A 144,179-nucleotide genomic window follows, 5' to 3' on the forward strand; every position below is an offset into this window, starting at 1 on the left:
GTAATGTAGTACTACGAAACCCAGTTTTGGCCACTAGTTTATTATTATATCGACCAAGGTATTATTTATTTAATTTAATAAATTCAAACAGTTTGTGGTCATTTAGTTTACAGAAAAAAATAGATTATAGTATTATCGTTAAAAGTATCAATCATATTTTCAGCGACGTTATCCAAACAATTTGTTTCATTTTCGTGGCTATGGTAAAGTTATATTTTAAAAAACACTAGTGGATAGAAATGATCTGAAGCAGGAGATATCAGCGTCGTTGTTCATTTATTAAATTTACTCTAATTTAGAAAGAACTTTTTCTAATAAAAGACATTTAATAATAAATTTTCGAAAAATGATTTTAGTTAACAATTTTTATAAATTTATATTGTTAATATAAGTTAAGTAAAATACAAAATGAAAAAAACAAATAGTAATTATTTGATTTCTTTGTTCTCGTTCGCTTTAATCTTTTTCGTATTCAAACATTTAATTATGTGTATTGAACGTTAATGATAGTCTTATCATTTGTAGTACTTTTGCGGCTTCTGTGTCTAATACAAAACCAAAAATCAAATTTTTCGTGGTCTACCATTTGCCGCAAAACACGGTTTCGCTGTAATGTCTTTAACATCAAATTACCGAGTGATCTTAATCCAACGACGCAGTATCCTTTCATCGTTAAGGTTTGTAAGACTGTCATAAACATTGTCTTACACACTTACGTTTTCGGCCTGGACGACGAAAGACTGCCGGACATCTGATACGCATGTTGCTCTGACTTAACCAGAAGTTGGTGTAGCAGCCTTCAGTTGAATCATTCGTATCAGAAGCTATAGTGACAGGTACGTACAAAACGTTTTGTCAGTCTGTAAATGTTATGTTTGTATTTTAACTAATATTGCTTTTATCATTATTACCAACGGTATATTATTAATTATAACTGTTTAAGTAAACCGAAAAACCAAGTACTGTTGGTCATTGAGACTTGCATACAATTATTCATTAAAAATATCTATTCTGTTTGTGCATATTAGATTTATTATTTTATAATGCTTTCCTATAAGTAAACCTAAAGGATTATTTAGTCTAAAAATAAGAAATAGCTGTCAATATTGTTATTGACTTTAGAATATTTCTTTAACAACAGAAAATCGTGAATCCGTAACTTAATTTTAAATTAATTAATTAATAAGAAACTAATTTCTTTTTTCGTTCAATAAACTACAATAGGGTTCAGTTTTAAACCTTAAAATTAAATTAAACAATTAATGAACGTAGAAATATTGTACAATAATAAATTAAAATGCTTCGTTATTTCGTAAAATGTAATAATTTTGTGTTGCCACTCCAAAAATTGTATACATAATTTTATATTCAATCCCAAACTTAGACGACGAAATTACCATTTCGATACGATAAAGTAATAAACGACTTGTTCTTATATAAATATACAATTATATTTCTAAGTAAATAATAACATGCGCGTACGCGCCTGATTGTATATTTTACTCGTATCATTGATTATAAATATTACTACAAACACTGCTGTGTTTAATAATGAATGATATTAAGGTATGTTTACACTCATATGCTTACCACTTTAATTTTCAATTCAACTTGCGTATCAACATTCAACTTTCAGCATGTCTTTATTTAATGCAATAGATACTATGCTTCTTTCCGTTTTTACTAGCGACGTCACAAATCATTTGTCTTTCAGATCGTTAAAAAAAAAATCTTGTTGGATTCAATGTACATTTCGGTGCTTGCGCAACATACTTAATTATTGCAAGTGCAAATAAAAAATGTAGGAAGAAGCGTTCTTTGCGGGTCATCAATTATATGAAAACTCGAAATTTTGAAATTATAGATGATTTGCAACTATACGAGATATTTTATTTAAAAATTTTACACGATTGTCCAGAGCAAATTTTTACTCGATATTGAATATATTCGAACCAGAAATAGTGAAGCGAAACACTCGTTTTAGAGAGGCATTTCCAGCGATTATATAGCGATGTTATAGCGACTAAGTTGTTAATAACGATATGATTTTTAGCTACCGGAGTGAAATGCAACATAAAAATCACGACGTGTTGAACGGATTCCCACTGACCGTGGAAAACCTTGCGTTACAGCCAGGGGTGTATTTAGACTTACTTTTAAGGGGAGATGACTGAAATTTTTTCTTTAATTCAGGCTTAAAATGTACAAGTAAAATATTTGGTAATATTTAAATCTAGCGAATCCTTAATATTTGTGGTTTTTTTTTTTTTTTTTAATCTAATGCCGGATCTACCTAGAATCGATTTTTGTATAATTCTTATTTAACACCTGTCTATGTTTAGAAAGTTACTCTTGTGTTTTATTTGATTTTTCACTAAGTATGGACCCGACAAAAAGCCCAATTCAGTATTCACAGCCACGATTTCGTTATAAAATGTTCCACATTAAAAAAAATTGAAATGTGTATCTCACATATAATCAATTCCTTAAATACGGATTAAGGAGGGGGGATCACCTTTTCGACCCCCTCTAAAATACGTCCCTGGTTACAGCGTGTGTCACGAAAATGCAGCCGTTCAACTGGAGAGGGCATGATGCGATATTGAAAGCTTTTTTGTTCAACTCGTGGTGCGCTACGATACATACATTTGACAAACAAAAAAAATGCACGAGTGTAACACGCATTGTGATTTTATCACGTTTCTAACCCAGTTTACCACCGAGACAATGGCGGGTTTAGGATTTTATTTTTTATTTTTGGGAGGGGGGTTTGAAAAATGTTTTCCTTTGGGATACTTTTTATAACTTTGCAGTCGGTGATTGATAACGAATTAAGATAATAGTAAGTAATATAATACATTCATTTAAATCTAAGTCTACTATTTTCTTGTATGAATAAAAATACAAATTATATATTTTCCCTCATACTTTAAAAAAAGAAAAATATTTTTCTTAATTCATAAAATTAATTTTTAATATATATTTTTCCTGATTTTGAGGACGGGCTTAACCCCCCAAAACCCCCCGTGGATCCGCCACTGCACAGAGAATAATTTCAAACATAGTTTATTATTACATCGAGAATAGGAAACCGTTTAGATTTCGGTTCTCAAACAATAAATAAAGCAAATTCCATTTTTTTTTTTTTTGCTTCTTAAATATATATAAATTGAGAGAGGCCCAAACGATTGTATAGCTCGCGTCTCTCTTCGGACCGGCACTGATTACTATTCGTTGCAATTGCATTATGTATATACTATATGTATATGAATATTATATTACTATCGATACGCGTGATTTATGTATCTCGCCGACAGACATGTGTCGCCATGGAAACGCGACGTCGGTAACTACGTTCGTGCGCTATACGCGCCGCCAGATGGCGGTCCATGTTACGATTCGATCATCGTTTCACTATTTGTTTCCATATTTTAATTAACAAATTAAACAAATTATAACATAATAAAACATACTATTTTCTTTTTTATTGTTTTATTTTTTTTTCATTAGGTACATCATTTTTAAAATTAATTTTGCTGAAATATTTTGACGCCCCCGGACATATGCCTATCTGTGCCCTCTCTAAATACGGGCCTAATTACCGTTATTTTGAAATAATTGACTTATTGACTATAAATTGACTATTGTCGATCGTTATCACATAACCATACAACACAAAATTTAGGAAACCGTCAATCATAATATACCATTGTAAACAATATTATATCGATTACGTATATTTACTTATTTTTACTTACTGATAATAAGCAACTTACAAACATGCATTAATTTTACGAAGTATTGCCATCATGGAATCTCAAAAATTTGAGTTTTAAGTACCAATACCTTATAGAACGTTTGGAAAATTACAAATTATTACAAATTCACTTTTCTTAATAAAAAAATTTTTTTCTAGGATATTTTAATCGTATTTTGAACAATCCATTTTTTTTTAAAGATACATAAGATAGGACAGTGATTCTCATCCTTTTCTTGCTTATGTCACCTTTAGCCACTAGAATAAAACACTCCGTCACCCTAACATCAAAGTAATAAATAATCTTAACTGTGTATTTTAGAATAATTCTTGAAATAACAAAAAAAAATACTGTGTACAGATAAATAATAAGTACATCTACAATTTATTTGAGTTGAAGGGTACAATAAACATTGAAAGTTAAAAGTTTAAATTTGCAAATTAAAAATAAAAAAATAATTATTTGTATGAAAAATGATTAGAAATTGGGTTCTGGTGGTTTTTACAAAGTTGAGGAACTTAAGGGCTGATTATGGAAAGAACAAGTCTCATATTATCTTCTAGAGTTGAAGAGCTATAACACTACATATCTAGTGACTTCAAAATAACTGATTAACGACCTTGGTTAAATCAATAAAATAGTCGATAATGCAGTGATTTCGCAAATCAAAATACTGCACGTATTTTTTGGATCTAAATAATATAAAAACACAAATTTAAAGGTATTCTATTTAAATGACTATTGTGGCAATAAAATGATTTTATAAAAATTAATTATTTTTTTAATTTTTTCCTTTTCCTTTGGAGATTTTGTGTCACCCCTACACTGCGTCCATGTTACCCTTGGACGACATATCACCCCGGTTGAGAACTTAAGAACCACTGAGATAGGATAACTACGTTTGAAATGAATCATCCATTCATTTGGGGGGGGGGGGGTTGAACCCCCAAAACCCTCCCTGCGTCCGCCACTGGTCGGCACACTTAACAAATATAAGAAGTTTTTAAGAGGCCAATTTTGTCAACAAATATTAACTGTGGGTTATCTGAAGCCCTAAACCCCCCTTGAACCGTCCCTGGCCATTCCTCGGTAAAAGGTTCATCGGCTGCACATATAAGATCACTGCAGTCTGGTCTCATTGAATATTATTCGATCGCTATCGATTCATCGTAACTATTTCTAATAATAGATGAACTCATCTCGTCTCTGTTGCCGTTCCGTATTTTTATAACACCCGATTTAAAATATTGTTTTTGTACACATGTTTTTACTCCTACAATGAGAACGGCATACTTCATAGTGTTAAATTTTCCTTATTTGGTTTTAATACGGCGACTAACTACAATGTATACCGCACAGAGTTGATGAAAAAAAAAACATTTTTAATCGTTTAAAACATGGTTATTCCAATTTTTTTCTTTTTGACCATTATCAACATGTTTAAAACACATCTGAATCGAATTTTAAACGAAATAAAATTATTAGTGTAGGTTTATTTATAATATAGTAAAGGAAATTAAAGAAGTATAATTATATAATTAAATATAATTTTAAATTAAATTATATTATTATTATATTAAATGTAATAACATACAAATATTAAATTGTAAAAATATAATAACAGAAATATGTTATATGTTTGGAATTTAAATAAATTATAAAAATAAGTATGTTGTAAATTAAATTTAAAAATAAGTATTGACAACTAATGCAGGTGTACGTTGAGATATTTTTATAGTATAACTACCATAGACTTGATCTTGACTATTACTTATTAGTCATTAGATATATTTTATTACTATATAAATTAATAGAATCATTTATTTACTAATAAATATTAATAAAATACATAACATTAAATATTAAATTCTAGTCTCCATCAATGGCGCATTTAAGGGGGGGGGGGACGAAAGGGGCAAATGCTCCAAACGGCAAATTTTTGGGAGCGGCAAAATATTCTAACTTTTATTATTGATGTGTTCATGGTTATTTTATTATATAATTAATAATAAATATAATATATTTAGTCTAATAAAAAATCATGTATTGTTAATCAATCATTGTGCATATAATAAATGTTGATTCCGTTTTCTATGTTTAATATATATATATATATATATATATTTTTTAAGAAAAGAATATTCACGTTGAATAAAAAAGGTTAGGTTAGAATATGTATTACTATAAAATGATTTAATACAATATCTTAAAACAACTGATTTATAATTTGTTTCATAAAATTAATTTTTTATTGCTTAATATTTGAATTTATTTATATATTTTTTTTTTTTAGTAAGGAGGAAGGGAAAAAAAATTATTTTGTCCCGGGGAACGTATATATTAAATGCGCCACTGGTCTCCATGAAATATAATAATCTTGTTTTATTATTATTGTGATTATGAGTGTTAGAATGTGATAAAATTCGTGTTTCTGTGTTTCCTATTTTTCAAAAAGTCTAATAATCAACTAAAATTACAATATTGAAGTATTTCATAGTTGAAAAACATTTATATATTTTACTGTAATGATAATATATTCTGTGATTGCACAATCTAGAGCCGTTTGACTGTTAAAATCTTAGATAATAAAGTAAATACCGTTTAATAACTGAACAATAAAAAATCGAATAATGAATTAACTATTGCAGAAAATTTAATGAAACTTATAGATATAATCAAAATATATATATTATATATTTATATATAATATAAAAATATAATCAAAGATAGTTCAAAAACTATGTTATTTTCTGTTTAAAACAACGGTTTTTTTTTTTACATTGTTTAAATCAAATATTTGAAACGATTTAAACAAAACCACATTTGATTAACTTAAATTATTAAAAAATGTTTTAAACATCTCACCCGTGATATCACAATGCACTGCTTTAAGAAACACAATCTAACTCTTACGATAATTAAAATTTCAATTTTCGAGTTTTGAGTTTTATGTGTTAAAACCTCTCTTTGACCAAAGCGTATTCGTTACAATATAATTGCAGATTATTTTAAAAATTAAAACAATTAATAGCTTTAATATTTACAATTCCCTATTATATTTAGTATTTACTGAATCACGTTCGGATTAGAGGAGAGGGAATTTAATATCCATTTCCTCGATGTATATACGTGACTCTGAGCAAATTTCACCCCGGCCGATAAATTTTTATTGGGCTTTATTCTACTATGGTAATTTAACCGTCGACAATTTGTTTATATAACTATTTTTTAATTTTATTTTTTATCATCAATAAATAAATTAGTTTTTTTTTATACTGCAGTGTTTCATTATTTATATATATATATATATTTTAAATTGGAATGTTAAAAGTTAATATTTATAATGAAATAAAAGTTGGAAGAAAGGCATAATGAAATAGATATCCACAATTAACGTTGAATTAAAATAACCATTATAAAATGCGTGTTTCAAGTGTTTGTATAATAGTTTAATTAACAATACGGTCGTTGATATAATATGACTATCAAAAAAAATTAGATCAGACTGAGATAGACTTAAGTCTATACCCAGCTCACTATAGTTGGTAAATTTATTGTAACAATTAGCTTTATAATATGTCTAAGCTTATGTTTTAGGTATAACCTATAACTGCTGAAATATAGTCACATTTTAGTATTTAGTAGTATTGTAATAATATTAAACTATAAACAATTTATAATTTATTCGGATGGAGTTCAAATATTAACTACTTGTACATGATAGTCATAACCAAGTAAGAGATTAAATTCATAGTTGGATGTAAAAGTTCTAAAAACCTAATATTTTCATAATACTCATCTAATATAATTATTATATCTTCTTTCTACACCCTAAAATACGAATAAAACATTGTTTTGATACAAATTATCTTAATTTTCTTTCATTTTTTTTTTTTTTTTTTTTATATTGAAGTAAAACAATGTATTAAAATCAAATGGAATAGTTTGAAGGATATTTATGATTAATTGCTATATTGGTTAATTATTTTTAGGAAACTAAATTAACTATATAGACCAATAGGGTTAATATCGTTCCGTCGATATAATTGACTGAAATAGTAAAATGCATTAGTTTGAATAACATTTGAACTCGAATCCATAGTGAACCACACACGTCGTTTTGTGTGTATATAGCTCGAGCATTGATAATATGTTTCCTGTATACATTGATTAATATAAGCTGAATACGTTTACAAAGTTTTCTTTATTAATACCAATGAATTTTTAACGCAGTTACGTTGTCAGTAACATCTACGGAAATGCATTCTTCGTGAAATAAAACTGTAAAATATTGTTTTATGTGACATACTGCATGCATTTATAGTACAATTTTAATTATAATACTTGTAAAAACAATTGTGAAATTCGATAAAATATTTAAAGAACAACTATAGAGATTTAAAATAAAAAATTTAAAATCCAGTCCAAGTTGAACTTTCATATATGATATATGATAATGTGTTCAATAAAGAAAAAAAATTGATTTATATAGGTTGTGTATTATTTTTATAACTATGTACTTAAGATCAAAGTAAAAAATAATTTTACAACAAACAGTTTTTCAATTAACTTTGATAGAATAAAAAATTCATCTACTATGTATTTGTATTGGTGTTCTCAAATTTGAACATGAATTAAGATTTACATGATCACGTGTTTTTTGTTCTAGTGTACTTGAATTAAAAAATCCGTGAGTTAAATTCACGTGTAATTAATTAGTGAATAACGGATATTTACTTCACGTGGGCTTAAAACAAAAACCAAAAACTAAAAATTAAAAATATTTATTCCTACTTTTCTAAAAATAAATTTTTTATAAACTGTATAACGTAAAATGACAGGACGAGTGGATTAAAATGTATATACTATGCACACGACAGCGACGTGGAAATTTCTACAAATAGTACGAATTTCGTACTATGAACCGGTAATAATAAAATTTCAAATGTAGTTATTTGTAAATTATTTATAAACACGTGATTTGACAAAATTCACACGGATTAGTGTGTAGTTAAATAGAGACTTATAATTTGTATACTAGGTAGTTCATAAGATTAAGAATACAAGAAATTTTATCTTACATAAGACTAAGATTATAATAATCTAATATATATATATATATATTTTTTATAAGATAAAATGTATAATCTATATTGCTAAGTATAATAAGTAAATCTAAAGAGAGGCAGAATACATAGTTTGCATAAGTAATAAGTCATTCACATGTGACACTTTGCTTGAAGAGTGAAAGAGAAAAAGGCAAAGAAGGAAATATTAAAGAGGAGGGAGAAGAGACATAAGAAAAATAAATTTTGAATGAAATAATTCAAGAGATCTCTGTACCTCATTTTCATTCGACGGGGAAAATGAAAAATACATAGCCAGTGATCATATATATTTATATTACTAGACCTTTATCGTTTTTGTTCTTATTTTTAATTGAAAAAATGAAAAAAAATTAACAAAAAAAAAAACAAATAGCTACTAATGCATTTCCGGGAAATAAAAAAATGAAAAAATATATATCAAATAGATTACTATTAAATGCTTACAATTGTACGTCAACTTGTGTTAAAAATACATAAAATCTTCATTATTTTAAAAATTGATACAGTTTATTTATATTGTTATTCAATAAACAAAAAAATATTTTAATATAATAGTGAAATTGCATTTTGTTGCATATATCTTGTGATTTTTAAATTTTTATTAGTGCACTTTTTGTTACTTTTAGGAATTCAAAATCCCAGCTCCGCAATGACAGTTATATTTATAAAGTCGTTGATTATATCCATCCATCATTATAATCACCTTCAATACCGTTGTCAGTTTGATGAAAGTTGCACCGAACAAAATAATGAAATAATGCACCAACGTCACTAACAACACTTTTCAGGGAACTATCTACTACTTTACATCACTTGTTTAAAAGTAAATACTAGTGAATAATAAAATATCAACTAATTATAAATAATATGAAAATACCAATGCGGAAAAAAATTTCTTTCGGATTAAACATTTAAAAATATAATAAATAAATAAAGAGTACAACAGGACCGTGGAGAGAAATCAAGGGCCTCCAGAAATAAATTAATCCAGGCGCTTCTCTCATGAGGTATTAAACTTACCACATCTAGTATCTTCTTTTAAAATGTGAATACCAAAGAGATAATAAAATTAATTATAGCCTATAGGTCTTTCTAGAAAAAGTTATTTGTCTACGTTTTAAATCAGTATTATAGTATTCACTTTATTGTAGACTAGGGTTGCCATAAATTCATAAGACGAAACCGGGACAAAACAAACACATATTGAGTAATATACTTTTTATATAGCTTTTAATATATTGAAATGTAGATTTATATGTGTAAATTACAAATTATGTTTTTATTATATATTGTCAATCGATTACGATTAAAATTCACTTTGAGATAAAATCGTCGAAATTAAAAATTAAACAATTCAAAATTTTCTCTACACATCTGAACCAGGACATATGCACGTCCCAAAAACATTTTTCGGGACACCGGGACCCGAAGTCTAAAACTGATCCCAGTTTTCCGAGACGTATAGCAAAACTATAGTAGACTCGTTATAACCATACAGCATACGATATAATTAGAGTAGGTTATTAGCACGATTCATGTTGGTGGTTCATAAATAACTCGACACCAGTCAACTTGGTCAGGCCCCGGGCCTTTTTTGAAGCCTGAACCCCTGGGCTACAGCCCTAGCTACCCTTTGGGCTTGAAGTACAATAATTACCTGTATCATAATAACGAACGTAGCAATGGCATAGCTACCGCAGGCCGTAGCCCTTGGGCACCAAATTTTTCTAGGCGGCATATGAAAAATGGGTGCCAGTGACCAGCAAAATATTGTGTCGAAAAATAAATAGTATATGAGTTAAATCAAAATGGCGACAGGCTTTATGATTAACTACGACTATGACAATATACGTTGGGTAGACCGGGGACAAAAGTAATATGAGTCAATTAAACGACTCGCAAAATTATTTATTTGCAACCACTGTACCCTTATAACAACTTTTTCAGATTTACATAACATTTCATGTTACAACAACGACTTCTGAACGGTCTTTTTCAACGTTTAAAATGATTAAAAATTATTTAAGAAGCTCAATAAGTCAAGAACGTCTCAGCAGCTTAGTCCTATTAAGCACTGAAACTAAACGTGCACGCTCAATGCATTTTGATATACTTATTGATATTTTTTCTGAACAAAAATCAAGGAAAAATAATTTTTCTTAATAATTCTATGTATACGAGTAAGTATTATAGGTACAAATTGAAAGCAAAAAAAAAAAAAATTACTGCTTTCAATGTAGTACATATAAAATATTTCACTCTGTATTTATATTTATATTTTTAACAATTACAATTATTGTTGCTGAGTTATTGTAGCAGTAACTAGCATATATTATAATACAAATTATCAATATTATTTAACTGTGGTAAAAGACAAACTCCATTAACCTTATGATTATTTCATTATGGTTATTTCACTGTTTTTATAAAACTAATGTTGTCTGGAAAACTTTTAAAAAAACCTTCTGGATGTTTAAAAATATTACTCTATATAATATTTTATATTTTTAGCCATCAAGTATATTGTTTTACTAGCATAAAATATTCTGTTGATATTTTACTCGTATATTTGTATAACGGTGTCCATTATGTATATTAATAAAGTAGCTATGTTATTACTAGTTGTTTAGAAATGTTTACTATACACACGGTTTCATGCACCGATGTCAATTTGAATATATTGCATTTGATTAGGTAATATAACATTAATTATTATTTATATAACATTTTGGATCTATAAATCATGCGCTTCGAATAATAGAAAACAGGAAGTTACATCTTACCTGCATTAAATTTGCTTTTACTTACTCATTTTATGCTTTTTGGAAAAATTAAAAAATATAAGCATTGGTATAATCCATTACGTATAATGTTTACACGATAATATTTCCATTGTTAATAATAATTATTATGTAATTCATTTAATAACAACCTTATCATGAAATGACAATAACAACGGTGAAATAATATTGTAACAAAATAGGGGTACACTACATATAAATAATTATTAACACATGAAACCCTACATTTTTTTTCATCATTTTTATAAATACTATTTTTATAACCGAAACGGCACATAATATTACGTATAGAACAGTATTTTAAAAATAAGTCTCAGACGATTGAATACAATATTTGTATAGTTTAATATATATTATACATAATAATTCTTTGTAAACGAAAGTGTCTAATAAGATTAAACATATTGAATGTAACCCTTGTGAGTCGTATGAATTTTGAGTATTTTTAGGCTTATATTTTTGGACTTAGTGCATGTATAGAACGTTATAATAGAGCTACTGGATTTCAACACGTGACGACTGTTTTCAGTATAGTTGGAACGTCGCCGCCGCCGCTCCAACATCTGGTCCTGACAAAATAATAATAATAATAATGACAATAATTCTTACAGAGGCCGTATCTTGCCTGTGATAGAAAAAAAGGATAATGCGATACGAAAAGGGACTGATGAATGGAACGTTGGTATCCGAAAACCAGTTTTACAATTACACATGTACAATTCTCCGTATACGATATTCGCACTACCTGTACCCGAATCGTGGAACACCTGTATTTCGCCGATAACACATGAATGGAAAACAAATCACCCCATCTTATGGGCAATAAAGTGAAAGGAGTAACGATAAGACATAACATCACAATAGGGTACACTGTATGGGAGGTATTTGTGTAAGAATAATGCGAACCTTAATACTAATAAAATACTAATTTACAGACAAACGTATTGTTCTGTTGATTGCTTTCCTTAATATCGGTCGCATCGATCCGTCTTCCGGAGAACAATTACTGATTGAACGATTATCGAATTACTGTTAATACATAATACGTAAACAATATTGGTTTCGAAGTTGGTGCACCAAATCGTAAAGGGCAAGTTAGATTCTTACCAACCAGTTGGAATATCGTTATCTCGTTCGACATTAATCAATTCGTTTTGACGTGAAACGTCAATATCGTATGCATTACGTTGAACGTTTTCGTTGCTGAAATCGGTCGAGCACGGTCCGTCGGGATGGAAATCGAAGCAAAAAAACCGCCCCGGACGGAACAAAAACGTTCAGCGGAATGTTGTACGATACGCAGCGGTGCTGTCGTACTCGGAGTCCGCCGCGGCGGTTGAAATACGTTTTCACATTCGGGCAGATCATATGGAGACCAAATGTTTGTAAATATCCTACGGAAGACGCAAGTGCTTCTCAAACGGTTCGTTCTTGGGGGGCGGAACTCGCTTGACGGCCGTGCACCAAATGTTTCACGACGATCGGCGTCGGACCGCCCGCAAAGAATTATTCTCGTGGATATCGGTCGGAGTCGATACCGGACATCCGGAAAGCGGAAATCCGTGCGCATAAAAGCTTGTTCAACGCTCGCCCGACATTCGCACGCGCAGCGTTATGCTGATAATAATAATGGTAATACGGACCGACTTACGCGTTCGGTATAAATGTTGTGCGTGCGTTCGGCGATAAGGAACGCGCGCGGGAGTGGCCGTCGGGTTTAGGGACCACTGGCCGCGTCGGCGGCGGCGGCGGTCATGCCATGACATGTGTTCTGATGATCGGGCACGAGGGATAAGTGTGTATTATTATCATCACCGGCACGGTCGGTGCAGCATCACCACGTTTACGTACTATGCTACACGGCCGCCGCAGTTCGTCCGAGCACTAACCGCATAGCCCGTCACCGTGCAACAGTTCGGCCGCCCCGCGATGCACGCCATCGTCGCCGGCGCGTTTTTGGCCCTGTTGCTGCAGGCCCTTCCGGCCCGGCCGGAGGTGCTCACGCCGCCGTACTTCAACCTGGCCCTGCACCGCCGGATCACCGCCACCGCGACGTGCGGCGAGGGCCTGCAGGGCCCCGAGCTCTACTGCAAGCTGGTCGGCGCCAACGCCGAGCGCAACGTCGACTACGAGGGCAACCTCGTCATCCAGGGACAGGTGAGTTGTTGTTGTTGTTGTTGTTGTTGTTGTCCGCGCTGTTGCGGTCGTCGTCGCCCCGTCGTTGCTCGGACAGTTCTCCAACTGCCAGCGCGGGCAACGTCGGCTCGAAGCGACGTGTCGGACTGCATTCGTCTTACCGCTTGAAAAAACTACCTCGGCCACCAGTGGGTGAAATACTTGAAATGTTATACCGCTTCGTAGTATTTGGATAGTTTTTGCGAGTCAGGAAAGTGTGAGCCGATAAATTGACCATTTGATTTCTACTACAGTGATTGATGGATAACGAGTACTATACTTCGAAATGTCTGTTGTGTCAGAGTCGTTAGGATTTCGTCAGAGCTCATATTATATGTAAGGTATTAAAAGTAAACAAAACGTTTGTCATCTTCACAATATTTCATACAGTTGTTTAGTACAAATAATAATTATAATTTTATAATTATTTGAACAATTCATGTCACTATAAAACTTCATCTTCGGCACAAGCTAAAATGTTAAATTTGCCATGTTTCTTTTTTTCATATTTTTTACGTATTATATTTTCAATAAAACATATATTTTTGCCATTATTCAAAAACGTACGGTTAATTTGATTTTATTAGATTCCCGAGTCATGTACACCATTATTATACAATAATTTCGTTCAGATTTTCGTACGACAGATCCAATCATTAAAATTGATACTTTTATAATAATTTAACGAAATATACTGTAAAATTTGATATTGTTTTTTAGTAACACAGCTAGTATATGTACTATACACTCGGTAAGCGTACTGTATCCGTTGATTAAAACTTTGTAAAAATGTATCCTAACATGTTCAGATTTCGTCGTAACAAGAAATTATTTGATTGGCGATTGTTGAAATAATCTTTAACTCCGAGAAATGAATAATCAAATATTCGATCATTTCTTTTTGATCGTGATATAAGAATTATAGTTGTATTTTAACTTATTTTAAATCGTTATGCGTTTATTTATTGATTTTGAATTGGTTTGTTATGAATGTTCATCATTAAGCTCTAAACTGCTGCTGTGGTTTTCAATGAGGATTAGTAAATCAACGGGGGGGGGGGGGGGGGTTCTATTGCCTTGTAATCGGCGCGTCAGTACAAATCGTTAATATCTTCTTCGTCAAAAAACACGTTTGTCAACAGTTTAATTAAAACTATTTCAACGACAATAAAACTCTATCCTCAATTTTCGTATCTTACCGTCCCTCCGAAACAGTCATCATAGGGTTGAACTGTGTCTGGTCCAGAAGTGTAGGTACACGTCTAATGGATATATTTTTAAATAATATATAATCCAAGCCATAGTATATCATACAATTTTTAAAACAATCACTCGTAATAGAAAAATGAATCGTCTGTGATGCGACTCGTTAAAAAGTTGTTATTTAAACGTTGTTTCCACTTAAGAACTTTCAACAGTCTTTTATCCTTCTGTTAATCAACTTAATAATTCATTTTAGAAAAGCCAAGTTTTCAAAATGCTACACATAAATATAAATGCACTTATTGGGCATTGTTTTGTATTATATTTTAATGTTTTCGACTATTATCAATTTATTGTTTTATCAGAATTAATTAACGAATATAAATATATATTACAGGGTTTATTTATTTTAATTAACTCGTTTTCAAACAATAAATGTATATTATACTTCACCTCTTAATGTTTTATCTCTTAATTTTTCTAAATAAGTGAAACAAAAAAAAATAAATTTATATATTATAATTTAAATTTAATATAGGCACCCTACTGTATAATAGTTATTTGTTGAAAAAAATACGTACTTTCACATTTTTGTTTCACGTTTTATTGTAATTCACTCAGCAAATCGAAGTATATACTTATTGCTTTATTGTAACAATTTCGGGGTATGGAAAATATTATGCATTTTAACATAGGACATTTTTTTTAAATTGAAATTTAGTTTAAAGTCAGACAAAACATTATAGAAATAACATTTTTCCGAATCCTTTTAACCAATTTTTCTTATAAAATGGTATCATTTAAATATGAATTTCAACATTATAAAGTCATTAAAGTCCGTAGTCATTGATACTTAATATGTATGACGGATAAATGTAACCATGTAAAACCTAACCATCAGACTTTAAACGTGATTGTATTTTTAGTTTTCAGTACCTTTTAATTTCTATTCCACGAAATTTCTGTGGTATTTAGGATAATTTATAATTTTTGTTAAGTTTGACTTTAGGAAAGTCATACTGGAAAATAACATTGAAATTATGTTTATACAGTTTATCATGTCTTCCGATTAAGACGTGTTAATTATCGATAAAGTCGTATCAATAACATCAATGATGTGAATTTCTTAGACTGCGCTTTATAAAAAGTATAAAATTAAGGCATACCGATATACGTAATATACCATGGATCAAACTGAACTAACGGTAAGTTCATTCTGCGAGTACGTCAAACAATGTATTTGCATATAACATCGCGTTGGACACGTAGTGAAAATCTATTAAATTCCGAGATGGTATATATGTCTGATCTGAATGTGCTGTTATCGATCTGGCTAATATTTAAAGATTATTCGGAATCACTAAATTATTAATTGTTAATCGCTAATTTTCGTTTACCAACAAGCGCGACTGTATATTATTTTCTTCCGAAAAGTAGCGTGACTGGACAAATAAAGGAAAAAAAAATTACATGTATAATAAATTATTAATGTTGTATAATTTAATAACTATTAATTATCACGAAACATAATTTTATGTGGTCAGTTTAGTTTTGACGTTAGTATTATACCCAGTTCACCTAAACATGTGCCTACCCTCTATGAATACTATATAACCCTGTGTTTAGGACCAATATTTTACGGAATTAATTGTCAACCCCTTAGTAAAAATACATACCTATTGACTGTATAATTTCGTCCGACTTCATCAAATATTTTTCAACAGTAATGACGTTTGTAAATTAATTCAGTTCAAACAAGAAATTCGCGTTCATATGCGTCATAATAACAATAATGTTACACAGAAAATCCCTAGGTATATATTATATGCCCGATACTATTGAAATTATTATAATTGTTAACTAAAATATTACAAGGGACAAATATGACATTTCACACACGTCTTTCGCAATACAACAATTTTACCTAATGAAGTTCTACATAAACTTTGTTAGTGTGTATGCTTTCCTTTGTCGTAAACTTCTTCTTTCATCCCATCAAATTATTAACCGCGTGAAAGTTAAACATTATACTTTGGGCTGGGGATAGCGTCGGAGGGAAGTAAATAATATTCCATTGCACTGCAGTGCAAATTAACGTAGTTCTACTATTTCAAACTTAATTCAATTAAAAAGGCTTTCTGTAGTTTATCAAACTCGATATGTTTTACCTACGCCGGAAGAAGAACCTGAAACCATATATAACACGTCTCATTAAAATTTAAATAATTCACATTTGAATATTATGTATATTGAAATCCGAAAGGCAAATGATACTTAATTCTTAATTATTCACGGCCCCGGACAATTGAACAAGTATTATTGCTTATTAGTCATCATACTATTGTCTAATATATCATATTATTTTCACTAGAAATAGTTTTGGATTTCATATATGCTACACGTGACGGCAGTTTTATGCTATAACAGTAGAGCAGTACAAGTTGTATAAATGTCATAATTATTCGTGAGAGACGTATATTGTATACATTTAACCTTAACAGTTGTGAATAAACCTTTTTAAAATTCAAAATATCTTTGTGTCATTATACTGTTCATACGATATTGCGATGATATAACATTAATTGTACCTATTTGACATGCAAAGTGTACTTTTTCGTTATGAGATACCAGCACCGACCCGGTGTAGAATTTTTCAGAGCTTCATATAAATTTATTTTATTTTTTATAATTTTGTAAACTTTATGGTTTTTGGTGCAATCAAAATTGTCATCGATAGTAACAATAAATAACCCTTTTCAGGTGAAAATATTATTATGAGATTATTTGTAGATAAAGTGATGTTCGTAATACATGAATGCGATCGCACGGCTTCTCCCTTCTTCCCATAGGACTGGTACTGTCAAAATAAGACAAATAGAAATTCTTTACTAAGCTTTAAATTGTTACTTATAGATTCTATGACGATTTTGATCTAAAACGGTTAAACATGAAATTTAGAAAACTGATAATTAGTATACATACAAAAAACAGAATGTAGTTTTTAGCAAATACTAATTTATTTGCTGCTTTGTAGTAAATGCAGAGCCGGATTGGCCCGGCGAGTTACCAAGCAAAACTCGGTGAGCCGCAACAATTATTGGCTTTTTAAGTTGTGAAAGGCCGCTAACAGAAAATATTAATAGTTTAAAGTTGAAAATTAGTGCACCTATTGAAATATGCGATTAAAAAATTTGAACAAGAGCCGCCAGTTAGTAAGTGGGCCGGTAACATACAGAAAACTCGATGGGCCGACTTTGTAAAATGTATAATATTTATATTATCTACTGTGTATTTGTTTTGATGATATTTGCATTATCATTGATTGTAAAATCACTCGTATCTTTATATTTTATATATCTTCTAGCTATTTTCTATATATTATATTTCAGTTTGTTATTATAAGGTTTTATATTTTTCATTTATTGACGTAAGATTATTACATTTGTAAAATCGTTAATTTTAAATTAAAATATTTTATAATTACGGTATAATACATCGATTCATTAGTTGTATTCTTCATTAAAATATGCTATATTTTGGTGACCTAATTTTTACATTTGAAACTTCAAGTTCTTAGTAAAAAAATCGTTGGTTTTATAAAGACGCATTATTTTTTATGAGCAGTTTTTTGTTTGGAAAAAATGTACCTCCATGTATATATATTTTAAGATATTAAACGAAAGAAGTATTACAAAATTGTAATTTCTAATTTTTTCCTCAAGTTGAAAAAAATAACGAATATTGAGTTTTCTATGGTAGATTGGGTTGTGCAAAGCTCTGATCAGAATGATTATTTGTAAACCATAATTTACTACTGCTATTGAACTTGAACTGTCCTAGTACTCATTGGTCAGGTTTAATTAATTTTTTATTTTTATAAAATTCTTATGCCATAAGTTTTAAAAATTTATATCTTTAATTGTTATTTTTGTATTGATTATTGAGTTTATTTTATATTTTATTTATCATTTTCATCAACTATAAATATATAAATATATCCTATAAATACGATTTTAGTATACAATATAATGAATCAGATTTTATCTTTCATAAAAATCTTATTGTTAATATTATTATAAAAACTCAATACTATAGTAAAAAAAAAAAAATAAATAAAATATTATTGATCTTACACATAGGTGTATAAATGTTAAAGCTTTGTTTTCAGTGAATCATAACTTGTCATACTATTTCAAGTACATATTATAACACAAATATGATTTATTGTAACAGTTTAAAAATATTAAATAAAATTTCAAAAGGTTAATATTTTTATACGTTTATATAATATAAGATTCAATAAAATAATTAAACAATGAAATGTATTTGAAATTCTTTTGGAGCATGATTTTATGCTTTCTATTATAAAGGGTTAAAGTCATCAACTTCAAAATGAGAGTTTATAAAACACGTTTTCTACTATTAAATATTTAAACAAGTTGCATTGGGACTCGTGTCAAGCAAATGAGTGCAACATAAATTATAAACAGAAATTGTAATGTTTGACTTGAGTTATAAATTAGCGAATATATTTTAAAATTAGCACTTTAGGAATTTAACTAAGATGTTAATAAATAAAATATAGTAATATCTTCCTTGGTGTTCAAAGTTTATTTACATATTTAGTTTTTTTCTAAGTAAATGTAATTTAACTGTATATCCAGCTTTGAGATTAATATTTTTTTTTTTTTTTATATTCAATACTTACAAATGATGTATAAGTATTTGATAAACACTAAATTGCTCTCATACTACTCGTATGTGTAATAGTATGATAATGTGTGAGTTAAAAATAATTAAATAAGTCGAAGCCAAGTATACGAGTATAGTGCTACTCTTCCTTGTCGTAATGTTTAAAAATGTATTTTATTATATTTTAATCCATGTTTCAGGTATGTGATCACTGTGACGCAAATCGTCCTGATAAATCACATAAGCCAGATTTTGCGGTTGATGGAGAAGAGACTTGGTGGCAGAGTCCACCACTATCTAGAGGAATGAAATACAATGAAATCAATTTAACAATTGACTTAGGACAAGTATGTTAATGTATACATAAATAGATTGGTGTGCGTTTAATTAATTTGTTCCAACTATAGTAAAATAAAAAACGAGTACATCTGAAATGAAAAATTGTAAATCACATTATTTTTCGGCCGTAATTTGTTCTACACTATAGAAAATAAATCCAAAATCCATTTCTATATGAATAATACATTTATTTAGTGTTACATAATAAAAATAAATAAATAAAAATTGAAAAATCTATTCAATTACGTTATAATATTAGGATAACGATTTCTTTATTCAAAATATTACCAAAGCAACCCTTAGTTTAAGTAATATATGTTTTACGTTTTACATTTTTACAAACGGTATTATTATTTTTAAACAGTTTTTAATTTATTGTTTTGCAATAAGCAAACAATATAAGCTAAATGTTGCTTATACTTTTCGATGTTACGTATACGAGGTGAATAAGACTGTGTTATGTTACACGAATTTCCGTGGCTTTTGATGTTTCAGGCTTTTATCATAACGATTGTTCATTGATTTCTCTGAAAATTGATAAGCAATTTTAGTATAATATTATCATTAATTTTAATAATCACCTATACATATACGTGAAAAAATAAAATTAAGGTCATATTTTAGTATTCCTGAATAAAAATGCAAAGCCTTCAAATGTCCAGGTGTATACAGTGTTAGAAAAAAGCGCAAAAGGTCGTTAGTGGTTATCACACGCGTGTGAAGTTCAATATTCTATAGGAACCAGATAAGATAAACTGGCCGGCCTAGATTACATAGCCGACCATATATTCTGTAGTTTCCTCTTATATAAACACTATTTTGGAAACGTGGCAGCATCAATCAATTTTTATGTTCAAACATAAAAATAAACACAATAAGCCGTTGTACTCGAGAAGTGTTTCAAAACACAAAACCGTAATAATAAATGGTCTAAATTTCGCAAAATATATTTGAAAACTATAGTGCTACACAATCATATGAATTTTATCAAAAATGTTCAACACATGAATTCATTTTTTAACACTATATATATGTATAATTTTTTTATTTGTTATATCACACATTCACGATACACTCGATTTTTTTTATCAGAATTACTTCCGCCGGACAATTAAAATAAACTGGCAAATAGATAAAATATTTATGAATACTAACTGTTTAAGCTCAATGAAAAACAACTACAAAAATCACTGCAATAATGAATTAAAATAATGAATTTCATACAAATTAAGATTATAATATACAGAGTGATTGTATTTGTATTTACTGTAACTCGAATTGAATTCAATGTATAATATTCAAAAAGTGTTGGGTTAGTTACTTTAAAAAAGTAATAAGTAGAGCCCGGAATTGTATGTACTAAAAACGTACGAAATATGCATGCATTCATGCGATGGTTATCGTTCAAATATGCATTCAAAATACGCAAAAATATGCGAAAATATGCAAACAAAAATGCATGTTTATTATTTATTAAATTAATTTAATTTTAAAATTTATACAATTCATTAAATAATTAATATTCAACAAAAAATATACTTTAAAATATATCAACTGTATTTTATATATTTTATTGAACTGTATGTTGTATTTTAACGCTCACTCATCCAAACAAAAATTCACTAACGAAAATCAATTTAAACAAATCAAGTAGATTTATATAATATTTTTAAAGTTACCTGGAGAGTTACTATCTTATTGGTACTTTTAGCAAACTTTATCTTATCTTATTATAACACAAAAATCAAATTATATAACTGCACGATTCACGGAATTTACGATGGACATTCGCTAAGTAATAAAGAATAATATTAATAACTTCATAATATTTTTTTCTATATATGCATTATATTTCAGAAAAATGGTAAAATATGCATAATAATTTGAAATGTTCCAAATATGCAAAAACATGCCAAATTTAATTTCGCATACCAACATTTTAGGTTAAGTTTCAAATATTTGTCTTACCTAGCTACTTTTTAGTTTAATATATAAAAATATGCAAATGCATACAATTCCGGGCCTTAGTAATAAGTTACTCAAATATAATAAAATTACATAAATAAATAAATAAATAAATCGTTACTTAAATGTAATGAAATTACATTTCACGTTACTCGAATAAAATTGTAATTCAATTACTTTACTTTTCAATAAATAAAGCAACTACGTTACTTTTAAGTTACAATTGAAAAAAATAAATTATATTTATACATTTATCAGTATAATCTTTTATCTATATATTTTTAAATATAATACGAAATCAATATATTTTTTTTTTAAACTTTGTTGGATTAAATATGTCTGTTTGTCATTATATCAGAAAAATATTTATATAAATTAATTTCCATTACATATACGTTACACAGTAAACATCGTAATGAAACAACGTAACGCAATAATTATAAAAGTAAAAGCATTACGGTAATGCGTTACTTTCCGTTACGTTACTACTCAACGATTCAAACCATTGACAGGTTTCCAAATCTATTGTATCAAAAATAGTACACGTAATATAATTATTTAAAGTAGGTACTTGAATACTTTTGAGTATAATTTCATTTGTAAAAAATATTAAACAAAAATCAATAATTTTTAAGTTTACTTACATAAAACATATGTTATACATTGAAATGAAATACTTTTCAATGAACATTATAAATATGCATTACAACCAGTTCGTACACACTTCTAATTTATAAATAAATTTTACAAAAACATTTTTTATTTTTTACGTACCATTTACTAAGAATTTTTCCGTCTAAAATATTTAACCATATTATTTATAATATATATGATTTTGTTGTACAACTTTATTACATTTTTCAGGAATTTCATGTTGCTTATGTTGTCGTAAAAATGGGTAATTCCCCTCGTCCGGGTGTTTGGGTACTCGAAAGATCAGCAGATCACGGGCAAACATATCAAGCTTGGCAGTATTTTGCTGACACTGTTGCGTAAGTAACGGTGCTTTAATACAAAATGAAGATTTTAATAGTGTTTTCATTCATAGGGACTGTGAGTCATACTTCGGAAAGGAGAGCATTAAACCTATCACAGCCGACGATTCAGTAATTTGCGATACATCGTTTTCAAAAATCGTACCATTGGAAAACGGTGAAGTAAGCGAACATTTTTTTAAAACTGATTTAAATTAAATGTTTGTTGCTAAAAGCTTACACTAAGTATAAAAAAAAAAAATATATCAATAGTATGGTTAATGTTTGAAATTTATTTGTTATAAAACCAACATCGATTAGATTTATGAATAATTTTTTACAGTGAATGAAAAAAAAAAAAATTTTTTCTATTATTGTACAAAGTATTTTACTATGTTACTTATTTGTAGATATTTGTGAAACTTTTGGCCAACAGACCATCAGCTAATAATTTTTTCAACTCTTACGCATTGCAAGAGTTTACTAGAGCTACTAACGTACGATTTAGATTACTCAGAGTGAAAAATCTTCTCGGTCATCTTATGTCCGTAGCCAGACAAGATCCTACTACTACTAGACGGGTAAATGAATTATTTCTAACATTATACTTTGGTTCGTCACGTTTACAAGTATCTTTTTGTTCGTTTTCTTTAGTACTTTTATTCGATAAAAGATGTTAGTATTGGTGGTAGATGCCGCTGCAATGGTCATGCAGATCTTTGTGACATAACTGATCCAAATGATTCGTATAAGCTTATATGTCGTTGTCACCACAACACCTGTGGCCATAACTGTGAAAAGTGTTGTCCGGGTTTTGAACAGAAAGCATGGAGTCAGTCTAAGTACGATAAGCTATTCGAGTGCGAACGTAAGAATTTTCAAATAGTATACAAATGGCGAACAATAAATTAAAATATTTACAAACTTGAAATGATTTTTTTTATTGATTTTTTATATTTTTTTTGTTAGCATGTAACTGTTTCGGTCATTCCGAGACTTGTACCTACGATAGCGCAATAGACGCCGCGCATCAGTCTATAGATATTCACGGTAAATACGAAGGAGGGGGCGTGTGTCAAAACTGCCGAGATCACACAACAGGTATCAACTGTGACAAGTGTGATTTTGGTTTTTACAGACCAGTTGGAAAAATGTTAAATGAAACAGACGTGTGTCAACGTAAGACTTTTATCACTATTGGGTGTTGTGAATTTAATGTTCAACAATGGTATTTGAAATTTCAGCTTGCGACTGTGACAAATTTTATTCAACCGGAAACTGTTCAGAAGGTTTTGGTAAGTGTGAATGTAAAGAGTCGTATGCCGCACCAGACTGCGATCGATGTAGTGACGGGTATTATGGATATCCGGATTGTAAGCCTTGTGACTGTTTCTTGGATGGGACTAGAGGAAGACAATGTGAAAATAATGGTGGACAATGTCCCTGCAAACAGAATTTTGGCGGAAAATTATGTTATGAATGCGCTGATGGTTTCTACAACTTCCCAGAGTGCAAACGTAAAAAAAAAATATTTTCATTAATAAATATACAACCATTTAAATATAACCCGTTTTTATAGCATGTGACTGCAACAGTATCGGCTCAAGAAATTCGGTATGTGATCAAAAAACTGGACAGTGTTCGTGTCAAAGCAATTTTGGAAACCTTTCATGTGATCAATGTAACCACGGATACTTTGGATTTCCATCATGCTCATGTAATTATTTTATTAAATAATATGCAAAAAATATTAAAAATTAAATTAAAATGTTGCTATAATGTCCCCGACACTAGCAAATTAAATAAAAAATATAAAAACATTATAATTAATTTATTTACAAATATTCACGAACAGCTTCTATTCAAGAAATCATCGTCAGGTGTATAAAGCATGTACTGTGTTATTTATGTATTTGCATAAATTTATACTCTAAGCAATAACTATGATTTTTATATTTTGTATTGATATTTATATTTTTATTAATATTATAAATGATATTAATAGATTATTTTGATATTAAATAAAATTTTGTTATTAAATAATATTAAGTTATTATATATATGTAATTTTTTTTCTAGATTGTAATTGTGATTTGATTGGTTCATTACCAGAAGTATGCAATAAAAGCAACGGACAATGTATATGCAAGGAAGGATACGCTAGTCCCAGATGTGACAAATGTTTACCTGGTTATAATGGATATCCCGATTGTAAACCATGTGGTTGTTCAGAACGAGGAAGTGCATCTTCCATTTGTGATGCCTCAGGAAAATGTCCCTGCTTATCTAGTTTTGCCGGAAGAACATGTGAACAATGTAGTCCAGGATATTATCAATATCCTGAGTGCAAATGTAAATGAGAACATTTTTAGAACTTTACATTTTTTACTTATTTTTTTCTTATCAAATTTCAGTTTGTGATTGCGATAGTCAAGGATCGATTGGAGTTTCGTGCGATAACGAAGGAAAATGTATGTGTAAACCAAATTTTATGGGAACTAGATGTGATAAATGCAAAGAAGGGTTATACAATTTTCCTATTTGTGAAGGTATTTTATTATTATTTATTATTATCAATAAGTTTCACAACATATTTTTATTATAGAATGTAATTGTAATCCTGCTGGTGTTCTTTCAACGTTCGCCGGTTGTGGATCATTACCATTGGGCGAGTTGTGCCAATGTAAATCGAGAGTGCACGGTAGAATATGTGATGAGTGTCGAGAACTATTTTGGAACTTACAACCCACGAATCCCGACGGTTGTGAAGGTGTGGTTAAATAATTATAAAATTATAAATGGAGTTGTTAAATTATATAATTTCATTTTTTTTTAGACTGCGATTGTTTTATGCCTGGCGTACTTAGCGGTGTTGGCGTTTGCAACCCGAAGTCAGGCCAATGTGTTTGCAAACCATCAGCTACTTCTAGAAGATGTGACGAATGTACCGAAGGTTTTTACAGTTTGAATGAAAATAGTTTATTTGGATGTACAGGTAAGATATCGAACAAGACTCATCCTTATAACTTTTGAAAACGTAAAAAAAATTAATAAAAAATTAATCATTCATAAATGTAGAATGCGGTTGCAATGTTGGAGGTTCGGTGAATGAAAAATGTGACAAGAATACTGGGCAATGTTTCTGTCAGTCTAGAATTGTTGGCAGAGGGTGTACTGAACCAATGCAAGCACATTATTTTCCAACTTTGTATCAATTTTCATATGAAGCTGAGGATGGTAGAACACCAGCATATACTCCAGTTAGATATGGATTTGATGAAAAATACTTTCCAGAGTATTCATGGAAAGGTTATGCCGTTTTTTCACAACTTCAAGTAAATTGTTGTAATGGCTCTAGGTAGAAGTAGTTTTTAATTGTATTTTTTTTTTTTTTTTTTTTGTATTTATGTTGAATAGAGTGAAATAGTTCATGAACTTAACATCGATAAACCATCACTATATCGAATTGTATTGAGGTATGTAAATCCAAACAATGAAACAATTGTGGGGTTAGTTTCGGTCACGCCTGAAACGCCAAATGACATAAATTCCGAACAGAAGTATATGGTAAATATATTATAATCGTTTTCGAACTAATTATTAATAACCAATTATACTTGAAGGTACAACTAAAACCAACAAAAGTTCCAACTTTTGTGACGGTATCCGGGGCTACAGGAAATATCCCATCGCCGTTTGAAATGAATCCGGGACGATGGGCGGTTTCTATAAAAATCGAACAGAATTTGTTTGTAGTTAGTACCTATTATTAAACTACTATAATTCACATTTGATTTATTTTGTAATAATGATAAATTATTTATAGGATTACTTCGTGATTTTGCCTGCTGAATACTATGAAGGAGGTATTCTTGTCGACAAAGTACTAAATCCTTGCGTGGTCGATAACATTGAGGTTGGACTGTGTAGACATTTCGATTACCCAAGTATTTCCAAATTCAATCAAATCAAGAGTACTTTTGCACTGAACTCCGATGACAAAGAACCAGTAGACTTTATTGAAGACTTAAAAGTAAATTAAATATGGCAAATAAAACTTCTATAAAAAATCATAATGTATTTTTTTTTCTTATTTTTAGCAATTGGACGTATTAGGTGTTCCTAAATTGCCTGTTATTAGTGAAGCCCAACCGGAACTGAAACTAGAATTACCTGTCGATAAGCTTGGGCCTTATGTGGTATTGGTAAATTATATGACTTCGTCATCTATTCAAACAAAGGCTGTAATCGAAATCGAAGTAGACGAGAAGATGAATTCTGGTAAAGCGATATTGTACGCTTGTCACCATACCACACTATGCAGACAAGCCGCGGTGGATGCAACCGGGAAAGTAGCTATATTTGATATAAACAAACCAATTACCAAAGTTGTACTAAGAGGCGGTAAAGATCACTCAAGAGTTGGAATAGAATCAATCGTTGCACTGCCATTGGATAAATGGTCTTTAGACTACATCAACCCAAATCCATCATGTGTCATGAAAGACGGAAAATGCATTCAATCTCTCTATCCCACACCTCCCGACACCAAAAAAGTGGAATTTAAAAACGGCAATGAGGCCCGTCTAGCAATGACCAAGCCAAAAGATATATTCGACAACACTACGTCATTGGTCGTTCTTGATTACGAGGATAGTATTGTAGATTTGGCTGGAAAAGTACCTGGCCCAGGAGCATATGTTTTCATCGTTCATTTTTACCAACCAGATTTTCCAGGTAATCAACACATTAAATAATCATCACCAAACTTCTTGATAATCATAATAATATTGAAAATTTGGTTATACATAAATTAGCTTTTGAAATGGACGCTTTAATACACAATGGTCAAACATATGAAGCCGTTTTGCCTGTAAAACATTGCCCCTCAAACTCAGGATGTCGTTCCGTTGTGAAGCAAACAAATGGAAATATACAATTTCAGCTGACTGACAACTTTTTGCTTACACTAAAGGTAACCTGTTATGTAAAATTTGTACTTGATTTCATCAAATTTAAAAATTATTCAACCAATTAAGTTAACCAACATCGTTTGCGTTGTAAGTAAGTTTTTTTAATTGAGTTAATAATTTTTAGGAACCAAATCATAAAAGTGTTTGGTTGGAATATATTTTGGTTGTTCCGGCTCAGCAATATAGTGATTCTATAACTAAAGAATTACCATTCGACTATACTAGCTTATTCATATCTAAATGTGGAAGTAATAATTTTTATATCAACACTTCTACCACAGGTAATATTTGAAATACATAATTTTATGTTTATTTAGTAATAGCGTATCCATATTCAGTTAAAACAATTAATATTTATTAATAAAAAATATTTTTTGATATTTCATCATTATTTTAATTAAATAAATGAGTCTATTTATACTTATGAAATAGTATATATAAATATATAAATTATATTCTGACAATAAGTTACACTAGAAAACAATGTTGAATTATTTTTATGATTGCCTACCGAATAACGGTTAACGTTTGTTAATTAAAAATAAAAAATCGATACTATTTTCATTAAATTAATTTTTTATACTCTATCACACTGAATAATTATATATTTTATTTACTAATGATTGTTTTTTTTATATGGATTATTTGAGATAACACCTGATAATTAAAAAATAAACGGTTGATTGTTTTATTTAATATAATTTAAGATATAAAAATGGCTGTAATTATCATGATGTCTATCCGTAGATACTATATATAAGTGGGAAGAGGGATACTATTTTGAATTTAATTTATCTTTTAGATTCTGTTTGCTTTTGACTCTATCGATTTTAAAAAGGTACTTATATTTTAAGTATATCCTGGAATTTATTTTAAATGAAATGAAATGAAATTATTGTGGATTTTTGTTACTCCTATTATTAAGGATGGTTTTCTTTTCTTTTTTTTTTAAATATATTATTATATTTTATTGTTAATTGTACTGTAGGATTTTGTAAAGAAGCCACATTTTCATTGACAACTGCATATAACAGTGGAGCTCTTTCTTGTAATTGTGACTCTGACGGTTCGTTGAGTTACGTGTGTGATCCATACGGTGGCCAATGCCAGTGCCGACCTAATGTCATTGGTCGACGATGCGATGTTTGTAAGACCGGATACTTTGGTTTCCCGAACTGTAAATCGTGTAACTGCCCATCGGCGGCCACCTGCGAAACCAACACCGGAGAATGTATTTGTCCACCACGCGTAGTCGGCAAAAACTGTGACCAATGCGAACCGATGACGTATGGATTTGATCCGATAATTGGATGTGAAGAGTGCAAGTGCAATTATTTCGGAGTGGAAAACGGAAATCTTCAATGCGACTTATTTAACGGATCTTGCGAGTAAAAATTGTTAAATTTTTTTATTTACTCATTTATTTTTATACAATTTGTGGCTGACTTATTGCAATATTTATAGATATTCGTAGTAAAAATTATTTTTAAAACAATAATAGTTAATACTGTTTCATGGTAATTTGTATTCATTCTAACCGTACAGGTGCAAGCAAAACATCGTCGGCCGTTCTTGTGACCATTGCCGTCCTGGATATTGGTCATTCCCTCGCTGTAATTTGTGTGATTGCGACTACAGAGGAACAACATCAGAGATTTGTAACCAAGTTCGTTGATTTTATTATACGTGATTTCATCACTTATTAACTTAATAACAATGTATTATAATTCAGGATACTTCAGAATGTTTTTGTAAAGCAAACGTCGACGGTCAAGCGTGTGATTTGTGCAAAGAGGGCACGTTTAACATACAGGAAAAGAATGATGAAGGATGTCTTAAATGTTTCTGCTTTGGTAAAAGCAATCGATGTCAAAGCTCAAATCTGTATAGAACTGAGGTAAGTGCTTATCGTTATCATACCACATGTCTATGCATTTATACTATATCTATTGTATAAATTATTTCAGATTACCGACATGAGGAATTGGCAGTTGAAAACTGTCAACTTGACTACTAAGCCGATTACAATTGAAAGTGTTGAATTGCTACTGGACGAAACGGAAGAAGGAGTTTTAGGCGCCGATTTAACAGCTATAGAATTAGAAAAAAAAATTTCATATTTCTTTGCTCCGGAAAAATATGCGGGAAATCAATTGAAATCCTATGGCGGGTTCTTGAACTATTCAATTCATTACACATCAAATCTTTTTGGGAGTGCTGTCAGTGGTCCCGATGTTATTTTATACGGACACGACACGTATTTGTTCTATTTTTCGTTAGAACAACCAGCATCCAACACGTTGTTTCCTAGTTTTGTTGAACTTGTGGAGCAGAATTTTGTACTAGCTAATGGGTTACCGGCAACTAGAGAACAAATGATGCAAGTCCTACAGAACTTAAACGCAATATACATCAGAGCTACTTATTGGGAACCGACTGTATTAACGAAGTAATTGACAAAATAAAAGTTATCGCCATAATATTATAACTATATTACATAAGCTGTATAATTTTACACTGTCCCAATGAAAATAATATCAGAAAATATTTAACGGATTTTAAAATCATTTCCAGGGTGTCGAGCATATCGTTAGAAACGGCACAAGAAGAATATATTCCTTCGAAAGAAATCGCGTTATCTGTTGAACAATGCCAGTGCCCTGCCAACTATGTTGGATTATCTTGTGAAGAATGCGCCGATGGTTTCTATAGAGCTCAAACGGGGCCTTATGGTGGTTATTGTGTTCCTTGTCAGTGTAATGGACATTCCAATATCTGTGACAAAGTTACTGGAATATGCGATGTAATTGGTTTTATGAATTATCCCTACTAGTATGGTTAACTTTTGTCGATTGATGTGTTGTATATTTATAACGCACAGATATCATATTTACATGAATTATATCACTCAGAACAACTTTAAACCATTATTTGATAATGGATATAGTTGTAAAAACACATTTTTTATTTAATCTTTTGGATTTTTAACATAAGTGTTGTATAATAATAATAATATATTATGTAAGGTTTCTAAATATATCAATTTTTACTGTAGGTAATACTCATGTTAAGGCAGTAATTATTTCTTCGTTAAGATTTAATTATTTTTCTTGAATTTATGTTTTTAGGGTTGCAAACACAATACTACAGGTGATCATTGTGAAAAATGCGTTGTAGGATATCATGGTAATGCAACTATTGGAAGCCCAAATGATTGTCTCATATGTGCTTGTCCATTACCAATAGCTTCAAACAAGTAAAATAATTTATCATTTTATCATCAACCCAATTTTAGTACCTATATAATAGAAAAACATTTGTAACGTAAAACAAATAAATAAATATGAGTCACTCTAAAAATAAATACGCTCCAATTTTAGTTTTGCAACTGGTTGTGAAGTTAGTTCAGATGGATATAAAATTAGTTGTGACTGTCTTCCTGGCTATTTCGGTGCAAGATGTGAATCTTGTAATGCCGGCTTCTATGGGAGACCAGAGATACAAGGTATGTTTTTATTTCATAATTTAAGTAAATTAATTTAGTTTACTAGGTTAATTTAAGTTCATACGTATATGCTTATAAATATAAAACATGTGTATAGTTTTGTAAAAAATAACTTCATTACAGAGTAATTTAGCAAATGAAAACCGTTTAAAATTGGTGTTGATTTTCTATTAAACTTATTAAGGTTTATTAATTATTAAATCAATAAACTAATATTTATAGGAGAAATATGTAAAGAATGTCAGTGTTCTGGCAACATAAACAAAGAAGACCCAGGATCGTGTGACTCCATTACTGGAAAATGTACACGTTGCTTAAATAATACGTTTGGCGAGAGTTGTCAGTATTGTAGGCCAGGATTTTTCGGAGACGCTTTGAACTTAAAAGATTGTCAAGCTTGTGATTGCGATAAATGTGGAATGGACAAATGTGATAACTATAATGGTAAATGTGTTTGTCAACCTAATGTAGAAGGAGAAAAATGTGATAGATGTGCAGTAAATCACTATGGTTTTGGAACTTGTAAGGTAGGTACTTTTTAATGCTTAACGAATACATAAAATAAATAAAAATAATAATAATGATAAAATAATTTTAAGGTATTTAATTAATGAACAAAACGTAAAAGTTCGGGAATTTTATGAAAACAAAAAACGCTAAACATAATATTTAAGCTTTAAATACAAAATTTAAACGGTCCTACTGTTCATTGAAATATAAAACACCCTAAATATACACTATTCAAATGTTTTTAAATGTACACTAAACGTAAATAATATATAAGATAAACATTTTCCAATACGTTAAACGTAAAAAATAACTTTAAAATATACTATAATTGCGTTAATCGTTAAACGATTTATTTATTTAAAATAACATACAGTTTTCATTAAAAACAAATTGAAAGCAAAACAATTATTATTATTATTAACTTTTTTGTAATGCGTTGTTTGACATAATTGAACTTATTGCATTAGTTCCTTGAACATACAAGATTACATTTATATTTTACTAATATATGAAAATAACATTTAAATTAAGATCAATTATACTAATTGTAATTTGTAAATTATACGAAATTACTCATTATATATTTATTATTATTATAAATTTAATTATTATGAAAATAACTTATTTTTTTAAATTGCATATAGGGTTGTAAATCATGCGAATGTGCTTTGGCTAGTGAAAGTTCTCAGTGTGATGAAAATACGGGAATGTGTAGATGTAAACCTGGTGTTGCTGGTAGAACTTGTGATCGATGCAAGCCTGGATATTGGAATTATACTGAAGAAGGATGCATATGTAATAAAATACATTTTTATTTTATATGTATTTTGAATATATATCATTTGTAAATAAATGTTAAATCCTATGTTTACAGCATGTGGTTGCAACTCAGAATATAGTGTGGGTATAAGTTGTAATCCTCAAACAGGGCAATGTGAATGTTTACCAGGAGTAATAGGAGATAAATGTGATCATTGTCCTCATCGTTGGGTATTAATACAGCCTGAACCGAATATAGACCAGACGACAGGAGTCGGATGTTTCCAATGTGACACTTGTACACATTCGATTTTAGATGTAACAGACGGATTATTTAGTCAATTATATCCTGTTTCGAAAGAATTTGATGTATGGCAAAAATATCATAAAAATGTTTTTTCATTTTAATAATTTTTTAATTTTTTTTTTTTTTTTTTAGACTGTAGCACTTGGATATTTTACCGCTCAACGTTTATCATACATAAATGAGACAGTATCAAAATTACAACCGAATTTAACTGAACTTGTATCGAGTAGCACTGATCCATTCCTCTTGAATGCAAATCTGACTGATTTCCAAAAGGACATTACAAATCTGAATAGAAAGGTATTGTTAATTATGATTACACTAATACTAATTAGAACTTGTTGTTATTTAAAAATGTACTGTTTAGTCGAAATCAGCTCTATCAGATGCATTAGAATTAACGACAAAGGGTAGTAAAACATTGAAAAATGCAAAAGAAGTGGTTGTAACAATGGATGAAGTAGTGTCTCAAACTAATAGAGCTGTAACTGAAGTTAAAAATTTAGCACAAAGCCTTCAGGAAGGTGCAGGACCGCAAATAGATTTGGCATTAAACGAAGCACAAGTTTTATTGGAATATATTTTACAATCGCTTCCAAATATGACGGAAAAATCAGACGAATCAAAAAATGCACTACAAAAATCAATTGAGCTACATGACAAAATGGAACGAATTTCAATACCTTTGGAAACTCCTAATGAACATTTAAAATCTTTAAAATCAGGAATTAAAAAATTCAAAGACGACATTACGGATTTAAGAAACTATTCAGATATTTCTAAGGAAAAAGCAGCACAAACTGCATTTATAAATGATGCGAACAGGTACACAGAAAAACATTTATAAACGCTATAAATATTTATTATAAAATATTCATATAGTATGTAAAAATTAACAAAATAATTATTTCTATACATTTTTTCAGGGAATCATTAATAAAACAAAATGAACGAATTAATTCTTTAACAAAATTAAAAGAGACAGCTGATGATGCTCTTGAAAATTTAATGAAAACCATAAAAGAAGCTTCTGATGATTTAGGTAATTCTACTGATGCATTTGCTAAACTTGGAACGGATAATGAATCAATGAAAGCAACTAAAGCTAAAGTTGACTCAGTGATTGAAAAAGAAACACGAGTAATTGATGAACTAAAAAATGGTCTCAGTAAAGCCAAAGAACATTCCGATAAACTTAAGGAGCAGGTATTTAATAGTAATTTTACCTACCGATAAATTATATTTTAATTGTTGAATGTTGTTAAAAATTAATAAAATATAATTTTTTTTATGAAAAAAGGCTGATTTAATGGAATCATTGGTTAAAAATTCTACCTCTGCATCTGAAACAGCAATAATGGCAGCAAACTCATATAAAAATATTAAAGAAGAAATAGAAAAGTCATTAAATGCCGCTAAAATTGCGAGTACGGCAGCAGATGATACTATTAATAAGGTAAATACTTTTTAAATTTTGTTTTTGTGTCATTGTAATTGTTTAATATTTAAAAAAATTATAGTCTAAAGGTATAGACGAAAGAGTTGCTACAGCTGAACAAAATTCAACAAAATTACTTCAAGATTCTAGAAATGCTTTAGAACAAATACTAAGAGATTTGGACCAATTATTAAAAAATTCTAAAGAAGAATTATCAAAAATTTCAAATTCAAAGAATCAAAAAGACGAATTAGAAAAAAAAATATCAAAGTAAATTACAAAACATTTATAGCTTATTGTCAGTGTATTAATAAACAATTTGTTAATTCAAACAGGCAATTAGATCAGATTTCATCAGAAACTTCAAATGTTAATTCAGACACTAATGTGCAAATGATTTTAGCTGATGGTGAAAAGTCTCGACAGTTAATCAGTAGTCTTGATGATGTATTAAAATCAATACCAAATCATTTGACTGTTTCTCAATCCCTTAACAATGATACTGAACAAGCAAATAAATATCATACTCAATCAAATAATCAATGTAAAATATTTTTTAAATAATAATGTGACATTTGATTGTATTGAGTTTAATAAATTTTGATATTATTTAAACATAGTGGACGAAGTTAAATCACTGTTACCAAATGCCACAGACTCAACAAAACGCCTAAAAGACAAACCGGAAATGCTTCAAAAGATAGGAGAACAAGTGAAATCTAATGTGGAATCACTTCAGAAAAAAATTAATATATGTAGAGATATGGTTAATAGGTATATAGATCATTGAATAAATACTATTTTCATTTTGTAAAAAATTTACTTCGATAACTGTTTATTTTTTCAGAATCAAAGTAGGTATAAGTTTATCCAAGAATTCAACTCTTGAGCTTCGAAATCCAGAGAATTTAGCTCAACAAGGAATAAGCACGCTTGCATCAATATACTTTAAAACAGACCAACCAAATGGTCTTATAATGTACCTTGGAAATGAAGTTGGGACTAGTCGAAGAATGAGAAGAGCTAAAACAGTAATGAAATATTTTTCAACTAAAATATTAATCGAAATTAATTGACTCATATAATATATAGGATGATTTCATGGCATTGCAAGTTCAAAATGAACATTTAGTATTATTAATGGATATTGGTTCAGGTACTACATCGTTAGTCAGTGATAAAATTGTATCAGATAATAAATGGTATAAAGCAACAGTTGAAAGGTATGCAAATAAAAATTAATAAATAATTATATGACTATATGATTGCTGTTATTATAGAACCGGTAAAACAGTGAAATTAGTTATACACGAAGATGTAGGAATACGCTCAAACCCAAAAGAATATCTTAAAGAAGCCATTCTTTCCGGAAATTCTTCTATTTTAAATTTAGATAAGGATCACTCAAAATTATTTATTGGAGGTTTACCGGCTACATTTAATGAACAGTCAGATATTGTAGGACAATCATTAGAGGGTAGGGTTGAAGATCTGATGCTTGGAAATACATTCGTTGGACTTTGGAACTTTGTGGATTCTTCAGGAGTAAATAATGGATCAATTGAAAGGTATTCACAAATTATAATTTTCATATATTAATCGTTTTTAAGATATGGAAATAATCGATTACCTATTCATTTTGCATACAGGAATAAACTAACTACAACACCAAGTACTTCAGGATACCGAATGAATGGTGAAGGATTTGTTGTTTTGGAATCTAACTCTTATGAAATGAAGCATAAGTCATCAATTCTATTAAAAATAAAAACTACTTCTACAGATGGTTTACTATTTTTAGCATTTAAAAACAATAACTTTATGTCAATAGAATTAGAAGGAGGAAATATTGTTTACAGGGTTAGTATTTTATTTTATCAGAATAATATATGTGTAAATATTACTTAAATAATTATAATTTTTAAAACCAATACAGCTCAATTTGGGTGAAGGAACAATTACACTTATTTCACTACTTACCTACAATGACGACAAATGGCATACAATCGAGGCAGCTAGAGAAGGAAAACAATCTATACTAAAAGTTGACGAAGAATTCATAAATACAGGAGAAAGTATCGGATCTTCAACTGAACTTCAGGTACGAATAATAACTGTAAAATTGTACTTATTTTGTACTATTATTACATTAAAATGTTTGATATATTATTATCCAAAAATTTGAATTTAAAAATGATTATGTATATATCTTTATTATGTTAAATTATATTGGTAGTTTATAACACTATGTATAAGTGTGATTACGACAGTTAGTATAATTGTATAACAATTTCATAATTGAGAAACTTGTTTTTCTTTGAAATCGTATAAAAAAAAGATACAAAGGTTCTAGATAGTTTAAGACCAAGATCAACTATGTCATCAACGCATACGATTTTAAAGCCAGAGATATAGTAGTCATAAAGTGTAATAGTACGAGTGTGAGTGAACGTCATGACTCGACATTTAGAAGTAGGTATTGACTTTAAGACTTATTTTAAAACACCAACTATCAAAATAATTAAGACTATTTTGAAAATTTGCACAATCAACAGCTGAGTTTATTTTCATAAAGAGCTGCATGTCATCTGCGAAATAAAGTAAATTACAAAAAGGCAAAGCAATACGTACACTATTGACTAATAATCAAAATAAAATCGGTGATAAAAATCCACCTTGAGGTACCCCAGACGTCGATGAAAAAACATTCGGTTTTATATCAAATAATTTTACCCCCTGTTGCCTGTTCGTTAAAAAAGAGTCAAACCATGAGAGCAGAGGTTCTCCAACACCAAACGCTCCTAGGACTTTTAATAAAACTTGGTGGTTTACAGTATCAAATACTTTGGCTAAATCAGTATAGACAACATTATCTTGAGACCATTTTTGAAAACACTCGAACACAAAACTGGAAAAAACTAAGTTGCAATAATAATGCAATGCTAAGTTTTCTGATTTGGCAATCCGTACTTGAGGTGCACCATTAACGTATGAAATTTTGAAATTATTTTCCCCGTTCTGCTTCCGATTTTCAAGCTCAGCATGACAAGATCGTAGCAAATTACGTTGAAACAACGTTTTATCATTTATATACGGAAAACCGTAGGAAATTTAACACCATTTTTCATCGAAGCTTTAAAGTCGGTAACCAATTTATTAGCAGACTCCCTGCTACCACACAACAGCTCGAGTGGACGAGTTTTGCCTGTATCAACCTTAGCAAAACGTATAATTCTTAAGTTATTCGGAATACAGATACTATGAGGTTCAAGCAAAGTACGTACTACAGAAATATCATCGAAAATCCGCTAAGTTGACGAAGACGAAGAGAATTCAGGTACACCAAAAATAGTTGAAGTTAAAGAGCATCTTTCACGCTCAAAGCTTTCCTGTAATACCTAAGGGACAATATGGAAATTGTTGTTAGGTGAACCAGCATCCTTCAATGACGCAACTTTACACTTGAGAATTACTAAATCACTGCGTAAATTTGTATTTTCAGCCTTTAATACAATTATTTGCGCATATAATTGCTTTAGATAATTTATTCATTCCTTAAATTGAGCGGTTTGGGTGAATGAAAGATTATTATTCGCAGATAAAAATTCATTACGAATAGTTTCAAGAGTTACCATTATATCACTATTAGAAGGAAGTGTAGACGAATGAGCCCTTGTGACGATTTTATTTTAAGTAGTGGTGGAATTACTAGAAGTAATCAGTTTGGGTGGCATAAAGACAAAATTATTACTGAACACACAGTGTACATGAAACTGCAAAATGTGAGAGTTTCTGCGCACGCGACGTATATGCCATGTGTTTCCCGGCGTGAGTCTTATTGCCCATCATCAATTAAGATACTGGTTGGCACGAGATATTACAGTCAATACAACCTTTGACCCGATACAATTAAGGAATAGACTTACGTTTTATGGGATTAGCATAAAACACACAGCGACCGTATATTAGACAAAAATCGTACAAAATGCTCTTGCAAAACAATTTTGGGCAGACTGACTCAAAAACGACAACGGTCTACACGCGCACTATTTATAAAACTATTAAAACAGAAAAACAACCGACTATTGCCGTAACAATAGGACTAGGTACGAGAGTATGTTACTGTATAGTGTCGTAAAGTATATGACTTTCAAGTATTCTGCTTTCAATTTTATTACAGTTTTAAAACTAACTTACGGTTATTTGATACATCATGATACGTAAATACATAATACTATTTACTTAGGTTTCTGAACATTTATACATCGGTGGTTATCCAGGATTCCACGATATAAAAGAGGTAACCAAGTTTAACTATGATGGATGTATTGACGGTGTGCAAATTGATTTAATACAAGTCAATCTCAACAAGAATGTTAATGCTTATGGAATAATTTCTGGATGCCCAGAAAAGGTAACTTTCATAATATTAGAACAATATTTACATGCAAATGCAGACAATAACATCGAGTTACATTTCCAGATCGCAAGCCTTGTATCATTTGAGCCCGGTAGTAGGGGTTATGTAAAACTGCCAAACGCAACTGCATCAGATAATTACATCGACCTAATATTAAGATTTAAAACCAACGTTCCAGATGGTTTATTAGTATATGGTGCGGATGGACCATCTGTTTTTTCATTACGGATGGAATCCGGAATTTTGACGTTTAAAAGTGGAGGTACACAAGTTTCTTCCACACAAGCTACATTGTACAACGATGACCAGTGGCACGTGGTGTTCATAGCACATACACCCCAACAGCTTATGCTACTCGTCGATGATTTCGATAGCTTCCAGTATGTAATCATTACAATACTCACCCACCTCAACCTCACATTAACACACACACACACACACATGTACAATTTAACTGAAAATCTTAACTATTTAGATCTGATCGTTCGCCGAACCCTGTAAGATTCTTACTCTCCGAATTTTTCTTTGGAGGCGTACCGTCTGATGTCGATGCAGCCGCTTCAATTTCCCCGTCATTCACTGGTTGTATTGGTGACGTAACATTTAATGGAAAAATAATCAATTTCGCTCAACTTACTGATGTCCCGGGAGCTGTAATTGGTAGATGTTCCGGATCGTTAACATCAGGATCAAAATCACCAAAGCGTAATAATACAAGTAATTTTGAATACTTAAATTAAATAAATATTTATTATACAGTGTTTATAAACATAAACGAAACCGCTTACAATGAGGCATCAAATTTAACAGATTTTCATTGAAAATCTCCAAAGTATTGATTAATATGAATTATAACAAAAAATAGTTGTGGTCACTTGAATTTTATTTTAAGTGATAATCATTGAGTTTATTAAGTGTAGACATATTGTAAAATATAACATCATTTTAGACAAACCTAAACCTCCTCTACGGGATGAGGGAGATGTAACCATGGCACCTGCTCTACCAACTACTCTTCCACCGATGCTCTCTCCAAATGAAATAAACACTCAACGTACTGCACCAGTAGGTTTATGTGCACTTCCGGAAAATCCACGAGAAGATCCTGATGTGAATAAAAACAGTGGATACAGATTTGGTATGTTATACAGTTCTTAATATTAAATATTATGTTGTAATGTTTTTATCTTTCAGGAAATTTGATTGGAAGTAGGCTGGAATATGATCTTTTGATGGCAAGCACTAAGAATGATAAAAACACGATGTCAATTGAAGTTAAAACTAATAATGGAAATGGTATAATAGCTTTTGCCTATCAACTCGATGGTACTGACATCATGGCTGTATATCTACGCGAAGGAAAAGTAATTCGGAACTATATTTTAGACTATACCTACAACATTTAAAAATAATAATTATTAAATTTAGGTATACTACCAATTAAACTGTAATTCCGTGCCAATGACAATAATAGGTCAAATGTCAATTGATGATGAAGAATGGCATACTATAGAATGGTCTAGATCTAGTACGAACGCTGAACTGTTCATAGATACCATATTGGTCCAATCCAGTGATATTTCAGAATGCCAACTTAATACAGTACCGAAATTGTACATAGGGGGCACTAATCCATTAGATTCCAGACGTGTAATTGAATCAATTGTAAGAGAAAAACATTAATCGTAGTTATATACCCTATTAATATATTATTTTCGTTTTTAACCATCACTTAACAATTTGTCAAATATATTTTTTTGTACGCCACTAAAAATATTTTAAATTGTGTAATCCAAAGAATTTTATTCATAGGGCATGAATGAAACGTTTGAAGGTTGTTTACGCAAATTCAAATTACATTCCAAAGATGTAGGACATCCTACTCGTGAATTTGGTGTATCTAAATGTTCAGAAAAAGTTGAAAAAGGAGCGTTCTTCTATGGAGGCGGCGGTTACATAAGACTTTGTAAATAAGTAATTTTACATTTTAAAATTAATTTTATCTCATATATGATTTTTAAATTTCAGTTGAAAAATTCACGGTGGGTAAAAAAATATTGATTAAAATGGAAATAAAACCAAGAAGCGTAGATGGAATTTTGATGTCGGTAGAAGCTAAGAAGAATAGTTTACTATTAGAAATGAGAAATGGCACAATATCCTTTTCTGTGGACGCTGGTCCAAAAGGTCCGATTTCTGCTTCATTCACCCCACCATCACCATACTTTTTGTGCGATGGTCAATGGCATTTCATTAAAGGTTAGTGTCTAATAAATATTAATCGCTAATAATCATGTTACCATTTCAAGACGATTATTATTAATAAGGATTTTACACGTAATATTTTAAGTACTATTAGCTAAAATTATAAATTAACAACTTTGCTGGATGGACACTGAAATAAATAATTTATTTTAACTTAATTATTTGTATTCTTTTACAGCTGAGAAAATCAAAAATGTAGTGAATTTAGGAGTGAATAACATGAACTCGGTTCCAGATAAGAATAGTATAGGCGATCCGTTCAATATTATGCGATCAAAACCAATGTATATCGGTGGAACTCCACAACAACATTTCAGTGGCCAACGCAACAAATACTTGGGATGCATTCGGAATGTTGAGATAGTAAATCATTTATCCGAGACGAAAACATTTACCAAATTTCCCACCCAGATGATACATGGCAATGTTTCATTAAGTGTTTGTCCAACGATCTAGAGTTACTATCCAATATCCTGTATAGGCAATAATAAGCAAATAAATTACTTAAATTATTTTTAAAGTTATATTATTATATTTTTGTAAATAATATTATTATTCAATGATTATTAATATTCCTCGGTAGTCTTCAGATTGTGTAACAATAATAAAATAAAAACGGAACCAATATTAAAATAAATATATTGTAAAAATAGGAAAATACTTTAAGAACCAATAATATTTTAAATATAATAAAAATTGATTTATGTAAAATGCTATGATATAATAATATTTAAAATAAAGGAACTGGTTAATTTAAAGGAAATGTGACATCGTAAAGAATTTCAATTAAATATAGAACTTACACAAATAATATAATACAAAGGTGAACTTTGGACTGCTAAAAATCATGTATTTTCGAATTTAATTTTTAATGTAAAATATACTACAAAGAAATCAATATTTATGTTATTAATTTTTTCCTCGTTTAAATTTTATTTGTTGAACTTTGTGTTGAGTGTCATTACAGCATTATTGTATGAATTACATCGATTTCATCTTTTAATGAGTAATTTTGATTCTATACATATATTAAATACTATTGCTATAATGGTTTCATGCCATCACCAATTATTAGAAAAATATGACCAAAACTGGATTACCGGATAATAGTTTAATAATAAGAGGTAAGTCAAAAACACTTCTAAAAAATCTCATGTTCTTATTACTATTGCGTTATTCTGTTGATTTTCGGAAATATTTAGACGAAATGTTTGTGCCACGCTTTGGCTGTAGCCTATAGTGTTATTATTTCGTTTTTTCCTCGATATCGATGGATATAATATTGCTTAAAATATATATTCCTCTTCGGTTCGGATCGTATATTTTCTATCCTATGGACGCAATGAACGATTAGTACTTCATTTTTAATTTTATTTATTTATTTATTTATTTATTTATTTTTATGAGATCATCAGCGCAGATTTGGCATAGGGGATAATCATTAATTTTATTTTAACGTATTCGATCAGATATTCGTGGCGCGTAAAACGCGTAAAACGCGAACCGAACCCGTACACGTTTTTACGCCGTGCAGACGCGTGCCAGAGAGCAACAACAAACGCGATTAGGACCGGTAACGCGCGCGGACAATAATGATCGTTAAACGCGATGGCGTCGAACTTTGACTAGCCACGTGGGCGTAACGTCGCGTCGGCTGTAAACGATACGTAACGCTCGTCGGCAGGTGCGTTTCGTCGCGTTACCGGCGATCGCTATCTCGTGATCGTGAACCGGCCCGGGAAAAAACGACGCGATACGTTAGGCCAGGCACCGGCAGTGGCGTGCGGTGGTGAACGTTTACGGACAACTCCGCGCAAACACAGCAATATTTCAGCGTCTCGTGAACATAACACGCATACCGCGTAAGGTTAGTGAGGTTTTAATACAATACAAATGTGCAAACATAATGTGTGCGTTGGAATAAAAATGCATTGTGTGCGTACGTATATCACGGTTTGATGGCGTTTGCAAACGCGTATATTTCGGGACCTGGGGTGTGCGATAAACGCACGTTTCAGCAGTACATTTCATCGGTCCGTGTGCCCGTGGATCCGAACCGTACCGAATTCCGACGGTGACGCCACCGCGGGCCCACCGGGATGCCACGCGAAATCCGAGCTGGTCCGCCGAGGGGCGTTTGTTTTGCAACGCGACCGCGGTCGGCGGTGCGGTGCCTACAGTGCCGTACGAATTCGTTGGCACCGCGTCAAACGGCCGGCCGCCGGAGCGGGGCGAAGGACGCGTAAGGGTACCTACGCGTAACGCAGTGCCATTTCGTCCATCGAATCCGTCGCGGAAAACACGTTTTGCTAACCACCGCGAACCTTAGCCGTGCGCAGACGTCAATCAACTTTTCGTGTTCTTCGGTTATCCCATCGCAATTTCCTTCGCAAGGTGAGTGCAAATTGTTCGTACACGCTATTGCTGTTGCTGTTGTTGTTATTATTTATTGTTGATCATATTGGGATGTTGTTATTTGACCGTTTGTAACCGCGGACCGATTGTCTTGTTTTGTAAACACTCGGCGGAACTGAATGTCGCCGCGTCGTCCCGTGTTCTCGGTTCGCGGGGTGCGACCGTGAAAGTCCGTAAAGGTGGAATAAAACGGGTTCCACGTATCGCGGTGCACGTTTTTTCGCACCGACAAGTCGGCCGAAAAGGTCGAAGGACTATACGTTGTATACAATATGTGTTATGCGCATATTATGTATTTGTATTTTATTTTCTTCGCCTTTCCGTACGCGGTACGTGCGCGTGTGTACGTGTGCGTGTAAAAATAGCATTTCGGACACACCGCTGCCGGACTATAAATTCGGACGCGTTTGGCAAACTTTCCGGGTCAAGTCGCGCGCGCGCACCGCCGGTCGTCCGATCTCGTCCGAAACGATCGACGACGACCTTACGCGATTTTTTCACGCGAATATCGTACAATACAATACGGCTATGTTATTATGCACGCGTCCGATAATCAATGTACTCAAAATGTACTCGTTGTTTCCGCAGTCGAGTCGACGGCCATTGTAACGATTCAATCGACAATTTTTATAATGTCGGTCCAGACGCGAACGGCCTCATAAATGACCACCTACGAATTTACATACGTGCGGTAGTATTATTACCGTCGCTCGTGACACGCCGGGCGATCAATTGTACTATTATTACTATCGTTGTTCGTCATACCTCGTACGTTGTCGTCATCGTCGTATAAATATAACGTCTGCAGTGACGCGATCGAGTACACCGCGAGCGTACCCCGGACACCTCGTCCGTTACGGAGGGCGCCCTTCTTGTACACCGTCCGTGCAAAATGCTCAAACAGTTTGTTTTGCCGGGTTTCTCGTCCATTTATAAAAATGTACAAATGTACAAAATGTACTACTGCAGAATACCTTCCCTCGGAAACATCGACGTCACCGCACCACCGCCGTACAACGCACCAAGTGTAGTCCGACAATGTTGACGCGTACTGGTGCGCACCAGAGCTACGCGATGTAGGCCAAGCGCGTTTACACGCGCATGGTATAGAAGAAATAATCGCCCATTAAAATTTCTCAATGACTAGCAGCAGTGGCGATACAAAGAAAAACAATGAAATCGACTGAATATTATTTTTTAACGAGCATCTATTTTTGCGTAGCTCATGGAACCTAGACTATTATTCAGAGTATTTATATTTTGCCGTTCTTCAAAGGTGCGGAAAATAGTATTATTATTTAGATATTAAATAGATTTTTAAATCTCATATCCATCTTTCCACAATTCGTAATTGTTATTACGAAAACGTTTCACTTTAATAGAAACACCATATTTTACACTGCATTTGTTATTATTTTTTTTTTTTTATAACAAGCACAATTTAAAAATGTCATAGACACAGTTTGATTCAAAAAATTTCAAAAACAATAATTTTTGATTACTTTTAAATATATAAAACCGAAAATAAAATTGTGTCTTATTGTATTGAAACGAACAAAACAAAATGTACAAATATGTCTAATACCCTCTGCAATCTCTGATTTCTTTATCATGTCCGATTCTTCTTTATTGACTTATTGTTATTGTTAAGTTAGTATTGTACGATTGTACAGGTTACAGTTTTGTTTATTAAACCATAAACACATTTTTAACGTTAATAAGTTACTCTTTATTATTTTATTTTGCAAATTCACATCATTCAACGTGTTAATAAGTTTACATTTTTAGAAATTTAAACTTAAGTTATTTGCTCCGCAGTAATAATACATTAATACACACATACTAATCCAAATTCAATAATTGTATTTGTGTGTATTTCTGTTGACTCATATAATCTTGTTACTTAAATACCATATTAATTATATATAATACAGTAAAATAATATTTTAAGTCTAATGTTGTAAGTTTTTTAGTAAATATAACAAAGTATTCAAGTTGTGTATGTATCTAATTAAGATATATCATTACTTTTTATAGTAAAGAAAATATTTTTTGATAGTATAAAATGGTAAACAATACTATAAAAGTAATAGGTTTTTTCTCAAGAAACCAAATATTGAGATAGTAATACCCTACTAGAAATATTTTCGATACTTATAATTTTATAGATATCATATAAAAATAAACACCGCATGAGACTATAATATTATTTTAATACACTAAATAATAATAGGACAAAATATAGCACGTAAGCCATTTATAACCTTGGAAAAAATATATTGTTTAACTATTTACTATTATTATCTATTATTATTATTACTATAAATTTAAGAGATTCTTAAAAGATATTAACTTTTAAATCATAATAAATGTGACACAGATCTTCTCGTACCAATCCAATTTTTTCTTAAAATAAGAACCTCTTCAACTTTTGATAAGATATTTTTATTTTACGACAAAATGATTATCATTATTTTTTCTGTAAGTTATACACTTTCTTTTAATCAATAGACTGATTATTTCAATACATTCCCATTAAGTAGAAAATTATGGCCAATATTAATCGTAACAAAATACCCATCATTATAATAAGATTACTTATGTAATTTACAGTTTCAATCTTTACACTGATCAACTTTAATCATTGTGACTAATAAATATTGCATCTTCACAAATCAACCATATACAAATTATTATCTAAATCAATATCGATGAATTTCTACATTCAAAATATAATTATTATAATTCATTAAATTTAATAAATTTAGTACAGCGAGTACGAGCCATTTCATTTTATTTTCATTGCCAATGTTATAATTCGAGTATATAAAAATAGCCAACTTATTAAAAGAATAAAAAGACTACAATACCAATGATTTAATAAAAACTTAAACTAGAAAAAATTACTTACAACAAAACCAATGGAATATTATAGAAAATTATAAGTTATTTAATAGGATTTATCTTAAAAATAAAAATGTATACTAATAATTGAATTATTAACTCCTTATAATTATATTATTACTTATTAAATTTAAGTTATAATTCAATGTTGTAATTAATTTTGTAAATTACTTTTTTGCATAGAAATAAATAACTAGTTATTTAGTATTATAAAATGCGTTTTCTTTATAATTATTTTATTCGTTAAAAACTTAATTTTTTGAATAAATTTCTTGTTGGTCTGTCTAGATTTTTTTAAATATAGTTTTATTCATATCTTAGTACTTACAACTAAAAAAAATATCAAGTTATGAATTAAAAAATGTCAAATTTAAATGTTGCAGTTTTATCAAATATAATTTCTTATAATTATTTTGAACAGTTATGTCTAATTACATCATACATTTTTTACTGTTGATAAAATAATATATAGATTTCAAATTTACAATAATTAAAACCCATTATTATAATATTGCATTTCTTATGAATTTGGCAGTTATTTTAGATTGCCATTTAATGTAATGATATAATCTATGTTTTAACTATGTTTTCTTTATTTTGGTATAAATTAACCTTAATTAAATATTTTTACTGATTCATATTGTTATACGATTAAAATAATTCGATGGACTTTATATTACTTCAAACTCTTAAACAAAATACATTAAATTAAGTTAAAAAAAAAAAAATATGTACGATTTATTGGTTGCTTTCATTTAGTTTTATATAGTCAATAAAATTATATCAAATAAAATAATTGTATTTTCCTGGATTAAATAGATTAAAAGACGAAAGTACTCAAATATTTACTATACATAAAAAATAAATATATTGAGTAAAGTTTTGCTGAAATTGCATTTGGTGTAAAAGATTTGCTGACTCAAAGCTCATGAAAATAACTAGTTTACTTCACATATCACATTTACACATTCCTAGTTCGAAGTAAGTCACAAGATTGAAAACTAATACATAAAATCAATATTTTTTTAACAATTACTATCACTCAGTTTTTATGAATTGTATTAAATTATATTGTAATTTATTTTTAACTGTTTAATTAATTGAATGAATTAAAACATAATTCTCCACCATTTTCAAAAAACCGTCTGGTATAAATGGCCATAAATATTGGCTTTGGACCAATTCATTTAACAGCGCGAGGATTTCATTTCAGAAAAAAGCATTACATAAAAATACAATCATAAATATTAAATGACGTACTATTTTTTATAACACCTCGATGGAAACTAAAAAGATATTTAAAACAAAACCGTGCAGAAAATTATTAATCACAGCAATATTTTTTAGATAAAAATTATCGCGTAAAATACCTTCTCTTTAGGTTAAAAACACTTAGGTGTAATTAACAGGTCAAGTATAAACGTTTAGGAGAAAAAAATGTTTTCAGCAACTCATTAATATTTTTTATATCTCATACCATGTTTTTATTAACAGTTTACTTTGTAAAATTAATTATTGCAGAAAAAATTAGACACCATACAAAACGGTTACGAGTACATAAGTAAACTAACATTAAACATATATCATGTTTTAAATCACACAAACAATGATAGACAACATAGACCTAGAAAAATCCGATCCTGGATAATTTTGCAAGAATTTACTTTTGCGAAATATCTACCTAGTGGCGTGGCGAACTCAACTTTTTCAATTTTCAGAGGCAAGTACATTTTGTCAACACCCACTCACATGACCGTATGTGGGGGGGTCCAGGGTGTCTAGACCCCCCGTCCCTCACGAATTTTTTTTTATATTTTACGAATATTTAAAATACTTATTTATTTCAATACCAACATAAATATTTTCAGTCAAAAACGACTTAAGCTCTAATTAATCATTGACTGCTTTAAATTTTATATCATAATATCATATGAAAATATGATATTAATTTTAATAAAAGAAGATTAAATCTTTTTCTGTCTTATTTTTAACCAAATATCAAAAGTTAAAATCTTAATTCAATAAAATTACAATATACTTGTTTTGGACTCCTCCGGAAAAAAATTTTTAGATACGGCTTTGCTCCCCCTCTCCCAAAAAAAGAAAAAAAACTGTGAGGCGGCCGCCTCTCGATTGCCCATATCGCTACGCCACTGTATCTACCGTTTATTCTGAAAACTTGGTATAACTCAAATATGTTATAAAGCTCGCTTCACAATAAACCACCTTTCTTGTGTACCGGAAAAAAAATTGGCCAATTACGTCGTGTCTAATTCGTTAAATTATTAGACATATAATCGTTCGATTACCAATTGCTAATTGTATATATTTTATTTTTTATCATCATTTACAAGTATAGTGTTTCTGAACATTCCTGTCAATTCGTTTTTTAACAACATTTTACTCGACGCATATCACTCGATCACAAACGGATTATAAATTGTATTGTATTATAACCACATAGTATTAACAATAACAATATTATAACTTAGTATTAATTTTTTTTTTTTTTTAATATTTCTGCGCGGTGTTTGCAGTATGTCGGAAAAACGGACATTGTTGAGCCGTCCCCGGACCCGGGTATACGATTGCAACTATAACATCGGTGAGGGCTATTACAAGCCCATGATGGACCATCTGGACCGCAAGTATTACGGCGGTACGGCCACGCCGGCCGCGTCCAAGCCCGGTAGCGGATTGTTCGAGAGCAGTCCCAAGAGCTTCTTCGGATCGTCCGGGTCACCTTCGGCTTTCGAGGAGTACAGGTCCTCGTCGCCGATCCGTTCGCGGCGCAGCGAATCCGACTCGAGGCTGTCGTTGCCCGACGACGAATTTGAACAAGAGGTAAAGCAGTTGTCCGTATCGTAGGTCCGTTCATCGAATAATTTGAGAGACCTGGGCACGAGGGTTGTGTGGTTTATTTTTTCATTCCTCGGAAACGACAGAGAATAGGGTTTCTGGGTTTCGGTTAAAACGTTTTGTCGATGGGGTTGGAAAACGGACAAGCACCGTTGATCCAAATATGCGAGGAATACAACAAAATAACGTCGTTGCATTAAATTATAAAATATATATATACCACAGACCAGTAATGCAATGCATTGAAGTAATGATTTTGACATGCAATAAGTGGTCTCAGTTTGTGCTTCGAATGATTTTTATCGACACTTCATAACTATATACTCATAACTCACAGCTCAAAAGCAATACGATTAATTATTAAATAATAATTTTGTAACAAAACTCAAAACAATAGGTTAAATCTCAAAACATAATATGTTTATAATCAAATAACCAAAAACAAAATTTTTAATTTTTACCATTTTCGCACGGCAATAAAAAATAATAATTAATAACTTTACGCAAGACAAAGAAAATATTGGTAAATAAAAAAACTCTAATCAACATAATTTGTTTTAACTGAATAACTGTAAATACAATTTTTAAAAAAAGCTAATTCAAATCTATTTTAACAAATTTAAAATAATATATTTTGGACATTTTGCATAACTTCGTTTAATTGTTGTTAATAGTTTAATTTTAAAATTATCATTACTATTAATTTTAATTTACATGAATATACAATGCCTTAGTATAAAATAAAATTATTTTTATTTTATAACGTGATTCATAAATAATTATGTGGGTATTATGTTAAAATTGCAATATAATTATATTTATTTAATTGTAGAAAGACATTTTTTTACTAGTCAGGTTAATTTTATACAATTTATAAATAGAAATAAAATTTTTTTTAGAAATAATAAGTAGGTTTATTAAATGTAATGTCTTTGTTACTCAAAAGTTAAAACAGAAAATATCTCTAATGATATTTATTTTATGTTTTTATTCAAACTTTAGTTGTATATTATTTTTAGTTAGCTATTAATATATATTTTAAGCTTTATAAAAAAAAAAAATCATTGTTTTATTTATTTAAGTTTGTATTTAAACTTTAAATAGCTAAGAAGTTACTATAGTAATCAATACTATTCGTTAAGTATATTAGTATGACAATTTGATTTACAATCTAAACAATGAGACATAATAAATAAAATATAATAAACAATAGCTCCTAGTAAAATTATAAATAATAGTAACTAAATATTGCATTCCTTTTAGATATATAAAACATTTTAATATTCTTAGAACTCATGTTTTACTTTATAAATAGCTAACTATGTATTTGTGAATACATTATTGTTTATAGTATTCGTTAAAATATTCTAAGCAATTAATTAAAATTAAAAAATAATTTAAATCCATTTAATTTAATGTTGAAGTAAATATTGAGTATTCAATCAGAATTAAATTAAATGTAATTTAATGATAATTTTATCCATCGTTAAATTAAATAATTTATCTTCTAAATACCTAATATTGTTCGTATATTCATGTATAATAGGACGAGTTTCTAAGCATAAATTTACTATTATATTTTATAATATGCATCGTACTTAGGATACAAAATTATCTTCAATGTTTTTTAATTATTTTTTTTACTCCGTTTTATTTTATTACATCATTTAAACATTTTATTACTAATAAATTCCAAACTAGGCACGTGCTAGGTCAACGTTTTTTTATACCAACAAATATTAAAGAAAATATAATTATATTATATTAAATTGGTTTTTCTCTTAACTTTTTCTAAACCTTATAAGTTACTTAAAATAAAAAAAATGTTATGTGATTCAGGGCTCACATACTATAGGCCCTTAAGTAAATTTTGAATTGATAATAAAGAAGGTTAGATAACTAGATCATAGAAAAACGTATAATTTACACCTTGGAGTCTGCCCAAAATAAAAGGATGTCAAAGTATATAAAGTCCGATAAGTATTTTTAACATCTATTTTTGGCATTATTCTTTTTAAAACATTTATATGGGAGTAAAAATAATCAAAGAATGGTTTGCATCGAAATAGGGATGCAAATTTACAAACATTTTACAGATATATTTCTATGTGGTGACTTGTATGATAATTTTATACTATTATTTAAGTATAAAAGTACCTATAAGTATGTTAACTATAATAGTAATAGTTATGGTATAGAACAAAATATAATATATTTTATAATATTAAAATGCACTTTAGTATATTTATAATTAAACAAAAAATATGAAACATGAATAAACTCTTAACAAATAGTTTTATACCATCTAATAAATACTTATTATTATTTTCTAAAATTCAGAATGATGTTACATTTTTAAATATTTATTGTGATCTTTTTCTTAAATGTCACCAAATATTTTATGTTATTACTTGGGTATTGATTTTAGAAAGTTAATCAATTATTTAAACAATTTTAGTATTCAAAATAAAAGTATACCTATACCTAGATTTGACTAAAAAATGAAAACATACTAATATAATATCGAATGGAGGTTTTTCGGTATAGTGAACTGATTTTTAGATCTTATGCGTCTTTCCACGATTAGTGATAAATGTTTGTTAGGTAATATTTTGAGTAAATATAATCCTGGTTTAGTAACCACTATATTTCGTTTTAAATATGTAGGTATAACATAGAAAATATAGATAAATAATTATATTTGACTGTCATTATTATTATTATTATTAGTGAAGTATTTGCCTTCGATCATAACGTTAACAAACTATGTAAATAGATATAAAAATAATGTAGGATAACAATATTCTATAAATGTGTGCCAAAATATGCATTTGAAAATATTAAAAGGTTATTTACGAAAATGTCGATCTAGACATATTTATATGTTAAAATATATATTTCTGTAAAACTATAACTTTAAGTTTAAACGTTTTTTTTATTAATTTAGCTATACGTGTTTACGCGTTTAGCTATAGTATATGATTTATTAGTTAAATTATTAATTCGTTATTTTATTGCAATGACAGTTTTTTTTTTGTAACTTAATTCATAATAATATTACAACTTAAAAATATGTAATTCGACTTAATAATGGTAATTTAATTAAAATGCCATTAACGTACATCACTTAATACAATTTTGTTTCTTTAATTTAATTAATATTCATTACTATGATTATTAAAATACTAAAATATACTACCTATGATCATGATATAATTTTATCTCAAATAATGTTGGTAATTTTATCGTACTAGGATACATTGTTGTGTTCGTTTTATATTAATATATTGTTGTGTTCATATAGTAAATTTCATCCACAGGAAATATTTTTATGAATTTATCGCAGTACGATAAGAATGAATATAAATCATAAAATTTTTTAATATTTACAAAAATGATAAAATCAAATTAATTTTTTAATAGTTCGTATTCATAAAAAATATTATAATAAATATTGGTATTACCTAAATATAATATAAATAATACAATAATTATAGATTTATATTGAATGGCATAATAGTAAATAATATAACTAAAATGTAAACCCCTAATATAGGATTTTAATTAGGATAAGCTAATTAATTAAACATCGTCATACCATGCCAATTGTGGGGGTCGTTCATAACTGTACACTCTCAAAAAAAGGTCATCGTTCAAAATCGCATACTTTTATATCTTAATCCCGCATATTTTTACCAAATTAAACCATTCAATACCGCACAAATTTATATATACATATCAATTACGTATACATTTATCTAAAATGACATGAGTACACCTTGAGACCAAGCGGGGTCACTGGCTCGAACAGTTAAAAACGAAAATATCCTCCGATTTGCTTGCAACATCACCCCAAGTAGGTCCCAGGATAAAAAAAAATTTTTGTGTGGGACTCATACAAAACCGGAAAAGTAAACTGTACCTACATTCAAAGTGTGCAGAGAGAAAGGAACTATTAACCAAATATGTGTGGTTTTGAACTATCGACCTTTCAAATTTCCTTTTTTAACAATAAAATAAATATATGCGGTATTAGACGATGTAAAATGTGCGGTAACGAACGGTAAGTATGCGGTTTTGATGACTATCGATCAATTGTATGCAAGTGGAAGAAATTCATTTTTCATGGGGAAAGACTTTAATCCCTTACAACTGCGTGAATTAAAAAATTTAAAAATGTATAGCGAAATTGTCTATAGAACATTATGATAAGACAAATGATATTAACACATGTTGAAGTATGTAAGTAAGTGACTAGAACTAGAAAATAATAACATTCTACTTAATAACTTTATGAAACAACAAAAAAATAAAAATGGTTAGTTAAAAACTATAAGTCCTTGTGTGTATCACCACTAACAGGAAGTGAGTGACAAATACTTTACGTTGTATTTATATGAATAGCGTTTTTTCAACGATTCAGTCTTAAAATTATACAATGTTCATAACTTATCAAATTTGAGGTTTTTTTAAAATTTAATTTCAAATTGAGAGATTTTTGGATCCTTTCGATTTTTAATTGGGACATTGATATAACCTATGTGAGCGCTAAAACATCCAAAAAAATATTTCGTGACAATATTAGTGATAGTATTGAACAAGTCATATACAGTACAGTAATGTATTTTTTTAATACATATTCAGGGGAATACGACAATGATTTTAAGGAACTACTAAAATACTCGAGGAGTGGATGAATTAATCCATCAATATCTCCTTTTATATCTCCAACCCCAGAAAATGTACTGTCATAACACAGTTAATCATGTTTATATTAGTTGTTAGTTCGTATTTCACACGTCTCAATCAATCTCGTCAACCCCTCCAAATTTTATAAGCAACGAAAACCACCTGTACAATATATTTTCGTAACCGATTCCAGTTATAATTTAGTTCAACCATGGGCGCCCAGAGTAGGGGGGTAAGATGGGGCATTTGCCCCTTCACCCTGGAAAAATTAATTGAACAGTTAATATCAAGATTTGCAATTGAAAAATTGCGAAGATTTCAGTTTTTATTTAATAACTACTAAAGTGTATATAATTCTGACATATTTTATTGTTTGCTAAGAATAAATTTTTAATATATTTTTTGGTTTTTGATTTAATTATACCCTCCCCCCTGATAAATTTCCTGCGGGCGCCCATGTGTTCGACGTACTTTTAAGAAATCTTATTTTCCATCTCCTCGACACCAGATATTTCATATCCCTTTTGCACACGCACCACAATACACGCTTATACTGTGCCATGGACCATGTTCTTCCACGTATACCACAAATCCTTGCAGCGGTCTCTCTCCATCACCTCAGCGCCTTATAATGTAAATAAGTTTTCAATACACTTCACGATGATGTACGATACGCAGGTGTCAGCGATGCGTAAGGCTCGGGCTGCCAAGGCGGCGGCCGCGCGGACGGCCTCGCTGGAGAAGGAGTTCGAGTCGGCGTTCAACGGGTTCGGGACGGACGGCAGGCCGAGGGCGCGTCTCAACTACACGGACAAGGTACTGGACTCGGTAGGCCTGAACAGCAGGTCGCAGGAGGCGCTGGAGCAGGAGATATTCAAGAAGCGCACCAAGTCGTTCTACCAGGACGCGGAAGACGTGGTGGCCGCGGCGGAACAGCAAGCCAAGAACCGACGGTCGGCCGCGTTCAAGGCGCAGTTGCAGGACGCAGAGGATGAGCGGTCCGCGGACGAACTGGCGGCCGCGGCTAGGGCTCGCAAGTCCAAGGCTCGTCTGGTGGACATTCAGAACGAGTTAGACGGCATCGTGGAACGGGACGCGGCTCGGCAGCTGCGGTCGGCCAATCTGAGAGCGCTGTTCGCGGACAACGAGGCGCTCACTGAGTCGGTCAGCTCATTCAAGAAGAAGTCATCCAAGAAGGTGTCGTTCTAACGCAATCAATAAAAACCGATTAAAAACCACAGCGACAACAATAATACCTATAGTTTATCGAACAGAATATACATTATGTATACTATATACGCGCGTGGCGGACCACATTCGTTTTTCACGCTGCATATATAACACATAATGTGTATTTACGTACTTCTTGTATTGTACTCTCACCTGAAGTCTTATTTATTTATTTATTTTCATGTCATATATATATATATATATATTGATACATATCAAACGTGTATTCATGGAGGGGCAGGGGTTCAAACCTCTACCGAAATTCAGGAAAATTATTAAACATGTTTTTATAAAATAGTAAAAATGATATATTAATCATATAATTATGAAACTAAAACTTCTCCCGAAATAATTTTTTCTGTACGCGCTGATACATATTGTATTGTAATTTGATAATTCGGCATTAGTAGCGTAATACATTTAACGTATGCGTGCTGATTAATACCTGGTAAACTAAAGTACGTAATAATATACATATATATGTACTTCAAACATAGGTTTAGTAATTTATTTTACCCGGTATCGTTTTTTTTTTCTTTTAAATATTGTACTGGTTTTTTTTTTACCGATAACGAAATCGGTAGACTTATACGTCAACGGCGTCGAATTGTGTTCGGTTTCTTATACTCCTTCGTCTTCTTTTATTTTGCATTTGTATTTAGTTCTAGGAATACATATTTTACAACGGATATTATTATAATAATACGCGGTGTTCGACGTCGGTTAAAAATGTTTAATACATGTACACAGTGTACGACTTAATATCGTGTTCAAATCGGCATTATAATATTAAGTCATGTAAATACTGTACTATCTTTTCGATCACGTATTTTTTTGTTTAATTGTGTTAACGGTCTAATGCCACGAGTGAAAAATTATATTGTGTTGTGTAATGAATAGTCGAAATATATTAAATAGTCAAGAATTTTTTATTGAACTGCATAACGTTATTTTCATAATACTTCTTTATTATATATTTAAATCTTATATATAAAATGCTGCTGTGAATTATATCATACGAGCCGGTATTTAACGTTTCACGTAAAACAATATTATAAAACCCGTACCAGCAACAACAGAAATAGCAGCAAAGAGTAGTATGTATATAATGCTTTGTGTAGCTATATATTTTTCTCCTGAGAAAAATAAAAATCAAAACATATCGAGTATAAAGTAATTTTATTTACGTTTATTTATTGTTTTGTTTACTTAAACTGTTCAACATAACAGTTCTAGTTTATTGAACGTGTCAATTAGTTTGTTTTGTAAAATTTGAACCCAGAAATGCGTGTTGAATAATAAACGCATATTTTGCATGTAGAATCATATAATATAATATCAAACATCAATCCCGGACCAAATAAAACAATTAAATTCATTATAACTTATTTGAACACATGATGGCATCAATCAATTCTTTGTAAATATAAGTTAACATAAATATAATATAATTTGTATATGTACTATATTGTATGCCATGGTACAATATAGAATCGATTGAAAAGTCAAAATTTTAAGTGTGTACGGGTATTTAATTCATAAAACACTAAATAAGATGAAGAATTCAGTTTTATTGCTTGGTGGTTCTATGTGTGTATAATACAGCAGATTTTGTTTTAAGTCTAAGTTGTTATTGTATTTAAAAATTTGAGATTAGATATTTTGAGCGTGCAGTCGGTCTTTGATGGTTGGCCGTGGTACGTCTAAGAAATTAGGATTGCGTCCTAGTGTTGACAATGTAACCCTGAAATATTAAAATAAAATAATTAAATCCTGCTCAATATAGTAAATCTAAAACATTTTTTCTTAGTATACGCATTGCACAAATATTCATTTATTGAAAAATAAAATTAAAAAAAGGAAAAAATAAATATAAATAAAACATTTGTGAGATGTTTACCTAAACAATATCCGTACAAGATGTAAAAAATATACTCAGATTAGTTATATTTGAGTACTATACAAATAAGTTTTATGTTAGTCATAAAATTGTTTGGTACATGTAAACACTTACCATGAATCTAATTCTGAGTATTTCGTTTTTATTTTAAAGGTTCTTTATTTATGTAACAAGCGAATAAAGTATACATTTTAAAAGTACAAAAATGTAAGCAAATTAAATATACAAAATAAGATTATTAATAAATAATTGATGAAATATTAAAAATATATATATATATATATATTATTATAGATGAAATAGAAATGTATAAATTTTTTTTCAGAACTCAATAGCAAATAATAAGTAATTTATTTATGTGATTTGCAATAAAAAGGTATTAGGTAATCAATCAATAGCTACCGATCAAATTATTTGTACAAAAAACGAAATTTTTTTTAAATTAAATTGTAATTCAATCATTGTTATTTATACATCTGGAAAAAATACTTATAGGTTGAAAAAACTGCTTACCATGGTGTTCCGATAAGCTGGTCGTAGTACTGTCTATAATAATAATGCTTGTCGTGGTCGGCGCGGCAAACGGACGGTATAACGATGTAGTCGTTGAGCTTGGATTTGACCAGTGGGAAGTCAGTGGACGATAGTCGGTGACCGTCCTTGGTGCACGTCCTGAGCACACGTTCTTCCCACGTCTGGGGCTCCGGTTTTGGATCGTAAAGACCCCGTTGACGCCTGTCCATGTACCTTATGTAGTCGTCGTAGTAGTTGTGCTGGTAATCGTACAGCATTTTGTACTGAAGCCTGGTCGGTCGGGCCCAGTGCCTGAAGAGCTTGCGCGCATCCTTTTCCTCGATCTGCAATCGGACGTTAAATTATCACGATAAATCTCAGACGACTAAAATATTCCACTTATTCGTTTCTAATAGCCTGTTTTACAATACCGATCTATAATTTTTCCGACCTCTATTATTAATATTACAATTAATACTGTCCGATCAGGCCAGTATATGATGTATACATATGTTATAGTTAAAGTATTGAATTAGTTTGTAAAATAACTAGATCATTATATAAAATAACTAAAACGTGTAGGTGTAATCTATATAATTTATACTTTAACTAGTTATTTTATACATTCTCTGGCATTAATTCGTTAATGTGTCTAAATCGATACATTCATACATCTGCAATATCATTATTTTACTGTCCATCATAGCAATAAATTAGATAAAATTGACATTCTTGTTGTCAGAGACTGCAATATTCATGTACGTTTATCGTGATAGATAAAATTATTATAGTACATGTATTATTATTAAGATTGTCAATAAAATTAGTAAGGTTTAAAGTTTAGTAATAGTCTTACAGTCACACGTGTTCAGTTTTGGTTTATCTGTCTCTACAGTAGCATTGCATGTACAAATAAATAATTAATTAAATTTAAAATAAATAAAATTTTTATGTATTATATACTTTAACATTTACCAAACTAAAATTGTATTGAATAACTGGATATTCTATGAATAAAACTATTTAAAGTATAATTTTCATGTATGATTTCATACTTTGACTAACATTTGTAAGTAATTCATGACCTACCTAATTATTTCATAAAATAACGAAATTCAATACCTTAACTGTAACATATATACGACTATAGTCGTGACATGCAAACATATAATTTTTAAACTAATTAATACAATTGATTAACCTATTTGATATTGACGAGCGATTGTTTAATTTCATCGTTCGAAGTGATAAAATAATATTTAACCGAGATAATTTTAAATGCAACCGTATATGTAAATCAAATCGATGAAAATATTCTGAAATGTAGAACATTCAAGTGAAAACTAAACCGCGTTTAACTGCAGTCAATCGTAGTTAAAAATAATATATTGTTGAGTTACTCACAGCGAGCTTATAAGTCTTCCGCCATTCTGCGGGCGGTTTTGGTGCTTCAACCTCTTTTACCGCTCCGACTTCCTGTGTGTTTTCATAATTGTCTCCATCGACCGCATTAGCAGATTCTTCTACGGTCGTGTCATCATCCATCAACCAATCTACATCCGGATCAGCCATTATTTAAGCGTGTGATTTTACTAAAGGAAAAAACCGTAAGACTCTTTAAACACCAGATAGATATAAATTAAATAATAAAAAATAAATACCGCTTGAAAATAAATACATACACACGAACTTTAACTGAATTCCAATCCAATAAAGTACCGAGACTGAGTGTTTAAATGAACCGATCACCCCTTTGGCCCACACAACTTATAATTCACTTGTGGCCATGAGTATGGCTCATGCCCAATATTTCAGGGATCACAAAATGTATCTTCGACTTCCTGCGTAAAGCGCCCCCCTAAATACGCTCGGGAGTACAGTAATCACATAAAAAGCATGTATAGCTTTCTTTTCTTTGATCACAATATTTGGAACCATTGAGAATTCAGATCAGATGCGTGTCTTTTTTGGCGCCGATACACTTTAAATACATCTCATTGTGTCCTAATTGTCATTGTCAATGGTGAACAATGCCAATATTTTATGATGAAGAAACCTGTAACGGTTTTCGTTTCATTGGAATTGTTTTTTTTTTATTTTAATTTAATTTTTTTAATTTTTAATTTTAAACCTTGAAGTATCGATTTGGAAACGTTTATTTATATGTATACTATACTATCCCAGATAGCGATGCCAAGAACTCTCTGGTGTCGAATTTTTATATCAAATGCAATTATTTTGATTAATAAAAAAGAAAAATGAAAGAAAAATTATAATGAAAAATTAATATTCATATTCCGGAGCAAACCATGGCCCATGGGATGTCACAATATACAATGAGTCAACTCAACAAGGGGATATCTGAAATATTTAGAGTAATTTATTATTTAAAACACGTGAATAAATTATTATATTTTATTAATACATAATTGCCATTACATTTGGCAAACAAAGTGTTCTTGACCCCTTTATTCATTCATTGCCATTCTCACAAAAAAATTAGCCTCAATGATCAATCTTATTTAAAAATATTTCAAAAATAATATGTTGACAGTAAGAAATTTAAAAATATAAAGTATAAACATTTCAAAATATACTTATAGAAAAAAATATACATTTTATTATTTATTTAAATTACGAATAATTTATTAATCCGGCTGTTTAACTGCCTAACATTTTATTATTAATATTCTAAACAATAAGGATGAGGATTTATACTTCAACAAATGTATTATAATTTTATCTTTTAAATTTAATAAAATTAAAATATTAGAAATGTTGGTGTTTTTAAAACTTTTAGTCGCAAATTATTATAGTTGGATAGTTAAAATATTTTAAACCTCAGCTAGATCAATATAATTAATAAAAATATAGTTTTTAAAAAAATCGTGATCTAAGTCATATACTTACTAAAACTGTACAATTGTATCATCTTACAAAATATAGGTGATTAAATATAATTTAGGTTATTCATAAATAATATTAATCATAAAATGTTAAATTACAACTGTGAATTTTTACCATGCATTTTATTTGAAAAATAATATTATCCTAATATTTATATAATAATAAATATTTAGGAAATGGTGATAACAATAATTTATTTTTTTTTATTAAAAATATACTGTCTAAAAATAATTTCGTGTCACGATGTATGTTCGCGATAATCTCCGAAACTACTTGACCGATTTTGATGAAATTTTTTACACCGTGTGTAATTTGGTCCAACTTAAAATATAGGATAGTTTTTTTTCAAATTTTTTAATATTTTAAATATTTTAATTAACTTTTTAATAAATGTGTATAATTGCATGGTGTATTTCGGGTTTTCCCGTGACCGACCGCAAGTATCTATATAGCTACCTGTAATCTGACCTTTTTTCTATTGTGTGTGTTTTATCGTCGTCGGCGTGTAGATATGAATTGTTCCGAGAATTATATAACTAACCTAACCTATGGTTTTTATCTCAATATTATTTTTTGCATTGCAATTATTTTAATAAATATATAGGATAGTTTTTATCTCAATATTATTTTTTGCATTGCAATTGTTGTAATGAAGAAAGTTATAGAATTTTCGAGAAATGTTCAAAGGTATAAAATGCGAAGTTCGGTACGACGTAAATTCAGAAAATATATTTGTTGGTTTGTACTTAATTTCAACATTTAGATACTTTACCTATTACTTTTAAATTTTCTCATACATAATAACACTAATACATGGCCTACGAAAATGCCAAAAAACCAACTAATACGCGGGCAACGCCGTGTCGGGATAGCTAGTTATTATATAAATATTCATTGAAAAGGTTTTTTCAAGAGTGAAAAAAAAATCGTGATTTTCCATAAAGTTATAACGTTTTTGTCGGGTTTTTCCTGTTCTCACAACGTCAAATCTCTGAATAATCATGTGGTTTGAAGTCAACAATTGTAAAATTGCAAAAATTCTCAAAGGAGAAAACATTTCACGCGATACCTCGAAATATTTATAGGAAAGAGAAAGATCCCGATGTTAATAAGGCTATGATTTTTGGTTTTCGTTTATAATAAAACGTGGTGTTCATATTTCTGAGGCCATATTGCAAACCAAAGACGAAGAATTAGTAAAGAAAATAGGTATAACGATAACAATTTAAGGGCACTGACGAAGTTAAATGGCTGAAAAATGATACACAAAATCAAATTCAAACGAACGCAGACTTAAAAATGATTTAACATAAATTATTTAATGTATTTTATTTAGCAGTATTTTAAAATTGTACGTTATGCATATTACACGGTATGCATTTTTTTTGAAATTGTACACTCATATATTTATTTTCACTCATTTCGATTTTTATAGGGAACTATTCAATGTGCGTAACAAAGCTACAAGGCACCTCTTGTATTGTCAACGTGCAACAGCGTCTCGCACTTGCCTCCGGAGCATCACTTTGTCGCGGCTTTACGCTACACGCACATATCGATTCCCCTCGTCCCGGGTGTTCCGTGCACGGCCGGAACTGCTTCACCTGTGTCGTGCACCTGCGGTCACTTCAACAGCAGAGTATTCGTCCCCCAGTGTCTTAACATATATGAACGTACACTAATCCAGTGGAAATGTTAAAAGTATTGATGATTTTTTTTAAATGTGAACTACCAAACAACAATTAATGTAAGCATTTTTTTTTAGAAAAAATTTTTATATTTATAAATTTTTAAATAATAAATTTAATTTTTTTTTCGCTTCATATAAAGAAAAAACACATAAAAACAAAAAAAAATTTCCAATTTAATTTTTTACAAAAATGTATTAAAATAAACATATTAATAACAATATTTATATTTTTTAACGTTTATAACATATCCATATATGTACATATAAGTTGATTGAATAATGAGAATATTGATTTTTACATTTGTTACGACCATAGTTAAGAGTAATTGTAACATACCAACTCGTACAATTCGTAAGATTCTTTATATATGAGTTATATCATAGACAGATTTGAAGCATGATTAGGAGGGGAATATAAATATTTATGAGTAATTTATAAAGTAGAATGAAAACTTGACCAAAATTTGAGAAATTTAAAAGCTGAAAGTGGGCGATCGGTACGTCACCTCCCTTAAATCTGCCTCTGGTTTATATATATAGGTAAATAAAACTAGATCCGGTATCCTTAAAGTTGGTACATAATTTTGAGTCATATAACACTCTATATGATTCACAGCTGGATATTTGATCATATATTTAAGCAGTAGCATAAGTAAGGGGGGTTTTGGGGGATCAAACCCCCTCCATTATCAAAATATCAACTAGTAAATAAATTGATAATAATAAAAACCCAGTATCTACGACCTTGTTTTAAGGGGAGTTTAGGGTTAAAATGCACATTGAAATTATAAAATCATATAGAACTTAATTTCAATGTATGTTCTTTCAACAAAATATTGACGGGTTGTGAAAACTAATAGCATTAAATACTATATAATACATTTTACACAAAGTAACTATTTTTGTTTTAATATTATAATATCCACGATATTTTGCATAACAACCGGATATTATTGAAAATAAATTATTTGCAAAAATCAGAATAATCATACGTGATAGTAGTAAATTATTTCATTATACTTCAATTATATACATATCAGAGGGAGAATGGGGCAGTCCCTCCATGGCATTTTTTTTTACATTTTTGTTATTTATTATTTATATCACACTTGGGAAATACATAAATGTGAATACATTTATGAAGTTTTCCTCGCCCCTATAAAAGGGTTTAGAGACGCCATTGATACACATAATATAACTGTGTTGGATGACAAGAGTGTGCTAGCTAAGGACCTTAGCTATTATTATAGCATTTCGATCTAAAACTTATTTTTGTATATATATTTTCTTATCATGAGACAATAATTATTTTTAATATAGATGGTGTATTTTCGATGTATACAGGTAGATGTAGAGATGATGATCCGCTCATAGGTATATATTGATAAGTCCCTAATAATACGCCATCAATAGCCCGGAGAGAAAATCCACTGCCTTTGCCTTGGTGTGTATTTTCTTGGTTAAAATCTTTAAGAACATGTGGTCAACTATATTCTCAATATTACTATCAGCGAAAATCGCCCAGGCAGAGGTCTTAAAAGCTCTATGGAAGGACGAGTTTTTGATATGTGGTTTGATTGTAAGTCATTTATAATTTTAAGTTGAATTTTACAGGTAGAGTCGATGATTTTAAAATTTCTAGTAGCTTCAATTTGATCGATATGAGAAACGATGAATAATTGAAAAAATTGGCTGTCAAACGCATTATATTAAAAATCAATCTTACCTGGATTATCACACAAATAGGCGCTCTCCACACCATCCGCTCGAGACCAAGCAAATCATCATCATCACCCCATAATTCTTCGTCATTCGACATTTCGGCTCGATTGTCAGCTGGTACAATAATCTGCGGCGTTATTTAAACACGTTGTACTTGTGGTTAGACTTGAGTTGTATTTCTCGTCATACGCGTTTAGAGACAGTGGCGTGATGAACATTTATAAACCATGATGCACAACATATATTTCAATACCTACCCACCCACCTCTTTCTCAGGCATACCATCATTGATATTTTTTCAGAAATATAAATTGAAGAAGACTAAAAATAATTAAAGATTGAATTACCTTCCTACTTATATTTTACTTACTCAAATTTCAAATTAGCAAATTGTAATAGGTTTTCCCTCTTTTATGTTGTAATCATTGATTATAGAACAGATAAATAGCCCATGCAATGATAATAATTGGCTACCACTTTTGTGACGCGATCGTTATGAAGTGCTAATGTAGATTATGACGCTAAAGTGGTACCTCTATCATAGATTGATGAGAAGTGCAGGAGTCGCTGTCGTTCTAATAATAGAATATTTGTTCAAATGAAATGGGAAATTGAGATACCATTGTTTATATTGCTCATATTATTATCGATGGAATCTCGATACTATTGATTAATATTATATTGTCACCTGATTTTCAATTTTTATACGTGTGTTTTACATTTGTATCATTTGTGACTGTGTGTTATTGACAAACTCATAAATTAAAATGTCAGGTAGCAAATGCAAATGTAATAAAACCACCAAATAAAGAAAATTCCAATTTTTCAATATCATCTTCCATTATGTCTTCTATTCATATTATTTTGTATACGGATATTTCGTTGTGCGGTAATTTCGATGATAAGTCAATCAACCAATGTATCTATATAGAAATATCACAGATTATAATCTGTGTTTACTGAAACTCGTGTAATTGCTACCACGATGTGCACGTATAAATAGGCTGCAATGCCGGAAAACCGTCAAGATCGATCATAATCGACGGACAAATGATAACAAAAATAATAAAATGTAATTTCAAGAAAAAATATTTATTCGTTCGTACAATCATTGATTAAATATACATATTTAATATTTAATATAGTATATTTAATCAATGGTACAATGCTATCTCACAGGAACTTTTAATATTATAATTTTAGTCTCCGATTTTCCCTATACCACGGCCCATCTATTTATTCTATAATCAATGGTTGAAATCAACTAAAATGAATTTCAACAATACAAAATTTTTGATCTAATTGTTGTGTTATATTTTTATCGACTATATATATATATATATATATTTATTTATGTTTGAACTTGGAAATTCACTGTGTTCGTCCGAAATCTTAACACATCTAAATCCAATCACATAGCCCCACCCACCCATAACATTCACCATGAAGCCTAGGCGTCATAAAAACCCTTTCACTACGCTACTGTTGAGGGATCTTTAAGTAACAGATGCATGCTTTCCTTTATAGGTTTTTATTATTTCCATATTATATATTTTTGCATAATTATATTCTACGTGTTGAAGTGAGGTCCAGTAGATATTCGCGTTACAAGTATGTGATAAGTAGTTAATGCCTTAATTTTGAGTGGAACAGTTTCTCTAGACCAGTGCCCTAACGCAGTGGCGTAGCCAGGATTTTTAAATGGGAGGGGCTAATCACTTTTTTGGATAAGTAAGGTGAGAGAGGATATGAGAATTCACCCTTTACCCCCCACCTGTTATTCGTTAATCGTCAAAATTTAGTTAATACCAAAGGTTTAAAATACTTAAATAAAAATAGTAGTATAATAGTTTAGTACATAGATACATTAAGATACATTATACATATAAACACGGCCCATGGTGGAGGCTATAGCCCCCCTTGGCTACGCCACGAAATTACTTGAGGCCTATGTGGAAATCAAAAGACAATTTATCATATGCATTTTGTATTAGCAACCAATAAGTCTTATTCGGGGAAGGGGTGGTAATTTGAAGTTCAAATAAAGTATAGCTTATTATTGTAATGAACAATGTACTCTTAACTATTATACCAGAAGCGAGAAAAATATCAAGGAATTCAATGTACCTAACCTTCATATTATTAACATTTTCTTATTTAAAACCTATTGTATATTATGTGGCAAAAACTATTAGTTAACTAACTTGGAAATATTATAATTAATAGAACTAGCATACACGATGTTTCATTTATATTTTTTATTATTTATACAATTTTCACAGTACAAAAATTTACATAAAATATTTACACTCTATTAAAAAAAAAAAAAAAAAAAATGTGGCTTTTAAATTTGAAAAATTGTGAATTATAGAAATCCACATAAAAGTTTTTCAAAATTTAAAACAGCAATATTGGTAAGCTGTTCTTGTGATATCCTGTCGCAAAGGTAATTTGTAATCAGCTCAGCTTAGAAAAAAACATTCTTTTAAAGCTAATGTTACCGAAACATGTAATCATAAATACACACCAACTTGTTAAAATACCAGAAAATGTATTATAAAATATATAATTATAATTAATAAAATGTATGTAATACACACAATATTCATGTTTATTAAAATTTTTACAAAAATGTTAAGACTGAAAGATTTGCGTAGGGCTAGATTAAGCCGATGATAAATTATATACACTACATTCTTCAATAAACAATATTTATTGACTATTCTATTCGTTAAATAACCGAATCGATTTGAAATAATAACAATTTATTTAGCGTAACATAAGTAAATATTATTAAAACGGTAATCATTTTTTATTTTTTTTATTGGTGTTATTTACATAGGTGTCGAATATACGAGCGCTTCCCCGCAATAAGGCATTTGGTTGGCTTATCATAAAAGAACGTTATCATAACTTCAAATTGTAAAATGTAAATGTAAATGTAAAATGTAAAATGTAGGAGCTAAAAGATCTCTTTTGATTTAAAAGATATATATTAATATACTATTAGGTATATTATAATGTATAGTTTTATAAATTCTTTACATTTGATGAATATCAATTATATTATGTCCTAATATATATGGTAGGTAGGCAGGCACGTAGCTAAAGGGCCAGGGTGTGCTTGGTCCACCCTCGTATGTGTCCGGTCTTAGGCCGGCCCACCTAAAGTATTGAGAGGGGCTCATTATTATATGATTACTTTTAATTTTTACCAAATTTTTAATATTGCCTAAATATAACGCAAATAAAACCAAATACATGGGGTTTTAATTATAATCTAAGTAATGTAACTTGTAACTAAATTTAAACGATCGATTAGGAAATAATTGCTACTTATAGCTAAATACCGGTACTATACTACAATGTCAAGTTGTTCTTATCTAGACAGTGACTACGGTGTACTTGTATGTCTATTTTTAAAATACTTTGAGCGAGGGTATTGTCATTATATTGATTTATATAGAAATATAGAATTATATTATGGTCTCCGATTGGGCACTTAGATTCACATTCAGCGCACGCCGCACTTATGCTAACGTCACCTGCGTTAATATTTGTACAATTTATAATATTTATAAATTTTATCTTATATATTTAATATTTAAATTAATTTTAAAATGGCACCTCTCAGTGGATGTGCCAAAAGAAAACTAAAATTACAAAGAGATGAGCAAAATGATAAAATATGGTATTATTAGGTTACATACTATAATATGAGTTAAGACCTTTAACTCCATTTTTGAAAAAAAATAACTACATTTTTCTAGTAATTAATATGTAATAAAGTAATTATATTTAATCACTCCAGTATCCATTGCAACTATTCATTTGCTCTACTACCTACCTACCATATACATTAGGACATAATATAATTTATATACATCAAATGTAAAGAATTTATAAAACTATGATAACGTTCTTTTATGATAAGGCAGCCAAATGCCTTACTGCAGGGAAGCGCTCGTTCGAATATTGATGTGTTATCAATAAAAACGGCGGTTACAAAATGATTGATAACGGTAATAAATTATCTTTCGTTGAATATTACGCTGTCAGATCGCGCTATAGATGCTTTCATACTCCATGTTATGTTGTTCGGTTTAACGGTTTTTTTTCGTCGTCGACTGTTCATTATAGTGCGAACATTGAGTACTGCGAAATGACATTGTAAATTTTTAGTAAATTCAAATTTGTGGCCGTGTTCTTTAGTACGTTATTTTTCATATTTTCTATTTTCTCGTGTATTATTTTCTTGTTGTCATTTTAACATTTTGAAAAAAATTTCAAGACTATGGTGATATTAGCAGATTAAGATATTTAAATCCTTGATTACTTTTCGAGTGAAAATCGGCCGTCACAATGGAACCAGCTGCGGAATCAATATCTGTACGGTCTATGCGCCTTAATGATATGCTCGCAGGTCCGACCATAATGGCCACTTCGTCTTTGAACAAAGAATTATTGTTCGATGCGTTCATACTGCTGTTTGATGAGTGCAACAACGAATTCATGAAAACAAATTCGATTATTGCTAACTTTGTAAACAAATGTGAGTCAGTCTGTATTAACGTGTAATTGTTCCACACAAAATCGCGATGTCAATACGTTGTCATCAAATTAATCCCTTTTGAGATATTCTTTAATTGGATTGGTTTCATTTTTTAGTAACTGTTTAAAGTCAAAATTAATTTTAGTCTTTTCCATACCTCGGTATTTTCCCTCTAATTTTGGGCCAACAGGAATCATTTATTTGAATTTATGATAACATTACATCATGCAATTTATATATCTTATAATTTTTATTACCACAATTATATCATATAATCTCAATGAGTTTTACCTATGTATAGAATAATGTATTTTTTTTCGATAATTATGTATATAAATATAATTAGTCAAATTTATATAAAGGAAAATTCAGGATATTATGGTTACTTTTTTATTTTTTTTAGCTTTTCTATACATTAATCATTGGTATGATATTGATATTATTTTGTCTAAATTTCTAAATCCCAATTAATAATTGTAAATTATTTAGAACATGAAGCATAATGTAGGTTATAGTACTTATATAATTAATTTCTGGTAATCGACATTGTTGGTATTGAATTGTTTAAGCGTTAAACATATTTTAAATACCTTGATCAGTACACAGTTTACTTTAATAAAAAATACATTTATTTATAAGTTACCAAATGTTTTTCTATTTCAGTTAAAATGATTATACCAGAGTTAAAGTCTCTTAGAGTCAATCGTTATGATTTTGAATCTAAACAAGTAATCGGCAAAGGACATTTTGGAGAAGTTGAATTAGTCACTGAAAGACATACCAAAGATGTTTTTGCCATGAAAGTGTTAAAAAAAGAAAATCTGCTTAACAAACGAGATGTAATACAAATTAAATATTTATGTGTTATTTTTGTGAATTTACTTATCTATTTATTATTTTAGATTTCTTTTTTTGAATATGAAAGAGATATTATGGTTTCTTCAAGCTCTCCCTTTTTAACAAAATTACATTATGCTTTTCAAGATTTTAAAAATCTCTACCTTGTCATGGACTATCATCCTGGGGGTGATTTTGCCAATTTAATTGATAAATTTAATGGTTCATTGCCAGAAGAAATGTCAAAGTAAATAATTTTATGCTGTGGATGTATAGAGATTTTGATTTATCCATCTTTTTTCTGTTAGGTTTTATATTGCAGAACTCTTATTAGCAGTTAAACATTTACATACTATGGGATTTGCTCATCGTGATATTAAACCTGAAAATATGATGCTGGATCGTGTTGGACATTTAAAATTAGTTGATTTTGGTTCTTCAGCAAAACTCAACCGTGATGGAAAAATATGCACTCGTATGCCTGTTGGTACATCTGAATATTTAGCACCTGAAGTTTTATTAGTAAGTATTAGTTTAATATATTATAATAATAATAAATAATTTATAATAATTAATAATATGTAAAAATTAAATCCAACCAGTCACAACTAACAAATTTTTAAACTTTGAGTTTCTGTGCATAAATTCTAATGACATATTTTACAAATTGCAAGAATTATATTTTACTGGAGTGATTATTTTCTCCCTCAATATTTTTAAGCAGTTAAAGTAGTATCTAAAAAATATTAAGAAATTATCAATTTATTTTTTAAAATACACCACAAACATATTTAGTGCATTATATTAAACTGTAATTATGCATAAAAATGTACTTTTATATTGAGAAAGTAAAATGCAAAATATAGAATAACCGTAATTCTTATCAACAATTTTATTTTATATTAATTGTTACCAATTAGCTTTTATAACAATCTAAACAAAAGTAATTTTTTTAAATAATTTATTACCAAGATTATTAAACTTGATTTGTATTTACTTTGATCAGTTTTTTTTTAAAATTTTAAACAAAAAATAAAATAAATAGTGTTTAAATCAGAAAGTAGATTATGTGAATAAAAATGAGAAATATATAATTTGTGCCTCCATGTTTTTTTTTTAACTCTAATTGAGTGCTGGACCCTTATTATTTCTAAGTAGCTAAGTCCAATAAGTTTTGCTAGAAACTAATTTTTCTTTATCATATTTTTTTTTATAAAATGCTTTAAGAAATCAGTACTCCATCCTTAACAAAGTATATTCCATTTTTCATATGTCTATATATATATATACACACAATATAATAAAGGTAAAATTGTGTTAAATATTTAAACAAGGTTAAAAGTTTATAATTATTATTTTTATTCATTAGTTTATGCAATCAAATTTAAAGACTATGGATGGTTATGGACCTCAATGTGATTTGTGGTCCGTTGGTATTGTTGCGTATGAAATGGTTACTGGAGATACACCTTTTAATTCAGAGCAACAAGCTGTTATTTATTCAAACATATTAAAATTTGACAATATAGTAAAGTATCCTTCTTTACAGAAAATATCATCATGTAAGTAATTTATTGAAAATTTGTGGTATAAAAAAAATAAAAATATTTTATAAATGTTTTGAAAATTTCCTGGAAAATTTAAATATAATAATGCATTTTCAGTTCAATAACTTAATTTTATTTTTATTTTTAGCTTATAAACAAATGATTGAATGTTTGGTATGTCATGTAGACAAAAGATTTACTGTTGATATGATGTTAGATTTGGAAATTTTTTCAAGAATAAATATCAACACTCTACAAGATCAAGTTCCCCCATATATTCCATCACTTTCATCTGATAATGATGTTTCTAATTTTCCAATACATGAACGAGTGTGTCCAGCACTTAATATAAACGACTTAAAGGTATGATGAAAAATATTTTTTCAATGTTTAATGTTTGAAAATTTTAATTTGGTTTTTTGTAGAAACAAAAACAATTTTCTGGTAGAGAACTTCCATTCATTGGCTTTACTTATAGCTTGCAAGTATCAAAGCGAAACCAATCATATTTTATGTCTAATAACCCTGAACTAGAAATATCTATTAGAAATAAACGAAAAGAATTAGAGGATGCTCAAGTTTTGATTCAGGCTTATGAGGAAAAATTAGCAGAATATGATGAATTATTTGCTGAAAATGAAAAAAAGATTAAAAAGATGGAAGAAGAAAATGTTGTATTACAAGTAGATGTGACTTCTTTGAGTAGTGAATTAGGTAGATTGACTAAAATTAGTGAAACTAGTGACACTAGTCATGAAGATATTAATACTATAGAAAAAAAACAAGCAGAAATGGTTAAAGTATGACTTCTTATTTTCTAAATCTTAATGCACTTTGATTAATATATGTATATATAATTTAGAATGAGATTGATAAATGGGAAATTAAAACAATGAATGAATTATATAATATTGAAGAATTAAAAGTACAAAATGAAGATTTACAAGCACAGAATACAGAATTACAATCACAGTTAGTTTTTATTTATTAATTTTTGCTTAGTCTTTTGAATAGTATTAAACAAAATTAATTTAACCTTAATTATTTATACATTTAAGATTATCTAAACATCAAGAAGATATTAAACGTTATCAAACCACAGAAAATCAGCTTCAAAAAAAAATTTTAAAGTATAAATCAAAACTGAGGCATATGGAACGACATTCGAAACAATTAACTGAAGAAAACAATATTGATAATCAAGTTGCTACATTAATGAATGAAATAAAAATTAAAGAAGATGCTTTTGGCGTTGAAAAAAATCAATTAAATATTGATAATCAAAGTCTTAAAAAAAAAATTCTTGTCATGGAAAAAGATTTAGATAATTTGAATTCAAAAGTAAAAAAATTAAAATGTATTTTTTAACCTACCTACTACTTTGTTTTAATAAATTTTTGTTTTTGTAGGTATCTGAGTTTGCTAAAAAAGAAGCTGCTATGATTTCTGAACATAACAACAAATGTAAAATAATGTCAATTGATTTTGAATCTAAATTAAATTCTTTTAATCAAGAAAAAGATAAAGAAATTGAAAAGTTACATGCTAGAATAGCCCAGATGCAACAACAATTTAGTGAATCATTAATCTCATTTGAAAAACATGAAACTGCTATTTCTACAAAAGAAAATACTGAAAAAGAGGTACATTTTAATTCTAATTAGTTAAATAATTTTATGGTCAAAGCGAATATGTTGATTAAATTAATTTCCAAAAATTTATCATTAATCATTACTTATTGATTACTATTACTTGAAAAGACTATATGTATTCATAATACAAAAAAAAAAAAAAAAGTGAATAATATAATTGTATGCATTTTAAAATGTCACTTTGTGTTCAAATGTAACAACAGCTTATATAAATTTGTGTAAAATGTTTTTTAGTTTGAATCTGAATTAAAAAATCGAGAACAGGAAATTCGTGATTTAAAATTAGACTTAAGGATACTACAAAGAAAATTGAAAACAAGTGAAGATACTATTATAAGTTTAAGAGTAAGTTATTCTTAATGTATATGTAATCACGATTAAATATTTGTTAGAGTACAAAATAATTACATTTTACTATAATATTTTGTTAAGGAATACCACAAAGATTCAAGAAATAATTTCAAACAGGAAATCGCTAAAATCCAAGAAGAAACTAATTTGCAGATAAAAAATAAAGATAATGAATTGACAACACTAAAGGATAATATTGAAAATCTCAACAAAGATTTAGAATCGTTACAGTTAAAACTTGAAAAAGAAATAGCTGAACGTCAAAGACTAGATGGAGAATTATCTAAGTTAAATAATGAATCAAAGATTTGGAATAGTGAAAAATCTGCTCTTGAAAGACAAGTATGTTTAAAAACAAAATAAATGTTTGTTTACATTTTCTAAAAAAAATAATTTTTATTTTAGATTTTAGAGTATAAAACCAAATTTAATAATAGTGAAAGAAATATTAAGACATTACAAGATCTGATTACAGTTCAAGATGAGCAACTTGAGGGATTTGAAGATACCATTTTGACATTAAAAAATAAAGAAAAACAGCTATTGGATGATATTAAAATTAAACAAGTTGGTATACAATTATTTTAAATTAGATGTACCATTAATAAAATAATTAAACTTTTTTTTAATTTAAAAAATAAATAAAAATATGCATAATGACTTAAGTAAAACAAAACTTTTGTAACACTCAATTATTTATGTATAGCATTTAGTTATTAAATAAATTATATTATTTGAAATAATTACAAAATTTGTTAATAAAAATATATGGTTATGATTTATTTTTATAAGTATATTGGTTTGGTAGAAAATTATTTATATAAAAGTACCTATTTGATAATTTAACCTTTATATAAATCAATAAAATTGCATTTAAACATATATTTTTAACTTTTTAGTCAAACATTTTAATAATTGATATGGATTAATAGTTTTTATTTATATCTGATCACACATGAAAATTAATAAATATATAAAATTAATGTATTTATTTATATAATTTGCAATACCTAATATATATGTTGTAAAATGTTAAATTTGTAAAGATAAATATGATATATATTAATTAAGTACTATTAATAGTTCTTTAAAATATATTATAAAACGCTGAATCGTTAACCAAATATTTTAAAAAAAAAAAAAAATCAATTTTATTTATTTTGAAGAGTAAATATTATTAGTACTAGTATTAACCACATTGATATTTATAGAATGAAAACGAAAAAACTCGTAATGAATTACGTGAAGCTAAAAAAATGTATAACGAAGAAAAATCAATGCGTATATTAGCTGAAAGTAGAGGTAAAACTATGGAATGTGTACAAGATAATGTTAAAGCTGAATTAAAATTATTAACCGATAGAGTTCATGAAAAAAATGTAGAAATAGATTCACTGAAAAAACAGGTATTTATTTAATATTAATTGTTATGAGCAGTTATGCAATTTTTAAATGTATGTCATAGTTAGATGAAGTTAACTCCAATTTGAGAGATAAAAGTACTACATTCTATACCTTGCAAATTGAATCTGAAAAAGCTACAAAAGAATTAAATAGAGTTAAGACTGAAATTTCTGAAATAATTACTCAAAAACAACTTTTGAAAGAAGCCAATGTTCGATTAACTGCTCAATTAGAAGCTATGGTTGAAGATTCAAATGTGAGTTGAAATTTAGCCAATATATAATATCTATGATTACATATTTTTTATTTTAACTATCGTCTGTTAGGTAATGCAAAATGTTATTTCAAAGTATAAAAATGGTATAATGGAACAAAAAGTATATTATGAAGAACGTTTAATTAAAGCAGATGCTACTATTCTTCAACAAACAAAGCTTATTGATTTCTTGCAAACAAAGTTTGATGAAGTAACAAAAAAAAAGAGGACTCTTGGTGATATGTTGTTTAGTGGTAAAAATAAAGAAAATATTGACCAAAAAGTAGTTAAATTTTGTATTTATTATTATTTTTTACTCTGGTTGTTATATTACTAAAAAATATACTATAAATTAATTTAGGAAATTGAATCATTATTGAATTCTGAAAGAAGTAAGTCTAAAGATCTTGCAACTAAACTTTATCAGACTCAAGCAGAATTGAATATGATAAAGACACAAGGTCCGCTGACAACACATTTAGCACCTACTCGTCTTCATTTTGAATCAAATTCTCCTGCCTACAATAAATCTACTAATTCTGCAGTATTTCATAGGCAAGTTCACTATTGCTTGAAACGACAATAAAATGTGTTAATACAATTTCATAATCTTTTAGTTTTGAAGTAAATATATGCAAACGTGGTGGATTACAATGTTCATACTGCAAAAATGAAATTATGAATGGACAACAAATTAGTCAATGTCAAGAATGTAGAGTATCAACACATGTAACTTGTTCACATGAGTTACGACCTGATTGTACTCCGTTACCAAAAGAAAAAATAGCTACTGCACCTGTTATTAATGACTCTGAAAAAACATCTAAAATTGATTCATGGGTGACTATTTGGGAGTAAGTATAAAATGCCTATTCTGTTTTCTATTATTTTTCTTTTGTATATTAAAAGTAATAATTTTTATAATTTCTCTAATTGAGTATGCAGGATTAAATATTAATTTAGCAAATTATGTTTCATATTGATATAATTTGTCTAATTTGTCATCTTTTTAGATCTATCATTATTTTATTTTTTATTTTTTTATCACAACATAAAATAACTTGTTATATTCATTTTTTTTAGCAATACAAAACAGATTTGGGATCGGAAGTATGCAAAATTTGAAAACGGGATATTACAAATTCTTAATGATAAATATGACAAGCAATCATTCTATACTTTACCATTAATGATGACTTCTAACATTGTTAAAGTTGTTGATATTGCAGAATCGAATGATTCTACATTTGATAAAAATACCAATGAAGATTATGACCAAATGTTTAAAATAGAAGTATACAATTTGAACTCTGGGTGGATGACTTTATTTTTATACATAATTGTATCAAGCGTGTCTGAAAAATTAAAATGGATAAATATAATTAGAGAATTCTTAGAAAACAGTGAATGTATTGCTCAAGCACAACCTAATCATGACTACAAGGATATTATTTACACATTCCAGAAGGATAATCTTATTAATGTTAACTGTGTTCAACAAATATCACAAAGTGTATGTTCAATTATTTTACAGTTATTATTAAAGTATTTGTAATTAGACTAATAATTACAGTTTTAATTTATGCAGGTATTCTTGTTGGGTGCTGTTGAAGGATTATTTTCAGTTCATATAAAAACTCAGCATGAACAAATTAAACATGATCTCATCCCTATAATTGGACCAAAATTAGTTAAAGATATTGTTTTTCTGCCTAAACTACAATTAGTTTTAATGATAGCTGGTTTGTTTTTATTATAATTTCTAGATTAAGAAAAATATATATATCTTATTGTGTGTGTATGTTTGTTCATTATTATTTTCATTTTTTAGGATCCACAAAAGAAATTCTAAAATGTAACATGAGAACTGTAACTCTTAATGCAGAATTAAGTATTATGTCAAAACCTGTTATTGAAGTAGTACGGATCATAGATGAAATTCGCCAAAGTCAACCATCCAAAAGTGGTTTAACAATGTCAGAACTTAAAGAAGTTAACTGTATTTCTGCTTCTCGATGTAATGAAATAGTAGCTATAGGTTCTGAACATAATATTACGTAAGTATAGAAATGTTACTTTAGTGGGGAAAGTGATATTCAAAATTTAAATTTACAAAATCAATATTACAGCATCAACATTTATACTATTTATTAAAATTTACTATCAAATTAATAGTTGAGATATTCAGAAAAATTTTAATCTTAGCCCATATTTTTACATAATGTTTTATACTATAATTTATTTGTTCAAAAATATTTATTTTACAAAAAGGTTATGCATCACAGAAGTTTTGTCCTTTTTAAAGTAGTTAATGTTCTAAACTATTAATTTTGGCAAAGTCTTTTATGAAATATTTCTGTATTGTTTATTAGATAAACAATAGATAAAGTATATACACGGGTATTGCGTCCTCATAATTAAATTTATTATTATTTTGACTTTTTATAGTGTTTTGAAATGGCAAGATACGCAGTTTATTGTAACAAAAATTCTAAAAACCAATGTCTCAACAAAATGTATTTGCTTTATGCCTACTGGAATTATATTTACTACCAATAGTTTTTATAAAATTGAAATAGAAAATTTCAGCTGTAAAAGTAAGCTATTTTATTTTATTTTTATTTGTTGTTTCAGTAAATAACTATTTGATTTTTAGGGTTTTTCACAGACTCAATTGCTAAATCACATGATTATCGGCCAATGTTTGTATGTGAATTAACAAAAAACAAGGAATACCTATTATGTTATAATGTGTATGGTGTGTTTGTTGATGCTGATGGCAAAAAAACACGTAGTGGTGAAATGAAGTGGCCATACAGCCCAAATAGTTTTGGTATGTAATCCATATATTGTCATAATCATTATACAATTTTGATAATTATTCTTTTTATAGCTTTCAAAAAACCATTTTTAATAATTGTATCTGAATCTGAAATTTCTATTATAAAAATCACCCAGTCGTGCTGTATTGATGAAGACACATGGAGTATTACATCAACTAAACAACCCAAAGACCAAGTAGTTTTAAACATTAATCATCCTACACTTCTAGGTAAAAAAAGTTTACTATTAAGTGTTTATTAAATTAAGTTTGAATTCTGAAAAAACATACATTAGTTAATTTTTTAATACAATATACATTGTTTATTTAGGCGGTAGTGATATATTTTTGAAGAATACAAATGATTTCCAAGGTACTTGCAGTATATTTCAATTGGAACCATCTAAGATTATTAGAAATTCTGTGGCTTCAAGTGATACTTTAGATACTTTAGACACACAAGACACATGGTGAGTTATTTATCTTCTAACAAACTTTAAACTATATTTAAATCTAAAAATAGCGTAAATTAAACACTTATAGTTTAGTCTGAGCCTAAATTTTCTTGAGTGATAATTTATAAAAATGAATATAACTAGCAGATTAAGAACTTTTTAGCTCTTGCTTTATTTATATTTTATCCAAATATGTGCTATTAATAAGGATTCATTATAATTATACCATTGAGTAATCAACTATTTTAGATTGTTTTTTTTTGTCTAATAAAATTTTAATTACAGTGATGAATCAGAGTTCAGTTTTACATCCTCTATGTTGGAAAACTTAGATGAAGAACAAAAACCAGGAGAAAATACAAAAAAAGTTTGTTTTAGTTCTGATGTTCAATACAACAGTACTTAAGTAATTGTTTTTATTTATTTTTAATCATAATTTATTAACTTAAAATCTTAAGTTTTAAAAGTTTTCTTAAAACCTTAGATTTATTAGTAGTATAATATTTACTATTTAATATTTATAAGTATTTATTTGTTTTAATTTAATGATGGAAAAAAATAGTATGCATAAAAGTATTTCTTTCACAAGTGAATCCTGTTTTTTTTTTTTTTAGTTTTATACAACTCATAATTTTAAGTTTGATCACGTTTAAGATTGTTTTTTTTTTTTTTTACTAAAAATTTTTTCTAGAAAACTTAAATAGTTTATTGTATTTATTTTATCACCTAGCCTAGCGGTTCCTATGCTTTTTTGGGTCATGCTTCCTCCAAATCAAAAATTAATTAATTGTGCACCTCCTATGAATAAATAAAACAAATTTTTTATTATTTAAATGAAAACAAATTATTCATGATCTAAAAATAAATATATGGTAATTGAAAAAACATTGTAAGTAATTTCCTTGTGTCTCACAGTTTGGGAACTGCTGATCTAGAAAATCCTCACATTTCCCACACTAAACAACTCTGTAAATAGGAGTTAATTTATTATGAAATTGATAATAAGTTTTCTATTAACAGTTCACACATAAGGATTGGAAAATTATGGTAAAAGAAGCTAAATGTATGAGTTAAATCATTACAGATTTAAAATAATATTTGAAACCAATTAAAATTCCTGTCAGCATTTTTCCTATTGATCAACCACTTCATTACAACAATTAAGAATTATAACTCTAGTAACAATGTTACTTATAAAATATTCTCTGGCAATTATACAGACATATCAATAAATAAATATTGTATAGTCACATTTACATTAAAATATATTTGTATCATTTCAATTCATACATGAAAATTAATACTAAATTGATTTGAAAGAATATAAACCGACAGTAATAATTTATTATTAAGAAGAATAAATGCTAATAAAATATTCAATGTAGTATCATGGAGCAATTTTAGTACAAATAAAAAAAAAATATATTCTTAAATAACTCAATAATATTTTTACTAATTAAGGAATTGACAAAATTTTTTTGAAATGTTTTTAATTGCATACATTTAGTCAATATTAATAAGTTAAAAGTATAACAGATCATTATTTTTTTAAATTTTTTTTTTATAGAATATATGTTTTATTATTATTGTCGTCTCTGATGGCAATTAAATATACAATTATTACAAGTAGTTGATGTTATGTCTTATAAGATACTAAATTTATAACAAAGTGAAAATTGCAACTAAAATTAAAAAGACAAATAACTAAAATTATTTAAGTCTTATTATTGATATAGATTAAAGATCAAAGCATGAAAAATATTTTTACTTATTAATAAATTCAGTTGTCCCATCGGTTTTTTTTGGCTTTTCGTTCTTTTAATGGACCCGTGTGTACTTTCACTGATTGGCCAGAGTCTACTGTTTGTTCCCATGTATGGTCTTCACTGGCTTTAAACTAAAATACACATAGCGTAAGTTTATATTAAAAAAATCAAAATCCTAGCAAATGATTGCTGCCTTGCAACTCACTTGATTTTGGTACTGCATTTTAAACGCTTCTTTCAATGCCATCAGTCTTCCTGAACCAGGACCAGCTTTTGGTGGAGCTGCTGCTGCTGCTGCTGCAGGTTTAGGACATTGATACGAACTTGATGCCTAAAATATACATAATTTATAGTTTTAATAGCCTCAGATAACTCAAATATTACTAACAGAATAGTTATTAGAACCAGATGGTTCTCGGTATCCCAGTCCGGCACCACCAGTATTCACCGATTTACCCTTGCCTCCCTTGAAACGACTTTTTCTGAACCAAGAACTCTGAAACAGTAACAAAACATGGCCTGATGATACACATTTAATTAAAGTATATGATAATAATAACAAATATATATATAGAGAGAAGAGATTGATAAAAGTGATAAAAATTATTCTTATACATTTGTAGCACTGTAAAATCAATATACTGTTAGTTTTGGAAAACGATTCTGAGCAAAAAAAAAACATGTAGATCAGTCTTTATATGTAAAAATAGTAGATATACATTACAATTTATTATATTATTAAAATTACTTAAGTATCTAATAATTTCATAAGCAAGTTGTTTTAACCAGCTTTTACAAAGAAAAAATTGCATATAAGTATAACTAGGATTGTGATGTAATGAATTACATTTAAGAAGAATCTTGTACTCAGTTGTAATTCAAGTGTTAATATTGAAAATTTTATGATTTTATAACTAGGAGAAAGTTACATATTTTCATAATTTTGATCAAGTTTTGTCAACATTTTAAAACTAAATATTTAAATAAAAAAAGTAAATATTGAATCTGTTGATTCAATATTTTCTATAGAAATAAGAAAATCATATCATAAACAGTGTATTACATTTTCAAGATATTTCGAACATCTAAAATTATTTTATCAACATTTTAAAATATTTACTATCATCAGGGAATAGTAGTATTTGCACTCTCTAAAAATTGCTTCATTCAAAAATAAAATTTTGTAATATAATAATAATATAGTAATATAATATTGGGATTGTTTTCCTTTTTTTTTAATTTGTAAGACAACATTTTGAAATGTAAAATTGTAAAAAAAAAAAAAAACGGGATATTGATGTCCCACTTGCTTGTAAGATGGGACACGGAACAAAAATTTAAAAAATTCAAAAAAACATAAAATACACGTCCTGCTAAGAATTGAAGCAGGACAAGTATATTAAAAATCGGGAATGTCCAGGCAAATTGAGACATATTTCAACCCAATAGAAATACTCTACCTGCAGAGCAAGATCCAAAAGTGGTTTGGGTACTTCTTGTCCAACACCTTCAAGACTTCTAACCAAATGACCAGCAAATTCATAGTCTTTTGGCGTGACTAAGGTAAATGCTGTTCCCTTTTCTCCCGCCCGACCTAATGATAGAATTTTAAATCAATAAATAATTCTGCTAGTGTTAGATAAAATTGACATGACTCACCCGTTCTTCCGATACGATGAGTATGTGTGTCGATATCTCTAGCTATATCGTAATTTATGACCGTTCTAATATGAGCTATATCTAGACCACGGGCTGTATATATAAAAAAAAAAACCAATTGAGATCATAGTTAATATGTATATATCACTAGGACTTGGATTTTGTAATATTTATATATTATCAAATAAATATAAAACAACATAGTAAACTGCAGATTTGTTAGATAATGAGAGAAATCTGATAGTCCATTTTAAATTTTAAGATCGTATTTGTTTATAATTTTATGTTAATATTTATTTTTACTTTTAACTTCTATCAAATATTTTAATTTCTACTACTGAAATAAATTTAAGATTATATTGTATAATAATAATACTCATCGTCGAGTATCTACGCAATACATGGATACATTGACACACTTTTTGTATTTTATACAAATAAGTAAAATTTACAGTTACCCTAACAACAATTTTGTTCTCATAGTAAATACATATATACTTGAAGTTTCCCCCCCCCCCATATTGATATTATTTGCTCATCCCTAATAATTACAATTATTGTATATTACCCAATTCGAAATATTGATATGATAATTACTTAATAATTTTACTAATACAATATATCTTCATTATTTTCATCATAAAAATGTTTAAAATTTTGATTTCCTGAATTTCCTAGAAATTACAAATTCTAAAATTGCATTTGAAATTATTTGTTATTTGTTTCAAACCGATAGGACAAAGGGGGGGGGGAACTTCACGTAAGTTAAATTTATATAAAGAACATAATATCAACCAAATCCGCTTTTATTAAAATGTGTACTCAAAATATATTATGATTTTATTATAAATGTATTATTACAACCAAATTGGTGTTAGAGATAAGGTACATTTTACTTGTTTGTATTTTTCACGAGTTTGACATCAGGGCTAACTTAAGAAAGATTGATGAGATCACAGTAAAGAGCCTATTTGAACAGCATGTAATGCTATAAGATCTGAGCCCTAATTATCACAATAATTATTACAGGTAATTGAAAATTATGCGTACCAGCAACATCAGTAGCCACCATTATGTTTACTTCTTGTTTTTTGAATTTTGTTATAACTTTGTTTCTTTCGGCTTGGTCCATGTCACCGTGTAACAGTAATACTTCATACTCTTTCATAGTCAATGTGCTGGCTAGCTGTTCAGCGTCTAACTATAAATTATTTAAAAATGTATTTTAATGTACATTTATGTAACAGGTCTAGAATTATAACTAACTTTTTTAGTAACAAACACAAGAATGGAACCTGTTGATGTAAACTGAACAATGTTATCCAACAGCCATTGGCATTTATCACTCTGTGGCATCACCAACATAATTTGAGTTACATCAGTGTTTGCTTCGCCAACATCTCCTTGAACAATTCTTATGGGATCAGTAAGTATGTCACGCGCTAATTTTTCAATTTTCTTTTTAAATGTAGCTGAAAACAACAATGTTTGGCGATCTGGTCTCACATGGTCACAAATGGAACGTACTTGAGGTTCTAGAAATTAAAAACATTTAATAAAATAATATTTTACCAATATTATCTATCTCAATAAAATATTTACCAAAACCCATATTGAACATTCTATCAGCTTCGTCCAGTACAAGAAATGTTACTCTGGTCAAGTTGGTTGCTGACATTTTAACTAAATCAATTACTCTACCCGGGGTACCCACAATTATTTCAGCACCTCCTTCAAGAGCCTTAGATTGTTCCCACTTTGAACCTCCACCATAACAACACACTACTCTTAAGTTATAGATTTTTCCAAATTTCTTTGCTTCCACATAAATCTAAATAATACATGAAACATATAAATAAAATAAAAATTATTTTAATCTGTTATCAAATGTACTTGTTGTGAAAGTTCTCTAGTAGGTGCCAGTATCAAACCAACTGGTCCGTCTCCTTCTTTTAATTCTGGTTGATCCATTATGTGAACCAACATAGGCCATATAAAAGCTAACGTTTTACCACTACCAGTTTTAGCAATACCTGTAAATATCATTCAGTGAGCCAATAACATACATCATTAATAAAAGGATTTTCATTACCTATAATGTCACGTCCAGCAAGTGCAGCAGGAACTGCTTGACTTTGAATAGGAGTCGGTTGTGTATAATCAGATTTTCGAATGGCTTTCATCAAGGAATCATCAAAATTAAAATGAGCAAATGATGTGACTGGATAAGGTAAATCAGCTCCATTTACTCGAAGACCCAAGGTTTTACGTAGTTGTATTACTTTATCAACAGATAGAGATGATATTTCACTGTGTGGAGTGTAAAAGTTTTTTACAAAACTCTTATATTTTATCAAAGAATGATCAATGGGAGGCAATGGATCAATTTCCTAAAAAATACAAAAGTAATACTCGTAAAAAAAATTGAACGATTTAGATGAAAATCTAATTTACCGAATGCATATATATAAATTTATATGTACCTATTTCAATGAGGTATAAATCAAAGGAATTTCCAGATAAAATAAAAATTCAATAGGTTATTTCAGGAATTTAGTAGTTTAAAGAATAAAGTTAATAACCTAAATTATTAAAAAATATATATAAATAATGAATTTATCAGGATTGCAAATAAAGATCTAATACTCACAAAATACTATACATAAATTAAAAACATGCATATTTAATTATTATATGAAGTTGTAAGCAACCTAAATTATGAGCTATCGTCAAATATAACTTATTAAATCAATTGAAAAGTCCTTCATTAATATAAGAGATACAATTTTGATATAAATTAAAAAGTTGTTTTAAGCAAACGACTTGAATAATTAAATACACATTACCTTTTGATCAATTTTCCATTTCAATCTTATATAATATTTAAAATAAAATTATTTATCTCATCCAAAATTTTTTGAAAATAGACAGTATTTGTTATAAAAACAAATTATCTGTGTACTAATATGATGTAAATTAATAAATTAGAATAGAAAGTGGGATTCAGTAAAATAAATTTGTTTTTAAGTTGAAGTAACTGTATAACTAGTTTTAGAATACCAATTTTTTTCTTTGGTGGAGCTATAGGATTTCCATCTTCATCATAATCAATTTCAATGTCCGAGGTTTCATCAACAAGACCAGCATTTGGATTTTCTTCCATATACCTATATATAGTTTACATAAAATTATGTTACATTAACATTATAAAATGATTACACATTAAAAGATATTTTACACACCTATAGTATGATTCTTCTACATCTTCTTCTTCAATATCTTGTCTAATTCCCTTTTCTTCTTCTTTCTTTTCTTTTTTTCCATATGTCTTTTCTTTCTTTACCTAAAAATATGAATTCTAATAAAAGCAAATTGTTGATAGACGTATAAAAATTGTTCCGATAATCTATCAACATTTGTGCACATAGAATCTAAACAAAGACAATAATATATTAAAACTATTCTATTTTCACATAAATTGAGCACTTATTTGTATAGGTTTATAAACATTGAAAAAAATTGGACCAATGGATGTGAATCTTAAGAGAATACCTCTGTAAGGCTTATAACTTATACTATATACATACTTCTTTTTCCAGGCCTTCCATGAAAGCATCTAATGGATCTTCGGACGAATCGGAATCACACTCAGATTTCTTGTTAGTGGGACTATCAGGCGCAGGAATGTATTCAAGTTGAGAATGTTGTTGTTCGTCTTCATCTTCAAAGTACCTGAACGAACGAATAAAACAAAAAGATTTAAAAATAAGTCTGTTATCTGGCAAAGCACTTACTCTTCTTCAGTTTTCGCTCGTTTCTTGGGTACACCCCATGTAGTGGTGATGGCCGAGTGATTGATCGCGTTCAGAGTAGAGTATCCCTGCTTGCTGAATCCGCTATTAGCCGGCGGTGGTATGGCCACCGATCGCGACGAGGATGACGACCGTCCACTGGAGTTGAACGAAAACGATATCTTGTCGTTCGTCCTGTTGTTGTGCATTCTCAAGCTGGTGGTGATGCTAGTAGTGGCGGTGCTGATGATAATCTTGTCGTGGGATCAGTTGACCATGACTGGGAGTTCACAGACGGTATGCGGAACGGAATGGATGTCGTCTTACTTTGAATTCGCGAAAAATTAGTCACTGGTCGCATTTGTCGTCTGCCTAAGCAGTATCGATGTTCGCCGGGAGCTGTCTGTACGCTTGTTATCACCACACGCCGTTGCCGTATGTAGACTGTGCAGAATTTATTCTTTATCTCGATGGGAGAAGCGAAAGGAACCAGCGATAACGCAGCAAGACCAGTATGATAACGTGAGTCCGTCTTTTTTTTTAAACATTAATGTTATTGTTAATTTTCATGTTTCATCTTATATTGAATGCCGAGGAGAAGATGCGTGTCATGAAATTATACGAAAGTTGTGAAAAATATTGACTTGACAGAAATTACTGATTTGTCTCGTAAAGTAAGTTTACCATAATGCTTTTTGTATTTTATTCACCACTACATGAATATACTAAGTGAGGCAATATTAATACTCGAAACAAATTCCGTAACTTCTGTTGACTTGCACAACGTAATGCTAGGTCTATAAGATAAAACTGAGAATCGCCTGAATGATTCATTTAATGATTCAAAAGTCGTGAAAAGTATTTCATCACTTCAATCAAATGAGCCAGCAATGTTCAAAAAAGAAGCTTATGAAGTGTACAAAAAGACTTTTGATTATTTAAGAAAATATTGTGATTTTAACGATTCTATTTTCAAGATGTTTTTGAACTTTAATTTAAAAAATAAAATAATTAAGTGTAATAAAGCAATAAAATCTATGAACCTATTAGATTTAAATAATATTGAAGAAGACCGACTTTATGACGAAATAAAAAATGTACAAAGAGTGTGGGCTGAGCTTTCAAAAATGAACTTATCTTCAGATTTAATGTGGGTATTGCTGTTAAAAAAATATAATTTCACTAAACTCCCGAAAATTGTTAGAAAAATATTTTCATACCTATAAGTAATGCTTTTGTAGAACGTGTATTTTCTTTGATGGAAAATTTGTGGTCTGAAGAAAGAAATTGTTTATCAGTGGAAATGGTGAAATCAGAACTATGTGTCAAATTAAATTATAATATGAACTGTCAAAAATGTTTGCAATTTTTGAAAAATCCTGAACAAGAAAAATTATTGAAATGTGCAACAATAAATGTTAAATACGATTTTAAACTTAAATAAATATATTTTGTACTTTTTAATATCCAATAAAATATATGATTAAATTAACATTTTTTTTTTCAAATTGCATTACCTTTTATTATTATATTTTAATTTTTATCAGCTATACGCATAAGTATATTTAGTATAATTTGATTTATTTATTTTTTTCTGTTTTCGCTTATCAGCATTACTCATCTCCGGTTCTGCCATCTTTCTAAGGTGTCAATACTATGTACGTATCTATTATATGTATATTAATTATCCATTTATGTCTAGATCAGTGATCAGCAACCTTTTTGTAGCCTTGAGTCACATTCACAAATTAAAGAGTTCACGGGTTGCCGACCACTGGTCTAGAATAGCGATTTTCAATAATTTGGCCACGAATCCCTATAATGTCACCTAGAATTTTAACGAAATTGTAGTATGATAACATAAAAAAGTAATGATAACTTAATATAATTAATATGATTAATATAACATTTTATTCTTATTACTTTTATCAATTGTAATTCTTAATTATCATAATCATGATGATATTTATAAAAAAAACCTTACTAATTATTTTATGTATTGGTGACCTTAAAAAGATTGTGTGCGACCACCAGTTTGAGAATGCTGGCTTAGATAATTAATTGTTAACATTTGAGATAATTTGTTTTTATCGTATAATGTTTTATATTTCCTTGACATAACTCTATAAGCAAATGATACATAATTATATGCACTGTTATTGTTATTATCGTTCATATTGAATGTTTTTTTATTATATGTTGTTAATATTTGTTTCTTATATTTTTTTAGATGTATAATTATATTGTTCAACAAATAATATGAAATAATGTAAATAAAGTTAGTTTAATAAAAAAAACATTGTTACAACCTTTTTTAAAATGTCTACATCATCAGGTATATATTTTGTACTACTATTAAAGTAATTATTATTATAATTACAGTTAAAATTGAATATTAATAATACATTTACAGAAACAGCAAATATCATTGAAAATATGGACAATCTGGTGGGAGATGGAACTCTATTACGATTTCAGCCATTTTCATCTTGTTTAGATCCTAATTTTTGGTTCAAAGTTTGTCAACTGAAATTGGATGTGGACAAATTAGAAGAAGTACATAGATCATTAATAGGATATTATGATTCAAAAAGTTCCCCATTTGTATCATTGGACTGTTCATCTTTTAACCAGTATGTATTTTTAATTATAATTTTAAAACCATAAATATATTTTACAATTTTAATGTTATAGGGAAGTTAATTATGAAACATCTTCTAAATATATTGCTCATGGTCATTGTTTGAACAAGAATACTATAGACTCATTTAAAAATTGTGATAAAAATGAGTTGTTAAAAGAGTTTGGTGAACGTATGTTAAATGATTTCCGTTCGGGTAAAGCAATAGAAGACCCATCTATAATTCCAGTTTTTGATATACTTATGTATTCAGTAAGTTGCTCTTACATTATTTTTATAATTCATGTTATTTTTTTTGTGTTATAAAAGTTATTTGTGTTCTAGGATTTGAAAAAGTTTATTTTTTACTATTGGTTTGCTTTTCCATCATTAGCTAATCCAAAGTATTATCTGACTGATACACCTACTATTCTTAAAAATACTTTTTCTGCAGCTCAAGTAAATTAAATTTTATTTCATTTTATTTCTATTTTATTATTATTATCATTTTATTTTAGTTTGATTTATTGGTTTCTGGTTTCCAAAATTTAAACATTAACCAAAGAGGATTCTTTGGTGTTGTATCCACAGATGATGGAAACCTTAAAGTTATGACTTTAAAACAATACATAGATGTACTTCAAAATAATGTAGAAAATGATTTTACTAATTATTTAGTGTTTGCTGATCCATCAGATTTATTAAATAATCCTGGGTGGCCATTACGAAATCTTCTTTACTTGATTTTATTACATTGGTAAGTTTGTAAATATAATATTAAAATTTTATTTTTAATAAAATTTACTTGTAATGATGTAAAATGGCAGAATTCAAGATGCCATTAGTTTTTGATGTAAAATATTTATGGAATTATTGTATTAATAATAAATTTTTCTTATAGTCCTTCTATTAGAAATTCAGTATTAAGAGTAATAGCTCTACGAGGTTCTCCTACTAGTAAATTTTCAACAAGCATGTTGTTTAATATTAAATTATCTTGTAAGTTTTATTATTAATATATTAATATCATAAGGTAAAAATAATTCTTACTGAGTTTACATTTGTTTATTATTTAGCCAACATTGAAATGGGTTTTCAACCAGATGATATTGCATTTGTGGGCTGGGAGAAAAATTCTAAAGGAATTTTTTGTCCTAAATATGTAGATCTCAGTAAAACCATGGATTCTAAAAAGTTTGTATTATTTTTTAAAGTACTCTTGCAACATTCTTAAAAACTATTTGTATATTTATCATTAACAATATTTTTTAGACAAGCAAGGGAATCAGTAGATCTTAATCTTAAGTTAATGAAATGGCGTATTGCACCTGATTTAAACCTGGATGTTATTGCTCAATCAAAATGTCTCATTATTGGTGCTGGTACACTTGGTTGTTGTATTGCTAGAAATCTAATGGTTTGATGATAATAAATTGTTTTGCAAATTTATATCAGTTTAACTATTGATTTTTCAGTCATGGGGTGTACGCAACATAACATTTATTGATAGCGGTAAAGTATCATATTCAAATCCAGTGAGACAGTCATTATATAAACATGCACATTGTATAAATGCAAATACTTATAAAGCTACAGCTGCTGCTGAAGCGCTACGTGAAATATATCCAGAAATTGTATGTATAAATAATTATTAATAATACAAGTTCTATATATTATGCACACATACATTTTTTTGTTTAAGCCTCACATTATTGTGTTTAGCAGTAATTTGTAACTATTTAGTTTTTATTTACATAACTTAACTATCTAATCTATATATTGTCACCAATTTAAAATTTCACCATCAACCATAACAATCATAACATGAAATTTATATAAGAAATGATACCTAAATAATAAAAATAATATGAATAATGTTATTTTTTTCGTTTTTTAATGTATTAACAAATTATAACTATTTTTATATGTACATTTTTTTAGCTTAAGAAATATAAAAATTTGATTATTCTCATTTATATTTGGTATCGTTAAAATATTTTGAAAGCTTTTATTTTTGCATACATATCTTTTATTTTATTTTTATTAACATTTTAAATAATTTAACGTTGTAAGTTTCATATTATGTAGATTGATGATGTTTGAAATCTAAATTAAGATAATTTTTGATAAGTTCTACATAATAATTTTTTAACTACATTTTTTAAATGAAATATAATATTTATAATATTCCTATATTAATATTTTAATTCATTTTTAAAATTCTTTTGATTTAATGTTTAAATTATATTGTATCTTATAAATCATTAGCATTATGATATTAAATTAATTTAAAAAAATTATTATTTCTTTTAAAAATGTACCATTTATGTGATTTTTTATAGAATAGTAAGGGTGTGGTTATGAGTATTCCTATGCCAGGTCATGCAGCAAACATTGATGATCATGAAAACATAAATTTATTATCCGAGTTAATAGAGAATCATGATGTCATATTTTTAGTAACAGATTCTCGAGAAAGTCGTTGGTTACCTACAATGTTATCTACATTACATAATAAGGTTATTATTATTTTTAAATTGTTTCAGCTTATTATTGGAACATAATATTTTAATGAACTAATTTATGTATATACATTTTCTAGCTAGCCATAACTGCAGCATTAGGATTTGACTCATATTTAGTACTTAGACATGGAGTTGTAGTACAAGATGTTTCTACCAATGAAAAAAAACTGGGCTGTTACTTTTGTAATGATGTCACAGCACCAGGAAATGTAGGTTTTAATAAATAATAAAATATTTATTTATTTGCTTACTCTTATTTAATTTTAATTTTAACATTATTTTTATAAAGTCACTTGTAGATAGGACATTGGACCAACAGTGTACAGTCACCAGACCTGGTGTTTCTTCCATAGCAGGAGCTTTGGCGGTTGAGTTATTTGTGTCATGTATTCAATTAAAGTATGTTTATAATGCTAGTTATATCCAATAAATTATTGTTAATACATAATATATTTATTTAGATATAATGCACCTGCAAATGCCACAAGTTGCTTAGGAGTTATTCCTCATTCTATAAGAGGATTTCTTTGTGATTTTCAGCAGATAATGCCATGTACTCCAAGTTTTTTTCAGTGCATTGCGTGTTCATTAAAAGTGATTTTTAAAATTTGATTTTTGTTTTATACTTTCTTAGTTTATATTTCTTTTGATATTAATTGTTATTATTATTATTATTTTTTATTTATTTATTAGGTAGTGAATGATTTTTTAAACAACAGAGAAGAGTTTTTATTGAATGTTTTTAGAAATCCCAATTATTTAGAAGACTTAACTGGTCTAACAGATCTTAAGAATAAATTTGAAAATATCCAAGTAAATCCTTTTTGAACATAAATTGTATACATTGAGTATTTAATGTTAATCCATTTTTAGATTTTAGAATTAAATGATTCTGATGTTGAAGATTCTGAAACTTATAACGACCAGACTGTAACTGCCATTGATTAATTAAATTAAATTAATTATTTTTTAGACTTATAATTTTGTTACATTGTTTTTCATTGTGGTTATTTTCTTATAGTTTATATTTTTATATTAAATAATTTACTAATACTTAAATAGATACCTAAATTTTAACATATTTAATTATTGTCAGTTATGATATTATGTTTATTTATTATAAAACATACAGAGATGAAACTTATTTTTTTAATTTAACTGTTGAATATATAAAAACAAAAATCAGTAAATTTTGGCAAAACATCAGAAAATTATATATTTAACTTTTGAGTAATATAGTATTAAATTCTTTTTTAGTAATTTTAAATTAGTTCATATTTGAATGAAATCCATATAATATGACTTTTTATTTTATTGTCTGAATATGCTAAAATAGTAATTAAATAAAGTTAATTGGTAGCCAATCCCACATGAGTATCACTTTGATAAATGTATGTGCCTCTTTCATTTCTACTAAGTGCCACTTAGAGATCTATGTAATTATTATTTTAACCAATGCTTTAATCAGACAGAGATTGAAATAAAAGGTTAAAATTAAAGTATCTGACTACTTAAAAGTTAACAACTAAACATTGCAATATTTTTCCTGTTAAGGACATATCATAATATACAACAGTAAACTGTGAATAACTAAATAAGTGTATAAACGTTTTATTACTTTATGATTGTCATTAATGGATTAATATTTATTTTATTTTCGCATAATCTGAGTTTTTTTTTTTTATCAAATAGGTACTTAGCTCATATTTAAATATTTATCAAAATAATGAACTCTTTGTATATACATATACCTTTTACTAGGTATTTTTGTCAGTAGGTATAATTGTTATCTGATGTACTCAAGAACAAAGAGTTAACACAAATACATCTTCTTTTCTTCCAACTATTTGAGGTGGGCCACCCTTGTTCTAAACCTCCACTCTTCCTCTTCCTCTTTTCTCATTAACATTAATTTTCTAACCACTCTTGCTGCTTTTGTTTCCTCTCACCTCATAACATGCCCAAACAGTTGCCGTTTATTTTCTCTCATCTTGTCCATTATGGATGTTATACTAATATTACCTCTCACATATCCGTTTTTTATTTTATCTTCTCTTGCCATTTCACTCATCCATCTAAGCATTCTCATTTCTATAATACTCATATTCTGTTTTATTCTCTTATAAACCGTCTAATACACTGAACTAATAACCTGAATATTTAAAGTTCTCGACTTCACCTATCACATCACTTAATGTCATTTGGTCTTCTCATACCCACAACTTCTTGGTATCTTTCTTTAAAACCATACTCTATATACTTTATTTTATTTCTATTAATTCTCAATCTCTTTCCTTCAAGGGCTAACTTCCACTCATCCAACCTATTAACTTCCAGATTTTCTTCTACTAAAACTATATTATCAGGAAACATCATACACCATGATACCTCGCCCTTATGTATTTCGTGACTTCATCCATTATCATAGAGAACAAATAAAAGCCAACCTCTAATGCACATCAATCCTTACGTTAAAATTTTTTATTACTCCTCACAAACTCTTTTACATTAGTTCTTGAGCTTTCATACATATCCTGAATTAAATGTTTTTGGGACCTTCTTACTCATTAATGTCCACTTTACAACTTCTCTTGTCACTCTTTCATATGCCTTTTCTAAATCTATAAACACCATGCATAATTTTTTCTTTTTTTCACTAAACTTTTCTACTAGTTGTCTAATACAAAATAATGGCTCCATTGTCTATTTTCTTGGCATAAAACTAAACTGATTTTCTGATATTGATGTTTCACTTCTTATTCTCTCCTCTATAATCTTTCACCAAATCATCATACTATGACTCATCAGCTTTATTCCTATATAGCTCCTACATACCTGTATGTCTCATTTGCCTTTAAATATTGGTATAATTAAACTCTTTCTCCAACCTTCTAGCATTTTTTCCTCTACTAACTCCTTATTAAAAAGATGTTTAAGCCATCCAATGTTTACATCTCCTAAGATTTTCCACGCCTCTACGAGCACTTCATCTGGTTCTACCACTTTTTTTCTTTTTCATCAACCTTCACTTCCTTCTCACTAACTAAACCAATCAATCCTTCATTCTATGAAATATGCTCTAAAGCTTCTCTTGGTTACTCCTCGTTCAGTAATCTCTCAAAATATTCTATCCATCTCTTTTTTTTTATCTTCATCATTTTTTATACACCAAACATTTTGAAAGTCGCTGAATCGTTTTTCTCTAATCTTATCCAGTCTATTCATTTATTTTTCTTCTTTCTGTGTTCCTAGCCTCTCATATAATTCATTATACCTGTTAAGCTTTGTTTACCGCAATTTTCACTATTTTATATACATTTTTATACATTATTCAATCCTTTCTTTTTCTTCTTTTCTGTGATAGATTAAATTGCTTTTTCTTATTCGTTACTACTCTTTGAATCTCTTCATCCCACCTTCACGTTTCCTTGTTTTTTGGCAGTTATCACAAATAAATATTTTTGTAAATTTAATTTTGAGACTAAAAAGTCCAATATTTACTGTTGAAAAATAAAATACTTTTTATACTAATAGTTTATATTGTAATTAAATCAATAACATGATAAGCTAATGGTCATTTTGTGTATATTCATGCAAACAATAACATTTTTGGAAATAATTATAATTTGACAATAATGTTATTTAGATATATATATATATATATATATAAATGAAGTTTATATATATGAAAGAAAAAAAGTTAAAATTTTACAGCAGCCCTGACCCATACGTTTGTTTTTTTTTCAAACAAAATTACAATTAAGTATTATTATAATATTATAAAAAAAATAACTATTCACAAAATATCAAATATGATCCTTAGAACAAATACCTTAATATTCTAAAGCCTTATTAATTAATTTATGAAACAATAAGCGAACTGTCAATAATCATGCTTATAAATAAACATTTTTAAAAATCAACACTTAATTGCTAAAAAAGAAAAATAAAGAAAAAGATAAGTATCTAACCAAACAATTAAATAATAATGGTAAAACTAAACATATTAAAAACATTTGTAAATTAATAATAAGGAGGAGGAAGGGGGTAAGGCAGGGAAATCTATACATCAAAATAAAATAATAATTAATTTGTGATGATCTTATGAATTAATTGACATGTTATACAATATTGGAAGCATAGATAAATAAAACAAAATCTGACGCAACAATGAATGTAAGTAAATTGGAAAAAAAAATCCCTCAAAACTTCATTAAAGAAAAATGATAACGACAATGGTTAACAATATTGTGATGAAATAAATTGCGCCTAAAAGGATCGATTTTCGGCGTATATCAAAGACCAACGCGATTAATAAAAATAATTAGGATAAAAAAAAAATTAAAATCCTATGTTTTTTCCCTTTATAATCGTTATTTTCATCTTACATGCATTTTTTCACGTTTATTAAATATATATGGTTTCGTTTTATTTACTTATCAAGACTATATTAATATAATATGTCAGGTTAACACGCATTTAATTTTTATAAAAACATATAAATAGGACGATTTATAATAATAATAATAATAATAATAATAATAATAATATAATTAATAATTTAATAATTGTAGACCTACTTTATGTACAGAACAACAAAAACCATATACATATTATCATATACTTAAAAACTATTGTAAATTAAGATTTTAGAAATTGACCTTTGTATGTGTTTGTGTGTGTATATTATATAAATAAATATGCATATTTATATATAATTTAATATACAAATACATATATATTGTATCCGGTGCTTCTTGTATCGCCAAATTCGTTTCGTTCCCACTATCGAGGCTTTAGATAATTGTTCGACGACGACGACGACGTCCAACGAAGAAGGTAGTAGGTAATCAAGTGGTAATCATCGGATTCTATGCCTGTGGTAAGAGTTTGGAATGTTTCTTTCGTATTTGGAATTGAGATCAGTTGCGTTATTACAATAATATTAAATAGTACGTATGGTATAATATATAATATGCATTTTCGTAAACTACAACGTAGTAGGTATTAATGATATCGCAATACCATGATAATTATTATTATAACTCGTTATTTGTATATCTATAATGTATACGCTCCAGCCGTCGTTTTTTAAAAAAATAATATTACATTCATAACACACATATATATTTTTATATACAGGGTGTTGTTCTTCGACGGTCGACGTTGCGGTAAACAAATTACATTATATAATATTGTACATATGTTACGATAAATATTATTATATACTCCTCGGGTGTAAGATATTTCATATTGATCAAAAACACAGGACATTAAATATATACATATACATACATATATGTATAACGAAGGGTTGTGTGTGTGTGTTTGTGTGTGTGTGTGTGTGTGTGTGTGTGTGTGTGGTGTGCATATTATAGAAATCCGCATGATTTGTATTCTAGATCTCGTTCGTGAACTTTGAAAGGCGATCTCGCAGAGCCAAGTTTTCCTTCTTTAAGCGTTCCATCTCTTGTCTGAGGCCCATGTTCTGTAACGAGTAATACACAACGACGTTCCGGTATTAATAATAGTCAATCGTATTACGATGCACAAACAAGCGGTTTTCTCTAACAAAGCGGATGATAATGGCAAACGAGTATGAATATGAAGAAAAAAGCAGAAAAAAAAAATCAAGCCAATGGACATTTTTCACTATATTCGATCTTTCCGTTGACCACGGAACTTTTTGTATTAGATGTATAATAATTGAGTACTACGTGCAACGGCGCAACCAGGGGGGTTGGAGTCACGACCCGCCCTCCACAGAAACATGTAGTTAACATAAAATTAATCTTCAAGGTTGACGTAAATTTTGAATCAAATTCACAATTAAGTGATTAATTTAAACAGAAAAGTCGAATTTAGCGAAAAAGCCAATCGCCCGTGGGGACCTGTAATTCGTTTTCATGCACTTGCATAACATTATTTATCGATCTATGATGCGCCATGAACACGTATTAATTGTACGCTTAATATGCGCGTGCCATAACTATACAGTTAAGTCGGAGAAACACAATTTTCGCGCAAAACGCACTCCGCTGCTCGATAACAATACGCAGACAAGGGCGTCCATAAGTACAAGAAGTCATTCAAATGCAGTATACACGCGCAATATAGTTTATAAAAACAAGTATTTCGAACAAACGATGGTATACAAGTTAATGCTTTTTTGTTTAAAAAAAAAAAAAAAAATTAGTTGTTCAAAGACCGGCTACGGAGGGGCGGAGTGGTTGTTCCCAGTGCAAATGCAATTTTAAAACATTTGTGTATCATCAAGTCGTGTTTCGTATCTCGCCGTACAAGGTGAAAAATGTTGATCGATCGATATTTGTATGAAAAATTTATTGCGTCATCGTTGCTGCCGTAAAATATATACTGCAATATTCGAATGCGAGTAAAATCGCATGATAAACTATCCGCGTGATAGGCGGTTTTTATGGAATATTTTTCGCAAAAAAATTCATAAAAACACCAACAACGAGATTTGAATATTATAATATTATAGAACAGTGCGCAACATGTGTTGCAATATAATATTGTGCGTGCATATGATGACGCTTCGTACTATCAGAAAGTATATATATGAATAGGTGGATTTTATTTCACTGAATTTATAGAGCTCAATAATCATTTTCCGCGGTGCACGTCTTACGCGTTCCTTACAAAAATCAAAACAATGAGTCGTGTTATATAACATTTATTTTAAAATGCTCTAACGATATGCAAATAAAAAAAAAAAAAATACCACTCGCGCGTCGTTTACAAGATTTGTGTGATGTGTCCAATATAACACATACATACGTATGTGTGTTATACACTCGGGGATCTGGGCAGTACGGCAATGGATTGTAAAATATGAGTTATAATATTGAAGATTGATTTATTTAAAAATCGTACCAGCGCACAGACAAGACGAAGGTCTTGAAATGATTTATAAAACGGTAATCTTACTACGTATCGACGTGATCGGTAGTAGGTATTTTTTTTTTTTTTTAATGCGACGAGAATAAAACAGACACGTGATGGTTATTGTTCTTGTAATGTTCATATCGCAAGCTCATAACGATAACATTTAGAAATGTAACACGTATACATTTGTTGGACTTTCCGAGCGTTCATACACAATATTATACCTAACTCCGAAACATGACTTCGATATCATACCGCACCACCCGAGATTCACTAATAGGTATTTTGAAACAAGCCGCAGCTCGTGGACAATATTTGTACATCGGGTTAGATTTGGAAATTCGGACAGCGCGATGCAGCGGTATTGGTCTTTTTACGCCATTTTAATTCGATCGTTTCACTATTTCGTTCGGCATATATAGCAGCAGGGCTCGAATGAGCAAAAGTACCTCTTTTTCTAAAAATCCTGCTCTCAACGCAATTTGGTTCTCTTTCATTCGCCTCGCGTCTCTCGAACGCTTGGCAGCCATGTTGTTTTTTCTACGTCTTGCCCAGTATTTTTCGTCTTTCAGCCCGTCCGGCACAAACTAATGAAAAATTAAAGTCAGTGGGATGTCACTCGGACCGCGAATAGGTTCGCGGTATTAGTGACAATATAATGAATAAACCAATCAAGTTAACGAGGCCCTTCTCACCTGTTTCCTTGATTTCTTTACCATTGGCTGCGGCTTCAACTCCTCGTCGGAAAACGGCCTTGTTCTCGGGTCGAAGTCTCTGCTGGACGACGCGAACGACAGTGCTGTAAAAAAAAAAAAAAAACCACAAGCGAACCGTTAGTCCGTTTTGTCGCACAACATATTTTTGGTATTCTGATGATCGTGATTGTCGTGACTTTCGACGGAAACGCAATAGCAATCGATTTGAAATTTCAGATACAACTTACGGACGCGTACGTACGCGCGCGTGCCTAGATCGGGTGACGAACAAGTTGATCGGGGCGACCAGAAGTGTTCGTTTTCGGATGCGAAGCAGGGGTTAGGAAAACAATGCTTCTCGCGCGCAAGAATAAATGTGCAAACACGATCGCGGACGACGGGCAAACGGATCGCGGGAAGTATGCGAATTTCACGGGGAATCGCGAGGGATGAGCGGGCGCTGGGCGGAGACGGTCCCGCGAACTTCTTGGACGCGCGAAAGAGGAACGCGCACGTGAGAACATCGACAGCGCAACAGGCGTTCGAGAAACGTCGTCAAAACCGTTCGCGGTGGTGTGTGTGCACTCACTTGAATCGGCGGGCGACGGCGGATTGATCGTGATCGGGCTGAGCGGCTCGCTGGGCGACGGCGACGGCTCGCGCTTGGTCAGTATGGCGCCCACGCCGCCCGTGCCGTTCGTCTGCAGATGCTGTATCGGGTGTATAGCGGCCGGTGGCGGCGGCGATAGTCGCCCGTTCACGCCCGGCATCAGCGCGCCGCCGCCGCCGCCCTGGTGACTGGCCGCCACGACGGTGCCCGGGTTCACGTTGCCCGCGCTCGTCCCGTTCTGCTGGTCGCCTTCCACCGGCAATCCGTTCTCGGACAGGAACTCGTCCAGGTCGCAGTACTGCGGGCGAAAAAAAAAAAAAAACCACGTTAACGCGACCGTCCAACGCTGGGTAGGGGAGTGGGCGAGAAAATATGTAGGTGGTAAAACGTCCGTAAATCAGTCAACGTTCGGTCGTTGTTGCGCATGATCTGTACAGATATTGATGTGCTCGTGTTTTGTTCGCGAGTCTCACGGGAAACTTTGAAAGAACTGCTGGATTTGTAAGTCGGGTAATTTTTTTTTTTTTTTTTTTTCACAACGTTTTCACCGATGTTTCGAGGGGGCGAGTTGAGGTTGGTGTACGAATTTTCGGTGAAAGGGTTTACCATGTGTATAGATGTGCGCGTATGGGAGACCTCTGGGGTGAATTATTATGGCACGATGGCCCCGCTCCAACTGTGGGTACACGGAGTCGAAAAGTGGACAACGGGGAAAATCAAAACCACCGCGAGAAGGCCGAGGTCGGATCCTTTCAAGTCTTTGAGGTCTGGAGTCTGGGTGGGGTGTTGAGAATTTCACGGATGGACGGAAGATAAACAAGGATACACGAGGATAAATATGGCAAGGCCAAGACCAAGGCCGTCGTCCGTGAAGCGAGTGATGGAGGGCACACCGGGATGAACACGCGAATATCTACGCAAAAGCACAGTAAGCGACAGGGATGTAAGTGCTGAGAAACGTCGATCTGCATTAACTATACACTTTGCAGGATATAATACTATTACTGTTAATGTAGTAAATATTATATAGTTATACGGTACTAAAAGTTTTAGAAAAAGGAAAAATTGTTTGTGTGTCGGCAGTATTGCTGTTGCAGGTCAGATCGTATTGCATTTAGGGGTCGAAATGCGCATAATTATAATATTTTACCACGCGATCTGTAAAAAAATACCTGTGTGAAAACTATGACGGATTGGATTCGAGATCGATGAGGAAATATCTATAAGCTGTTGAAGGGGTCTAAAACGCGTTGTTCATCGTTGTTATACGGTACAGGTGCGAATTTACCGCAGAAGAGAGACGTGACTCGGTTATTGAATTCTTAGAGCAACACACAATTATTCGAGAAACCGTCGGAAACATTACGAAAACGTTACTTATTAGGATATCGCATTTATTTGATCCATTGCACCGTCCTTGTGGAAGAATCGCCGCCATATGCGTCGCGAAGTATATAAATCTAATCACTTCCCTATTTGTGGTCTAGGCAAACGGAGGAGAGGCGGAAGGCGGGTAGTCGATATGAATATCCATGGCGGTATGCTTGTAATCGAAACTCACTTTGAGGTCATTGTCGTACGGTATGGTTTTGTTGTCCCAAAGATTCGGTCCCAGAAACGCCGACTGAGATTCTACGACATTTGTCCATAAAAGCTCGGATTCTTCTTTTTTGTCGACATTTCCATCTCTGGGCACTCCGCACGCTTTACCTGGAAAACGAAAAAAACCGAACGCTTTAATAAATATCGGTGACCGGTAATGGCGTTTTTTTTCCCGTCGTTCAGGAAACCACGCCGCATAACGTAAACGTTAAGCAGGCGATCAATTAAAACGACGTTTTCAACGCGACCGGTATTCGGATCGTGAACGGTGTAGAGTAGGAATCGGCCTTCGGCGCGCGTAATCCAAGGCGAGGAGCAGACCGTCCGCGGTCGAGCCGGCAATCGCGAAACCCGACGGAAAAATTGCGGGTAAACGATACGATTATTGTAACGATCTCGGTATCGTATCATTACATTGTCGTAGTGAGGTTCCGCGACGATCCATCGCGTACGTTACTCCCCAACGCGGTTCGAGGGGGGGGAGGGGGGGCGTGCAAGATATCGAAACATAACGCGCGTTTTCGAGACGGTGCGCTGGTTGACCGACGACTTTCCGAACGTTTTACTAACCAGGAAACGATTCGCAAAACATTATTAGTTCCGTCATTGAAACGCCGTTCGAACCCGTACGCGCTTGTAAACATCGCGGTTTACACGTGCGTGGACTGTTGTCGTGCGGATTTTTCACCGCCGCGTAATTCATCCGTTTTGTGCGCGCGCGCGCGCGCGGGAAAACTTTGAATCAATCTACGGAATCCGGAGAGTCGTACACTGCACCGATCTCGGCGACGGAGGAAACGCCGTAAATGGGTTTTATCGTACAAACCGCACTCAGTCGGCAACGGATATCGCTCAAGGCTGTGTACATTATACGCGCGCGCGCGCGCGTGTCTGTATACAGGGCGGCGTACTCGGCAACAATTAAAACGATCGCTGTTTCTCGTCGAATTATTACACTATTACATTTTATGCGATTCGATTCGCTTTTTTAATGTTGATCGACGCGAATAGAGCAGTAGATTTATTATAACTGCCTGTACACGGAAGCTGGCGTTTCTTTTCTGTCGAATTGCTCGGTTGAACTGGGGTTGGGTGTAAGCGATCTCGTGTTTTCGCATTTTAATCTCGGACTTGGAGATATTTACTATCACGATATCACTGCTATTTACTGCGCATTTTTTTTTTTCGAATGAACGTGCGCAGCACGCATATTTTACGTCGATCTCGAACATACACTCGCGTACATGTAGGTATATGTAATATATCGTATAGTGTATGATGGTTAATTTTTTTTTTTTCTCGTCGGAGATTATAGTTGGGTTCTATACACCGCATCCTGTGCGCGCATACTCCTGACGTAAGTTAATTTTTAATTAGACAACAGAATATGATAAACGGATTGCCGTCCTTGTAGGTTTGTAGAAAATAAAATATAAAAAAAAAAAACGAGGAAAACATGATGAAAACCGCAAACGACCGCAGTCCAAGCCATCAAAGAAGTTCTTGTATTTTTTTTTTTTTTTTTTTTATTTTCTTATTAGTACAAGCAAATAATTGTTAACGAGGAGACGCACGCGTTTCTCAGGTACAATCGAAATCGTGTACACGTACAGAATAACGTTGTGCGTTTGTATTATGTATACGTATACGTACACGCACAAGACAATTGTGCGAAAAAAAAAAAATACACCGAGCCGAAGAAAGACGAACAAACCCACATTTACCGGTCTGATAATTGAACCGCTACCGCGGTAGTGTATCCACATGGAATAGTAGGCAACATTACGTATGTATATATTATATATATATATATATATGTGTGTTTATTGTATGTACAGTTTCGATCGTTTCGTAATGCCGGAAGTAGGAAGCCGTAACAGATTTGACACGTTTTTGCTTCCATTACGATTCGTTTTCACTTTCGTCTTCGTTTCTCGCCGACATCAATCTGTGATGCCGCCGCGGTCGATTCGCGAAAACCGTTCTTTCTCCTTATCCGTTTCCGCCGACCTCCCCCTCGTACCCGCGGTTCGACGTGAAATTCGTGTGCGATTCGCCGAGTCTACCGTTAATCAAACCGATCCGTGTCTCCCGAAGACAAAAAAAAAAAAAAAACATCCGGACACACATCTCGTCGCGGAGGAGAGATTTCGCGTGCACGGGGCATGTCGTTGTACGCGTGAGAAGTGTACGTAGCGCCGTCGTACGTACGGTTCAACGCATAATTCCACTCCCCGGGCAAGTACACCGTGCGAGGTAATCGAAAAACGCTCGGGTGTAACACGATCGCTGTGACGGGTTCGTTACCGCCGCGCAACTTACGCCCGACGAACGTACCCACGGAATGGCTGGGCCGGTGTCGTTTCGCCCGCTTATTCCGTCTGTGGCCGCTGCGGGTCGCACAAATCATATCGCAGCACACGTACATGTTCGTCATGTCACAGGAAACACGTACTCGGCGTGTTGCTTCGTATGTTTGTGTCGTCTTATCTACGATATCATTGCATTCCGATCTCCCTCCTCCTACACCGTGGCCTGTTTCGGTACCGTATCGCGTAGGATTTGGCGTTGAAAATGAATTGCGACGAATGAATGAACAATTTTAAAGGGGACGCGAGAAAACAATCGCGGGGCCGCGCCATACCATCCCTTTGCGTGAGCGCACGCTAACCAGCCAGTCCGACCGAGGTACAACGACAATTGCGCCGTATGTCCCGGACATCGTAGCGCGATAAACACGCGTTATAATAATCAGACGAAACGAAAACTTCCGAAAACAACGATGCGACACTCGTCACGATGGTGTTGGTGCGATGTTACGTACACGCCTGAATGGTAATTCGACGGACTCAAATGTGTACAAAATTATTGTCATTTATTTAAATCATTTCCTTTATCTTTTTTATGTCGGCTATACTCGTACGTACGCGATCGCGATGAACCGTTCTACGTACATTCCAACGTTTGTGGAGGCGCACAGTCGAATACGAGTGGAATATTTCACACACGCGACACATATTTTTTAACATTTTGCGGCTGTAACTAAAGAAACGATTGTATTTTTTTTTATGTTTTCGTTATAATCGACCGTAATATTTTTATAGTTATCAACATAAGCTTTTAGTTTTATTTATCGATGACGTTTCGTAAGTGCTTATATTATTCACTATATAATTACACGTGGCTTGAGTAATTACGACGTGAATGAAAAAAAACGAAAAAGAAGAAAAAAAAATGTACAAGCATTTTAACGGACATAAAATTAAATTAAATACGTGGATAAAAATAAAAAAAAATATATAAAAAAAGCGTAACAGTAATATGTCATTTTTATTTCAGAGATTATATACTTTATCAGTAATGAACTATGATTAAGTAGATGACTAATCTTTTAGTCTTTATGCTTATATTTTACCGAGATGAAAGATTTTATTTTACTTTAGTATAATATATTTATTTTTTTAATAATTTATTTAACTTATTCTAAATTTTAATTATTTAACTGTCCTATGTCCAATTTTTCATCGCAAATGAGGTGAATCATTGTATTCATTGAGTTCGATACGTATTATTATTTTAATATAATTTATGATTGTATTTATAAATAAATAACAATGCTTTTTTTTTTTTTAAAAAATGAACAATGTTTGGTAAGTCGAAAAAAAATATATTTTCTTAATAATTGTATATGCTTTAAAAATCTTTAAAAGATTTCCAAGACTAAAATATTTCATGTTCATGATTATAATCGAATTCATAAGCATTATTTAGTCATAAAAGTTAAAATCCGCTATAAAAGGTTATTTTTCGTAAAATAAAATTATATATTCAATCGTTTATCCGATAACAAAATATTGTAGGCAGCGGTTAAGCAATTCAGGTGGTTAGTTATTAATTATAACAAGGTTATCACACAAATTATTTTGTCAAGAAGTTCCAATATTGTTATATTTCGACGAGATTATTCTAACACTTACACTCATGTAAACACTAATTTGATTTAAGCAATAATATTAAAAGTTAATCAATGTAAATTTCGAATGCTATTTTTATGCATGCGCTTTACATAAGAATAAACATTTTTTTAAATTTTTTTTTCATATTTCAAAACTTAACAAAAACCAATTATAATTAAAATTTTAATTTATAGAAAATATTCAAATGAATATTAATTAATATCAGCACCAGAGCTGACTTTCTTTTGTGTCCAAATATGTATTTTTATATATATTTTCAAATTGCATTTAAAGTATTTTAATATACGATATATAAGATTAGGAAGGTATTACTTTCCAGTAGACAGAAACAAGTGTTTACATCGTTTTGGGAAATAAAACCGATGTGGTACTAACACATTTTCATCACTATCACTGTACGTCAAGACAATGTTATTATTCGTTAGCAATACAGATAACACAAAATAAATTTAAATATTTAGTGTTTTTTAATTTTTTTAACCCCGAAACAGATATACTATTATCACCACATATTATAAAATATAAATCGATAAGCCATCAACTAAAAATAGCGTAGATTAATCTACACCATTTATCTACCTATATGGCGTATTGAATAAAACGCACCTGTACATGGAAAATTGTACTGTATATATGTATAACAGTATAAATATTATAATATATGTATCATAAATGTTTCAATAGTATTCTCGAAATTTTGGATACCATAAATAATGATCGGTCACGTTGCGAAGTTCATAGGTACATGAAGTTGATATATATATTATATATTTTTTTTTATCATAAGTGGTTACCAGACAGTTACATCTATACATATGAAGTCACGGTCATTGTCTCTCTGTTCCCTAGGTTGTACGTTATACCTATAAATATGAATATATGCTAATCGATCCGCGATACATATTACAGCTGCAATGCAAATGGTATTGAAGTTAAAATATTGGAAAATGTGCATCTATTGTCGGAGCGTAAAGTCGTTTTGTATATTTTAGCGTTGGATTACATTCGGAGGACAGGTGATAGAAAGAGAGAGAATAGAGTGTACAGCTTAATGATATACAAAACGATAAAAAAAATTTAAAAAATCATTTCAACCGTTACATATTTACTCGTTTATTTATTCCGTTTTTTAATATATCCCACGGGCGGTTCAAAACTTTCTATTCAAAGTAGATTTCGTTCGAATGCGATGCGTGTGCAAAACTTTGAGATTATCGCGTCGAAACGTGTGTGAAAATTCAAATTCCATTAATTTGTTTAATATTATTTGCTGATAATCCGTGCAGATAATGTGACGGAGTTATATTATACGTATATATATATATATATTACAATATGTATAAATAGGAAACGGTCGGTCGGGTTTCTTCTAGAAAAAATAAAAATATTGTTCGTGGCGAACACGTATTACGATTTTATCTGGTGTGTTCATTAAGTAGGTATCCAGCGTGCTACACGTACCTCGCATACGGTATTATAATAATATGATTATACTGCGCGGCCGCAAACGACGACGACGTCGGTGGCAGTCCGCGCGAAGTGAAAGTGCTCGTACGCTCGAGAGTCCGGATATGTATGTTATTCTGATTACGCAACAGCGCAGCTACTTAGACGAGCAACTCGTTCGGCCCATAAGAACTATTAACCGTGTTGCCATTATTATCATCGAACGCATTATATTATTATTATTATTATTATTATTATTAAGTACCGCTACTTTTTTTTTTTTTTATTACTGGAAGTATAAAATTGTTCGTCGGTCGTGGTCGTTGTCGGATCGACAATTTTCGGCTACTTTCTAAGCATCATTTTTATTTGTTTTAAATGTTTGCGTGTTACGCGCAGAAAATCAAACCAGTTGGAAATCGGACGCGTGCGACTACAACTAACGGTTGATGAATATTATTCATCGCACAGCCAGACCGTCTCTTCTACCTATTTATTGCTTTTAATCTCGATTTACATCGGATTCGCCGGGAATTTAAATGACGTTTTCGAACGCTTCGAATGCACGCATGATTTTAATTCATATCATAATATTATGTTTTTAATAAGATATATTGTGTACATCCATTTCACATTTCGCTGCGGGTTTTGAAAGCAGTTTTTTTTTTTTTTTTTACGAACGCTTTCCTATACCGGTCGGTTTCTTACGCCCCTCCGTGCCCTGTCTTATCCCGGTCCATATCGGACCTATGTCACGTGTTCTGTTTCGTTAACACGGAGGATTTCGAGAACATTTTGATTTTATATTATAATTACATGCAGCCATACACTACGGCCGATGTAGAACGCATAAAATTTATTTGTAAACGCCCATGTACTGTATTTATTTTTTTGTGTACGTCGCACAAAGATCATAAAAACCTTGTGGCATTGGTGACGTTTTCGTAGTTGAACGTTAGTTTTAACAGTTACGTTTAACCACGAGCCATATGAACACTGGACAAGCAGACAACCCTAAAATATGAAAACCTCTAGTTGAAGACTATAATCATTGAATCGATTATAAATAGTATTTATAATCAATGCTATTACTTATATTATGCTATTATGTCAAACTCGTAATTGTGCACACGTGCGTGGCTGCAGTGGAAATGCCTCAGATATATTCGGAAAACAATAAAACCAATTTTGACGGCGGCTGCTGAATCGTTACAACGCGTTATATATTAATTACTATTTTCGTATTTTCGAAGTCATAGTTAATTATGCAATTTCGTTTGTACGGATGCCTATTGAGTGTGCCACAATATAGTGTTGGCATAATTTACCGTCGTTATCGGTGAGGCGACCACCGTTGTTTGCTCCGGCGTTCAAATATAATATTTGACTGTAGTATAATATCGTAACAGGTATAATCTCACATATATTATAATAATAAATTACGCAGGTAACGTTTCTAACATCTCGAAAATAAATGTACAATATTGCAATAGATATTATTATTATTATTAAACGTACGAAATCGAACTACATACATTTATACAATAATGTTATGCGCATCTGCGCATAATCGGAAATCGGAATTCAACAACTGGCAAAGCGATCGTCGATCGTACAAAGAGGAATGGAAACGATCGTCGAAATCGCCAATACATCCAATACAAGACATAAATCCAAACACAGGAACGCCGTACGAGTCGACATTCAGACATTCGAACAATCTCGGAGCGATAAAAATTCCTTGGAAATTTCCTACATTTCTAACCATCAAAAATCGAGGTTCGAACCATCGAGATTGTACCGCGTACACCGGAAAAACGGTCCGAGATTGCAAATCAAAGCATACAGTATAGACGTTGCGTGTTGGACGAGCTCAGCTCATCCAGACATTAATACCAGTACGTTCAGTTATCGGGACCTCGTCGCTAACGACGTGCTGGCGAAGGGATCGCCGTCCGTCCCGAGAGGGTTTCTACAGCTCAACAATCTGTCGTGTTGTTAAAAAATCGACGAGCACCTGGCAATATTAGAGCTTACGGCCAGGGACGGTATTGACGCAGCCCGGGGATGGTGATTCTCTACGATGCGGGAACGCAGTGCCACATGGAAACTCGTTGGAATACAGTTGTAATGCGCACGCGGCACGGTTAATAACGAGCCAGTAAACAAACGTAACGAGAGCGCGAATAATATAATAAGATAATAGAAGTAGAGGTAGCTCTATTGCAAGACCGCGCGGTAATTATTTTACCGTTGGATTTTCTAAATCATAACATGGAGACGGTGGAAAAAAAAAGAAATAAAACGATTGTAATAACGATTCCGGACTCGGTCGTGCACCAGACAGGTACGTTATTCGCAAGGGGGGAGGTGCGGAGCAGTGGAAGAGGGAGAGAGAAGAAAAAAAACGAATCACGGCAAGGCGGCGACGGCGAAGTGGATTCCGGAAGGACACCGGTTGCGTCGGCGGCGGCGTCGTCAAGCGGGTATTTCCCGGCGAAAGTGGTTCCCATCTCACTTTCACTCGTCGCGCCGCACCATGTACTCTCGTGCGGTAGTATAAATACATACCCAAGTATATGTATATATATATATATATATATATATATATGAATAGTGTGACCAACGTACCAAAACCGAACCGTCTTTCACTCGACCTCCGCCCCACCACCCCGTCTCATCCGTCAACTCGGAATAACTGTGTCCCGTTATAATTCCACCGCGATCGTTACTCAACTACGGCAAAAACCCCTTCTCCGCAACTTCAATTTGCCCGCTACCCAGTTATTCCTCCCTCGCCGACATGTGTATGGTCGGGGGTAGGGCAGCTTTGAGAGCAGGCCATAGCCAGACATAAAGTTTTCCAGAAAAAAAAAATGAAAAAAAGAAAGAAAAAAAACTATATACTATTCAACACCAGGAAGTGTTGAAAAGTATTGTTTGAAAACAGTGTATTTTATATTATTATTAATATTATTGTTAACTCGTGTTATAATCATAGTGAATTAATTTTTTTCCTTATTCCTAATTCCTTATTAGATGTCCGAACTACTAGTATATTATATTATTATTATTATATTTGTTTAACCTACGTATTGAATTTCGAATGTAAATAGTTCGATTTATACATTTTAATGAACATTTTGACGTGTATGCTCTTATTTAATTTCTTGAATACACACCTGAGGTACCGATTTAGCGAGTATTATTAATATTATTATTACGGTTACACGTTTTTACGCGTTCTGGTTTTCAGATGGGTCGACGGCGGTAGCGAAACGATTTTTTTTTGCAGCCCGCTCTAAGAAAGTGAGAGTTTTCTTAATACACGCACGCGCCGATCGGGTGTCCACGGGGATACGATGAGATATTCTTTTACATGGTACGCGTACGTTTAAGGACGTGTATACGCATGCGCCACGCACGCACGAAAAAAAAAAAAAACATTAAAAATTATACTTTCACTTTCGCGGTGACGGAATCGTCAATATTTTCGATTGTGGGCGACCATTTTACATACAACTGTTTAATTTATATACATATGATCCCGTATCAGCGGATGTACGTACGTACGAATAGAAAGACAAATATTATAATAATAATAATAATAACAATAGTAGTTGTAGTAATAATAATATGATGTATTTCAGCGGTCCGGGTGCCTAACCTATTCGACAAAGTGGCCGTTATTGGTGGGCACGAGAAATGATATTATTATTCACAATAATGATATTATGCTAATGATAACGTTCCGTCCGATATTATTTTTATACATTATAATGTCTTATATGCGTGTACGCGTCGTCGAGAACATTTTACACATTATATTTACTGTACATTTTGGGATAGGTTTTGAAACTCGACCAAATACGCGTATGTATAAGTAGATACACGTGACACGCGGATCGCATTTATATATATTTTACGTATGGTAATACTGTAATTTCCAATGTTGACGCGTATAATATTATAATATTTTGCGAAGCACGCGTTCGGGATCCGATTGGTCATCATAGATCATTTTTAACATTATAACTGTATAAAAAACGACTTTTGTAATATAATTCTCATTGAAATCCAACCGCATTATTGAATAAAACAGTAATGTAAACCATAACTGCACTACGAGTAATTGTGACGTATCCGAGGGCCAACATATATTATATATTCTAACCATTATTCTTATTCCCTGTTAAAGAACATGCACCTATACGAATGTACAATTTAACCGAGAAAATAGTTGTACACAGTCGAAACCATCATATTTTTTGAACTTATTTGATAGATCACAAAAATAATAACACATTTTGTTATAGTTTTATATGCATTTTTTTTTTTTTTTTATAGTTTTTAGTGATTAATACAATACTTTAAAAACCTAATGTTATTTGCACAACGCATTTCAATGTACAGTATACACAAATATGATACCTATGCAATTATAATGTCACTTAAAATTGTTTTCGTACACATTAAACCGCGTGTTTTGTCAACACACGTACCTACATGGTAGTATTTCAGTAGTGCAGATGGACGTTTGCGATAAATTCCTCGGCGAAACGATGTATGTAGGTGCGAATCGTTAAAATTACACATACGTTCGAAATCTCTCACCAAAACACTATATATAGGCAAGCTATAATAATGCTAAGTGCACATAAATATGTCTTACAAATGTTTACACGTGCATCGCCGTCATCGCCGCCGACGTGCACCACGTCGTCCAGTGGTAATTTACAATAATTTCTATACCGGTAATATTTTGTCGGCATCGAGAAAACAACGGGAAAAAAAAAGTGTATTTATGCCCACGTTGTTGTTTTTTTTTCTTTCTTTCCTTCTTTCTTTCTTTAAGGCGCTAACCGGTCGAACAGCTCTGGCTACCCCGGAAATAACGGAGGAACGCGCAAGTGAAAGTGGATATAATAGTCTGCTGGTTCCTCAGCGTGCCCAACGCAGAAAAGAACGATTCGAATTTAACGTTATGGTAAACGTTGCCTATACACTACCTACACGCGCGCAATTTATAACGACCGAGTCGTGTATTTTTTTCATTTTCGACTACGTTTTCGCTTCCGTGCGGCATCTACCGTTAAAGTCTCTAAAATTCTCTAAAATCTCACCTTATCGACAATCTTCGTCGGAGTGGGCCTACGACTAAATAGTTGTCGATAAACGCATCATAAATACACCTAAAATGTATTTGTATGTGTGATGTGCAGATAGAAGGTATTGTAGGGGTGTCGTTCGTAAAGTTTCGATGAAAAAAAAACCAAGTAACTCCGAGTAACCGTAGACATGTATACGTATAAAGGAGGTGTTTAAGGTTGTAGGTAATAGGTTCGCTTTTGTTGTAGCATTCAATAATAAAATATCGCTTTCTGTTTTCATTTATTGTCCGGACAAAGATTATAGTTATAATAATAATAATAATAATAATAATAATAATAATGATAATATGTGAAAAGCATATGAATAAAAAATAAAAATATAGTCGTCACCGCGACAGAAAAACTCGCGCGTGTACATCATAAAATAAATTTATATTGTGTAATAATAAATAAATTGATTAGCGTCCTAAAATCCCTGCGATCATAATTAATGACGATTATAAAACTTTCGAATTTCACTCATTAAGATTCGTTAAGGACATCCTTATGTGTATATTATACAAATGTAATTAGTTGACCATTGAAACTGAAAGTATATGTATTTATGTTAGTGTGTGTTTGTGTGTATACGTATTTCTGTTAAATGGCACAAGGAACAATTACCAGCAGAAATTCCGACGGATTTAGAACAAATAACATTAATATAATTTATATATATATATATATGTCAATTACTGAACAACACGTGTCACTTGTGCGAAGGTGTGGATATTTATATTTATTTTTACGCGAGGAATGGGGGGAAAAGTGTTCTATATTACCGTATAGAATATGCAGACAAATGAATTAAGTACTTATTATTATTATTATTATTATTATTACTATTATTACTATTTATTTTTATAATCATAAGTGATATCTATTTAATAATCTCGAACAATGTAAACACCGAACGGATTAGAAACTTCAGTAAATACAATTCAAAGATAAATTATAATAAATTTTGTTGGCCAAGATAAAAGTATGTGACACACGGTGCGTTACGATTTATTCGGTTTTAAGGCGATAAGTAGGTACGTATATACCTATACAAACAGTGACTGGGACGTATTTGCTTTCGTATGTACGAACATGTATAATATTCAGTCTCGGGAAATGTGATCGCGTGGCATTCATGGATAATTCACTCGAATCTCAATAAATTTGTCTCTTTGTGGAATGATATTATTGTTACTGCCCGTACCACCTATACTACAGTATATTGGTGAATGCATTACAAAAGACATGGGACTAGGGGAATCGAAGAACAGAAGACGGCAGAAGAGAAGAAAATCATTTGTAATGACCCAAATGTATTGTTGTTCATTATGAAAGCTTAATCACGTGTGCGCTCGAGAATCGAATAGAAAGTGGTGTTCGTCTCTTTCAAGGTCGTCTCAACAGACATTTCACTTTTGGGTATTCAAAACATAACGAGACAATATCATCTATTTCGTTTCGTTGCGAAAGAAACTAGCTGGTTAGTGTTTTATTTTTATTTTCAGAGTATAATATTATATGATACTCACGCGTACTGCTATAGTTGTCGAGGGAATTTTTTTTCTCGTCAAAAGTATTGATAACGTATAATATTAAAGAGATTCGAAAGAAAAGAACGGTTTATGCTACATGTATTACCTAACGTCGTAGACAGATGAAATGAAAAAAATATTCGTATTTTGCTAATATATAGATTATAAAATCGAATCGTATGCATGGAAAAAAATGTTACGCAAAAGATAACATGTCGCGACCTTTGACGAGTTTTTTTGTTTAACCCTTAAAAGTGTCACCTTGAGTATAACATGACCGTATAAAAACTCTAAGAACAAATACATAATTATAGATTAATCAATATTTAAGTATCATTGGAGTCGACTTTTTTTCATTATTTTCGATAGCGTTTAAAACGTAACACTATAAATAATCTAGAAGAAGAAAATATTAGTGTTATATTCATCATATTTTTTATTGTTATTAATACGTATGTATATTGAGAACTTTGACAGACCACTTCAAGGATATACACACGCTAACGTGTTGATTATATATTTATTAAACAAATTATTTGTGTTATTATTATTATTATTTTTGTTAGAAGTTTTATATACGCGTGAATAGCGACTTATTAATAATGTCTTACAGTCAGTATAACATCACTGATTATAGTTTTCTCCAAAAATGTCCAATAAATACTACAAGAACGTGTGATTATTTTTTATCGAATCATGATGTATCGTAACAGCAACGTATCACAGAGTATGGCGTACGATAACATCGAAATTACCTTTTTTGACATGTACTCGGGTGCATGGAACAGTCGTAAGGTCGCGATACGATTTTTTTGGAAATACGAACGAGATCTGTCCTCGATCCCGAACACATCGGTTAATACTACGCATCGCTCGAGCGCAAACTTATTAAGTACAATGCAACAATTAATCATAGATTTAATACCATTCATTAGCATCTGATGTCGCCAAAACTGTTGATATTGATTCCATCTGGTCGAATCCGGAGCTAAGGACTGGAGTTGCTGCAAGTGCTGTTGCGTTTGAGCCTGCAACTGAGCGTTGTGATGCTGATAGTCCATAACGATACACTTTGCTTCGTACATTTTAAACGTGCGTGAAAAAAAAACTGACGAAAAAACTGCGAAAAAATCACGTGCGCGCGCGAGTAGTATGTGTTATAGCGTTATTGCAGTGTCGAAATGGTGTTCGTGTTTTTCGGCGAACGACTGGAGGACAAATTTCCCGAGACTCGAAAAACAAAATCGCTTTTGACCGCAATCGAAAAAAAAAAATCCGTCGGAATTCGAAATCCAATCACAGCATGATCACGTCAATCGGCTTTGCGCGATAGTGAACGGGGCATGGAGACGGTATAAGAATAATGGTAAAAAAAAAAAAAAGAAAAATTAAAAAAAAAATGTTAAATATAACTAACCGTTTTGTTTATTTTTTTTTTTTTTATAAATTTTTTCGGAAAATGTTCAAACTTAACTGTTGAAAAATAAATGTTATTGTTATACTATTACTGTTTGGTCCGACTACCGACGGGGGTACACGCGCGTCCTCGGGGGAACTGATCTCGGCACGCAGCACCGGCGCTGACTGGCCGTCTCGACCGTGCCGGTACCGTCATGGCGCTCACTCCGCGCGGTCCCCCCGCGACCGCGGAACCACGTATCCCTCTCCGCGCGGCTTCTAGCCAAACATTATCATATCGATAATTTCGGTCCTATCTGCTTCTCATAAATAATAATAATAAGACAAAAAAAAAAAAAATAATAATGAGAAAAAAAAAGAAGAAAAATGTACACACACACACACACACACATGTATAACGCATTACAATAATAGCGTACGAACACGTTAACATAAATCGTTCGGAAATTTACATTCGTCCACCGCATCCGTACGGCTCTGGTCTTTTCTTCGCCGGTCGTTGGAATGAATCACCAACAGTCATTCCGTCCCGTCCGATGACGATTTGGTCCGATTCAAATTTTTCGAATCGATCCGAACCATCATCGGACTAGATAAACGCGGACATTGATAGCATGATTACTACCATCTTAATGCCGGAGGCCAGTTACTTCAATGCGTTCGGTTTTTGCTTACTCGCGGATTGCGTACGCACTATTGTATTCGATAAAACACGAACTATTTACTTGTTGTACTTACATACGGCTAATTTTATACATATTTTCAATTATGCTAATGTGGATTACATTTTAAATATTTTACTTATTCTGTCATTTTTTTTTTTTTTTTAAATGCATTTTACGTTCTACTGTTGTAACATATATTATTCACACCGACATACAATTTCTTCAAAATCAATTGCTCTGAAGATTCGGTGTTGAATTATATTTTTATTTTTTATGATTTTCCTATATTTATTTTATTATTATATCACGTGATTCAACTAATTAAACTACGGACTTTGATTCCATCATCGTTATGTTTAATGGATAAATATTAGCATTTTACAGAATAATTCTATTAAGATCTATTATTTGTATCATAGTTAATGTAATGTAATATATGTATAAGTAAATGTTATTGTTATTATAAGACATGTTTAGCTTAATTATTATATTATAAATTATAAAATGAAATAAAATACAGAGGTTTTAAAATCAGTCAAAATTTTAAATCCTAATAACTGTGCACGATCAAAAAGGGTAATGAAAAAAAAAAAAAATGAAATTAAAATAATTATCTGAAATAATAAAAAATTATGCTAAAATATATTTGTATTATAAGCAATTTGTGATATATTTTTACCGTTTAAAATATATTTATATTTATTATAACAAACCTTATAAAGCGATAATAATTATCAATAATAATAACAATAATTATTTTCGTATACTATACAAGTTCAAAAGAATATTTTAAAAATATGATTTACGTTATATTGGTTTTATCTGTAATAGTATTTAATATAGTCTATGGTTATATATAATATATAGTATATACTATAAAAACTATAAATACATACAAGCTTAACGCGTATTCATTCAAAAAAATTATGCTGATATTATAAATAATATATATAATATATATTATATGAATGTTATAAAGATTCAGACTAGCAATTACTTTGAAATCGTTTTCCTTGTTGTATCATACATAATATTATAATAATCATGTTATGGTTATATTTTCCGTTAGAAATAAAGAATTATTTTAAAAAATCAATCAGAATAACTTGAAAATACATAATAATATATTATCATTTAGATAGAAGCAGTGATTCCACGTATTAAGTCAGCAGTATTAATCGATATTGTTAAAGTTGCTTAGGTACAATATGCAGAGCAGAGTCTAGGGGTATGATTGCCCAAGACGCTGTTTGTAAAAGGGGGCTCTTATGTTTATGAAAAATAAAAGAGTCATAAACATACCCCCATACTTCCACTTACGTAAGGGCGCTGGATTTTTATTAACTCAGGGCATCAAATTTCCCAGATCCGACACTGACAATATGCCACTGTATTTGTATATGTAATATTCACAATCTAACGTTGAAAGTACTGAGTAAAATTTTGAATTATAAAATCCGATTCATCGAAATTAATGTAAAGTTAATCAATAATAACGGTTGCAAAATATTTTTTCATCGATATATTTGATCCTGAAAAATAGCTCAGTCTCAAAAAGTGAAAGTATTTTCCAACTCTTACAGATCGATCGAAAAAACCGGTACACGTGCGTATGGTCGAAAAGTTGATGGACGATCCATTAAAAAAAAAAAAATCAGAATTCCAGTTTTTAGGAATACCGCATAATAATCGTTCTCGCTAAAATTTCGACCGGTGTTAATTTTTTCTGTCGGGTTTTGTTTATATTAAAAGATGCCGTCGCTGCCAACAGTTGTTTAACGAGTTCTGAAGAATCAACCAGCGATTTAACTATACAATACGTTACACGTATGCGTGTATCAGCAGCGTCCTTGCAAAAAAAAAAAAAAATAGGAAAACTGGCTTTGTCGCACGTCAAACATTGCAGTCTAAAAACGAACGCATTTTTCTAGAGTAATTGCAGATTAATCCGAAGCACACGGAAATCGTATTCAATCGACGTACGGTATCATGCACGTGCACATTGTTGTCCGTATTGATATGGCAACGTTTTCAGTGAAATAATCGAAAAGGCTCGCGCCAGGGCCGCATTTAGGGGGAGAACACTGGTTACTACTGCCCTGGACGCCAATTTATTGGGGTCGCCAAAATTTTGTGGTCGGAAATTTGCTCACTTGTGAATTATTGAACTTTTAAAATTATTATTATTTTTTTTTTTTTTTTCAATAACAGTATCATAAATTAATGTTAATGTATTTAATTTATTAATATACATATAGCAATATAGCTATCAGCGATCTAGAATATTATTAATATGCCCTAATATTAGTTTCCAAATTTGTTGTGATATGTCAATAAACATAAGTTATTGATAATAATACGGCGTATTATGTTAGCGCGTGCGGCGTGCAGTGGCGTGCCTACTACACAAAAATAGCATTGATTTTAGAATATCTAAAAGGTTCATGAGAATCTATCTCCTATATTTTCCGTGGGTAGGACCCTTAGAAGGGCACCATTTTTTTTTTTTTTTTGCGCCGGGGCGCAAAATGTCTAAGTACGGCAATGGCTACCGCACAAATTCCAATAACGTTCAGCGCTACGGCAGCAAGCTGAGAGTAACGCGCAAGTGGTCACGAGACAAGAGTTTTGAATACACTTGCACTCTCTACAAACACGATATCTCATCAGACCAGTTCGCCTTTCCATTGGTGTACCGTTTCGGAGAAACCTCATCGACCGTATCTCGTTTTAAAAACAACAATTCGAACACCCTCTGGACGCATTTGAAACACATCCGGTTTTTTAAAGATAGTTAATTGAAAATTTACATTACTCGTACGTGCATAGATATTAATACACACACGCATTGCTATGCCTATCGTATGTTCGCAATGTATACAGCGCGTGCAAAGACGTATTGTGTTTGTTATATTTATAAGCCAGCTATGTGTATGTATAAACATAGTTGAGCGCGCGTGAACGTTTTTCGTATTCGTGAAAGTGAAAGAAACGAAAATCATGTTTAAGCTAATAAACGCTAACCACGTGGTTAAAGATTATGCTGCAGTTGGCGTATGGCATTATTACTGTTATTATTATTATTATAAAATAACACAACGTCGTTTTTACAGTTACGATTCGTACCCGCTGTCGTTCGCCAGTGGTTTTGCTTAATGTCAATATAAGACGACGATAATTTTTGGTCGACCGTACGAAGAGTGGGACGGGTGATACGAGCAGAACACTCCTCGGTGTGAATTCCAGTGTCGGTTTCCTATCAGTGGTAGGCTATCACTAATATACGAGACCATGTGTTTACTGACTTCGCGATAATCACTGTGTTATAGGGTATCGAACTAATGAGTGCAGGGGCGCAACATCCCTGATATATTACGGTGCGGTGATTATAATATTGTAATACGAGTATGATGGATTTTAAAAATCTCGCGATTAAAAATTATAAAAAGGTCTTTTCAAAACGCGATAATGTAAAACATAACGTAACGTCATTTATTTTAAATCTATTTTAATCACTGTAGGCTTTATACGGAATACGTAATTCGTCCATGGAATGAATTCGATAATTAAATCTAAAATAATAGTAACGTCATTCAGTCAGTCGTCTAATAGCAAATTTAAACCACTAATAATAGGTACTTCAATAGCTGAAATGTTCGAAACGACAATCGAAGTATTATAGATTATGTTTTGACTCGTTCGAGTGTGTGTACATATTCTATTGTTTCGGATTCGACGTTACAGATAATATAAATACGACGATTCGTACGGAAATGAGACAAATGAATGATAACGCGTATTAAAATGTTAAGAATCACAGTTTCGTACCGTGTGATTCGAAAACGTTGCGGAGGCATTTCCGTGCACCACCGTTAAAATCTTTAAACGAAATTGCATGAAATGTAGATGCGCGCAAAGACGACGTATCCGACGTTCGGTTTTTGCGGGTTCCGCGTACGTGCAGACGATGTAATAATGTACGCCGTGCGCGCGAATAGAAAACGAACGTGAAAAAATTTTGGTAACCAATAGTCGGAGAAAATCGCATGAGCGCGTGATGGTTATCACGCGCACGCGAAACACAACTACAGTTACACGCGCACACTTTCGGACGCGGAAGTGAACGGTATTATACGCAATCCGCAGACACGGTTGGACGGTGCGGCGAGGCGAGGGGTTAAGGATTAGGCGGCGAGGATCCTTCGTCCGGTGCGTCAGGAATCGCAGCCGATCGTGCGAGAAATTCGGCAAAACGCGAACGGCGGCTTCGACGATCGCGGGAACCGGTAGCAGTTTTGACGATGCCAAATATCGCAAGATCAAGGATTTTCCTATCCGTGCAACGTGGCAGCAACGTGGCCTCCAAGTACGGGATGTCGAGAGAACAAGGCTGTACAACGTTATCGTTGCAATGTCGGCCAACGCGAACATAACGCGCGATACCGACGCGCGGACAGAGAGGTCCCAACCTTGTGCGAGAACGTTACCAGATTTTACGTTGCGAAACTCATCTCCTTATCGACGTAAATTTACACACTGTGAGATTCATCGACGTTTTCCCATAACCCGTTCCGACGCTGCAGGATATTATAAAATACAAATAAAAGTAATTTATACTTTTCTCGACGTTGTGACACGTACACACATACGGACTAGTTAAAAATAAGTATTCATGCTATAATTGCAGTAAATGTAATATGTGTTGTGCATAAACTTTCCTCGTAAGAAATATTAAAATCGCGCACGAATATTACAACAACAGTTACGCACTAAATCTCTTAATTTATAAGTTTAAGGTAACCGCAATAATATCATAACGATTTTCCATCGGGATAAAATTAATTATCACGTCATCTAGATGAAGCGAACAAGATAATCAAAAGTGGGTAAAATGTACATTTTCGAAACGCGTATCCGGTGATATGTATCTCTGCAGTGTTACGTGAAATAATTTTTTTTTCAAACCGATAAATTAATACGTTACTCGAAACTTTAATATAATTTGTAATTATAATTTTAAAAAAATGATCAAAATACACGTAAAAAATAAAAATAACGCGTTATGATGGTATTACATTAACACATTTCCTTAACACTTTTATGGTACGTCATAACAATCAAAAACATTTCTTTTTTCGATTTCTCGAGTTTAGTTTTTTTTGTGTAGAATAACTTATTTTCGAGTCATTATCGATTTGTATCTGTTTAGCGTTTGCATCAAGTGAATATGATATTGTTGAATAGCTCTGTTTCCCAATTACTACCTATAATAACTATAACTCGGAATCCCGGAAAATAATTATCATGCCAAATCAGTCACCGTTAAGAATATTTACAATGCGTAACAGTGAACAGTATTTAAAAGCGAAACTAAAAAATGTATTTCGGAAATTCGCTCTTCGTAACTTAAAATCTAATAGCTTATTAAAATCAGCTATCATCAAACAACAAATTAGTTTACGATTATGATTTTAGAATATATCATAGTACAGAACTATAATAATTATTAACACGCACATATTTTACTGGTACTCATATTAATATTAATGATTTTAAATAAATAAATTTATCAAAATATAATCGTATTCATCGTGTTATTTATATGAACCAGTAATAGTAGCGATGACTATAAATGATAAGATTATTTGTACGCATTACCGTCGATAAGTTTGATTCGTTTGATAGTTGGATTCAATAAATCGTTGTAATATATATTTAAATAATTCCATTTCAATTCGATTTTTTTTTAACTATTACTATTCGTCGTCATTAACATTTTCAAATAGAATAATTTTTATTTTTTTATGTAACAACACTAAATATTTTAAGTGGTATGCGTTCAGTGTACAAAGTATATAATTATACGAAGAAAGTAGTGCGATTTGTGCCAGAGTAGAGCAGTAAGCATTTTAATTAATTTTATTGGCCACACGTCGTAGAAACACAATCATAACCATGTGTGTTATAATAACGATTCGAAAACATTACAAAAATAAAAAATGAAAAAAATGTAATGGGTACGTTTATTGTTGATCGCTGGTCTTGAGACCTGACGTCCGGTGACTCAACACAATAGTGAAACCGAATTCAATAATAATATACGATACTACCACGTTTGACATTCGCAACTCGGTAAAACCGTTGTGTACAAACAATATGAGTAACAATTTTGTTTTTTCTGACCAGACGCACTGTAGTTGTACCGACTTTACGAGTCGGACACGGACGAACGATGAACAGATATCATCGTCGGTCCTCGTGGCGCGGTACAAAATGTATTTTCGTAACACAATGATGTCGAGTAGCGGATTTTTATGTTCAGGAAACGGTGCGCGCACGGATTTATCGGTGTAATCGCCGAACGGTATTCGATACGTTCGGCAGTGTTTTGTAATTATTACTTTCTCGTGGACATTACCATTTTTAAATGGTCATTTACCGGTTAGAGTAACGACCGAGCCGAACGATGTCCATAAAAACGATGGGATCGATTCGAAGGATACACGTAAATGTAACAACGGACCGAACGGGCGCGCGTGATGATCGAAAACGCGTCCGGACCGCACCGAGCTTTCGGGTTTTCCCGAACAACGGTGCAACGGAGGAAATCATCGCTGACAGATCTTCAGCGCCCGCGCGGTGCATCGCGCCTCGCAGGCACGAACCATTAGGAGGAGTGCGGATTCACCGAGCGGAAAGATAATGGCGTTTTTAATTGTGCAGTTGGTCTATACTTTTAGAAAGTGCTCGGTCGGCCAGCGAGTAGGAGTCTCGTACGGCGGTATCACGGCCGTGCGGGCACACGGCGTGGTCGTTCGGACGTGAAACACGCGTGTTCGGGGAGAAAATTGATACAGCGTCGACGGTCGTCTATCGGCGTCGGTATTCTGCACCACGCGCGCGCGTATACTACGTTTGATGCGAGCGAAAAACATTGACGTGTTACGATTATAACGCGCGCAGTTGTATCGGCTGCGACGGGAGACGCGTTCGATCGCTGACACCGCACGTGTAACGGAACGGGTCCCGTAAGACCGGTGCGCACGCAGTCGATGCGCACCACAAACGTATTTTAAGCGATTCTCATTAGGCGGCACTTCGATAAAGTTCACCGAACCGTCGTGGTGCCGTCTGCGGCGGAGGAACGTACTGAACACCTCGGCGGACCGCGGTCGTAATGGGAACGCGTTGGTCAGTGACACGATCGCCCGTCAACGGGTAGCATTCGATTATCACTGGGATGGGAGGGCACTAGTGCCCCGCGTGCTTTGTGCGTTGAAATACGCTCCGACGTACACGCGCGTCGATTGGCACCACACGAACATAATACGCGCAACGTGTGCTATTGTACGCCGGAGGGTTACGATTCGCGCGAGTTACGTTGTCTGTTGACGATAACTTAGAAGCAAGTAATACCTGAGGATTTTCGGTTGCTTCGCTTCGGGGCATTGGCCAGCGATTGGCTTTTCTTACCTGCAACACAAAAAATTAAAATTTATTAAAACGCGGTGCGCGAGAAACGCGCGTATGGCAATATAAATGTTGTAAAAACGGTGCAGACGGATCGCTGTTGGAACGGAATAACATTAACGTTGCGCGAATCGTGGGTGGATCAGACGGAAACACCGGGGACAAACGCACCCCCCGTTGGAAAAAAATAAAATTAAAAACGAAACACGTTTAGAAGAACTAATTAATAGATAAAAATAAACAAACGTTGATAGGTATAGTACAGTGTCGTCGACTAATTTTTTTTTTTTTTTTTTTTTTTTTTTGGGGGGGGGGTGGTCTAAGCTCCTTCAAAGACATTCGTACACACGCCCGTGATCAGTTATATTGTATTATTTCTTCTACAAAGTGACCCGACCGTAAATGGATGCTGAACCCGCCCTCGGCACGAATTTGTGCAAATAATAATATGAAATAATAAGAGTATTATATCAAATCGTAGTAATATAATACATCATTAATAGTAATCGTAATACATCAATCAGCGATAATAATAATAATAATAATAATGACCGTTGTAACGTTAGTGTTATCTTATAATTTTGTACACACGGTCGGTTTCACCGTTCGATATTTGTTTTGCTCCTTACGCTCGTCCGGTTAGTTGACTCCTCGGACAAACAAGACAGTTAGGTTGTGCACGTGGCTAGGAGCGTGGAAGAATCGCGCGCGTCATATCCACTGGTTCCCGGCGACCGTTTCACATTATTATAAAATAATAATAAACATCATAACAATAATGCAATGCGCATGATCGTCTACGGAATACAATGTATATATATTTCGGCATCTATTCAATTTCGTATGTACGTACAATGTGTATATATGCGTGTGACGCGCGACAGGGGTGGGTAAACACAAAAGGGAAGAATATGAACGTTGTCTCTGTTTTTTCTCTCTCGAACGTTGCGTAACACAGCTTCTTATTTTCCTCCTGCGTATTATATTCTAATAGCAGTGTAACGATATAATAACATTATATTTTTAATAATTCCGTCCCTTTAAAAATAATTCCGTTCCACGTATATGTACGACGTCCGCAGCGCTTGTGGCACGGTGGTGCACACGTAACGGACATAATTTATTTCTCCCTCAACTCACTCGCCCTCTTATTTCACGGGTAAAACGTTTAACGACAGCGAGACGAACGCATCGCAGCCAAGTACTTTGTTTTCCAAGCCCGAATTTCTGTGATAGCGTACGTGTATTGTTACGGAGAAAGAAACGCGTCTTGCTGATGATGACACGGTGTATATTATACCGAAAACAATCGTCTCGCGTACATCGTGTGTTCGTTTTACATATTATAATGTTTACAAGAAGTTTGTCGCCAACGCCGTCTGCGGCGCGGTAATAATATTGTTTCATAATGCGTTCCATTAGGTTATTAGAAAAAAAAAAAAAAAAGATAGATAAAAAAAAAAACTGATGCGCGCATTCGGTGGAAAACATAATATAATATTGCACCGGAAAAAATAAAAATGGCCATTTCCCCGTTCTCCGACGTGAATCGCTTACCTACAAGTATCGCAATCGCGGCGCGGGAGAAATGAATAGAAAAATATTAATAACAATAACGATAAAACGTTAAGGGGTATTCGATCGGTTCGACAACAGACCCTTGGCCGGTGCCCACTGCGTATGTAATAATAATAATAATACTGTAATAATAGGCTCCGTCACGCCAATCTCCGGGGACGCGGATATTTTTATACTTCTACGGACGGTGCACGCTCGTCGTTTGTTTACACACACACACACTTATATTATTACATGTACGTTGTGCAGGTTAGGTACAGCGTTCTATCTTTAATCACTTAAGACATAATTTCGTTAACCCAGTCGACTAATAATTTGACGTACGCTATATTTTTGCGTTTTTACTGCAACCCTCTTGTACATAATACACGTTTAATGATTGGAATAACTCGTCCGGAGAGACTTTTCATATCGTCATTATACTACCACGTATCCTTACACACACATTTACATACGTTGTTAGCTCTTGCATGTGTAAGTACGTCATGGCGCGTACGGTGCACGTGTCCCAAAGCGTCATCACAGGAAATCTGTCCGGAGGGTCAAAATAAAATAAAGTAAAATAAACCCCGCCGGCGGAATTGGCTAAATAATAATAATAACGATCGTAATTCATATGTGCGTGTGTGTGTGTGTGTGTGTGTGTGTGTGTGTGTGTGTGTGTGTGTGTATTTAAATGTCATACCTGTGTCGCCGTGCGTCCTGGCAGGTATATTATTTTTTTTCTTAAACACTTGTCACATAGCTGCAGTTACCCGCAGTGCCGTAACTAGATGTTGACGAAATGGGCGGTCGCCAAGGGCGCAGCAAAGCGAGGGGCGCGTTTGCGTTGAATTAAAATTGGTTGTTTCGAGGTAACACAAGCGCCTAAACAAAATTCGCCAATGGCATCACGGAGGGTAGTTACGACACTGGTTACCCGTATCGATACAAACATTTAATATTGTATACTCCCATACGATACGTACGTTGATAAAAAAGCTTTATATCGATTGCGCCAAAAATTGCAGGCAAAGAAAGAAAAATTATGGGATGGAAAAAAAAGTATACATCTATTGCACCGATCGATATTCGAGTTAATACATTTTGAGATTACCTCATTGATACATATATTGAAGAAAATTCAAATTTTCCCCCGTATCTTTGGTCATCATGTAACATATCAGGCGAAAGAACAACAAATGCCTGTGAGGCATTTCACTCAGCGTTTGGAAAATATTTTTATTCACCCCATCCAAATATTTTTGTTTTTTATGGAGTTTTAAAAATAATGTAACGCAAAAATCATAATATGTGTTCTCTTAGTTATCACAAATAGACTAAACTCTAAATTTATGAAAAAAAAATAAATAGTAAAATAGACACAACTAAATTTAATATTAGACCTAAGAAATTTTCAAAATTTGTAGGATTAGTGTATAATATACTATTAGTGTAAATACCAAATATGTAGAATGATAAATTTGATTTTAATTTTAATTTTTGTTTTTAACCATTATGATTTTTACTTGTACTGTACAGTCGTTATACCGGCGCAATAGATGTATACCTTTTAAATATACCCTTTTTATACCGGCACAATAGTTGTATATCTTTTTAATATACCCTTTTTATACCAGCGCAATAGATGTATACTATACAGGTAGTGTCCCAAATTCGGCACAATTGACGAATACCGGATAAAAACCGCAGTGAATTTATAAATTCCCTTCGAATAATAGTTTATACTCATATACACAAATAAAGTTGACCGTTTTCTCTCTGTGCTCAATAACTCTTCGAACTACATTACGGTCCGCGACATGAGTTTCATAATTCGTTGTTACTTTTTTACCCGTGTGTAAATATTTTATGAATATAGTATGTTTGGTCTGATTTCTAATCCGCACGGATTTTCCACTGTAATCAATCAATTGCCCACTGAGATGGATGTACCGGACGTGTTAGACTGATGTGCCGGATTCATTATTAAAATTTATTTTACCGATGAAACGGGTGAAAAAAATAATAATACTATTCTATATCTTATTTACTGTTTTTAGATTACGCTGGACAAACGTTTTGAAATAACGTCCGAATAGCCAACAATTTCACGTATATTGTATAATTTTACCGACTCGTCGAAAATTATACATATTATACATGTCTACGTTGCACCTAATTCGCAATAACCATATTTTCATTTAACCGGGCGTCCGCGGATGATTAGTTCTACACACGCGTGTATCATGTCAACAGCCGCGCTATACCGTCAAAGGCTTGTTTAGTATAGGAAAGAAAACTTTTAGACGCATCTTCGTGCTTTTATACCATACTGGTATATACCAGTAAGTCTAAGTTCGACAGACGAATAGCAAACGAAATGTCTAAGATATTTGTTTAATAATCCGTAATGTAACATAATATTCGAAAAAATAACCAAAATGCAATAAATCCAAGAATTGCGGTACACAATTGTAGGCTTTCCGATCGCGTTTGACATTTATTTTTAGTTTTTTACAATTTACTCACTATTACTATAAATCTACTAATCGACAAGAAAATGAATTTCATACGTGTTAACATCAAAATTCTATTGGGTTTACATTCTGACGGTGCAGAAATTATTGCGTTATATTATATACGCGTTGGATCGAATACATTTAACAATTGTTTTCGGATCCATTGAATGTAGTGCTATATACAATAATTTCTTTCATATATATTATGCTTTTTAAATCAATAATAAAAATTTAGTACAAATGAAACCATTGTTTGTTATTTGTGTTTGTAATCAATGGTGAAACTTTATAGAAAACTCAATATACAGGTATTTTTCAACTAACATTAAGGTCCTTGACAACACATTGAGTACCAACAGAGGTGGAACTAGGAATTTTTACGCCCGGGGAAAATGTTAAAATTACGCCCTATCATAGACCAATTATCAAATACTCTTCTAGAGAATTTTTTTTCTAATTATTAATATAAAATTATACTTATTGAGTTTTAACCTCATATCAGTATTTAACAAAGTTAAAAATATCAAATTAGTTGTTAATAATTACAAAAATTACATAAATACAATTTTACGCCCGAGGATGAATCCTCGTCTTCCACCCCCGAGTTCCGCCTCTGAATACCAATCCATTTTTTAAGTAACTAATACAAAATCAATAATTTGTACAGTATTGATAGACTACATCATTTTGAAATTTGCTATTTGTATACAATTAGTCTCTGTATATATAGTAAATATTCAACTACGAATAGTATAATTTTATATTCTGACCGATGGATAAGCGGAAATTATTGGTTTTACAACGATATGTTTTTAATTCTGTGTTTTCAGACTAAATAACTTTATGGTTCATAATTTTTTATCAATAATTTTACACTTCATACTGTATTGTATGGATATAAAATTTCATAGAAATATATTTTTTTTAATTTTCTCAATATTTTTCTTGAGAGTAATAAAAAAATACTATTAATCTAATATAGAGAGCAATGCTTAAAAGAAAAAAAATTTGAAAATATTGGTCAGTTTCAAATTTTTATATTGTAACTGATTACATTCCTTTTAAAAGGATTAATAATTATGCACATAATTACTAGTAACATGCAATATCATATTTTGAAATCGATATCGATATCGGATCAATTTTACCGATACCGAAAATCGATATCAAGCTGTTACAAATTATATTTTCTATAATATGAAAATTTTTTATTCAATGTAAAAATTCCAAAATATACCCGTCAATAAAATATATATCGTTGTGCGACACTAATAATTACTTGAAAATATCGTGTAAGATTTATATTTACTGTTCATTTTATATTTAGCGTACAAAAAACATCGAAAGATTTAGTTCAATTAACTCATTTTTTTTTTTTTTTATATAATCGTCATGAAATTCGTAATCCGACCAGCCGATCAATCGTGTTCACGAATAATATAGAATATTTTTTAATTCATAAACTATTATTTATCTTATACATATTATATATACTATAAACAAATTGGCGTGTGAAATATATTCAACACGATTTTATTTTTAATCCGCTAAAGTTTAGATTTCTCAAAAATATTATCATTCAATCGTAGATCAGATGTAACAAGAGCACTATGAATATTTTAATACATTTAATTTATTTAAATTTATCAATATAAGCGAGCTTTAGTTTGTAATATTAGCTATTGGGCGTTTGGTAATCGGTTTTTGTTAAATTATTTTATTTTTATTTATTATAACATCAAAACACGTAGACATAAAAAACAAATTTAATATATAATGTTGATGCCCAATCACTGTAAACAATCCTTGTGATAGGAGTAGACAGTCTTACTTTACTTTAAGAATAAAAACCATATTAATAATTCGTATGTTAACAACACACTGATAATTAAAGAATTACATCGTGATACACTAATTTTTTCTATGGGAGTTACCGATTATTGATATAAAACGATTTTGCTAATAATCAGTAACTTTACAAGTACTTTATTAGCTCATAAAAACCCATCCTCGAAATATGAAATTACCCTATTATACAGGCAATATTAAGCCGAAAAGAAAAAAAAAATATCGTATTCACGTGGGTACCATACCACATTACGGTATTGCTAGAAATTAAAAAGTAGATAAATATACCGACTTTGCAACGAAAAATATTCTGAATCCCGTAATAAATAACATTCCCACTGGTGATATAAAAAATTCTATTAAAACGAAATTCTCTAATATTGGCAAAATCACTGGAATTCAATACTAACATCTAACAAACTCAAATATATATATATATATATATATATATATATATATATAAAAAAACCATCCATAAATGGCGCTCTTTCCAACTACAATCGACGACACGACATTGCAATTACTCGCATCAAAATCGGACAATCCTTTCTCATACACTCATATTTAATTAGAAAAAAAACCCAATCAATATGCGACACATGTCATAAACTATAACATATAGTGGAGAATTGTACACAATATACTTTAATACGGACCGACCTGAACATGCCATCATAGTTCTTAGTAGAAGTATTAAATAGAAGCGCTTGACGAAAACCGAACTCTGAAAATGATCACATTCTTAAGTATCACAAATATTATTAGTAAACTTTACCCGTATAATATGTAAAAAGTAATTTTGTAATTTTAAACTTCATACCTAACATACTTATATTTAATAATTAACATCTAATGGCTAATAACAATTGTTGTTGAAACTTTAATTTTCAAATAAAAAAAATAAATTAATAAAAAATGAAATATTTTAATTTTTATAATTATAAATAAAACTACCGGTGAAATTATACATTAGACGAACCAAGTTTTTTTTTATAAATACATAAATTATTAATGTACAATATAAATTAACTGTGTACGCGCATGATTTTTAATTATTTTGTTTATCATCTGACATTTATTATATTATGATTCATATATACGTATAAACGCAATCGTAATAATTGAAGTTGCCTACCTATTAACAAATATTTAAATTACAGAGAATAATAACTATATTCCGTTTTTACCAACGGTCTGAGAAAAATAAATAAAATATTCCATCGCTATTTTAATTCATTCTAATTTTGGAACATCATTCGTAATGAAAAATTATCAAGTCAAGAATCGGTATAGATATTTGTCATGTTAGCTGGTCAAAATAAAACGAGGTCTTGTAACGAGGTGACTTACGAAAAACATTTTTGTAATTTCTATTTTCTCTTTAAGACGAGTAGTTAAAAACCTATTTGCGAAAATTACCATGCAACAAAATTGAACGCAATAAATATTTTAATAGCTACACAGTGTATACGTATAAATCATGTATATAATTTTATTATTTTACCACGGTACTCGTTAGTTACAACAATCGCTTATTCGGTTTTCGATTATTCAGACGGCCAATGTAATGTAATACTTCATCAGTGCTTTGTGCTGTATTAAAATATAAATTATTAACAACGTTCAGCGACTATCGGGGAACAGCTATTAATTTTTATAGTCGTACAATAGTCATACGCTACGCAAGTATACATTTTAAAACCTATAAACGTTAATTAATAAGAACTGATGTACGTGCGCATTATGCATTATACGAAATGCAATAAAAAGGTCCATTATAATTCAATATTAAATAGATTATACAATTCGATGAACTAATTGAATTGTACTCGAAAAAAAAGGAATATTACCGTTGATTGTGTGGGTATAACACGTATAGTCGAAATAATCCGATCAACACGTGAGTAACAATATTCTAATCACTGCTGACTGTGCGCGTTAAACGTAACAACCGTGCGCAACTTGCATGGTGCGGTTAACACACGTTTACGTCGAAGGAGATAATAAATAATAAAATTGAATGGTGGTAACGAAATCAAAAGTTTACCACAAGAGACGTGCACAAATCACATTTCTTTCGAACTCTGTAAACACGCAATGAACTGCAGTGTACAGCAGTGATGTTAAATAAATCCGGATTATTAGAAAATCCGAAAAATCCGAATTTCGGATTACACTGTACAGTAGTAATCGCACGTCATTATCATAACCAGGATGTATATGTATTTAAAACTAAACATTATGTACACATTTATTTTTATCCAAACACCTAATTAAAAATATAATATATGTAAAAAAAAATGTTTAATAAAAATTATAAACTATGTACATAATATTCGTTAGATTATAATTTTATTATTATTGTTAAATTATATACCTTAGTAAATTATTTTAACTAATTCGTCAAAAAATAGGATTCTCCTGGTCAACGATCACCGTAAAGATAACACCGTAACGTCATACACGTACAATGTATGACGTACATAGCACAATCGTCTATAAACATTAAGCCTTATTAATGTCTATTAAATCCAATCTAATATAAATTATGAACAGAAAATCGAGTCTTACTGACGTAGTAATTTCTCATATATTTTTACCCGGGTTTAACAGCGATTTTTTTGAAATAGGACAATATTTAACAAAAATATGTAATAAAAGTAAAAATATGTATTATTAATCGTAGCTTAAAACGTTCAGATAGTCCTGAAACATGTTTCGATAGAAGAATAAATCGATTACCAACAATCATAATAAATATGTAAATATATACAAATCCGCTCTCTAATCATAACAATAAGAAAAAGGCGCGATATTATAACTAAAAACTGTTTAAACGCTTTGCACTTTTATTATGAGTACAGTCTTGTATGAATATAATTACGAGAAGAACGTGTAATAACAGACGGAGACGGGAGTGGACACGAAGTGAAAATTTAAGTGGTTATAAAAACTTGGTAAACGGCATATATAAACACACAGAGGTGGAACTAGGAACTTTTACGCCCGAAGGAAATGTTAAAATTACGCACTATCATAGACCAATAATCAAATACCCTTCTCGAGAATTTTTTTCTAATAATTAATATACAATCATACCTATTGAGTTTTAACCTAATATCAGTATTTAACAAAGTTCAAAATATCAAATTAGTTGTTAATAATTACAAAAATTACAACCTCCAAAATTTTACGTTCGGAGATGAATCTCCGCCTTCTACCCCCTAATTTCGCCTCTGTATACACACATATATATTATATTCATACGCGCGTAACGTAACATCATCGTAATATGTTGATCAGTAAACGTTGTACATCAAAATAAAGATCCACTCGTCGTTTACATTGTACCTGGTATGGGTATGAGATAGGTTTTCGACAGGTTACAGTGTTCGTAATCAAACACGGTCCATTGATTAGCCGGCATCGACGGTTGCTGTTGTTTCACTTGACGGTTTTGTATCATTTCAACGAGCACGATAACGCATTAAAAGAGACGCCAAAACCGATGACAACGACGTGGCTTATGTTCAGGACGAACACAGTGGCACAACGTACGCGCGGAAAACGGTTTCCGACGTAGAAACACAGCACGGAGAGGGTTGTAAGAACGAGTATAGCTTTACAGGTTGACGAGAGTGAGGTAGAGTGAGGTAGAGAGGGAGAGAGAGAGAAAGAGAGAGAAATAGAGGGAGAGAGAAATGTTAATCGGTCGATTCGATCAATGCCTGTTCGACACTTAGACGCAGGACGGACAGAAACGAACGAGCGAAAAATGTATTTTTACACTTTGTTGTTATTAAGCTATCCGCTGGGGGACAACGAGTATGATAATTATTGGCGTACGCCATGCACGGGCTGTAACTGTTTTCTCATCCGCGGTTCGTGTGTGTTGTAAGGCGTGTTCGCGTGCAAAGAAACAATATCGTAGAGAGAAAAGTCAACGGTACGGATGTATGAGATCAGATGTCCCACGTGTAGATATATATCGGTTTTCGATTTGATTCCGCGAGACACACGACTGGTGATAACGATACGCACACGGTAGAAATGGGTTGCGGGCACACGTGGTGGCACTCGGTGCAGCGATAAGGAGGGCGATCGGTGATGATGTAAGACTGGGGGGGAGGGACGATGGCGAAGAACAAGAAACGTTCGTATACGATATTAGTATTATTATCTGTCACCACCGGAGGAGGATGATGAGGAGTAGGATGACGATAATGAAAGTGGGAAAAAAATGTTGGACGAGTCCTGCGAAAACCGCGCACGACCACGGGACACTAGTGTTGTCGTAGGAAAACACAATTAAATATACTGGGGAAGCGGAGACCCGACGGTGGGCGAACGGCGGCGACGTCGAGAAAATATTACGAGACGGCGGACGCGACGATATGTACTGCGACTGCGAGCAATGTTTTTTTTATTTATTTTTATCGCACGTTTAATTTTTCTAGTCTGCCGATGAGAACTTGAACCCGTCGTCGTGTCCGTTGGTCGCGTCCATCGCACAAACTCCACTGATTATATCGAACTGAATGTAAACCGTCGGCCGTGCACAAATAACGACGGAGCAGGGTGCGCGCGTACAATTGAACACGGGGACCCACGTGCTGTGCCGTCGCGTCACGTGTACGATCAACGTGAACCGTACATTCTAAGGATACGCCGACCGTACTTTCCTTTATCGACCGAAGAAAACGTTCGTTTCATGTATACGTTTTTATCGAATTAATTGCGACGGACGCGAAGACAGGTGCACGCACGTATTGTGTTCCCGGTACAATATCAAACGTGTAATGTTTTTCATGCGAATTTCGCGCCCCGACTCCGTAATTAGTAATATCGAATAACGTTAAATGGTAATTGTAACGTCGCCTCCGCTGTGAGCGCATTGTTGTCGCGGAGCGCGAACAATATAAAGACATCGAAACCCACGTCGCACCAGGAGCGTATTTAAACTTACTTCTAGGACGAGGGGACTCAATTTTTTTTTCTTTGATTCAGGCTCAAAATTTACAAGTCACATTTTTGGGAATATTAAAATCAAGTGAATCCTTGATATTTTTGGTTTTTTTTTTTTTAATATAATGCCACTTAGTTACACAAATTGACTTTTGTGTAGTTCTTTTTTAACACCTGTCTGTGTTTCGAAAGTTACGCTTGTTTTTTAATTGATTTTTCACTAAGTATGGACCCGTCAAAAAGTCCAATTTTGTATTTCAGCCATGTGTAATTTGATTTTGTTATAAAATTATCCACGTTAAAAAAATTTGAAATGTGATCTCACATATAATCGATTCCTTAAATACGGATTCAGGGGGGGCGATTGTCCCTTCACCCCCCTAAAATACGTCCATGCGTTGCACAGCAGTACATTCCTCGCGATCGTATTTTAATGTTGCAGTTGACCTATGTCTGGGTGTTGAGCATATGCAACGGCCATCCACGGTGTTGTGCTTTCAAATCCGATAAGTTATTGTTGTGCTGTGAACCATAATGATGTTGGAAAAAATAAATAAAACGTAAAGAATGTTCGCCGATTATTTTTTCTCAAAGAAATCGGTATAATTTTTCTTATTGAAACCTACGGTTTTATTTTGTTTTTCTTGATTTTCTAATTTTAAAGTCAAGTGTGTGTGTTCGCAGGCTAGGAGGGAAATTACTCGTCGAATATGTAAAATTAATAAAACTTGTATTACTTAACTGTATAAACACTTTTAATTATTCTATTATTAAAAACTGTAAAAGGCAAGCTCTAAAAGTTAAATGTAAAACGCATTGGCACTAAAATTAAAAGGTATTTTGTTATTTTTTTTTATTAACTTGAAAGTTTACGTTTGTATAAAAGTCAAATTTCTTTAAGACATTTCTAATTGTTATAAAAGAAATAAAAAATCAGTTATAATTTGTATGCGATCGGGAAATATTAAATGATGAAAGCCAATGGAAATAAACTCATCAGGGCCTAGAAAGCTATAAATAAAACATATGGAAAAAATTACTAAACGATTGCGATATGCTTTCAAAAATATAATTTGGTTATCAACTGACAAAACACTAAATTTATGATGTGCTAAAAATTGGACTGAATCCGTAGAATTAATATTCAAATCAGCATTTATGAATAAGATCAAATGTTTATGCTTCAATAGCATGAGTACCAAGGTGATGAGGAAACGCTTCATAAAAGTAAATGTATGGAGTGTTGTGCTATATAGCTACGAAACCTAGATACTAAAAAGGCGAAGCCTCCAAAGCATTTTAAATGTGGTGTAAGAAAAATGATGCTACAAGTGAGTTAGATAAAATATCGCACCAAAGAAAATATACTCAGTGAAATAGATGAATGCAGAGAATTAATTAAAACCATTAAAGTAAGACGATGAAACGTGATTGGTCACATACTGAGGCACAAAAATGAATTAATTTATAAAATAATAGAAAGAAAAATTAAAAGTAAAAAAGACCGAGGACGTCCATGAACTTCATTTGTCAAACAAATGATCTCCGATGCTTGACTATCAAGCTACCATATACTGAAAAGGTAAGCTGAAAACAGTGAAGAGTGGAGAATACATATCCGACTACAAAATCAACCATAAGGTCGAATACAAGATTAAAAAACCAATGATTTTTAAAATATTTTTGTCTAAAACGATTTTGTGTTGGTATATTTATCTCATCGGTTATTTTTTTAAGATTAAATTTTATTATTTTTTACAGGAACACGACCCATCACGTCGTTAAACAGTTGGATGATAGTCATTCATTCGATGAACAATAACCGAAGAAGTGAACTAACCAAAGTCGGACAAATTCTCAGCCATTCCATGAAATATTATTATTTATTAGTGATATTTTTCGAGATGTGAGCTCAATCGAAGTACGCATGTGTTTTTTTTTTAATGCGTATACTTTCGGCCATGTATACGTATGTTTTAAAACACAAGTAGTAGCACAACGATTGAGTGTTTAGACCACACGATTTGAACGCGAAATTATCGAATTGAACAAGAAAGGATCTCGCCTTTTAATGTTGAAACAGAAATTCGTTTGAATAAATATTACACTACTGTTACAATCAGGGACAGATCCACAGTTAGAGAGTTGTGGATCAGACTATTTCAAGAGACCACTTTTAAGGGCTAAACCTGAATTATAAATTTACACCTTGTAACAAAAAAACTCAGTATGAACATGATAACATGTGTTTTTTAGTTTATTCATAATAATCATTGAAAACATTAATATTTATTTTATTTTATGGATGATTCCATCTTACACGGAATCTGACATAGCTATTTTACTGTACTATACAATTAAACCAGTGACGTAATTTTAGGGAGAGGGGAGTGGCGACTGAGGTGTTTGCCCCAGTTTATTATTAACTGAAACCTATAGTCGACAAATTTAAAGAATATCAAGAGTCTTCAAGAGGCCAGTTTTGTTAACAAATATTAATCGCGGGTCAGCTAATCTCCCGAATCCTCCCCTACCTAGATTTGCCTGGGGTTACAATACATAGAAGGCCGGAAGCAAATCCGGTCCAAACACACTATCCGGTGGCAAACGTTGCAATGCATCTAGGTATCGCGTACATCGTAGATATCATATTTATTAACAGCAGACGGTATATGGCACTGGGGTTCAAGCCTATCAACGCTTCGTCCCTTTTCCAATGTTGAGAATTTTCTCTGTTAACGCTCCCCTGCGCGGCAGGCTGTGATATTCGTAAGTTATAAATCGCTCTCATGCTCGTGGACGAATAAAATATATTGTAATTTACCGTATGATGGCGGCGCGCACGCAGTTGGTATTTACACGGATTTCTCGATCAAAGAGTTCATGCAGTAGTATTCTATCATTTAAATTAGTTACATCATAATACGAGTCGTTTTATGTACACGTAAAATCGATCATAAAACAATCGAAGAATATGCGTTGCTTCTGTGTACATTCGCAAGTTTGTAAACGATAATTTTTATCGACACGCTTACGTTCAATTTGAATTATTACTCGACCATTTCAAACTTGTCATTAAATTGATATATTCGTTTTCTTTGCGCGTTTATTGTATACAACTTGATTACAAAGTACACAATAACAGTGCTTACGGTACAACGGACGAACACGTAATGCATGTTTTATATTTTCATATATTCATCTAATCTAATATTTTATCCGAAAATAATTATTGAACTCGACATTTGGGACGTTTAAGAGAAGTAGGTCTAACAAAATTTTTTAATAAGGTTGAAAATTGATCGATGAACATATATAATTGAACCTTACACAAAGTATATTTTATAGTATATTTAAACACTCTACGGCATATCTTTATTCCAGTGGTGAAATAGTTTTTGACTACTATTGTTTTTTTATCAACTGAATATAAATCGTTAAATATGTTTATACTTCGTAGCCTTCCAGATTTTTTATTTTTAATATTTAATATTTTAACCGCTACAGTTTGTAAATTTAACGCAAGTTTTTATAACTCTAATCCAAAAACTTTATTACCAATTAGACAATCTGCTTAGAAACATTCAATTAACATAAAATGAAATAGAATCGTAATCATTGTATTTGATTGAAGACTTTTTGAGCAATATTCAAATATCAATTATCCTACACATCAAGGTGAATGAAACGAAACGAATTCTTATCGTAGTAAGTTCTGTTCACGTGGTTCTTTTTTTATACTAATCTATTAGATTAAGATCAAGAAATCCATTCAAATATATAACATTGATTATTTTAAATGTCAAATGTTATAGAGAGGTTTTTCGCTGGATCATGAAATGGCTACGTGTATTTTTATTTTCGCGGACACGTTTTGACTGAACAAGAAGAGTGTGTGCGTTAAAATTTTATTATAATTTATGGCATTGAAAATTATATATAAGCCGTCTGTCCGATCGTGTTGTAAAACAGGTCTCGAAAAATTATTCTAAAAATTGTATTATAAAGTCAAATTTTGTGAGATAATACAAACGAAGATCTAGGTAGTGTATTTTTTTTTTTTTAGAGCAGTGTACATTTTGCAATAATTTATGAAGCGATTAAGTTATTTCAAATATACGTCTCATTCGCAGCCACTCCGTCTGAATAGAATCAGGCCCTGATAGTATATAATATATAATATATGTATATTATACACACGTTATACACATATACTGTAAATTTAGTGGAGGTTTATTTGTTTTTATTTTTTATTATTAAGAAAACATAGACGATAGGTATATTCTGCGGATATATACTTCTCGTATCATGCGTGTTTTAATTTTGTTCGTAACGAAATTATAAACCAATGTGTATTCCTTTCACTTTACAAGATTTTTAAATTATATGATTTTATACTTTTATAACAAATCCATTACAAAAACAGAAATATGTAGCGTATTATTATACATTGATGTTTCATTCCAACGTATATAATTATTCGGTGCATGTTTATATTATTTATCGTACCGTCTGAACCTATTACAGTAATATATGTATAACATGTTCTATAAATCAGGTAGCCACTGCCCACTATATATGCAATCGATAATCAATGCATATATTGATATTATAAATTTTCATGATTGTTAAGAACTTAATTACGTGAATATATTATAGTTATTTTATATTAAATTTTACGGTTTACCAACAATAATTACTAGCATATATTTCAATACACGATAGCCATTATATGCTAATATTATAATAAATTATAGGTATATATTGGTGTTTCAAATACCCATAGTAATATTATTTATTTTTCACCAATATTATGCGTGATTCGATTTTCACTTAATGTGATTTTACGTAAATTTGTTACATGTAGTATACAGAAATATTATGAGTCAATCATTATTGATTTCTTCCGTCGGAAATTAATTAAAGTAGTAAGACATCATAGTTATTATAGTCACCATGCATATAATTTGGTTAAATAATGTTATATTTATCATCTATAAAATAATTAATATTGTTAAATTCTATAAATTCTATAAATTTATAAATTGTATAAAACTATATTTATATGATAAGTTTTATTCGCATAATCTTTTCGATAAAATTAATATAAATTATTTATTAATTTGTAGAGTTTGTTCAAAAAGAGAAGAGTAACACGCTTAGTTTGGATTAGACTCTACAGTTGGAGGTGTTTCAGGGATGAGTGAGTAGTATTTTTGTTTTGATCATTTAATCTTGAAACTAATATGCCATTGCTCTCGAAAAAAAGCTTTTAAAGTGAAAGAGGTCCGGTTATATATTAGTTTATACTTCCAAGGATGGTTTATTTAGTAGAAGAACCACCGAATTTCTCAATAAGGTAGGTTAAACAAATGTTTTAACTTTGACATTGAAAATACTTGAAACTATACATTATCTTTAAATAATTAATTAATATGGTTTAATGGAAATGTGTTGAAATATCTACTTCCGTCAAAATTTAATTTGACAAGGCTTATAAACCATTTTTACGAATTTATGGAATTTTTTTTTATTGGCTACCAAGAAAATTATATGAATAATATTGTATCCAATTTTAACTGTTTATCGTTGTAATACAAAAGTTGAGAAACACTATAGTAATAAATATATAAATAAATAAATAAATAAATAGTTTATACATAGAAATAAATGAATGTTTAGCATTATTATATTTGTAAATTACGACTGGTTTCGAATTTAAAATTCATTATCAGGTACATACAGTCAATAAAATTGCGACTTCATAATGTACGATGAAAACAAATATTTGGATTAATTTTGCTGAAAATCAGTATGCCATACATTTTACAGTATTTTATAACTTTTGTTTGTTTTTCAGAATAATTAAGAAAAATGTAGAAAAATTCATAAAATGGCTATCTTTCAAAGTACTAATTACACTACATTTTTATTAAAAATTTTCTTATGATTGTAATGATTGGATGAATTGTTTTGGTCGAAATTTTGTATACAGACTCGAAAACTAAAAAGTGTGTTACAAAATAATATGTGATTATGAGAGATGAAGGTTCAAATTTCAGTTGAAATTTTAAGGTTTTTTTGTAAAACCAATACATACACCTCGTTTTACTCAGAATGTAAAAAAAAATGTACTCGTTGCAGCAAAATCTCGCATCCATACTACCTTCTAAATTTTTATTTAAATGGTATTTTTTGCCATCAGCTCGGGCACAGAATTTTCTAACATTTCTCCGATTCTTGATGATATACCTTAAGGTGCAGTCTTATCCCCTACACAATACAACATATACACCAAAGACCAACCAATAAAGCCGTCTACACGTGGAGCTATTTATTAGAAACTAAACGGGTTTGTGATTTAAATTACTTATCGATTACTAACGCATTAGTAACTTGGATCCGCACACAATCATATTAAAAAGTGATCGAAATCATTTGTTTATACTGTTTGGTTAAGGAAGGAGAACCTGTATCATAATTTTTTAACACCAGTGATGAAGAAATTATGACAAACTATTATCATACCAAAAAAATAAAAAACAATGAAGATTTTGGGTTCATCCATACATTGAAAGAAATTTTTAGCATCGACTATTTGTTGCCGCGCGAGAATTAAATCTTCTTCTACAAACTTTATGTTAAGTTTTTGTTCGTTTATTGTTTAATTTATTTAGGAAAATTAAACAAAAAAATATTTGATTTTAAAAAAAATACACAATTCGAAGTGAAGCAACTTGAAAGTGACTCAACAGTTGAATCACTTGGAACTTATCACTCACGTGTTAGTAACTAATTAGTAACCAGTAGCACCGTCTGTTGTGTTTCATTGGACAACATAGATAGTGGCTGGTAGTAAACTAGCTAGTGATTTGCGTCAGTAATTAGTTTCTAATGATAGCTCAGTGTGTAGACGGCCTAAATCTGATATCAGTCGCTGAATATGTTGACGATAAGTTTATTTATTCCGCACACAAAGACCATTTAACAATTTCATCATCATTGCAAAATCACTTTTACCTGCTAACCTAACCTGGGTACCTAAACCTTTTGTTAGAAAAGTGACAAAACCACATTACACACAATTTCAAAAAAGACTCCACAATCACTTCGACCCTTTTATTTCTGAACTATTTTCAAACTCTCTTCTGAGTTATACTACAAGGAGACTTAAGCAAATGTGGCTAGGTATTTCATAATTGATGAAAAAGCTTATTAGCATAGTCCATAAATCATTAATATTTAATTACACTACACAAATATAATATAAAAAATAATACTTCCACTGAAGTTCTGTCTTTGGACGGCCTCTTCGATTCATATATTTTTAGTTTTTATACAAAATAATATTAATATTATAATATAAATAAGAACTATTTATAAATGCTTTTAATTTATGACTAATGTTCGCTTACTTATCATATTCACTTACGCGTATTGTACCATATGCTTATAGATTGTAAAATGTTCAATATCATTAAAAAAAAACTCATTGCAGCGTAGGTATGTGTTAGAATAACGTGTTGATGATCAGTTCAAAAAAAAGCGTTTAGTGAACGCATAAATAGTTACTAAACAAAACGCAATAATTATTCCACTTGATTAATATACAATTCAACGTAAAATCGATGGAAATATACATACTGGAAGTATAATATGTTTCAGAACGTTTTGTGGCATTTTCATAAGAGCCGAAATAAAATGCGTAGAAAGTATAGCAGATATAGGTATAATATTATTATGCACGATAAAATACGTAGGTACAGCGGTTTTTTTCTTTCTTTTTTTTCTGATATTATAACACCGTTTTCGAGGTAATTTATTCGACGCGGGCACCTGCACACCAGTAAAAAACATTAATAAATAATAATGATTTCAAATGTTCTCGGAGACTCTGATAGTCCGCATTGAAACATACACGCAACATAACACGCGATTCTGAATAGCAACGTATATACCGTGTTTAAAACAACAGTAAAATGCGGCCTATAAACCGGTTCGCCTTGAACATTTCCTCGATCTCCAGTGTAAATACATATAGGTATTTATATATTATCGTTTAACACTTAGTACCGTAGCCCTCGATTAGCGTCCCGGGATTCTTTCTTGAAATTTGTTTTCACACATTAAAGCTCTGCACGTTTTTTTAAAGACCGAACCGGACCGATACATTTTAACTAAAACCAAGACCAGACCGGATCAATTAAATAAAATATAAAACCAGACAGGATCATAACATTTAAAAATAAGACCTAATGTTAAAAAATGATAATAAACCAGACTGTACCTTACTTGAATATATATTTTGTATAAGATCAATCTAGAACAGAATTTTAAATTAGATAATTAATTGATACAGATTAGATAAAACTAAACCGGGCTAAGTAATAATATACACAATTCACAGACTGTTTTAAATTTCAGTTAAAACGATTAAAATAAAACAATATATTTTTAAAGATAAATCTGTAACAAGATTTAAAGTATTTTAAGTCTTTTAATATATTAATTTTTAAATGCGATATTAAATACAATTTGTTTTAAAGTTATAAAAATCAAACTAAAGCCCCCTCAGAAAGTTATGTAGGATAATTGTACAGGTAGGTACTATTAATTATTAGATTGTATATTTTTTCATATGGATTGAGAATATATAATTTAAAATAATTACTCATCTCAAATGGTGTTAATAATCTTAAATTTTCACTCACGACATCAAGACGTAAAACGTTCAAAATAAAATATAAAACCATTGTACGATTATAAAATTGTCCTCATTGTATATTGTATACATTTGAAAATAATGTATAAACGTAAAACAATATTAAATTGTTCAAAATTTAGACCATTACATTTTATTGAACCGAAGGTGGACGGACTAGACTGGACTGATTTTTGTTTTTAGACGAGGGGTCCGGTGCGATCCGAACCGGTCTAGACCAGACCGGGTAGAGCTCTATCGCACAGACACACGCGTGTTATTTATTGCACAAATTGACGCCCGTTATTATGAACGTGAACATTTTGAAATCTGTACGCGATGCACCGTGGTTGGAAATAAATTATCTGTGCGAGTACATTATAATATATTATATACATTGCATTACGCATGCGTATAAGTATAATGCAAGTGTATGCAAATGGGTGTGTATATACGTAGAGTGAAGTAAGGAATTTTTGTGACATAGGCAATTTCGTGATATTATTTGTTGAAGGTATAGTGTAATTTCTTATTACACGATTTACTCGAAAACTATATTGATATTTAAAATGACTGTTTTTAAAGATCAATGTAATTTTCAAATCAATCGCGTGATAAGAAATTATATTATACGTTCAACAAATAGTATCACGAAATTGCCTATGCCACGAAAATACCTAACTTCAATCTACATGTGTGTGTATGTGTGTGTGTGTGTGTGTGTGTGTGTGTGTGTATACAGGGCCAGTCATAACTTTTGAGGCCCTCGGGGCTGATCGGTTCAAGGCCCCCCTTTATTTGCACTTGTTTGACCAAGATATATCTACTTTACTTGTACATATTTTAGTATAGAGAAAAAAATTCAAACTCACGTCTTATGCTTTGGCGAATAAGATTATAAAAACATTTTGTGTTAAAGGCTGAGACGATGGGCCCTCCCTGCTCCACCCTCTCGCCGACCCTGTGCTAATGTGTGTAGTTAATCACAATCCAAAGTCAATGTTGTTCAGGTATATGGAATGTGTAGGAAGAGAGAAACCATACTATAGTGTATAAAATATATGTATATATATTTGTAGAGACATTACAACGGACGGACAACGCGATTAATTCAGAAATCTCGGAATCAAAATAATATATGCGTCGCCTCTCTCGTGGTGCCGGTATAATATAATGTAAATCAATATAGACACTGCAGGTATATATATAATATTATAATACGTGCACGCGTTTACCATTCACGGTCTTACGAGTTCTAGACCAGTCTTTGGAATCCTTAATACAAAATACACAAAATTACGTGCGTTTATGGACTTTTTCAGGAGCCACGGTCGCGTTTCGAAATCAAAATTATTTATTCGGTCTGTTCAACGTTATTTCTGATACAGTTCGAAAATAAATTTTCCATGTATAGCAAACGCATGAGCCAAGTATTAGAAATTTTATCATTTTAGAGGCATAAATTCGAGACGAGCTCTCGGACGAATTTAGGGGACCTAAAAATGAATATGTGAACGGTTTATATAAAACGCCGAAACTTCTTAAAATATAAATTATAATTAAGACGCCAACAATGAATCTAGAAAAGTAAAAATATTTTAAATAAAAATCGACGAATTTTCAATGCATACAAGTATGTTATTCTTTGAAAATTATTTACCAGAAAATATAGTGAGGAATAATTGCTATAAAATTAGGTATCACTCATCCGTGTTTAACGCATAAACGCGAAGGAATTGACGGTAGACACATAATTTTCTCTATCCACCCAATACTCGTAATTATGTACGGTGGTAATACGATACAAGTGTAAATAGAACAAGTATATTATACTCGAGGTTTGATTAATTTTTTTTTTCTCCATTGCTTCCCAATTTTTTCCATCGATCTCGAATCAACGAATAAATCGATGTCAGAAAATAATATCTATTTGGTAATATTATAAATAGGTTTGTACTTGCGTCCATATACGAGTAGTGCATTATTCCAATATTTAGAACAATTGTTTCAATACGTTATTACCGATTTTTAAAAGTATTACTTTTTCAGGTGATCCCAGTTTTATATTAATTTTTACATCATATTTTCTTCCATGGCGATGAAAGTTACAATTGTCATATTGTTATATACATATCTATGTACGGAACAACGAAAAAGAAAGAGGAAAATTTTAAATTTTATATAAAAATATGAGGTTAAGAAAATATAGGAACACGTATTCATCGTGGTAAAACATTAAATAGTATTAGTTATTTGTACATCATTGGTGTTTTTTTTTTTTTTCAAAGCATAACACATAAGTAGCATAAATAGGGAGGGGAAGCTTGAAAGGTTTCAGCTTCCACAAAATGTTTTCATGCTCCTTTACAATTAGATACTATCAAACTATTTTTTAAATGTTTATAAATGTATAAACATATTATGTTAGTTTAATGGTAAGTCAGTATCCATAACTCATGATCTAATGCGAATATTAGAGAGGAGTTTTTTACGTTATATTTGAGGAATGGCTTATCTTTTACAGTGACTTTCAAAAAAAAAAATTTCAAATAATGTTCTACTTTTTTTTTTCAACATTTAAATTGGTGCATTATATACAACTCTGTAATCATGGAATTTGAGAAAAAACGTTTTGAAATTTATTACATTTTTATGACCAAAAGCAATTCATATTATAATACAATTAATTTTAAAAGTTTTAATTTTCCAGTTTTAGTACTAATCTAATCAACGCGAATCAATGTATCGATAAATCTTTATTTTATTTTATGTTAAATATTTAATTCTATGTTGCATTCGTTTAAAAGTAACCATAAATTAATATGTACATTGATTAATGATCATTTTAAAGTAT

At 31.0% G+C, this 144,179-nt stretch overlaps 7 protein-coding genes across 17 annotated transcripts in view; 4 read left to right on the plus strand and 3 right to left on the minus strand.

The window, feature by feature from the left end:
- Positions 1–13,596: 13,596 nt before the first annotated feature.
- LOC112693205 (laminin subunit alpha) lies at positions 13,597–41,712 on the plus strand. The gene is made up of 51 exons (XM_025568175.1): positions 13,597–13,824; positions 19,938–20,084; positions 22,906–23,033; positions 23,090–23,198; positions 23,426–23,596; positions 23,670–23,883; positions 23,985–24,194; positions 24,260–24,532; positions 24,595–24,732; positions 25,095–25,367; positions 25,430–25,564; positions 25,621–25,785; positions 25,852–26,010; positions 26,094–26,350; positions 26,433–26,582; positions 26,639–26,770; positions 26,842–27,048; positions 27,116–27,752; positions 27,833–27,990; positions 28,113–28,269; positions 28,977–29,376; positions 29,534–29,654; positions 29,721–29,885; positions 29,956–30,437; positions 30,563–30,791; positions 31,117–31,244; positions 31,369–31,493; positions 31,716–32,020; positions 32,648–32,798; positions 32,878–33,131; positions 33,202–33,369; positions 33,437–33,894; positions 33,996–34,275; positions 34,370–34,525; positions 34,590–34,777; positions 34,843–35,051; positions 35,128–35,281; positions 35,355–35,538; positions 35,600–35,730; positions 35,788–36,075; positions 36,157–36,367; positions 36,444–36,608; positions 38,754–38,921; positions 38,991–39,307; positions 39,403–39,644; positions 39,877–40,065; positions 40,122–40,291; positions 40,356–40,592; positions 40,740–40,893; positions 40,956–41,186; positions 41,371–41,712. The coding sequence occupies exons 1-51, from the start codon at positions 13,597–13,599 to the stop codon at positions 41,646–41,648; spliced, it is 10,986 nt and encodes a 3,661-aa protein (XP_025423960.1). The 3' UTR covers positions 41,649–41,712.
- Positions 41,713–43,403: 1,691 nt separating this feature from the next.
- Positions 43,404–56,226, plus strand: LOC112693206. The gene is made up of 3 exons (XM_025568176.1): positions 43,404–43,586; positions 49,049–49,355; positions 54,738–56,226. The coding sequence occupies exons 2-3, from the start codon at positions 49,050–49,052 to the stop codon at positions 55,266–55,268; spliced, it is 837 nt and encodes a 278-aa protein (XP_025423961.1). The 5' UTR covers positions 43,404–43,586; position 49,049; the 3' UTR covers positions 55,269–56,226.
- A 614-nt stretch (positions 56,227–56,840) lies between these two features.
- Positions 56,841–59,492, minus strand: LOC112693207 (flightin). Of its 2 annotated transcripts, none has more exons than XM_025568177.1 (4): positions 59,385–59,492; positions 59,107–59,294; positions 57,703–58,046; positions 56,841–57,033 (listed from the first exon to the last, which is right to left on the minus strand). In XM_025568177.1, exons 2-4 carry the CDS (start codon positions 59,272–59,274, stop codon positions 56,943–56,945), a joined length of 603 nt encoding a protein of 200 aa, XP_025423962.1. In that variant the 5' UTR covers positions 59,275–59,294; positions 59,385–59,492; the 3' UTR covers positions 56,841–56,942. The 2 variants fall into 2 exon arrangements, with proteins under 2 accessions (XP_025423962.1, XP_025423965.1); XM_025568180.1 differs by having other exon boundaries at positions 59,364–59,472.
- An 8,350-nt stretch (positions 59,493–67,842) lies between these two features.
- On the plus strand, positions 67,843–78,338 carry LOC112693192 (citron Rho-interacting kinase-like). 2 transcript variants are annotated; one of them, XM_025568149.1, is made up of 27 exons: positions 67,843–68,232; positions 68,313–68,573; positions 69,237–69,412; positions 69,476–69,657; positions 69,719–69,932; positions 70,780–70,972; positions 71,106–71,320; positions 71,383–71,757; positions 71,820–71,929; positions 72,016–72,298; positions 72,367–72,600; positions 72,844–72,954; positions 73,042–73,302; positions 73,366–73,527; positions 74,172–74,366; positions 74,426–74,620; positions 74,691–74,903; positions 74,982–75,175; positions 75,238–75,474; positions 75,704–76,133; positions 76,209–76,362; positions 76,452–76,677; positions 77,069–77,217; positions 77,277–77,453; positions 77,514–77,672; positions 77,773–77,911; positions 78,182–78,338. In XM_025568149.1, exons 2-27 carry the CDS (start codon positions 68,384–68,386, stop codon positions 78,300–78,302), a joined length of 5,295 nt encoding a protein of 1,764 aa, XP_025423934.1. In that variant the 5' UTR covers positions 67,843–68,232; positions 68,313–68,383; the 3' UTR covers positions 78,303–78,338. The 2 variants fall into 2 exon arrangements, with proteins under 2 accessions (XP_025423934.1, XP_025423933.1); XM_025568148.1 differs by lacking the exon at positions 67,843–68,232 and having other exon boundaries at positions 68,272–68,573.
- A 1,129-nt stretch (positions 78,339–79,467) lies between these two features.
- Positions 79,468–85,534, minus strand: LOC112693194 (ATP-dependent RNA helicase DDX42). Its single transcript, XM_025568150.1, has 14 exons — positions 85,116–85,534; positions 84,909–85,053; positions 84,564–84,664; positions 84,386–84,488; positions 83,414–83,711; positions 83,215–83,354; positions 82,924–83,152; positions 82,588–82,856; positions 82,372–82,522; positions 81,322–81,414; positions 81,123–81,256; positions 80,051–80,158; positions 79,868–79,993; positions 79,468–79,793 (listed from the first exon to the last, which is right to left on the minus strand). Exons 1-14 carry the CDS (start codon positions 85,319–85,321, stop codon positions 79,677–79,679), a joined length of 2,220 nt encoding a protein of 739 aa, XP_025423935.1. The 5' UTR covers positions 85,322–85,534; the 3' UTR covers positions 79,468–79,676.
- A 131-nt stretch (positions 85,535–85,665) lies between these two features.
- LOC112693195 (ubiquitin-like modifier-activating enzyme ATG7) lies at positions 85,666–91,238 on the plus strand. 2 transcript variants are annotated; one of them, XM_025568152.1, is made up of 15 exons: positions 85,666–85,786; positions 87,526–87,745; positions 87,807–88,005; positions 88,078–88,191; positions 88,251–88,489; positions 88,634–88,731; positions 88,809–88,926; positions 89,005–89,149; positions 89,208–89,366; positions 90,075–90,251; positions 90,335–90,466; positions 90,547–90,656; positions 90,719–90,851; positions 90,951–91,070; positions 91,131–91,238. In XM_025568152.1, exons 2-15 carry the CDS (start codon positions 87,549–87,551, stop codon positions 91,203–91,205), a joined length of 2,016 nt encoding a protein of 671 aa, XP_025423937.1. In that variant the 5' UTR covers positions 85,666–85,786; positions 87,526–87,548; the 3' UTR covers positions 91,206–91,238. The 2 variants fall into 2 exon arrangements, with proteins under 2 accessions (XP_025423937.1, XP_025423936.1); XM_025568151.1 differs by lacking the exon at positions 85,666–85,786 and adding an exon at positions 87,411–87,447.
- Positions 91,239–95,362: 4,124 nt separating this feature from the next.
- Positions 95,363–144,179, minus strand: part of LOC112693143 (hepatic leukemia factor) — a 73,123-nt gene continuing 24,306 nt past the window's right edge. For 5 of the 8 annotated variants that reach the window (XM_025568071.1, XM_025568074.1, XM_025568077.1 and 2 more), the window contains 6 exons: positions 121,679–121,735; positions 100,033–100,181; positions 98,451–98,769; positions 97,862–97,965; positions 97,616–97,753; positions 95,363–95,745 (listed from right to left, as the gene is read on the minus strand). In XM_025568071.1, coding sequence (XP_025423856.1) covers positions 95,656–95,745; positions 97,616–97,753; positions 97,862–97,965; positions 98,451–98,769; positions 100,033–100,181; positions 121,679–121,735 — 857 coding nt within the window. In that variant the 3' untranslated portion in view covers positions 95,363–95,655. Of the gene's footprint in view, positions 95,746–97,615; positions 97,754–97,861; positions 97,966–98,450; positions 98,770–100,032; positions 100,182–113,103; positions 113,771–121,678; positions 121,736–144,179 lie in introns of those variants that run through there. The other 3 variants (XM_025568072.1, XM_025568078.1, XM_025568073.1) reach the window with 3 other exon arrangements.

This window comes from Sipha flava, unplaced genomic scaffold, assembly GCF_003268045.1.
Source record: "Sipha flava isolate LNK unplaced genomic scaffold, YSA_version1 81_pilon_pilon, whole genome shotgun sequence".
NCBI lineage: Eukaryota > Metazoa > Arthropoda > Insecta > Hemiptera > Aphididae > Sipha > Sipha flava.

Coding starts and splice junctions, on each gene's coding strand:
- LOC112693205 (XM_025568175.1), top strand. CDS start 13,597: ATGCACGCCATCGTCGCCGGCGCGTTTTTGGCCCTGTTGCTGCAGGCC. Junction 24,733..25,094: donor TGGATTTCCATCATGCTCAT/GTAATTATTTTA, acceptor TTTTTTTTCTAG/ATTGTAATTGTGATTTGATT. Junction 25,565..25,620: donor CAATTTTCCTATTTGTGAAG/GTATTTTATTAT, acceptor TTTTTATTATAG/AATGTAATTGTAATCCTGCT.
- LOC112693206 (XM_025568176.1), top strand. CDS start 49,050: ATGTCGGAAAAACGGACATTGTTGAGCCGTCCCCGGACCCGGGTATAC. Junction 49,356..54,737: donor ACGACGAATTTGAACAAGAG/GTAAAGCAGTTG, acceptor TACGATACGCAG/GTGTCAGCGATGCGTAAGGC.
- LOC112693207 (XM_025568177.1), bottom strand. CDS start 59,274: ATGGCTGATCCGGATGTAGATTGGTTGATGGATGATGACACGACCGTA. Junction 58,047..59,106: donor GGAAGACTTATAAGCTCGCT/GTGAGTAACTCA, acceptor GTCCGATTGCAG/ATCGAGGAAAAGGATGCGCG. Junction 57,034..57,702: donor CAGCTTATCGGAACACCATG/GTAAGCAGTTTT, acceptor TTAATATTTCAG/GGTTACATTGTCAACACTAG.
- LOC112693192 (XM_025568149.1), top strand. CDS start 68,384: ATGGAACCAGCTGCGGAATCAATATCTGTACGGTCTATGCGCCTTAAT. Junction 74,621..74,690: donor CTATGGTTGAAGATTCAAAT/GTGAGTTGAAAT, acceptor ATCGTCTGTTAG/GTAATGCAAAATGTTATTTC. Junction 76,678..77,068: donor GGTTCTGAACATAATATTAC/GTAAGTATAGAA, acceptor GACTTTTTATAG/TGTTTTGAAATGGCAAGATA.
- LOC112693194 (XM_025568150.1), bottom strand. CDS start 85,321: ATGCACAACAACAGGACGAACGACAAGATATCGTTTTCGTTCAACTCC. Junction 85,054..85,115: donor CGAGCGAAAACTGAAGAAGA/GTAAGTGCTTTG, acceptor TCGTTCGTTCAG/GTACTTTGAAGATGAAGACG. Junction 82,857..82,923: donor AATGTTCAATATGGGTTTTG/GTAAATATTTTA, acceptor TTTAATTTCTAG/AACCTCAAGTACGTTCCATT.
- LOC112693195 (XM_025568151.1), top strand. Junction 88,490..88,633: donor TACTTGATTTTATTACATTG/GTAAGTTTGTAA, acceptor TTTTTCTTATAG/TCCTTCTATTAGAAATTCAG. Junction 88,927..89,004: donor AAAACCATGGATTCTAAAAA/GTTTGTATTATT, acceptor AATATTTTTTAG/ACAAGCAAGGGAATCAGTAG.